This window comes from Cetorhinus maximus, chromosome 13, assembly GCF_964194155.1.
Source record: "Cetorhinus maximus chromosome 13, sCetMax3.hap1.1, whole genome shotgun sequence".
In the NCBI taxonomy this organism is placed as follows: Eukaryota; Metazoa; Chordata; class Chondrichthyes; order Lamniformes; family Cetorhinidae; genus Cetorhinus; species Cetorhinus maximus.
The window spans coordinates 108,222,077-108,366,255 of record NC_135891.1 but is presented as its reverse complement, the minus strand read 5'-3'; the positions used below and the strand labels follow the sequence as shown (position 1 = coordinate 108,366,255).

The 144,179-nt window shown below is 43.0% G+C and overlaps 1 protein-coding gene across 2 annotated transcripts; it reads right to left on the bottom strand.

Moving 5' to 3' along the window:
- Positions 1–43,424: 43,424 nt before the first annotated feature.
- Positions 43,425–131,363, bottom strand: plpp2a (phospholipid phosphatase 2a). 2 transcript variants are annotated; one of them, XM_078555968.1, is made up of 6 exons: positions 130,687–131,363; positions 73,341–73,492; positions 71,107–71,381; positions 64,407–64,464; positions 48,853–49,029; positions 43,425–46,224 (listed from the first exon to the last, which is right to left on the bottom strand). In XM_078555968.1, the coding sequence occupies exons 1-6, from the start codon at positions 130,739–130,741 to the stop codon at positions 46,084–46,086; spliced, it is 858 nt and encodes a 285-aa protein (XP_078412094.1). In that variant the 5' UTR covers positions 130,742–131,363; the 3' UTR covers positions 43,425–46,083. The 2 variants fall into 2 exon arrangements, with proteins under 2 accessions (XP_078412094.1, XP_078412095.1); XM_078555969.1 differs by lacking the exon at positions 130,687–131,363 and adding an exon at positions 112,139–112,460.
- Positions 131,364–144,179: the final 12,816 nt, after the last annotated feature.

The window sequence follows — 144,179 nt, the reverse complement described above, 5'->3', positions numbered from 1 at the left end:
TAGGAAGGATCTGAAAGGGGATTTACTAGACTAGTACCAGGGTTGAGTTTTTTTTGTTCATGGGACATGGGTGTCACTGGCCAGGCCAGCATTTATTACCCATCCCTCATTGCCCTCGTTGAGAGCGCATTTAAGAATCAACCACATTGCTGTGGGTCTGGAGTCACATGTAGGCCAGGCCAGACCAGATAAGGACAGCAGATTTTCTTCCCTAAAGGGACATTAGTGAACCAGGTAATTGACAATGGTTTCATGGTCATTGTTAGACCTTTATTTCCAGTTTTTTTTAATTGAATTCAAATTCCATCATCTGCCATGGCAGGATTTGAACCCAGGTCCCAGCGCATTACCCTGCGTCTTGGGATTATTAGCTCAGTGACAATACTATTATCATAGAAGCTGGCATTGTTCTCTTTGGAGCAGAGAAGGTTAAGGGGAGATTTAATAGAGTTGACCAAATTGACAGCAGATTTTGATTGAGTAGATAAGGAGGAACTGAGCTGGATTTTGGAAGCCCACCAGAGGTGAAGATGGAGGTGGGTGGGCCCAGAGTTTCCTGGCACTGGTTGGTGTGTTGATTTGCTGGCCTATCCCACCTCCAGGCCATTTTAAAGGAGGAAGGTTGAATAAAGTAAAATGGGAACCCATCCCTTAGCAGTAGGTAGCATTTTAACATGATTGAAAGACCAATTGAGGGCAATGATCCAGAATTTTCCAGTCAGCCTTCTCGGGCACCCCCCCATGGCATTGAGGGCCCTGCAGATATTTGGAGGTGACCCACGGATGATGGACTGGGGGACAAACATTCCAGTGCCAATTTAAACATCACCCTCGCCCTCACCCGGCACACAAGTCATATCTACTGGCCACAGCTGCAAACACAGGCTGTCTCGTGGAAAGGGTCCCTCTCCACACTGGTGGGCCAGCAGCTGTGGCCATCTCTTTTTATGTTTGTTAAAGTTTGGTGAAAGTGCTGAGAGGCTGCCTCCTTCTTGAGGCACCCTCTCTCTCCCTTCCCTGCGTCAGCGGGCTACAACTCTTGGAGGACTTCCTGATTGGTCCTTCAGACTTGGAGCCTTACTACCATCTGGAGTCGGAACCCAGAAATTGTCCTGACTCGGGGGACCCGACCCAAAAATGAAAATCTCTGTTTCTACTGGCACATAGATTGAGAACCAAAAGACACAGATTGAAGATAATTGGCTGAAGAAGCAGGAAAGACGAGGACAAGTTTTATTTTTAAAAAATGCAGCCAGTTATTCTGACCTAGAATGCGCTGCGTGAAAGGCTGGTGGAAGCAGGTTCAATAGTGACTTTTAAAAGGGAATGGGATAAATATGGAAAAGGAAAGTTTTCCGGAGTTAAAACACCAGGGAAGTGGGACCTCTTTCAAAAGAGGCTGTTGTGGCAGGGGTGGGAAAGGGGGACAGGCAGGATGGGCCCAATCCCCTCCTATTCTAGGATTCCATCTCAGCTTGGTTCAGTGGGTAAGGTTCTCACCATATGGTTGCAGGTTTGAATTGCTCACCAGTATAGGTTAATGAGTGAAAGGAGTGATTAGTATTTATCTTTTCAGATAGACATTAAAAATGGCATGGTTCTACTTCAAAGAAGAATTGGGATCTCCCCACATGTCCTTTCCACCATTTCTTCTTCAACCAATACCACTAAAAATAGCACAGATAAACTGGCTATTTATCTCATTGTGGTTTTTGGGACCTGGCTGGCACAGATTGCCTGCTGTATTGCCAAAATACCAACACATACTACACTCTAAATATAATTCACTGCACGAAGTGCTCAGAGATATTTCAAGGTGATTAGGAACTAAATAAATGTTATTATTTTTAGAACTGCTTGGCTGGATGTCATTAGTGCACTGATTTTGAAATTCTTGTCCTTAATTACAAACCCCTTCTCTGTAGCTACATGTTCCAGAGTGCACTCTTTTCTCATTCTCTGGTTTACGTTGCATTCCCCGACTTTCTCAGTCTATATTCATGATAAAGCCTAAAGGAACCATACCCCGTTAATCAGCAATTCTCTTCCTAAATGCCATCACTTGGCTCAACTTATCTCATTCTTCAAAAGCCTGTCCATTCAATCTTCTGTAATTTTCCTCTTAATTCCTGATTACTATCTCTCCTTCCATGACCTTTTATGGGACACCAAGGGATAGTTTCCTATCTTAGAAGCAGTGCGTAAGTGCAAGCCTTAAAGTAGCATCCCAGGACTATACTGCTAGAGGTAGAGGTTCAAGGCTTAACATACCACCACCCACGATTGGCCCCCGACTGCAACTTCACGCTGGCCGGCCAATTAGCGGCCAGCCGGCGTGAAAGGTGTGCTGAAAAGCTCAACACTGCTGGGCTGGGGGTGGGTAGAGGGAGAGAACTGACGTCAGTGCAGGCGCAGGGGAGCTCCCTGAAGGCAGTGAGCTGCCTCAGGGGGCTGAACAATTTTAAAAACAAAAATAAAGATTATGAAATCCTGAACAAAAATGTCCCCACGTAGGACTCACTCACCTGAAAATATATAGAGATTAACAATTCTGTCAAAACATTTTAATGTTTTTTAAATTAATCTCGGGAATCTCATCCCGCCCGTGGATGAGGTTTCCTCAAAAATCCAAAGGCCGCCTGGCTGATTCGCCCGCCCGCCGTAAGGTTGGACGGGCAGTGGAAAATCACTCTTAATTAATACATTAATGGCCTTAATAGGCCTCTTAGTTGTCGGCAGGCGCACTGCCAACTCTCACGTGTGCCCGCCGACTGAAATGTAGCGCAAGTGTGCGATAACATTCAGGACACTCGCCCGACGTCATCTAGTGCTATTTTACGCTCGATCGGGTCGGGCGCGCGCCCACCCACGGGACATAAAATTCTGCCCGACATTATCAAGGTAAAGAGCTGAATAAACAAAACCCCAATGGGGGGAAGCAGATTGGACAGTAACTTCCATAACAGAATTATGCTGCCCTTGAAAAGGAAACATTTGCAGAGCATTGGGGAAAGAACCAGGGCATTGGGACTGACTGGATACCCCTTTCAAAGTGCTGGCACAGGCACAAAGGGCCAAATGGCCTTCTTCTAGGCGGCAAGAGCCTATCTTAATTTGCAGAAAACTGAGGAAGATTAGCAGCTGAAAAATCAATGAACAGGGGAAAATTATCCTCCACCCTTTTAATGGAGAAAGGCACTGTAGCCTATTATTAAACAATGCCAAGAATCTGGCAAACTGCTCCAGTTTAGTTGAAAGCTGTGTAATGGCAGAGGAGATGTTTTGAGTCAATAGCTATATATCTTTCTAATGAGTAGAATAAATGTGTGCAGTTCTATTGGCAAACAAGACTGGGCTCAGATTTAACATGCTGATGGTAGGCAGGCACACTGCAGCTTGTATTAGTGAAGCGGTTTCTCTTTTTAAAAAGTATTTATTTGGAATATTTTGACATGATTAGCTAATGCGCAACTGAATGGGGTTAAAGAGTTAGAAGGCTTATAAAAATTTACATAGTGTGGGAATTAAAAAGTGCAAGTACCATAATCAGGTTTTAATTGTTTAATTGAAATGGCTGTTTGACTAAAGCAGCCCTGCTCTCCTTAATCAACTATTAATCAAAAGCTCCTTCAAATGTGCTCACTGTGTTTCACTCTGTAGCTTGTCACAAATCCAGAGCTATATCTTGTTCTGTAAACTAATTAGCTGCATTCAGCACCATTTCTTGCATGCAAATTGAGGAAAATTAGTCATTAATTTCATGCCACCTGGTTATCTTGCTCAGAAGCTGTCTTAAAACAAAAGTGCTTCTGATTCGATATTCCGCAGGGGTAACAGGCTGTCGGAATGCAGTTGTTGGACTAACTCCAGAGCTCCTCCACATGGCCAAGTTGATAACTCCACATGCGCCTTCGATAATCCTTTTAGCCTGTGGCAGAGGTAGCTCTCGTTGGCTGCATAGGCAGTAGGGATGCTACAGATGGCCACCGTGCACTTGTCCAGGGAAGCGAAAATCAATCGAGTTCCTACTGCAGATTGCTGAGTGAGTGAGTGGAGGGAGTGAGTGAGTGGGTAGAGGGAGCAAATTGGAGGTGCGAAACCTCTCCTGCTCCTCCTAGCCCACAAGCAAACCTAAAAATAAATTTAAAAATGTTGCTTACTTGACCTCTGGCGCAGAATACATCCCCAGCCAGCCATTGTTGCTTCCCCACTCAGGCCCCCAGCTAAAACTACAGATCAAGTCCTGGTGTAATAATCGGGCTCTGATCTGCATGTTAAAGTGGTCCCTGTTACCTTCCTGTGTATGTTTCGCTTGCCTGAGCTGGTTAACAATGGGACACAGTGGAAAGCCACTGGAACCAGAGGGGGATTAATGAGTGCCAGGGTGGCCAGGTGTCCAGTTTTGTACTGGATGGCCTAGTTTTTAGCCAGTCCAACTATTATCCAGTACCGGATGGCTTCACATTTTGACCCCTAGTCCACTTATCTCAGTAAAACACCAGCTGGGTCCTGTGCTTGTTCCTTTTCCCTCTCTGCAGCAGTCTTGATGTGACGGGAACACACAAAAAAAAAATGTTTTAATACTTTTCACACAACCCCCTCGCTATCTCTCCAACAGTGCGGAATCTTCGAACATGGTGACCTTACTGTGTTCGTGATGATGTCATTCTCATACAGGTTGACATTATCCCATGCATGATGATGTCACCCCTGCGCATCATGATGGCCTCCAGCATTGGCCAGCAAGAGCCAGCACAAGTCTGGTGGGCCAAATGGCCTCCTTCTGTGCTGCCTCATTCAATGATTCCATGATTCGTTAATAAGGTGTTATATAAATGCAAATTCTTATTTACTGGTTGGTTAACTTTTGCTATATTCAGCTTGGTCACTAGATGGCATATTCTACTGAAGGAAAACTGAGTATACTGTCCCATCTTATACGAAGAAAGCCCTTTGCTTCTTAAGCCAGGGAACAGCACAATTAATCGGTAACATTATTCTATGGGGGTGAATTTGCTCAGAGCTCTACTTCACCATCATAACTTTCCCAGAAGCTCTGCTGAAAGCCAATTTATGTTGCTAAATAGGGTTTCTGTTGAATGTCCACAGATGTTATGGCAGTGCAGTGGGAAACCTCGGAGGAAGTTCACCTGCATTGTTTAAAATTAAGGTTTCCCAGAACTTTGGTTATGGAATCAATGCTTCGACAAATTCACTGCAGTTTTTTTTTTATTCTTCTGCCATCACTGCGACCTTAGTTTAGCTGACTTGGCAATGTTTTCATTAGAGCCAGAAGGTTATGGGTTCAAACTCCACTTCATTAGAATATGTCACATCACTGTTGTACTGACAGCATTCTGCATTGCTGGAAGTGCTGCCCCTTGGATAAAATGTGAAACTAAGCCCCTGCCTGGTTTGGTGACGCAAGGGTATGCTAATTATCCCATGGTTCTATTTGAAGAGTTGGTTAACATTTCTCACTTAGCCAAGAACACACTAAAAGAAAGACTGCATTTATATAGCACTTTTTATGAGTGCTATATACTCATAACCTGGTATTTCAAAGCACTTTACATACAACATAGTATTTTTTGAAGTGTAGTAACTGTTGTAATATAAGAAGCATAGCAGCCAATTCGCACACAGCAAACTCCAACAAACAGCAAACAAATAATGACCAGATGATCTGATTTTGAGATGTTGATTGAAAGATAAGTATTGACCAGGACACCGGGGATAACTCCCCTGTTCTTCTTCAATATAGTCCCCTGGGATTGGTTACATTCACCCAAGCAGGCAGATGGGGCCTTGGTTTAACATCTCAATCCAAAAGACAGCACCTCCGACAGTGCAGCCCTCCCTCATACTGCACTGAAATATCAGGCTTGATTTTTTTAGTTCTCAAGCCCTGGAATGGGACTTGATTGCAATTCAGAGGCAGGGATGCTACCAACTGAGCCACAGCTGACTTACAAGCGAAGACTAACTGCATACGTACTCACATAATCAGTGGAGGAGGTGGTGTAGTGGTATTTTCACTGGGTAGTAATCCAGAGAGCCAGCATAATGCTCTGGGGACCTGGGTGTGAATCCCACTGTGGTAGATGGTGAAATTTGAATCCAATAAAAATGTGAAATTAAAAGTTTAGTTATGACCATGAAACCATTGTCATTAAAAAAAAACCCCACATGCCCTTTAGGGAAGGAAACCTGCTGTCCTTATCTGGTCAGTTGTACATGTGATAATGGGGTTGACTTGTAAATGGCCTACTCAGTTGTAGCAAACTGCTTGAAAGTTAATAAGGAATGAAGTGTACCCACACCACATAGAATGTAGCAGTTAAAAAAAGCAGCTCACCACCATCTTCTCAAGGGAAAGAGGGGGAAGTGGAGAAATGGAGCAGACAGGAAAGGGTGATGGACATACAAGTGGAAGGAGGGGAAAAATTAGGAATACTATTTATGAAATGGGAAAAAGAGAATAGGGAAAACCTAGAAACCATGCTTTGGTAGAGGGGGTAAGAAGGAGGAATCCTCTCATTATTCTTCACTTGTCATAGTTTTGCTCATTCACTTATTCTGTCTGTGTCTCTTTGTTACCACCTGCTCCCATCTACAAACTTGTATATACAACTCTGTTTGTTCATCTAATTCATAGTGTATTTGGTGAAATGTTCAGGCCCCAGAACACATCCGTGGGGAGCAACACCTGCCACATCCCATCAAACAGAGTGCATGCCCTTTATCCCCACTCCCTCTGTCCCCTAACTCTCAACCTCTTTCCAAACCAAGACAAAAGATTATTCAAAAGGTTACCCATTTTGGCTAATAATCTCTTGCATGGAAGTCCATAGAGTTTTAAAAAATTTATTTGAGGAATGTGGGTGTCACTGATAAGGCCAGCATTTATTGCCCATTCCTTAACTGCCCATTCCGACACACAGTAGCAGCAGTGTGTACCATCTACAAGATGCAGTGCAGGAATTCACCAAGGCTCCTTAGACAACACCTTCCAGACCCAAGACCACTACCATCTAGAAGGACAAGGGCAGCAGACACATGGGAACACCACCACCTAGAAGTTCCCCTCCAAGCCACTCACCATCCTGACTTGGAAATATATCGCCGTTCCTTCACAGTCGCTGGGTCAAAACCCTGGAACTCCCTCCCTAACAGCACTGCGGGTGTACCTACACCACATGGACTGCAGCAGTTCAAGAAGGAAGCTCACCACCACCTTCTCTAGGGCAACTAGTGATGGGCAATAAATGCTGGCCTAGCCAGTGAAGCCCAAATCTCACAAATGAATTTTTTAAAAATGCCATTGAGAAAATAGTCACTTTCTTCAATATAAATGAGGTCAGTTAAGAATCAACTATACTGCTGTGGGTCTGGAGTTGTACATAGGGCAGGGTAGGGAAGGAAAGCAGATTTCCTTCCCTAAAGGGCATTACTGGACCAGATGGGTTTTTATGACAATTCAGTAGTTTCATGGTCACCATTCCTAATACCAGCTTTTAATTCCAAATTTATTGAAATAATTGATTGAAAACTCCCCAGCTGCCATGGTGGGAGGGGGGCGGGGGGTGGAATTTGAACTAATATCATTGGATTATTAGTCCAGGCCTCTGAATTACTAGTCCAGTAACTTAACCACTAAAATGTGCAAACATCCATAGACACTCCTTATCAATGTTCTCTTAAAAAGATTCAATGGATTTAGTCATGACTTACCTTTAGCATAACCATACTGGCTATTGCTGATCAATTTGTATATGTCCACATGTTCAGTCACTATCCCTCATGACAGATTCTAGTAGCTCGCCACAGCTCACAGGCCTCATGTCCTTTCTTTAATAATGGAGTGATGGTAACAATCTAATGACACAGTTCACGAATTAAGAGAGTTTTGGAAGATTATGGCCAAAGCTTCTGCAATGACCATACCTAATCCTTTTAATAGCTTCCCATAGAAACCATAAGGGCCCTGGAGATCTAACTATCCTAATTTGTATTAATTTCTCCATTGTCATTTAGGGGCAAACTTATACTGAGTCCAATAAGTTCTTCCTCTTAATTTATTTTTCGTTTCCCTTCCAGCACTGGTATTTTATTATCTTCCTGTATTGCGAAAACAGATAGAAAGAACTGGTTTAATAAATCTGCTGTTAAGCTGTTGTTTATGACAATATCACCTGCGTGTGTCTTTGCTGACCAACATCTTCCAAGGTCACTCTCTTACTCTTGATGTACTTATAAAAAACTTTTACTGTTAGCCATGATATTACTTGCAAAGGCATTTTTTCAATTGTATTCTTTTTGTAGCTTTTAATATTTTCTTTGTGTCCCTTTGTTATTTCCTATATTCCTCTCAGGCCGCTGGATTACCACTTTTCTTGGCATTGTGTAAGTCATTTCCTTCAGCTTTATATCGCATCTTACCTCATACGTTGACTATGGTTCCTTGGCTGTACAAGTGGAAATTTTACTCTTGTGAGGAATGTATTGGTCTTGCATTGTACTAAATACTCCTTTGCGCAACCTGCTGTTTCCCTGTAGCTTTACCCATTAACAGCTCAGCCAAGTTTAACGCACTAAGTTTGCATTTCGTTCCTTCAAAGTCTGCTGTACTTAAGATTAAAACCTTAGTTTGTGTGTGATATATCTCCTCATTAAATTTAATGTCAAACTTATCATGCTATCGTCACTGATTGCAAGTGACTATATAAACAACAAAAGGTTGCATTTTTGTAGCACTGCCAACGCTGTGAAGTGTCCCAAAGCACTTTGCTTCACAGGAGCACCATCAAACACAATTTTTACACTGTGTTACATAAGAAATATCAGGACAGGTGACCAAAAGCTTTGTCAAAGAGATAAGGAACATCTTGCAGGAGGAGACAAAGGTGGAGAGGTTTAGGCAAGGAATTCCAGAGTTTAGGACCTTGGCAGCTGAAGACCTGGGGCAGAATTTTGCCCCTGTCGGGGGTGGGGGGGGAAGTTCAGGAGCGGGCGCATGGAGGCGCGCCTCTGATCGGCGCCCCTGATCGGGGGCGCGCTGCCATTTTATGTGGGTGGGCCAATTAAGGCCCGCCCAGCATGACGTCCGCCAGGAAGCGCTATGTGCTCCCTGTGGGGGGAGGGGGGGGGGCGGATTCCCTGAGCCAAGAGTGTGCTCTTTCGCGCATGCGTCGAAAGAGCACATTCATCTCCCTGAGGCTAAGTGCTGCCTCAGGGAGATCGGCGCCAAATTTTAAAATGTTAAATGTAGAAAAATAAAATTTCCCTGACATGTCCCCTCATGTGACACTGTCACATGAGTTGGGACATGTCCATCACTTTTATTAAATTTTTGAAAACCTACATGAAAACTCAACCCGCCCGTGGATGAGGTTTGATGCTTTTTCTGAAGACCACCAGGGCTCCCGGCCTGCCCTCCAACCTTAAGGTTGGACGGGCAGCCCTGTCAATTATCTAAATTGTTTTATTAATGGCCTCAATTGGCCGTTGACAGGTCGGCGGGCGCACAGCTGATTGGGCTGAGCCCCCGCCTACCTGAAAATTTAAATGACGCGTGGTGAGGTTGGGAGTTCCGCCCAACGTCATCCCGCGTCATTTTATGTGTCGGTAAGTGGGCCCCGCCCCGCCGCTCGCCGACTGAGAAATCCTGGCCATGGCCACCAACGGTGGAGCGGTTAAAATCAGGTGTGAGCAAGAAGCCAGAATTGGAGGAATGCAGAGCTCGTGGACAGTTTATAGGGATGGAGGAGATTACAGAGGGGGAGGCATTGAGGGATTCGAAAACAAGAATGAGAATTTTTAAAAAAATCTCACGGTATTGCGGACCAGAAGTCAATGTAGGTCAGCAAATACAGAAGGGTGAACAGGACTTGATGCAAGTTAGAATATAGGAGGCGGAATTTTGGATAAGCTCAAATATACAGAAGCTGCATGGTCAACATGAGGGAAAGTGCAGTAAGCACGAAACATTTTCACTCTCCCGGCTGCCATTGACACTTTGGGCACTTAGATGCAGGAGTCCATCTCTACCTATGAAGAATGAGTCAGAGGTTTGTAGAAAGAGCAGTGAGGGCGTGTTTCACCCAAGATGGACAACCACATTTGCTTGCTTTCATGCAGTTTGTGGGGCCTCCAGCTGTGGGACACGGCACCAACCACTAGCGCAGCTGCAGGAAGGGCTTCCCTCAATGTGGCTCCCCAATCCATCGAGAGCGAGCAGGTTCTGGCAGCCACTGTGTTGTCGCACATGGGCCTTAGCTGTTTGCAGGGACCTCTAGTAGGAAAGGCCCAAAACTGTGGATCACAGCCACAACCACCCCAGGGGCCTCTCAAGACAAGAACTCTCTGTGCTCATGAGGGTAGAATTTCGACACAGTACAAGATTAGGAAATACATCTGCCCACCTTGCTGAGTCATTAAGGAAAGGCGCAGAGGCTGGAATTTGAGAAGGTTACTTGTAGATAAGCAAATAATGAAATGCTTTTTGTATTTGTTCATTCAGTGGTGTTTGGAAAGCAGAAGGCAAGTGTAGGCAACAGTGGACAGACCTCCATGTCAGCATGGGAACAGAAAGTGTGCTATTTGTGTAGGTTCCGCATCAATCCCATACAGTTAAGCCATGAAAGGATTTGAAAACAATGATGAGAATTTTAATAAAGGCTAAGGTATTGCTGGATTGAGAGCCAATGTAGGTCAGCACATAAACGATGGGTGAATGGGAGGTAGGTCACAGGCAGTGGAGTTTTGGATAAGTTCAATTTAGTTGGATGGCAGAAGGTAGGTGGCTGTAAGGAACCCTCACTGGATGCAGTATTGAATGACAACATCTTAGGCCACTGCCCAATCATACCATTGACACCTTAATGATACTTCCCACCCAGCAGCAGGGCCGCAGACCAGCCTTCCACTATTTAGATTGCTGCAGATCTTTGTCACTTTAGCCCACGAGAATTATGCACTAGGGCAGCGCCAGGGATCCCAAATGATCCATGCATCTCGAGGAATGCAGGAGATACTCCAGCAAAAAAATAGTCTGATCCAAACATGCAGCCAAACGTCCAGAAATCAGGTGCATCATTGCTTTACAATTTGCTGGATTAACAGTGTGGGTGGAGCCTTGCCCAAATTTAGGAATTTCTACAAGGATCCTCTTTTGCTTCATTTGAATATTTAAAGGGAGCCCGCATGTACTGATGAAAGGTCAAACAGAAATGCCATTACATGTCGGTCCAAAAACTGGGCGAAAAGCTTTAGAACCTTTGCCTGCAGTGTCCAAGACCAGCATTTATTTGAACCCAGAAAACTTGTCCACAAACCTCTGGAACAGGATGATCTATGAATTCCTCAGGTTTGTCTGCATAATGTCGACTGAATCGAACATATTTTGGTCAGCCAATTATTTTTTAAAGGTATATATACTTTTTTTTAATTAAGTTCTCAAGAAGGTACATCCACATCTTACGAAGCCATTCCAGAAACAAATATATATTCACATATTTTATGAAGTGTCAGCCAATTTTCAAGATTATATGGGAGGGAAATTTACACAATTTTTTAATGTAGTGTGTTGTTAAGACATGGAATCTCCAAACAGTGGTTGGAATTCATATTAGCTTTTAAACCAGATAAATATTTGTAAAAGAATCAGGCTGTATGAGTTGGGACTGTGGATACTTCTACAGAGGACTAGCACAGGCATGAAGAAGAGGCATGTAATCCCGAGACCTGTGGTAATGCTCTGGGGACCAGGATTTGAATCCCAGAATGGCAGATTGTGGAATTTCAATTCAATAAAAACCTGGTATTAAAAGTCTAATAAGTGATTGTTGTAAAAACCCATCTTGCCTGGCCTGGCATACATGGGACCCCAGACTCTTAAATGCTCTCTGAACAAGGGCAATTAGGGATGGGCAATAAATGCTGGCCTAGCCAGCGAAGCCCACATCCCATGAATAAATAAATAAAATGAGTGGCTGAATGACCTCCCTCTCAGCTGTAAAAGTCTATTTCTGCGACCAGGAAATTCATCTTTGGTTTGTTCTTGTTCTTGACCTGATTCTATAGCCTCGTGCGACACTTTCACCTACTTACTTTCTAGCCAAGGTCACACGATAAAGATCAGAAGCAGAAATCTTGCCTTACTTTTTACTCCTATCCTTCAACCCTTGAAGGAATGATGATCATAGTGGGCTCCTATTGCTTCGACTGAGATCAACTGACTAATCAGAGACCAGTGATTAAACTATGGGGATTTCCTTCTGTGTGACTCAGCAATAATCATTCATTCATCACAAGTAACGAAAGCCTTTGGGGACTGTGAAGTCAGTGGCCAGAGAGCTGACATTTGACTTTGTTTCTCTTTATAACGGTTGAATTGCTCGATGCAGTATTCAGTATTGGTCAGATTTACACTGGGATATAGAGCCAATGAGTCACCTGAACACGGCTGTGTGAGGATTTAATTGTGAAGTACTCAGGCTGACAGTGTCTCCTTCTTTTGCTGCCATTTTTTCCCAGCTGTTGGTGCAAATGGGATCATTTTATCAGGAGAGAATCATAACTATAACCCAGAGGGGCAGGATGCCCCCCCTCCAGTGGTAGTGGTGCTGTCTTGTGTTGGTTAAATTAGAGGATCTCCTCCTGAGTCCTCAAACATTGGGTGGGAACTTCCATGCCAGTGTGTCTGGCCCCAGGGTTTTTTCACCCCCAAAGTCATTTCAGGACAAGTTACTCAGCAGAGCTCGAGGAGCTGACAAGAACTTGGCTGTTTCTTTACTAGGAAATTCTGCCCATTTCAAAATATTATTCATGGCGTTTTCATGAAGAATCAATTTATTTTTATGAGTCAGTGCACAAAGTCAAAGGAGCTTTGAAGGTTTTTTCATCTGTTAAACGTGCTCTTATTGGGGGAAGGAGCGAGTGGTGGAGGGGTGGCAGGAAACACATGGTGCACTACTGCTCCTAGATGGCACAGCTCCCTCCTCCGGCACAGAATCCCACATTCAGGACCCTCAACTGTTCGCTTAAGCATGAATTGTACTATAAAAGGAAATTAAAACATCTGTGGATTCTCATTTTATTTATGCTTGATATGCCAGTAAAGATGTTAGGAATGGTACAGTGCAGATTAGCTTGACCTTTCAAAAGGATCATGATGAATCATCATTGTGCAGCTGACTGGAAAGTATTTCCTCATGCAGACTGGCCGATTTTCCTCAGACCCTCTCCCATTCCATCCCTGTAACTTCTCCAGGAATGTGGTGGGGCAAGGAGAAGTTGCAAGAAAATTCAACCCGCATATCAGTCTCCGATGTGATGGACACTAGAACCTGTACAGAAAGATTTGTATTTATATAGTGCCTTTCACATTCTTGGGATGTCCCAAAGCACTTTACAGTCACTGAAGTGCTTTTTTTAAAAAAGTGCAGTGACCCGTGCAATGTAGGAATCGTGACAAGTCAATTTGTCTCAGCAAAGCTCCCACAGACAGCAAAGTGCTAATGACTGGATCATCTGTTTTTGAGGTGTTGATTGTGGGATACATATTGGCCAGGGCACTGCTCCTTGAAATGGTGCCATGGGATCCTTCACATTTTAAAAAAATTACGCTTTCATGGGATGTGGGCATCGTTGGCAAGGCCAGCATTTGTTGCCCATCCCTAATTGCCCTTGCCTTTCATCCATCTGAGAATGCAGATGGGGACTCAGTTTAAACCCCTCATCAAAAAGACAGCACTTCTAACAGTGCAGCCCCCTCTGAGCCACGCACTGGGGCGTCGGCCTAGATTTTGAGTCTTACTGAATGGCGAAATACTACCCAGCAACAGTTCAGGCAATATTCATTCTGTTTGATATCCTTAAAGCTACACTATTGTGCTCCAGCTATTGACTACTGGTAGCATTCATAAAAGGCTATGCAAAGCTGGAAGGATAATGCCTCAGTGAATTTTTGGAAATGAGAAGAGGAAGTCATCAATTGGAATTTGACTCCCATGTGCATTTCAAAGCAAGACACATTCATTTTAAACCATTCTCGTGCCTACAACATAGCGAATCATGTCCCTGGATTGACCCGGTTGGGATAATGCAGTGAGCAGCTGAACTGTGCAGACCAGCTGTAGGAACACTTCAGTTGGTCTCACTAAGCTGGGGATAAGGTAAAGTCAGGACTGGGGCCGGGATTTTCCAGCCCTGCCGTGGTGGGATCTGCTGCGGGGGATGTGGCGAGCCACCCGAAAGTCCATTGACTGTCAGTGGGACAGGGCAATCCCAGTGGTGGGCAGGGGCCAGAAAACCCTGCCCTGAGTTACCACCAAGTGTCCCTCTGCTGGAATTGCATGTGTGTTAACATTAAGATGGGGTTTGCAGTGCCCCTATGCCCAATAGCCTACCCTCACTGTGGCATCAAACATTGGTGAGGGTTGGGGGTTGGGGGCTGGGGGGTCGGGTGGGGGCTTTGGGTGGAGGGAGAGACAGTGGCATTGTGATAATGTCACTGGCCTGGTAATCCAGAGGCCCTGGGAACATGGGTTCAAATCCCACCACAGCCGCTGGTGGAATTTTAAATTCAATTAATAAATCTGGAATATAAAGCTAGTCTCAGTAATGCTGGTCATGACAACTATCATTGATTGCTGTAAGAACCCAACTGGTTCACTAACATCCCTTAGGGAAGGAAATCTGCCTCCTTACCTGGTCTGGACTACATGGGGAGAATTTTCTCCCTATCGGGCGGGCCGGTCGTTAGCGGGCACAAGGCCAATCGCCACCCGCGATTGGCTACGTGCCGCTATTTTACATGGGTGGGCCAATTAAGGCCTGGAAGCGCTCAGTGCTACCTGTGCGGGCGGGGGGAGGAGGGAGAGTCGGGGCCTGCGCTCTTTCGCGCATGCACGCAAAAGAGTGCAGAGATCTCCCTGAGGCAGATTAAGTTCAGTTATAAAGATTGAAAAAATTTTTATTCAGACACGTCCCCACATGTGACAGTGTCACGTGAGCTGGGACATGTTTATGAATTTTCATAAAAATTTAACTTAATTAATAAAACCTTCATGAAACCTCATCCCGCCCGTGAATGAGGTTTCATGAAAAATGCAAAGGCCGCCTGGGCTCTTCGCCTGTCCCCCCGCCAACTTTAAGGTTGGACGGGCAGCCCTGACACTTACTTTAATTAGTTTATTAATGGCCTTAACAGGCCTATGACAGTTTGGCGGGCATGCAGCCGACTCTGGTGTGCGCCCGCCGATTGGAAGATCAGAATGACGCTCGGCGATGTCGGGACATACGCCCGGTGTCACCACGCGTCATTTTATGTGTCGGTGTGCGGGGCCGAACAGAAGATTCTGCCCCATTTCACTCCAGACACAAGGCAATGGGGTTGACTTTTAACTACCCTCAGTCCAAGGGCAATCAAGGATGGGCAACAAATGCTGGCCTTGTCAGTGATGCCCACAGAAAGAATAAAGAAAACAAAGGCCACCTGTTTGAGATAGAAAAGCAAGCGGCCGACGACTTCGGAGGGGAGATTTGACAGAGGCATTCATTCAGAGTCATTTGTTTAAAAATAAGGGGTCTCCCATTTCAGACGGAGATGAAAAGAAATTTTTTTCTCTCAGAGGGTCACAAATCTTTGGAACTCTCTTCCCCAGAGAGCAGAGGAGGCAGGGTCGATGAATATTTTTGAGGCAGAGGTAGACAGACTCTTGACTAACAAGGGAGTCAAAGGTTACCGGGAGTAGGCGGAATGTGGAGTTTTTTTGTTCGTTCATGGGTTGTGGGTGCCCACAGGCTAGGCCAGCATCAAGGCCACAATCAGATCAGCCATGGTCTTATCGAATAGTGGAACAGGCTCAAGGGGCCGAATGGCCTACTCCTGCCCTTGATTCACATGTTTGTATGTATGTTCAAAATTATGAGGGGTCTGGATAGGGTAGATAGGGAAAAGCTGCTCCCATTGGTGGGAGGATTGAGAATGAGAGGCCACAGATTTAAAGTGATTGGCAGAAGCAGCAGTGGCATGATGAAAAACATTTTCAGTCAGTGAGTGCTTAAGATCTGGAATGCACTGCCTGGGATATGGTGGAGGCAGGCTTAATTTAGTCACTCAAAGGGAAATTGGATTGTTATCTGAAAGAGAAGAATGTGCAGGGTTAATGGGAGAAGGCCGGGGAATGGTAGTAGGTAAATTGCTCATTTGGAGAGCTAGGACAGAAATGACGTGCTGAATGGCCTCCTTCTGTGCTGTAACAATTCTGTGATTCTGTGACAAAGAGGGGAAGGGAAAACAAGCAACAAACAAAAGAAGAAGAAAAGAGAGAAAGTGAAGCATTGTTTGGCTCATTGTTTAATACAGGAATGGGAATAAATCAATAATGATGTCCAGTAATATTTGACATCAGGCTGATGGGCATTGATAGTCTTTTATCTGCTTCACTGGCACTAACTAATTAATGGCTAACTAACTAATTAACTAACTAATGGCATTTACTAAAACTGGAACAAAGACAGAAAGTTAGCTTGGGCCCTGAACAAAAATAACACCCACAGCACTGAAGCTTTCCATATCATCGTGATCAACTTCCTCAAAACTTTCATCTTCAATCTGTCATCTCCGATTATTGTTCCACTGACAGCCTCCTTTCCCTCTCTAAAATGTACATAAACATGGCACCCACCCAGCTCCATGCCCACCTCTCGAATCCTTTCAGTTCATTTTCTGCCAGCCCCCAGCACTGAGGCTTGGGTAGAAAGTGAACTGAAGGGATACAGGCAGAACGAGGCAGGCATGGAGCTGGGTGATATCAACATGTTCAATGACCTTGGAAAGGAAAGGGAGGTTGGAGATAGAATACTAAATGGAGAGGGCAGAATTGAGAGGGGGGTTAGATGACACCAATGTGGAAAACTTCAGAAATATGCATGTTCTCCTTGTTCAGAAGTTAAGCTGTGTATTGTTCCAGTTTCAGAACATGATTGAAATGACCAGCAACATCCTTCATAACTGTGATAACGCAACACTTTTATTACTTGTCCTGCTTGAATTCTTCATTGCCCTCAACACAATAAAATTATCCATGTTCTCTCCTCTGAGGACAACTGCTTTGTGTGATTGCAATTGTTGTGAAGCAGTCCGTGTCTAGACGCAGCAAGACCTGGACAAACTTTCAGGCTTGGGCGGATAAGTGGCAAATAACATTTGCACCACGTAAGTACCAGGCAATGACCATCTCCACCAAGAGAGAGTCTAACCATCTCCTCTTGACAATCAATGGCATTACATTGCTGAACTCCCCAATATTCTGGGGGTTACCATTGACCAGCCATATAAATACTGTGGCTACAACAGCAAATCAGAGGCTGGGGATTCTGTGGTATGTAACTCATCTCCTGACTCTCCAAAGCCTGTTCACCACCTACAAGGTACAAGTCAAGAGTGTGATGGAATACTCTCCACTTGCCTAGATGAGTGCAGTTCCAACATCACTCAAGAAGTTCGACACCATCCAGGACAAAACAGCCTGCTTGATTGGCGCCTCATCCACCACCTTCAACATTCACTCTCTTCACCACTGATGCACAGTGGCAGCAGTGTGTTCCATCTACAAGATGCACTGCAGCAACTCCCCAAGGCTCCTTCGACAGCACCTTCCAAACCCACAACCTCTACCACCTAGAAGGACAAGGGCAGCAGATGCATGGGAACACCACCAATTGCAAGTTCCCTCCAAGCCACAGATCATCCTGACTGTCGTTCCCTCACTGTCGCTGGGTTAAAATCCGGGAACTCCTTCCCTGGTGTACCACAGCAAGGTGTACCACACCACATGGATTGCAGTGGTTCAAGGAGGTGGCTTACCATCATCTTCGCAAGGGCAGTGAGGGATGGGTAATAAATGCTGGCCTAACTAGCGACACCCACATCCCATGAAAGAATAACTAAAAAGAAGAATAAGTCAAATTCCCTTTCCTCAAAATGGGGATTTTCAGAATTGTTTTTGGTGTATTGGATATCATTCACCCTCACCATATGGCCAGGCACATTAGGCCCATTGAAAATGCAATTTGAAGCTTACATGGGAGAGATAAGGTCTGAAAGGCCAGAGCTTTGATGGGCCCTGTGGATTTCTGTTCCATATGTCCCACATCTCTTCATGGCCTATTATTATTTTTTAATTTCAACAAGCCACTTCTTCACTCACTCCTATCTTTCCTCCTCCTCTTTTAAGGCTTGGCTGTAACCTGAGCACAGGGCCTTTGTCCTTCACCTAGGCTTCCCAATTATAAAGACAAATCATGCTATTTACCTTCTTAGTTTTCTCAACTGACCTCTGCGTTCTTCATTTCATTTTGTCCATGACCACATATAACATTTCTCCTAACCTTCTCCATCATCACCCAGCATTTTAAATACTCCCTGGAGTAATTCCAAACCACAAACTGTGGGACACAAGCTGGAGAGGATACTTTAGCAATGAGTAATAATGTTATTCTGTAATTATTCCTCAACTCCAGGGAACTCATGAATGAGGCTCTTTGTTCCAAATCTTGAAATTATTATTGGAACTGGGGATGAACTTTCAATCACTCTGTCAAACTCATGTGTGTTTAAGAAATAATTAACAGTTTTCTTTTTTTGCATATAAACTTATTATATGAACAATATTTTAAAAATGAAAAGGGAAGGAGAAGGGGCACCAGGGCAATCTGTGTTCACTTCATACAATAGATGTCCAACCCTGTGGTCACACTCACAACTGCCAGTAAATATTAATTGCTAGGGCATGCAGTAAAAGTAAGACATGCGGGCAATTTCAGGAAAAATCTGGGGCCTTCCTCTCTAGAGCTTTCATCTATGTAGCACCTCTGACATAGTAAAACATCCTGAGGGAGGCTCTCAAGAGTGTTATCAACAAAGTTTGACACCGAGCCGCATAAGGAGATATTACAATGGATGACCAAAAGTTGGAATTAAATAATACCCTCCCCCTTCGATTATGTTCCAATTTCCGAAGAAATGAAATACGCTGGACCCTAATAACCATCTTCATCCATTAAACCAAGTTAAAGGTCGCAGACTTTTTACCTAGGGGCTCTTCAACAAACTCAATTACCAAGAACTTACATGCCACTCATATCGTGTCAGTCGTGGCTCTGTGGTCACACACTGGCCTGAGCCAGATGGATCTGGGTTCAACCCCCACAGGAGAATCTTGAGGACATAATTAAGGCTGACACTTCCAGTGTACTATGACGGAGCGTAGCATGCTGGAAGCGCTGTCTTTTGGATCAGTCGTTAAACAAAGGCTCCATTAACCTTTTCAGGTGGGTGTGAAATGTTACATGGCACTATATCAAAGACGAGCAGAGGAGTTCTCCCCAATATTTATCCCTGAACCATCATCACTAAAACATATTATTTGGCTATTATCTCATTGCTGTCTGTGGGGGCTTGATGTGTGCCAATTATCTGCAGTGTTTCCTACATTACAACAGTGACTATACGCTGCAAAAGTGCTTCATTGGCTGAAAGCACTTTATGGCCTGATTTTAACCCTGTCTAGATGAACTGGTTTTGGGTGAGTTAAAATTGGGCCCTTCGAGATATTTTGAGGTTGTGAAAGAGACAGAAAAAAAGCACCTTTCTTTTTCCATTGTCCTTGTGTTGTAATAATAATGTTTTAGACTTTCTTGTACTTCATTTTGAAGCAGCGATGGGTAGTTTTACCTTTTTATTGAATACATATTATTCCTTGTGTCTTTAATCCTTGAGAATTTACAATGCATGTGGATTTTTTCCACAGACTCCGGATCGGAGTTAAGTGCCTGGGGAAAGGGTTTTGGGGGTGGACTAGGAGCGGGGCAGAAGTTCCTCAGCTGAGGTCACCTGACAGCATAGGACAGTCTGTATGGCTCAGCTATTCATTGGATAAACTCCTTGAATTTGAAACTTCTATCATTAAATCAGAAATAACAGTGAGCAAACAATATTAACGAGCCACATCAGCCTGCTTTTACATGCTTTTCAGTATAGCTGGCTCAAGAAAAAAAGTTGACAAAGCCCCAGGAGCAAAAATACCAGCAACAAAATCCAAATAGATGCAAAACTGTATGTTAATATTTTTAACTGTCTCAATAGGCAGAATGATGGTCGAAGTCATACAGATCTGTAGACTGCAGCTTCAACTCCTGAACAGCTTGTTAGTAGGCAAAAGATAATTCAGGTCACCTTACCGGACAGGATTGGCTAGTGAACAATAGGAGCAGGAGGGCCATTTGGCCCCTTAAGCCTGCCCTGCCATTCAGTAAGATCATGGCCGATCGGACTGTGGCCTCCAACTGCATTCCTGCTTATCCCCCATAACCCTTGACTCCCTTGTAAATTAACAATTTGTCTAACTCAGTCTTGAATAATAACCCAGCCTTCACTGCTCTCTTGGGTGCAAAGTTTGTTGATCCTCCAAGAGAAGAAATTCTTCCTCATCCCTGTCTTAAATGGAAATCCCTAAATTTTGAAACTGTGCCCTCTAGTTCTAGATTCCCCCATGAGTGGAAACATCCTCTCAGCATCTGCCCTGTCAAGCCCCTCAGAGTCTTATATGTTTCAATAAGATCACCTCTCATTTTTCTAAAGACCAATGAATACAGGCCCAACCTGCTCAACCTTTCCTCACAAGACAATTCCTTTACCCAGGTATCAACTTTTTCTGAACTGCTTCTAATGCAACTATAACCCTCCTCCAATCATGCTTTAGTACTCGTGGGCTGATGAGGAGAGTGGGCTGTTGGTTGGGGGAATGGAATGAGGCAGACTCCTGATCGCTATATAGTGAGACCTGCTGGTAAATGAATGCAACAATAATGGGGCAGAAAAGGATCAGCTTCAACAGCTATGTTGTTCTTGGTCAAATACCAGCACTGATGCAGCAAAATGGATAGGAATGGCCACTTCAATGACCCAGCAAAGGTAGCGTTGCCAATCCCCCAGGATTGGCCTGGAGTCTCCAGGAATTAAAAATTAACCTTTAGGACACTGCTGCAAGCGATTCAGTGGAAAAACCATCAGGGTTAATAAAATTCTTTGAACGCACTTTTTTTTATTATAAAACTATTATTCATGGGGAAAAGGGCTGGTTGACTGACATTCGAGAATTATTCCATGATGAAGAGTCTGTTCATTTGCCAATTGACTGGGAAGGTGGTGCACCACCAGTATGGGCTTGTTGGGTGGACAATGGCCGGAATGTGGGATGGGGCAATCAGAGGCAGGAGGTCAGGCGAAGATACCTCCAGGGATATGTCCAAACCAGAGTTGGCCAATTCAGACAGTGGGGATGCCAGCGACAGCAAGGTCAGTAACTTGGGTAAGTTGGAGTGGGAAAGAGAACATTGGAAAAAGGTGAAAGAGAACCAATCAATCTGTGTAGCTGGGGCTGAACTGACTAAATTCACAGAACGGCCTTAAATACTGGTGATGGGTGGGGTAATGCGGTTCATTGATGCACCAGCATATGGTACTATCAAACTTGAATTCCTCACTTCACTGATGTTCCAATCTCTGCTGTTTCCGCAAGGAAGGGAGATCATATCAGGAGCATTTCATATTAATGCATCAAAGCGAGTACAGTCATGAGATTGGGACATTGTGGGCCCATTAGCTACTAAAACAATTTTCTTGGAAATGAATCAATGGGCTGAGAACAGATCAGACACTAAAAACCACTGCGAATAGAGAAACCTTTCACAGCTGCTGCTGGTGTCTGTTCAGCTTCGAAGGGCAGGATGCCTCGCCAGCCTCAGGTGGATGTCTTCACAGACATTTAAAAAGGACTTGGATCCACATTTTAACCCTGCCCACTCGGTGGGGCAGGTGAGTGGTTACAATTGCAAAAATCAACTTACCAACCCTTGCCCACTGAGTCCCTGACGACTGCCATTTTAACATGTCAGAAAGGCCTCAGGGAGATGCTGAACGATTTGCAAATCATGGCCCCATCGGAGCCCCAACTCTATTTTAACTGGGCATGGTGGAAGTCCTGGACAGCAGCCAACCTGCTTAATGAAAACTCACGCTCAGAAGCTGACTGATCAGAGCTGCTAAAGCATTAAAAGGAGAACTTAGCTGAAGCTAAAAGATTGAAGAGCTGCTATGCTGCACAAGGCATTGGTCAACTATTAATTATTATTAATCGTTTTCTCACCACTTGGCATCGCTCACTCTGATTAAGCACTCCTTGCTTATCATGGGTGTTAGTGTTGCTTATGTACTCTGGTTGGAGGAAGTGGGAGTGGGGTGGGATAGTGCAGCAGCTTAAGAAACCAGGATGAGCAGAAGCTGGGCTTATTAGAGTGCAAGAGGCGAGACAGGCAGCCAAGGAGATCATGGATCGGTCATTCCGCCAAGCCTCTCATTAATCTTCTTGAGACACTGATCTGAAAATTGATGAAAAGGTTCTCCGTTTTAATAGTCCTCATTACTCCCTTCATTATGCATTACAGAACAGTGAAATCATTCAGCCGACCACTTTATCATTGACATCCCAACAATGCAGCCTAACCGGCTGCCAGGGAAAAATAGAAATTCCTAGTGGAAAAAAGTGATGAACAGAAGATCTATTTCTCTCTCCACAAATGCTGCCAGACCTACTGAGTATTTCCAGCATTCTCTACTTCTGTTTAAGGAATTATACTTCCCATTAGCTGGTGGTGCAAGGGCAAGAGGGAAACGTGAGGAAGAACCTTTTTATGCAGCAAGTGGTAATGACCTGGAACCCGCTGCCCATGAGGTTGGTGGAAGCAGAAGCAAATAATGATTTCAGAAGGAAATTGGGTGGCCGCTCAAAGGAAATTAACCTGCAGAGATTGGAGATTGAGTGGGAGGGTGGGACTGACTGGGTCGCCCCGCGGGGAGCCAGCATGGACTCAAAGGGCCAAATGGCTACCTTCAGTGCCATAAATGATGCTATGACTCTATTGGACTGAAACATTTTGGTGAACAAGATCTCACCCTGTAGCACTTTGTACTACCTCACTCTACTACCCCTATTAGAGGCTTCAGCTGAGCTGGTGTTGGTGAGCCGCTGTTGCTTATGTTGTGGACATTGAGATGACCATAAGCTGGCTAATCCTGGGTGCTCAGGGTTAAGTGGGCCCAGCTGGACACTGCAGCACTTCACAGCCTTTGGACGCAACATTGAGTTCAATAATTTCAGATCATAATCTCTGCCTCCATATTTTTGGATGACAATTGGTCATTGATTTCCCTTTATCATTTACGCCTCCTCCAGACCCATCACTTGTTACTTCATTTGTCCCATTACCATCTCCTTTTGCCTTGCACCATCATCCCTTTGTCATTTACCCGCCTTCCACCCAATCACAGGCAATCGCTTTTGTCCGTTCCTCCTCTCCTCCGTTTTCCTGTCTCCGTACTTGCTTAAAACCTGTTACTTCCCTAACTTTTTCCAGCGCTGACGAAACGTTATTGACCTGAAGCATTAATTCGGTTTCTCTTTCCACAGATGCTGCCTGACTAGCCCAGTATTTCCAGCATTTTCTGTTTCTATTTCAGATTTTCAGTATCTATGGTATTGGCTTTTGTATTAAACTTGCCAGTTTGATTATGCAAACAAAATCCACTCGTTAGCTCTTCTCTCCATTTCATGACTCCCCCAATTGCTCCACTTCTGCCATTTAGCTATAATTGTTAGCACAAAGAAACATGCTGTTCTAAGGCAAGGCATTTTATGGGTGGTGGGGCATGCGGGGGGAATGGGGGAGGAGTGCTGGTTTTCTAATGGGAAGAGTTAATGGTGAATGGAACAACGTGAAGTTGACATGAAACGTTAATTGGTTACAGGAAATATACATAGATGCCAGGGCGCTGCTATGTTCTGTCTGACACCCTGTCACTTTTTAAAGCTGTCTTGTACATTGTGTAAGATCCAACTTAAGCGCTGTCCATTCATGAAGCATTGATCCCCTCAGGCTGGCTGCAAGCCCAGTATAAAAATTGCCAGGGCCTGGCTAAAAACTATTGGGAAGCCTCATTTTAAGCAAGTCTTCCAGTGTGCTGGTCTTAGCAAGTTGCAGCAGCTTTATACTCGAATCGCAGCGAGCTGCACGAGGGCCAGAATTTTTCAGCTAGCGGGAGGGCGGGAGCGGGCAGGGGGCATTCGGGAACCCGACTGTCCTAAGGCTGCCTCTGAGTTCATGCAATGGACAGCATGGTCGGAGAGCAGGCCAGGTGGGAGGGCAGGTCAGCGGGGCAGTCGGCCCCGAGGTTCTCCAATGAATGTCTCGCTGCCCTCCTCGAGGAGGTGGCAGCACGCTGGGATATCCCTGTCCCAAGGGACGGGAGGAGGCCCCCCCCCCTGCCTAACCAAACATGCCTGGGAGGAGGTGGCATCACGGGTCAGCTCCCACAACGTGGTGAGACGCACATGGGTGCAGTGCTGCAAGCGGTTGAATGACCTCCTGGGATTGGGAAGGGTGAGTCACAGCAGTTAGGTTGACCCCCCCCCCCCCCCCCCCCCCCCACCCCCACTGCTGCCCCCTGCTGCCCCCCGGCACCTTTGCTTTTTTATTCATTCGTGGGATGTGGGTGTCTCTGGCTGGGCCAGCATTTGTTGCCCATCCTTAGTTGCCTTTGAGAAGGTGGGGATGAGCTGCCTTCTTGAACCACTGAAGTCCATGTGGTGTAGGTACACCCACAGTGCTGTTAGGGGGCGAGTTTTAGGATTTGGACCCAGCAACAGCGAAGGAACAGCCGATATATTTCCAAGTCAGGATGGTGAGTGAATTGGAGGGGTGCTTCCAGATGGTGGTGTTCCCATCTATCCTTACCCTGGTCCTTCTAGGTGGTAGTGTTCGTGGGTTTGGAAATTCTTAGAGTGTGAGCGGCAAATGTGATGGAGGCAGCAGCTGGGCAAGGGGGTGAGCCCTGGCTGCTTTGAGTAAGTGTATGGCCAGGGTCACGAATCGGCTGAGCCCTGCAAGATTTTCCTCAGTAAGGGGTTGGAAAGGCTGTAATGGCAATGTGGACAGGGCGGACTAATCAATGCTCCTCTCTCCTTTCAGGAGAAGACAGTACAGAATAATGCTGAGAGGCTGCAAACTGGCAGAGAGCAGCCCCACCTTCTGACCCTCACCAGATACGAGCAGGAGGCATTGGAGCTGGAGTGGCGCCATGTGCCCAGGTCAACTGGCCGCAGTGAGGTTGGGGTGCCACAGGGAGGTAAGACTGCCGTGTATTGAGGTCAGAATGCCTGTCTTTGTAACCATTCCACTGTTGACTGTATATTGATTTCAGCCTCCAACATGGGACCCCCCACTGATAATGGAAAGAAAAGCACATCCTGATCCAGGTGCCAGGCATGCATTTTAACAATGCAACTGCTTCAACTAATCAAATGTCCTTGTTCTTCCTTTCAGCCTCACCAGAGCACACCCGGTCTCAGGAGTCGGAGGGACAGCTGCTGACCCCTGAGGATACAGAAGATATGAATGCACCAGCGTCACACCCTCTCAGCCAGGCAGGCACCAGCGCAGATACCAGCACCTCGGTGGGAATAAGATCATCGGCTAGTATCTCGGTGCACAGCAGTGAGGGCACTTCATACTCGTTTGAAGTGCAGGCAGAGGCAGAGAGTGCCCAGAGCGCTAGCAGTTGGAGGACTGCTGGAGACCAGGACAATGCTCAGTAGGTGGCTGATGATGGGCCTCTAGAGTCATCCCTGAGGCAGCAGATGCTGGAAGTCCAGCAGGGTGTGCGGGAGGATCTGGCGGAGATACATGAGGGAATGTGTGCCATGGTCTCCGTGATGGAGGAGTCCATGCGGAGTATGAGCAATTCAATGACCCTCATGGCCGAGCGCAATGCCTCCTCCATGGGGAGAGTGACGACTCTCATGGAGAGGGTGCTCCAGGAGAACAATCAGGGATTCCTGGAGATGTGCTCGGACCTGCAAGCCCTCACACCGGCAATGACCTCAGCTGGTCAGTGTCAGTGTGGGAGATGGATTGGGCACCAAGTGTCCCAGCTAGGTGCCTGTCCACCAATGCGGAGCAAGGAGGTCCAAAGCGACCTCACGTTGGCACACAAGCTGCCTGTCATCTCTGCGGGCTCCTCTCAGGGCGCTCTGGATGATGGCAGCAGCTCCTCCGCCCCTCTGCCAGTGACCATGGCATTCGGTGAGGCTGCGGCGACTGAGGAGATGCCAGCTATGCCATTGGCTCCCTCCCAGGCAGGGCCAGCATAGGCTCCATGGGCCAGAGGATGCCCTCCAAGGTCATCAAGGCCAACAGGACAGCAGAGTGAGGCAGGCTGTCTCCAATGCTGGTGCCAGCGATGGGGGAGCACCTAGACATAGCACCAGTAAGCATAAATGTAAAGCACCTTAGGCACAACATAAGCTTATCACTAATAGTTTTCTTTTGCCCCACTTTTAAGTTACTGTTGAGTTGGTGTGATGTTTAACAGCTTTTCATTTAGTTTGATTTCCGTATGCCAAGCTGCAAATCATTAAATGTGTTGGTTCTCAACAAGCCTCTGGGTGCTTCATTAGTTCTGCAGGTGAAGGGGAACCCATGATGTTATGAGTGACTTGTTTGTCATTGAGCTTTATTGAAATGGCACATAGTTCATGTTGTTGACCAAGCAAATGTTCCTGTCCGGGATCGAGTATGGAGCCTGCAGCCCTGGCATGTGGTGGTGGTTCATCTTTGGTTGGCTAGCTGAAGGAGCGTAGGATCAAAGCCTTCCAGGTGTCCCTGCCTCCCTGGAGGGTACCCAGGTCGGCGTCTATCCCCTCAATGTTCTCCTGAGCGTGTTCGTCCTTGGACCCACTACTGGACTCATCATCTGCTGCCTGAGCAGCTGCGTCAACATCTTCTTCCTCCGCTCCGTCGGGGGGTTTCCAGTGCCAGATTGTGGAGAGTGCAGCATGCAACCACTATCAGTGACACACGATCTGGGGGGTACTGGAGTGCACTGCCTGAAAGGACCAGGCATCGAAAGCGCATCTTGAGAAGACCGATGGTTCTCTCCACCACAGTCCTTGTGGAGCCGTGGCTCCTATTGTACCGCTGCTCAGCTTCTGTTCTTGGATGGTGAAGAGGTGTCATGAGCCACCTTCTGAGGGGATAGCCCTTGTCACCCAGCAGCCATCCATCCAGCCGGGCTGGAGCACTGAAGAGCCTCGGTATCTGGAAGAGGCTCAGGATGTAAGCGTCATGGGAGCTGCCTGGGTACCTTGCACAGACTTGTAGAATCAGCATCCTGTGATCACACACTATCTGCACGTTCATGGAGTGGAAACCCTTCCTGTTGTCGAAGGCACCGGGCTCACCTGCTGGCGCCTTGATGGCCACATGTGTGCAGTCTATAGCACCCTGGACACAGGGGAAGCCAGCAATGGCCGCGAAGCCTCTGGCTTGCTCTGCCTGGCTGGCCTTGTCCATACAGTAGTGAATGAAAGTCACTGCACGCCTGAACAGAATGTCTGTCACCAGCCTGACATAAATGTGGACAGCTGATTGGGAGACTCCTCAAAGATCACCCACCAACCCCTGGAAAAAGCTGGAGGCATAGAAGTTGAGAGCCACCATGACCTTCAGCGCCACTGGCATGGCCTACACAGTTGGAGCTGATCACAGGGCCGATCATCTGACAGATTGAGGTCACTGTCTCCCTTGAGAGACGGAGCCTTCTTCGGCACTGCACCTCAGACATATTGAGGTAGCTGCTTCGCCACCTGTATACCCTGGCAGCAGGATAGTGGCATCTTCTGCGGCCCCTTCCACCTTGGACTACCTCTTGGCCCTGCACCCCTTGTGCCTACGCCTGTCCTCCCACAGGTGGCTCCCCTGGAGGCTGAATATGGACTCCTGGCCTCCTCCCACTTCTGGCCCTCTCTTCCTCCTCAGAGAAGGTGCCTTCAGCAGAGACCGCAATCCCCATTCCCAGGGTAAGGGAAGGCTGATACCTGGAAGGCCCCAAGTGTTATGACTCCTCCAGAGTCCTGAACTGAATCTTATTATTTCTGTCAAAGCAGCTGTGAAGTGAAATGAAGTTGTCCTGTTCACACAAGCAAGTAGATGTAACAAACTAAAGTCCTAACAATTCGCATTAGCCAGCCCAGTCACCCCTCTTATCCCACCCGTGGATGAGGTTTTTAAAAATGTGGCCTACCCGCTTGCCCGTTGTGCCCGTGCGATGCCCTGAAAATCGCACCGGCTGCGCAAAATCGATGTCAATTGCTGCCTCAAGGGCCTTAATTGGCCCGTTAATTCATGGTGGGTGCGCCTCCGAACTCATGGCGCGTCCGTCTTCCGAAATATCGCGATGGCGCCTGGTGATGTCAGGACACATGCCCGATGTCATCGCGCATCATTTTACGTGCATGCGTGTCGGGCACAGCCCCCACACGCCAACTGTGAAATTCTGCCCAAGATCTACACGTGGAATGGGTTGTGCGATTACAGATTTCGGACTATGTAAAAGCAATAAAAGCTGTCCTAGCCAGCTACACCTACATCCTGTAAATTAATAATAAAAAAAATGCTAGTTCTTTCAAATTGGGTTTTGAAGGAACTACATAAGTGTACATTCACACTTCCCAGTCCTTTCCATATGTTTTATGAAGCCTTTGGCACAATCACTTGATTTTATGGTTTATATTAATATTTTAGAGGTAACTTTGAGTCTTTGGAAAGCTCAATTTGTAAATGTAAGGTAATTGAAAATCTGGAATTCAGTAGTTGCCTGATTACCCAAGATATGAGCTCCTTCCATGTGTACTTGCAAGGTCAGTGTTAGAAGGGTGAGAGGCATAAAATGGCGGGTGGGCTCAGTTAGCTGGGGAACTGTGAAGAATTGCCCTGTCTTCGTTAGAAAAAGTGAATTATTCATGTAGGCCTCAAAAATCGAAGGTTTTGTTTTAAAGCTAAAAGTTAATTAATTGAAATACCCATCAGGCATCCCAAATGTTCTCTGTTACCATCGAGATAAATGATTCAGGGTGGGTCCTTGGTTGGAATTCTGAGAGGTTTTGTCTGTGGGATTCTTCCAGAAGATTTAGTTGCGGTCCTGGGAAACAGCCAAGCTGGGAGTTCTAAAAAACAGCAGAAAGAGAAGACAGCCAGCCATTAAAGCAGCTGAAGAAGTCATAATGGTGAGGGGTTGAAGAAGATTTAAAGGAATTATCTGCCGGGTACCAGTGGAAGGAAGGTCCAGAAAATCTCAAACCTTAAAAGAAAGCGGTGGAAAACTTTGGAACTGGGCCAAGATAGTGGATAACTTCAACAGCCTGATAAGTGGCCAAAGACTTTCTGGTTGGGGCGGGGGGGGGGGGGGTGGGGAAAGGTAAGGTTCAGCTGAGGATTTCAGTTTTAGAACTTAAGTAATTGTGTTTTATTGTGCTTTTCAGTTTTAAAGTATGCGATTATCTGAGAGATAGAATATAATGTATCAAAGTGTCAAGCTATCCACTTTGGTAGGTGACATTGAAAAGCGGAATATGTTTTAAATGGTAAGAGATTGAGAAATATTTGGATTCAGAGAGACCAGGATTTCCTGGTACACAAATCATAGAAAGTTAATATTTGGTACAGTAAGCAATTGAGAAAGCAAATTGTAGGTTAGCCTTTAATATGAAGTGATTGGATATGAGTAAAGACGTCTTACTATAATTATATAGCGCATGGTGATAGTGGGAGGATATTTCCCCTGGCTGGGGAGTCTAGAAGTAGGGGGTCAGAGTCTCAGAATAAGAGGTCAGTCATTTAGGATGAGATGAGGAGAAATTGCTTCACCCAGAGGGTTATGAATCTTTGGAATTCTCTGCCACAGACAATTGGGCTTTAGACGAGTTGCTGGCTCAGGACTTCCTCTCCTTATATTTTCTCTCTGCCTCTGATATACGCTTGCTTTCGAAGGAGGCCGCACTGTTTTTTTATTTGGCTGCACAAGGTGCAGCGATCCTGGGTGCTACACTTGGGACGTGAAGTCAATATCAAAATTGTGAAAAGAAACCTGCAGAGTACCCTTGGAGCGCTCCCTTTGAGAGCACCACACCCCCTGCCTTAGACTCGAGATCTTCACAGAATATTCACTTTGGTAAGCGAGTGTCAGACATTCTGGCTACGTGACCAGCCCAAATTAGTTGTGACGGTCTCAATATGGTGTGGATGCCTCAGTGAGTACCTCAGTGCCTGGCATTTTTTTTTCTGCCATCTGATTTTCAGTACCTTCCAAAGGCAGCTCAAGTGAAAGTGGTTGAGCTCCTTGGCATGATGCTAGTACACAGTCCAAGTCTCGCATGCACAGAGCAGAGCAGGCAGGACTAATTGCTCAATAGACTTTTCCGTTTGGTAGGCAGACTTGCGCCTCTTCATTCCCAGAATGATGTTTGAAGCCTGCCAAAGGCTACACTTGCTTTGGCAATCCTTGCTTGTGTCTCAACGTCAATATAGACAGCTTGAGAGAGTATATGCTGCTGAGATAAGTGACCTTATCCAATATTAACAGGTTCTGGTCATGGACTGAAAGCTGGGGCTCAAGACAGGGCTTTCCTGAAGCAGGCTGGTACGTTATTTCAGTTTTCTTTATGATGATATTAAGGCAAAAGTAGTTGGGGGCATTGGAGAAGAATCCATTCTACATTGCATGTCCAGCTCTGAACTGGTAGCTAATGCGCAATCATCAGCAAACAGTTCTATGCATTGGCATCTAATCGACTATAGAATCACCCAGGCAGAGGGAGAGGCAGAATGTGCGTGTAATGAAAGCCATGTGCGGCGCTATCTGCTGGACTGACCTCTGTCTTATCATTTCAAAAGATTTCAACTTATTGAGTGTACGGAGTATATATTTGAAGCCCGAGAGGAACAAGAGAGGAATATTCACTGGAATATTAAATTTCCCCGTTGATGTGATAAAGGCAAGAAAAATTGCAATACAGAGAAAGGAGCTGGAGGCTGGAGATGAAAGCAGGCTTATTCCTGTCAATTTTTTAAAAATGCAGTACCTCGAGTCATGGATAGAATGGGCAATGCTTTATGGCCCCGCTGTCGAGGGAGAAATGGCTGTAAAATGCGACCAGCCATTCAAAAGTCCATTGACTTTGGTGGGACCTGATAATCCTGTCAGAGGGAGGAGCCGCAAAATTCTGCCCAACGTATGTTGTCTTTTACTGCCTGTGATCAGTATGTTTTGTATGAAGGAATGTGCCTGTTCTTGCCCTTAGAGTGTGTATCCCAATTAAATAGTTCAGCAGAAAGCTTTTGTGAGTTTAAAAATCAAGAAGGCTATTTATTCTTACATCCTTGCCCATAATTAAATGCAATGTCTCACCACAAATTGGACACAGGTAAGGTAATGCACTTTTACAGATTATAGTTATCTCTGTTTCTCATTTACAAACTCTTGGTCTCCCACATGGCCGTCCTATAGTCTTTTAAATAGTTTTGATGAATTAAAGTTGAAGTGAGGGTCTTATACAGCAAAGAGTTCACAGTGGGTCGTGAGGTTTCTTGCAGACAAATTTCTAGGAGGTTGGTTGTCAGGCGAATTGCAATTGGAACAGGTTACCTACTTGTTTGCCTGGTGTCTCGCAGCTTACTTTGAGTCTGATTCACAGACTGGCCAAAATGATAGTTTTGTTGGTTTCGGTGGATCTAACTGCAAACAGCTTTTGGCTGTTCCTTTAAGCAGGCCAATAAAATGTGGCTGTCTTACTATGTGACTTGTCACTAGTTTAGTGTCTGTCCTAAATAAGGTGATGGTGCTCATGTTGATTCCGCAACCTGTATTGTAGTTTAACACCTTTGAGATTCACCCAGTCTGGTTTGGATTGGAGAAAAAAAAACATCTTTATACAGTGCAGTGGAAGGGTCAATTCACTTCCTTCTGCCACAAATTGAGTTTTGACCTCCCCTTTGTCCAGGATGAAGCAAGAAAGCAGGCAGTTTGGAAATTCTATAGTCCTTTTGTGTTGGTTCATTCATAAACTAGGCGATGTGTGAATTCCCCGGATGGCTGTGAATGTCCAAATCAAATTAGGTATTCACTTGAGACTGGGCACTGGCTGCAGCTCAAATGCTAAAAGCTACATGATGTGCAGCAGCCATTTTAATAGCTTGCTTACGTCTAATTTTTAAAAAATATTGATTGAAAGTTCATAATATGATATCTCTGTATTGGGCATGACAATAGATGGAATTGTCCCACACTTATTGTTCTGTGCTGATATAATGCATCCAGCCTACAAGAAAGGAAGAAGATGTCTACTCTCAGAAAAATATCACTGCCAGAAGGTAGAATCATTACACCCTTTTCCTCTAGGTAACACACACTGAGAGGGTATTGGCAACCACAGGCTTCTATTGGATTGGTCCATGATTATACTTGGCAAAGTGCTGCAGCAGCTTATCATTGTCTTCCGCAGTATGACTGACCAGGAAACTCTCCTGCTCTTATTGCCTGCCATTGGGCATACTGGAAGGATTTTCAATCTGGCAACCTATTTGGCTATGTTATGAATGCATCTTCCATGACCTTCAAGTTCTGAAGTGGAACTTGAACCTGGAGCTTCTGGCCCAGAGGTAGGGATGCTACCATTGCGCCATAAGACCTCCCTCTTTGCTTCTATGACATTAAATAAATAGCTTCCTACCATGCCTGAGATATAGCTGAGCTACTGTTCACCACAGGTTTTGGTCAAATGCTCACTTCTATGGGGTGTTTGTTTCTGTGAAATGAATAGATCACTTTGTTTAGCAAAAGAAAAATAAACTATTCTATTTGGAGATGCTACAATTCCTGGGAAAACAAACTTACCCTTGTGTTGTGTTGGAATAATGCCAACTATGTTTAAGTTTATTTTTGACATGAAACACTTATCTCAGTAAATATTAAAACATGACCAGCAGATCCCACAGATAAATTCACACATCCTTGGTCCTAATTTAAAATGGAGGGCATCCGTGAAACTTGAAAAGCACAGTGGCCTGGAAATTGGAAATAAAAACAGAAAATGCTGGAAAAACTCAACAGGTCTGGCAGCGTCTACAGAGAGAGAAACAGAGTTAATGTTTCGAGTCCATATGACTCTGCGTTCTCTTTAGCTCCGAAGAAGAGTCATACGGGCTTGAAACGTTAACTCCGATTCTCTCTGCACAGATGCTGCCGGAGCCGCTGAGTTTTTCCAGGATTTTATTTCAGATTTCCAGCATCCGCAGTATTTTGCGTTTATCTTGGCCTGGAAATTGGTCTGTGCCCAAGTTTGGCATGAGCCCGGTGATGACAATGTCCAAGGCGTCAGAATTGGTGCACAAGAGAATGTTGCAAAATTGGTCCTCTTGTGCCAATAGGAGTAACTGGCTTGCTGGGAATGCCAATGATGCTCAACAACAACAATATACTTGTACCGTGCCTTTAATAGATGTTACATAGCATAATAACATAATGTGCCAGGATGCTTCACATGAGCATTAGAAAACAAGGTATGACACTGAGCTACTTAAGGAGATATTAGGTCAGATGACCAAAAGCTTGGTCAAAGAGGTAACTTTTAAGGAGTGTCTTAAAAGAAGGAATGTGCATTGTGAGGGGGAGAGGAGCAGAGAGGGTACTCCAAAGCTTGGGACTTAGGCAACTGAAGGCATGGGCACAAATTGTGGAGTAATTAAATGTGAAATCCTCTTTTGAAGAGGACAACAATTGGCCAGCGGGTGAGCCCGAGGGGGTGAGGAAATCCAAGAAGAGTGAGTAGCTGATCATGGTTTTGTTGCAGAGCCAGAAGGCTCCTCTTTCCAGCTCCATATTCAGACAAGTAGAAAAAAATGTTTTGTCTTCATTTTCATGGTCCCTTTCCCGTATTCAATTACAACTGCCAGCACGCTATTGGAAATTTCCAGCCTGCGGAATTCGACGTGTGTGATGCCATGTGTGGTCAAAATAGCCTGCCAACAGATAGAGTTAGGCTCACTTATGAAGACTGACTTATGGAACCATACCTGAGCAAGAGCCAAAGAGCAAGGAAGTGGAGAGAAAATAATGCAAAAAACAATTAAAAATAGATCAAATAGTATTAGCTGCAATAAAGCTGGCTTTCACATTGCTGGCTCCAGTCTGCTGAGCTGCTCCAGACATGAACAGAGTTCACAGACACCAAGGAAAGCTCAGATAAAAGCAAAATACTGCGGATGCTGGAAATCTGAAACAAAAACAGAAAATGCTGGAAAAACTCAGCAGGTCCTGCTGAGTTTTTCCAGCATTTTCTGTTTTTGATCAAGGAAAGCTTGCCTTTTTAAAGCACATGCTATGAAATATTTATATGCATAGTTGAAAAACCATGCTCATTGAATCATAAAAACGTAACTGCCAATTGGATTGGCGCTCAGGGTCTTCATGTTGTTTGGCCTCAACTATCGACCTTCCTTACTCCCTCATGCCGTTTATCACTTAAACTGCCTATCAGAATTGTTAAATACTGTTTATAGTCTTATTTCAGTTATGATTTTATAAAAGTTTGTGATTAACAATTGCAGAAAAGATTACAGTAGATGATTTAAGTACATTTGAAAATGCAAATATGTTCCGTTGTGTTAGTCAGTCCCGAGGCATACGGCCAGATATCATCTTGTCTTGTGTTTGGTTTCACAAACACGTTGGGAGCTGGGCAGGGGTGGGGTGGGGTGATGTTTTACTGCCTATCCTGCCCCGTCCCAATGTGGCAGGCAGGAGAGTGCCGGGTAGGGTTACCAACTGTGATTAAATGTATCCCTGAAGTATCATGAGAGTATAACAGTTTTCATAAGATTTTTCTGGTTTATTGTAAAGTAGGTTTATGAGGGTAAGCAGGTGGGTCTGTGTGTGTGTGTGTGTGTGTGTGATTTAATTACATTTGAAGTCAGGTAGACTGCAGACTTTGACTCATCAAAAGAAGCTTGATATGCTAGTGAGTAAACATGGATGTTGGCATAGCATGTAAGATGTGGAGGGAATTTGCATTTTTAGATAGATGAAGGGGGATTTGGATTTCAAAGGAATCTCAGTCTGTTTACAAATAGCCAGAGAAACAAGCTAAGGAATGCGTTTATTTTTCCCCCAAGGGTTACTGACAACATGAAAGTTTTTATGTTATGAGGGAGACACAGTTTGAAAGACTTATGAGACAGTAGAATTTGCATATTAAGAGATGAACTTATATAAAGGAGAATGAGGCTATGTGTCCGAGAAAGGCAATGTACGATCTCACAGGAGTGTGTGAAGTAGCCTTAATGAAGCGGCCAGCATTTGTGCATAAGCCTGCTCTCTACGGAAACTGAAGCTGGAGAAAGCTATTTTGAATCCCACTGTCCAGGATAGTGTGTTAATTTGCTGGATCTGCTTAAAATCTAAAACCTATTTTTGAACCATTGCCTTAAAGGGGGTATGACTGGCAGTCAGGTTAAGTTGGGATTTTAGGAATTATTACACTATTAATTTGTAGTTCTATGTATGTGCTTGAAATCTTTTCTTTGGTCAATATTTTAATTTAGTTTTTAAAACAATCTCAAAGTCCTAGTGGACTTATTACTTCTGAATTCAGTGCACACATCTCAAAATAAATACAAATTGCAAAACCATTCTGATAGCGCGATCAAGTTTCCTTCATGGATTTGATCCACCTGACACACATCATCTGCCAAGTCACAACATGGAAGTTTCATTACAAGACCCGCTCCCACCCTCCAGCCATTAGTTGGCCAACACATCTATCCTTGTGCCGCACTGCCTTTCTACGCCGATTGGAAAGCAAGAAGACTCATCGTCCAATTTGGATGATGCTTGACTATCAGCCAAACAGACTTTTTCTTCCTTGGTTTCATTATTTTTATATCTGGCAAAAAGAAATGTTCGAAGAAACTGTGAAAAAAAAAACACAATCGTTTTGAATATCCCAATGATTTTTCTCCAGGGTTGCACACAGCAGTGCCCTAGAGATTAATTTTCAATTCCTGGAGACTCCAAGTCAATCCTGGCGGGTTGGAAACCCTGGTGTCTGGGGATAAGTTCGATCAATAAAAATGTGAAACTCAACCTCAACCCACTGCAGATTTGGGGGCGTTTAACCCATTCTGGAGAGGCAGGTCAGTAATTATAATTTTATAATAATGAGGCATCCCTCAGACTTTGGGAGCCATTTGTATTTACCGTTGCAGGCCGGGTTTTCTAGAGTTCAGGAAACCCGGCTGCTGAAGGGAGGCAGGAGCTGCTAAATCCAGCAGGTAAGGGCTTTTCCCCGCATGAGAGCCAGGAGAAGCAGGAATGCTTTCTCCAGCCTCTTACGCAAATCTTTTCTTTCCCTTTCGTAAGACCACGGGCAGAATCATCCTAGATTTGCATTAATTGCGGTAGTGGGTGTTAGAAAAAAATGTTTTGCCCGCCGACTGCACGGGCAGGTTTTCGTGCCGTGTCATCCCCTTCCCGCCTCATTAATTATACAGCCACAGGAAACACGCCATCTCACCGGTGAGTGGCCTCCGATTTGCCCACCACGCCATTACGTTGCCGCTCCCTCACGCCGGACGCCATATTTAAACAGCAGTTGGGCGCATAATTCTCAACGCTTGCAGCCCAGGACTGCTTCAGTGAAGACATGGCCCCAAAAGCCAAGCAGAGTGCAAGAGAGATTCAGTGATGCATCCCCGGGATGCCTTCTGGCTGCAGGAAGCCCATCAGTCTCACCAGTCCGGCTTGAGAGGTGGTGGCAGTGGTGGTCAGTGCCAATGCTGCGCACAAGAGGTCGGTCATCCAGTATAGAAAACAGATGAAAGAGCTCATCCATTCCACCTGGGTAAGGCAACTACCTCATCACTCACAAGGACATCACACACTCACTGGCATCTCACTCACTCCTCCACACACACCTTCACATCTCCATCTTGCCTCATCTCCTCTGGAGGCTGCCTCCTCAGCCCTCACCATCTTGAGGCCACTTGCACAGATCAACATGTGCCCCCACACATGCACAGCCCCTTCCCCAGTACAGGCCTTGCCCTGCAGCCTCTTCCCTTGCCTGAGGCCACTTCTCCCCCTTCCCAAGCAATCCCTAGCCCTGCAGCCATTGAAAAGCCACCGCCTCCCTTATGGTTGGTCTGATAGGTAGAGACCTGTCAGTGACCCCCCCTAAAAGTGATGTGGTGCTGCCTGTGAAGCCTGGTGCTGATGACTGCGAGTGCTGCCTGAAGCAAGGTAAGCAAACAAACCTCGAAGTCCCTAATGAAGTGCAGCTAACCAGGTGCACGTGACTTATATACAATTGTGAAACATGTCGGTGTGATGATCCAGCATAGGGGGAAGATTCCGGTGAGCTGGGCTTATAATGAGATGCTAAAGTATTGAAATTAGGTTCCCGATGTGCGGTGGTGAGGAACATGGCCCGCCATTGACGGGTGGAGCGGACAATTACAAACTGGTTTCACGACAGCATCAAACCGATTTTTGGCCTTCTCACCATATTGCCCACTCAAGCCCGCTATGGCATCTGCTGCCAACGGGACTGGTTGATTCCGCCCCATGTTGTTTTGTTCTAATAATACTAAGCTTTTGTAAGACTTCCTTAATAATAGATTCCAACACTTCCTCGATGATTGGTGTCAGGCTAATTGGCCGTAGTTTCCCCATTTTCTCTCTAGCTCTCCTTTCTTGATTAGCGGTGTTCCATTTGCTAACTTGCATCTCTCCACAGATAACTGACTGGCTGAGTATTTCCAGCACGTTCTTGTTTCTTATCGCCGATGACCTGTGGTATATGACCCGTACGAACAGGTAGCAAGGGAGGAGAATTGGAGTCTACACAGAAAATGATCCAAGCGCAGATTATGGTTTTAGATCAGGAGGGGAAGATATTAGGTGGGGCCAGCACTATTGCAGAGACAACAGAAAATGATTTTGATGACAGACCTAGATGTGCGAGGTGAACTGAGATAAGGTTGAGCAATACATCAATGTTTTGCATCCCTGAACTGGCAGCCATGGAAGAAGATGGAGTCAAGGCTGGAGGCATGTGTGTGCTTGCAGGAGTTGAAAATGATGCTTTGGTTTTCTGACAATGTTAGAAGATATTTTTGGCTCACCCATTTGGAAATGGTGGCGACAAACTGGGGACAGTGGAGGAGGTGGCAAGGTTGAACTGGGTATTATCAGCATATTGCAAAAGCTGACTCTCCGCTTCTAGATAGCACAGCCCAAGTTAAAACCACAAAGGGGAGGATGCAATAAAAAATAAATCATCCGGAAAACAACATTTTAAAATGAACAATTAAAACTAATACACGTACATTATTCTGAGAAAGTGCTCCTAATACTTTTCCCCTTTCTGTCCCTGCCAATAGGGAAGATCAAGCAGTCCTGGGGCCCCGAGAACAGGATTCATCCAATGCCCTATCACTGTGAAACGCAGAGGCGTATGTCAGCACAGCCACATCCATCCGGAGGGAATTCATAACACGTGCTTCCCAACAAGGTTCACTGGAGCATTGTAAAACAAAATCTGACAATGAACAACACGAAGAGATAGTGGGGTAGATGACCAAAGACGTCTGTTTTAAGCAGCATCTTGTGGAAGGAGGTAGAGGGACGGACAGAATTAAGAGCGAGTTACAGAGCCTGGGGAGCTCAAGGCACGGCCACCAATGATTAACATCTCCCATTTTAATCCCTCCAAGAGGGCAGAATTGGAGGAGTGCAGGGATCACAAAGGGTTATGGAGTGGGAGGAGATTACAGAGATAGGGGGGGTTGAGGCTATAGAGGGATTTGAAAACCAAAGGATGAGAATACTAAAATTGAGGTGTTTTTTTTACAATGGGGCCAAGGGTGATGGGTGAACGGATTTGGTGTGAGTTAGGACACTGGAAATTTGAGGTCATCCAAAACTCTATTGTCCGAGTGTAGAATGTGAGAGGCTGGCTAGGAGCGCATTGGAATAGACAAGTCTAAAGATAACTAAGGCATGGATGAGGGTTTCAGCAGCAGATGAGCTGAGACAGGGGTGGTGTTGAGTGATGTTACTGAGATTGAAATATGGTGCAGATATGTGGTGAAAAGTTCATTTCAGCATCAAATATGGCACCAAGGTTGCGAAAGGCCGGGTTCAGCCTCAGTTACCAGGGAGAGGGTGATACACAGAACAGCTAGGAGCAGCAGATAGAGGTGGCGTTGGTCCAGGAACCATCTTGATGGAGGGAGAATTCACCTTCACTGACAGCTGGTCAGGCGGGGGATTCTGCGTGCTGGCTCAATGGCGTCAAAGGGCTGCGCTGTAACTGAATTTATACAATGATATGTTTATGAGGTGAAAAGGGGAGGCCTCACCTCAACTGCAAACTGAAGTGCTCATACAGTGGTGGTGAGGCAGGGAGGGGCAGGAGAGAACATGTCCTCCAAGGCTCCACCTATTTTCCCACATGGTTTTGCATATATCAAATGGACACAACCAACAGAGAATAAAGTGGAGGGAAATCTGCTCTGTAATCATTACCTCAAATTGCTTCCTATCATTTCAATTGCACCAACTTCAGTTCTGGGCAGTCTAAATACCACTAGGACAAGATCTCCACCCCCCCACCACCCCCGCCGCCATGAGAATATCCTGTTTGAAGAAAATCAAAATATAAGTTCAGCAAATTCCATTCTTTACCATTGTTTATTTTCAAGAAGGCTTCAGACTCCTTTTACATTGCGTGAATTTAAACCACGTTTGGCAGGCAAAGGGTTCAGATATTTACATGCACGGAGGAGAAACTCATTATTTCCCTGTAGCTCCAGGCCAGAAATAATATGCACGGAGAGAGGAATGCAAACATAATAAAAGGTTCAACTAAGTAGAAATTAAAAATGCTTTTACAGTAATGGAGGAAGCGTTTTGCGTTAGGAAAAAATTGAAGGAATTTGCAACTGGCAAAAACATTGACACAAAGGACACGAACATGACTGGAAGCTGCAGATGTGTTAAGTGCATAAAGATAGACACACTAATCTATTTGGAAAGGTGGCGTTACTGGTAAAGGATGACATGACAGCTATCAAAAAGATGGAAATAGTAGCAGCGAGAGAGCTGGCAGAAGCAATATAGATAGCTATCAGTAATGATAAAGCAATAATTGGCAACTGTCGCACCACGTCAGATCAAGGGGAAAGGACCAATGGAGAGCTATTCACGCAGGCACAAGGAATTGTAATGTGGCAATTATGAGGGATTTCAAATGGCCCGAAAGCAAACACACTAAACCAGGGACCACAGTGTGGGAGGGTTGAAAGTGTAACCAGTATCTTTTGAGGCAATGGGCAATTGCCTCTTGACCCACCCCATGAGTCAGCTTACGAGAGATGTTAAATCAGATTCAGTGTTTAGCAGGTCAGTGTTAACGATTCGCAACCTGGAAGTGGATGAACAGTCAAGTTTTTGCCATGGTTGCACAGATTTAAGATAAATTTGAGTGCCACAACAAATGGGTTTGCGAGTATAGAAAAATAAGATCTTAGGGGGCAGGTCAACTAGGTAGAAAATTAAATGGGAGGTGCTTATATAAAAATACAAAATATGACAGAAAGAGAATGGTCTTTTTTAAATAAGCACAATGTGACCTAAGCTCAGAACAGCAAGGCTGAGACCAGAGTGTCAGCAACCGACTAAAGAGGCTGAAATAAAAATTCACATCTGAAATGGATCAGTCAAATGAACTCCCCTTCCTTGACGTACTGGTTGAGAAATCTGCCAGGGGCTTCTCTACCATGTTCTACCGCAAGCCTACCTTCACTGGTCAATATACGCGTTGGGATTCTTTACAGTTCTACACGCTATAAGATTGGTCTTATTAACAACCTTGTAAATAGGACCCGAGCCATTTGCTCACTGTGCAAGCTTGATGTTGAAAAAGGGCACATCAAAGGCAACCTGTAGGATAATCATGTCGCGCTGTATATCACACAAACTCATGAATGGGCCTGAGGCCGTCACTTTTGGCCTTGAAAAATGCTCAGTCTATCTCAGATTATCCTGGAAGGGCAAGGTATCTCAAAAGTTTGAGCAACAGGTGAAACTAGCGGTTTCACGCTGCCACTATGCAGCCGCAACATGAGTGGTATTCGCCACTAACAGGATGCTGTCATCAAGCCAAAAAGATGTTCTGCCTATCACATAAATGAGTAATGTGGTATATGAATTTCAGTGCCAGTATAATGCTAGGTATGTAGGACGTTATGTACCAAAGACTGGTGGATCGTATCAAACAGCATATTCCAGCCTCTGTTCACAATGGGCAGGGTACAGACTGTACCCAACCAGCCCATGTTTGCAAAACTCAAAACACAGTGTCCAACACTAGACGTGTTCCACGATTGAACAATATTTGCTAAATAATCCTCACTGTGCTAAGGATTACGCTAACAACCAATTTAAGATTGTCTGTCAGACTCACAGTGGCAAATTTGCATGTACTGGAAACTACATATATTAATACATGGGGTCCTGTTCTTTGCAGACAGAAAAAGCACGTACACACATTGCGCCTGTTTCAGCTAAACAAAATAAGTGAGAGCCATTCACTAGCTCATTCCTCAGGGCAATGCCTTGACCAATCAGGATCAAGCTGCCTGGTTTAAACTTCAAACAATGCTTGATAGTTAACTGTCAGTCACCATCATTGGTGAATTCTCCATGGCAATGCCTCTACCAATCAGAGCCCACTTGCCAACCAATCAGTACTCTTTTCACATACAAATAAATTGTTGTTTTCCCCTTATATTGGTACTCTTGAAAAGTGGCCTGATGAGTGCAAGACGAAAAGCTTTGACATGTCTCTTTTTACAGCAACACTAAAATAAAACCAAGTTCTTTTAAGCTAAAAAAAAAAGCATTAAGAAAATTATAGTGTAATAACCACAGCAGATCCTACAAAAATACATGGATTACTAAAATGAGTACAAGATGCAAGAGGAATGCATTAAAGCTTCATTTGAGGGACCACCAGCCTAGGGAGAGTTCATATGGTAAATCATGACAAGCTAAATATATTAAAGCAACTTTGAATTTGCAGATTGCTGAGGGGCAGGCTGTGGGTCTCGATCCTCGGACAATCAAGAAATGGAGAAATAGCTGGAGAGTAATCAGCAATGAGATAACATCCAAAATATTCCTGGTCAGGCAGGGCGTGAGGCTGGATGGAACAGCATTTGGGGTTTTCTTCAGCACAAGCCCCACAGCTGGACATATCTGGTTAATAAAGGGACAGAATGTTCAAAGCTATAAAGAACTTGGTAATCAAACGCCATGTGTGATATGATTTCTAGTCACATTGAGTGATGGGAAGCTCAGGGGAATGTAACCAGTCAAGGCTGAATAAAAGACATTGTAATGTAGGTTTGGTTTCCATATTTTATTTTTTTTTAACATTTACCAATTGGGATCTTTTATACAAAAGTTAGTGAAAATCTGGAACAACCCTTGCCCCCACCCCCCCCAAAAAAAAAACCATTGAGGCCAAGTCAGTTGAAGATATCAAACCTGGAGATTGATACATTTTTGTCAGGCAAGAGTATGGAACCAAAGGTGAGTAGATGTTAGAGAGGATATCCAAGAGGTGGAGGGCCAGCAGGACTCATTTTTTGCATTGGAGTCCTCCAAGATCACCTACGAGTCCAGAATTTGCTCTGTCGAGCAGGATAAGAAGTGCTTGGGTTTCTTTGGGTACACAAAGAGAGCCCTGTGATGCATTCAAATACACACCAACCATGATCTAACTGAATGACGGAAGAAGCCTGATGAGTTAAATGGCCTTGTTTTGTTACTATGTTCCTAAAGGAGCTCCATAGTTTTTAGGCCCTTGAAAAGATGTACTAGTGTTAAGGGACAACGTGATTATTCTCAACATCAAGCCAGCAAAGGCACCAGGAGCAGATAGAACTGGTGTACTTGGGAGGGAGGAATAACAGGAAGCTTGTTATCTGATAGCTGATGTCCTTCTTATTTCCAATGCCTAGCCTCCTGCTTTGCAACAATCTGTTTTAAATCTCATTGTGCAGCATAAGATGATCAGCAAATTAAATGTCCATTCACATACTGGTAGCATCGTTGCAAAGGAGGTTTCACTTCACCATTGATAAGGCAGTCCTAATGTAAATACAGCCTGAATCTGGAGTTGACCTGAGCCAACACAGTGTGAAGAGGAATGACCCTCTCTGGAGGAGCTGGTCCTGATCCATTCCCCCTTAGAGGCAATTTAGGCTTCAACACTCGATCAAGTTTAGCTTTGTGGCAGGTTTAAACTTGTGCGGTGTGATTACGATATTTCTGTCAGGTACTTAAAATTAGCCAGAAACAATTCATTTGAGAACAAGACCAAAATTACCACCAAGGTGTAAAAAAAAATCATTTTAATACATCATTCATAAAATCTCTCCACTTTTGTACTGCAATTATAACACAAGAAAATTTATAAATTTCACCAAAGGTATAATTTTTTACCCACAAACCTAAAGCAACTTTACAATTAGTTCAGTGAGCAAGGCCATGCTATAAAATTTTGAACTGCATTGTTTTACTCAAAGCACAAATGCTTGTGAATATTTAGAGGAATTACCAAGCCTTCATTTTTGTTTACTTGATTTTATAAAAAAGAGCTCTACACATTTAAATGTTGCATATTTATCATTTTTTTGTATATTGATGGAGTATGCATTCTGAAGTTAATTAGTCACAACAAGCTAAACTTCCATTCACCAAATTATCCTCAATATCTCGAAAACACATGTAGTCGTATACAAAACACCTAAAAAAAGAAAAGCTTCAAGATTCAGTTTCAAAAAAAAGCATCTCAAGACCTGTTTACACTCCTGCACTTAAGTGGTATAAAATCTGGTATGGTTTCATCTTCAACATTGACCTGGCAATGTAAATCCTGCCCATATAAAGAGGAACACACACCCTCTGATTTCTGGATTATGTACTAATTTCATATTTATTTCTTGCAAGTCTAAATGCACAGACACAAATATTGTGGAGCGCACCAAACCTTTGCAGCTCCATTTGAGACAAGAATTGAGAGACTCGCAGAGCACAGCTCTCCTTTGGGGTGGGATACTTGGTGGGTAGGGATCGAGGTGGCTGTTCTCTGGCCTCACATGCTATCCTGACCGATCTTCCTCACTTCTAGGAATCTTGACAGGTCCAGTTCCACTAGGCGTTTAGAAGAAAGACCTGTGATATTAATAATTCATATACGAAGGCATGACAACATCCCAGTTTAAATCTGCAGCTAGCTAGGTGTCATTAAGCCCAATGTTCAGAGACCTACCTCTGCACTGTACTGTAAATATGTGTCATGATACAAATGTTTGGCCTGATACAAATGCAGCAAAGTAGGCATATCTGAATCTCCCTGTGGTCTTATCAGCGAAGAGACTTGCTTTATAGGAACTACATTCAACACAAACGGTAGAGAGCTTCGATCTCAAGGCAGTTCCAAGTTTTCTGACCATAACATCATACTAGGCACATAAACTACAAATAGGCCATTATATATATACACAAGTAATTCATTAACAGCCTGTCAGGATCAAGATAGTTAATAAATTTCACAACACTAGCTGCCATTTTATTATTTTTTTTTACAGGTATTTCTGTTTATATTAGAACTGCTAGTTACACTATTGCTCGGATTATTCAGTCTCTGCCTTAAAATAAGGATTTAATCTTTGTTCTTGTTTTCTGTGGCTCAACACACTCATTGGAAATAAGCCACAAAGGGCAAAAGGGTACACACCGACAGAACTTGTGTTGCATGCTTCAGAAGCTATCGCTACTGACAGAGCGTTATCATTGCATTACAAATTGTAAACACATCAATCCTTGTTTTGGCATTTGACAGTAAAGCACTCAGATTAATGTATATATTCAAAGTACTTATCTATTAAACACCAGTCGTGTCTTATCCTTTCAATTTTCTTTCTTCCTCTCCAAAACCTAGTGAGCTATGCTAGACATGACTGTACAAGCATCATCCCCAAATGAACCCAGTCAGTGGTAGCTGATTATTTGCTCCTGCGGGGCAGGGATGTCAGCGTTGAGCCTAATGCTGCCCACACTTGATAACTGCGCACATCAGATGGGTTGCGATCAGAAGCAGGAACTCTGGGTTGATTTTGACCCTGTCCCTAGTTCACCAGCACGGGAACCAAACGTACTGATTCAACGTTGCCTCAGACGAGATTAGCTAGCTCAGTCAAGCATTTCCCTCCGGTTACAATGGAGTAAGAATGGGGCGGCAGTGTCTTTCAATACACATTGAAAGCTTAAGCGCACAGGGAATCTAGCTTTTCTTTCTGAATTCTCAAAAAAAAGTTGTCCCACCAAACCAAATTCTCCTCAATGGTGTTTCTCCGACATCAGGCACAAATCAGGTCAAGCTGCTCCACAATGTTCTTCACATTAAGTGTGAGGGACCTGCTGCGTTTTCTCCATTATTGCCTGCATGTGGAGTTTCTTATCTCAGCCAACTCTGGTGCTGGGAAATAAAAAAAATAGTGGACAGCTTGGGGAAAACAGACAGCTCAGTCCTGGATTGCTCATGCACCTCTTCCGGCAGAGCAGTATTAGCAAATGTCTGGTAAGAGTCAACAGCCCAACTCTACCCACTTGTTGCATTCAGGACATGGTACAGGGCATCAAAAGGATAGGTTGAAATTTTGTTGTCGAAAATGGCACCCATGTAAATTGTCTTAATATTAAAGGAATTTTGCACAAAGTTAACATTTTCAGGCATGATCTTTTCTGTTTTACTCCTGGCAGTGATATATGCAGCAACATGCTTCATCAGCCTGTCTGAGAGCCTATCTGTATCCGGTCTCATTGTCTCAAGTAAGTCAGTGCTCCTTTTAGCCCAGAGATTGAAATGTGTCTTCAACATTAAGCCACAGAAAACAGAACAAAGTTTAAAATATGAAGGAAGGAAATTCCAGGTTTCCTCTAATGCTCAAAGGGAAAAGCACTGATTTTGTGGCAACGGGATGGACACTGGCAAGTCAGGGAATGTGCCGTGTGCCGTAGTGATTCATAGGCTCCGCTTCAGTCAAGGGAATGTTGGGTTTTCTCTCAGGTTCTGAAGCTTCCAAATCCTCCGTATACTGGGGCCTTTGTTTGTAGAAATCTGAAACGTATCGCACCTGTTATGGAGAGAAATTCATCATAAAAAGAGGAACTTTTTGGAGGACAAGATCACATATATGTTCACCATCTATACAAATGTAGATATACAGCCGTGTCTCTGTCTAAGGCAAATTTTTTGAGTACAGAACCTCATTGGGCAAGTTGGAAAACTGCTAGTGAATTGCAACGCATTTTCAAACCAACAAACAATAGTGTATTGCCGCAAATTTTAACTAATGGCTTCCTCCTCTGAAGTCAGCAAATTGAGCAATCAGGACTTGAGTGGGAAAATGTAATTTCTTCTGGTTGGGGAGTTGATGACAAGGGCTCATCAATTTAAAATGGTCACTGATTAAGTAAAGAGAGAAATTTCTTCACACAGACAGTTGCTGGACCATGGAATAATTTGCACAGACAGTGGGCGAAACACAGACTTTGGTACCCTTGAAGGGAACACTGAACGAATGTTTGAATTGGGGGAAGGTGCAGGGCTTTAGGGAAGACAGCAGTGTAATGGAGTTAGTTTGGACTGATCTAGGCAAGAGCCAGTACAAACGTAGGAACACAGGAATATAGGAATAGGAGTAGGCCATTCAGCCCATTGAGCCTGCTCCGCCATTCAATTAGATCATGGCTGATCATCTACCTCAGAACCACTTTCCCGCACTATCTCCATGTTCCTCGATGTCATTAGTCTCCAGAAATCTATTGATTTCTGTCTTGAATATGCTCAATGACTAAGCTTTCACAGCCTTCTGGGACAGACAATTCCAAAGATTCACCACCCTCTTGAATGCAGATATTTCTCCTCACCTGAGTCTTAAATGGCCTGCCCCTTATCCTGAGATTATGTCCCCTGGTTTTAGACTCACCAGCCAGGGAACCATCTCATCTACATCCACCATGTCACACCCTGTAAGAATTTTGTAAGTTTCAATGATGTCGCCCTTCATTCTTCGAAATTCTAGGGAATACCGACCCAGTCTCCTCAATCTCTCCTCATAAGACAATCCTACCATCCCAGTGATTAATCTGGTGAACCTCCATTGCAGTCCCTCAATGGCAAGTATATCCTTCATTAGATGAGGAGGCCTAAACTGTACAATTCTCCTGGTGTGGTCTCACCAAGGCTCTACATAACTGCAGCAAGACATCTTTACTTCTATACTAAAAGGCCCTTGCGATGAAGGCCAACATACCATTTGCCTTCCTAATTGCTTGCTGCACCTGCATGCTAGCTTTTAGTGACCCGTGAACAAGGACATCTGCGTTCCTTTGGATACCCACACTTCTCAACCTCTCACCATTTAAGAAATATTCTGCCTTTCTGTTTTTTATGATGGGCTGAATATCCTCCTTGGAGGCCTGTGCTATAAATATCTACAATTCTGTGGGAGGGAATTCAAGGAGAAAGAAGTGGCAGTCATGGACGAGGTAATCTTGGTGAGGGATGATTTGACTACTCTTCATTTTCCTTCCCTCACTTTCTTTGCTTCCTTTTTTTTCTCTCTTGGATGTCCTCTGATATCTCAGACAGTCTTCATGTGCAAGCCTAGGTACTGAGTGCTGGCAGGTTAGTCCATTGGAAAAGGGTTTTGTGGTAAAAATCCAAACCTTGCCTTTACCTGATATTTGTACACAAGTACTTACCAACAGGGATGTACAGAGATCAGGAGCAGGAATGATTTCTATCCTCTGGAGCCCATGGACAAAGTGGACAATCGCAACCTGGTTATTTTCAAGAAGAAGACTCTTTCTAAAGAAGAGTCATACGGACTCGAAACGTTAACTCTGTTTTTCTCTCCACAGATGCTGTTAGACCTGCTGAGGTTTTCCAGCATTTCCTGTTTCTATTTTCAAGACCACCTCACTCAGTACACACCAACGATTAAATCAGAGACCTTCCTGGTTGTTACTGCACAGTTACCTATTAGGCAGTTACATTTTACTATCATCAGTTCAGCTCCATTTCTCTGGAGCTTTTTAAAAATCCAATTCATTTTTTCAAAGAACAAAGACTTGCAACTATAAAGAGCCTTTCATGACCTCAGGACATTATCAAGCACTTTATAGCCAATGAAATACTTGTATTTTTGAAGTTTGGTCACTGTTGTAATGTAACAAATGTGGCAGCTAATTTTCCCAAAGCAAGGTTCCACAAACTGCAACGAGATTATGACCAGATCATCTGTTTTTAGTACGTTGGTTGAGGGATAAATTGTGACAAGGACACTGGGGAAACTCATCTTCGAGTTGTGTCTTGGGATCATTTTATGTCGAACTGAGAGGGCAGGCATGCATTTAACGCGATAGCCTTCATTTAACATCTCACCCAAGGCATGGCATCTCTGACAGTGCAGCACTCCCTCAGTACTGCATCAGAGTGTTGGCCTGGATTTTGTGCTCAGGTCTTTAGAGTGGGACAGGAACTCTCAAACTCCTGACTCAGAGGAGAGAGTACTACCCACAGAGCCATGGCTGGCACTTAAGCGAAGGGCACAGAGCTCAAAAAGTTGCACCATTTGTGAAGCTGGATGGCAATGGGAAACAGAGCCACTTATAAGAAATTGTGATGGACAGTGAAATTACTGTCCCTATCCATGAAACACGAGGAATTATCACAATTATGTGCCTTCAATACTCACAATTAAAATAGCCACAATAGCTCCTTGGAGGAATCCAGCCAACACGTCACTCCAATGGTGCCGATAATCAGAGACACGGGTATAACCTACGTAAATCGCAAAAGCCAGCAGGAAGAACTGGATGGTTGGCCGCAAAAGCCTGGCCCATTTCGCATGTAAACGGACCTGCACATACAGCTAGGTGGAAGAGAGAAAGACAAAAATATATTAATAGAAACTGCATTTTTTTATCAACAGGTAAACAATTAGGTTTGGAAAGTAAACTACTCCAAGTCAGAGCAGGATAAGGCGCAGAATCTGAAAATGGTATACAATGATGACCAAACTGCCATTCATATAGTGCCTTTCACATCCTCAGGACACTCCGAAGCATTTCATAGCCAATGAATTATTGTTAAAACTGAATTGTTGTTGCGTAAGCAAACATGCAGACAATTTACATACAGTAACATCCCATTGTCAAGAAGATATAATTCTCAATGTTATTGGAATTTATTGTAAAATAGAGTAATAGTGGGATGGGGTGTGTGTGTGCGCGCATGGGTATGTACGTGTGTGTCTTAATCAAATTTGTCTGGGTGCTTTGATGTAAAAAGAGAGTTTAGGTTTGAAATGTTAATTAGGTAAACATGGGGAAGTTTAACAACATAGATGTCAAGGGAACATTTGCATTTTGAAATAAACCAGACTAGATTGTTTTCAAAGGAGGGCTGAAATGTGTCACCTAGCCAGGTGAAGTTTAGAAACAGTGTATTTATTTTTCCCAAAGATAACTGGTAAAACTTAGTGCTATGAGAGGGTTTTATTATCAGGAAGATAAACTCCAGCGACATTGTGAAACAATGGGTATTTGCATTCAAAGAGGCAGATATGTATAAAGAAGAGGAGACTGATTGTAAGGGAGGCATTTTTAAGATCTTTAAGACAAGTGTGTGAAAAGCTTTCAGCATCAATGTCTCAAACTGCTGTCTCCATGGACTGAAGTTAAGAGAACTCACTTGGAATTTGACTTGTTCAGGGTATCATGTTTCTTTGCCTGGGTCTTTTAAAATCTGTGTGTCTTACTGTTGCCTTAACAAAAGTGTAACTGGGAGTTAAATTGATTAGGGGATTTAAAAGTTATCATAGTAGTAATTTGTAGATCAATGTATGCATTTAAAATTATTTCCCTTATTAATAAGTGTTTAATCTAGTTTTATAAAAAACCTATAAGACTTGGTGGTCTTATTACTACTGAATTCAAGGCACGCATCTCAAAATTTATACAAATTGAAAATTAGTTGTGGCAGTTGTTTCAAGTTTCCCTCTGAGATTTGAGCAGCTCAGCTTTTACCATAAGCTGTGTCATAACACCCACAAGTAATGAATGTTGAACAGGGATGAATATTGGTCAGGTCCCTGGGAGAATGCTCTTGCCCTTCTTCGCATAGTGTCATGGGATCTTTTACATCCAACTGGAACACGCAAAACCTCCATTTAATGTCTCATGTGAAAGAGGTAATCTTTGACAGGGCAGCATTCTGCACTGCAGCATCAACCTAGATTACGTGCTCAAGTCCTGGAGTGGGGAGATAACCCAGAACCTTCTGAGAAAGAATGGTACCATTGAACCAAGGCTGAAACTTTTAATATCCTTGCATTCTTATGAGTGTATTCAGCATCACTGTCTGTGGCATAAGGAAACAAAAGGATTAACTCCAGAATCATTAAGAGTGTAATCTAAAGTAGCAAAAACTAAGTCACACCAATTCCAAACTGACAGTTTGTCACTTTATTTGTCACTTCCTCTACTGAGCTGCCTTACAGTTCTGCATTGTTACGAAGGTGAGCACTTATCTCAGCGCAGTGTGGTGAATGAATCAATGGGCTGTGCCACATTATTCAACCTGCTGAAGTATTGATCTCTGCCAGACCAGCATGGGGGAGCCCACGTCAAACAACGCTGGGGAAATTGAGGTTACTACTTTCAGGCTTTTTCAGCAGCCTATATAGGTAAATATGATACCTATATGCTTGCTGGTATCTCTCAAGCCTCTGGTGTTACTGTGTTCCATACTTTAGAGCTGTCAGCTTGGAAACAGACATTTTGTGCATAATACCCGTCAACTATTGCCATGAAGTGAGTGTTCCAAACAGCTCCCCATTTTAATTCAATATTCTATTTCGATGCAGTCAGTCCAAAATGCCTGCTCTCAGGCATTTTCCAAGATGCAGCTGTGAGGTAGAGACACGCCAACAGGTCAACTGAAAAAATCTTAAGTACACAGGCACCTCATGATTTTTAGGAATTACAACATGTAGTACAAGGGTGTTTGGGCAGAGCAAGGGTTAATGTGGGACTGGGGAAACAGTACTGCCTGCGTAGTGACGTAGAGAGTAACATAATGGTAGACCGTTATTGTAGGATGGCTGAGTTGTGCTATTAATGATAGAGTCGATCTGCAGATACTTCTTGGGTGGAAACACTAAGCTTATTTACAATATACTCAGCAGCAATTAAACGTGTGCTTTCAACTCCAACTCTATCTCTACACTGACTGCTGAGGTAGCCCGTGCTACTCTCCTATTGGTTACTACAGATCATGTGATATTCTTTAATAAGTATTATTCTTAAAGGTACAATACACTAAATAAAACCATAATTACCACATCCCCCCCTTTAACTCAGCTATACATATTATATTTACAAACGCATATTTTTCAAAGCAACATAATATTTACACTGGGTAAGGAATTTACAAAGTTCAGTCTTTCAGGTGGTTTCCTGGAATGTGTGGAACGTTGCAGCTCCACAACTTCAGATTCTTTGTCAGGAACCTCCTTTTCCAGAGTTGCCTGGACATCAGGTGCTTCGGTGGGCACTTGCAGTTCTGTATCCTCAACTCTTATAGGAACATCAGACATGTCGCTCCTGGGTTGAGTATCCTCAACAGGAAACGCAGACCCGGTCATGGCCACTGGCAGAACCAAATCTGGGTGATTTTGTCTTTCTCTTCCTTAAATAGTCCATATGTTTATGGATGATTTGGCCTTCCACCTCCACGTGGTAAGATAGAGGTCCAGTCACCACACTTATTTCACCCGGTAACCACTTTGGTCCTTCCTTGAAGTTCTTCATGTATACCGGCTCTCTCAAGGTAAATTTCCTATCCCAACTATGCCAGTCGTATCTGATTTTCTGGCCCCCCTGACTCCTTTCCACTTTCCCCTCTAATTTCAGCATTATTAAGCTCAATCTCGTCCTGAGACGACATTTCAACAATAACTCCGCAGGTTTGACACCTGTTGTTATATGAGGGGTGGTCCTGTAATGAAAAAGAAAACGTGCTATCTTGGCTGCCAAGGAATCACCAGTTAGCTTTTTCATGCCTGCCTTGAATGTTTGAACTGCCGTGTTGGCCAGTCTGTTTGAGGAAGGGTGGTATGGTGCAGTTTTCACATGAGTGATACCGCTGAGGCTGATAAACCATTGAAACTCAGCACTTGTAAATGCTGTGCCGTTATCGGAAATGACTACTTCTGGTAGTCCGCAAATGGCAAAACACTGATGTAGTTTCTCAATTGTAGCGGCCAACGTTGGTGACTTCACCTCATATACATCCAACCATTTTGAATGGGCATCGACAATGAGCAGAAACATTGTTCTCAGGAACGGCCCAACGTAGTCAATGTGTAACCGCACCCAGGGTCTACCTGGCCAATCCCATGGGTGTAACAGAGCTGTCACTGGCAACTTTTGCAGTTGCTGACATTGCACACAGTGCTTTACTAAACTCTCTATTTCGCCATCCATCCCAGGCCACCATAGATAGCTGTGTGCTATGGTCTTCATTCGGGAAATTCCTGGATGGGCACTGTGTAGTTCAATTAAAAGTGGCTCCCTTCCCTTTGGAAGAACTATCACTCATGCTCCCCACAATAAGATGCCATCCTGACTGGTTATTTCATGTCTTCTGTTGAAGTACAGTTTCATTTCGTCAGATATGGGCTCCTGTGACCAACCATGTAGCACTTGTTCTCGCACCCGAAATTGGACAAGTCGGGACCCTGTCCTGTCTCTGATCTGTTAAGCACATGCCAGCGAGGAATCTAAAAATTTAACAGTGAAAAAAGTTCCTGTGGAACTGGGACATGCTCATCATTTTCTGGTAAAGGCAAACAACTTATGGTTCTATGGTTCTATGGACTACGGGGGGCCGTATTTGTGATTTGATCACCAGTCCTACATACAGAAGTCTATTCTTATGCTGCCAGAATTAAAGCCCTATCAGTTAGTATTCCTGTATTTTCTTTCTATGTGCTGCCTTCTTTCCAGCACAGACTTTAATCTCCACCTTCTTTTTGACTTCACTATTGGCCAGACTTCTCTCAGATGCAAGCTCAACTTGTCTGAGCTCAGTGGCCGAGCCTCCCAAAATTTCATCTTCTGTCTACTTCTTGGAAGATTCTGCGACTTTTGCTTCCAAAGCCTCTTTTGGCTTCATTTAGCTGATTCTTCAGCTCTTCCATCTCTTTTTTGTATTTGTTTGCTGCCTCCTGGAAAACTGAACATTGTTGTGTCTTCTCTGCCAACTCATTCTTCAGTTTATTCAGAGAAGTGCTGAATTCTCTGTTTCTCTTCATACTTTTCCAGACGTACAAACTTTGACTTGAGGGAATCTTGTAGCATGTGAAGGTCTTCCAGGAAGTTTCTTTTTCCCTTCGAAGATTGCTCACCTCGTCTCAAACTCTGTCATCAAACAGGGTCTCTTCGAGTTTCTTCTGCTGTTCTTCCAGGTTTTGGCTTAGGACAGCCTGCATTTCTTCAGGTTGTTGAGTCCTTACACATTCCTTTTTTAAATCAAAAATGCTTCCAGCTTCCTTTTGGAATCTTAGTGACCAGTCAAGGTGGATTTCCCTTGGCCAATTTTGGCCTAGAAGGCTTTGTCCTCTGCCTCTCAATACAAGCGTTGGTAGCTAAGCTGATTGGCTTTCATAATGGATGGTTACTCTGCTTATGCCTTTTACTTGAATGTCTTCACCTGTATATGTTTTTAGCTTGGCAGCTGTTTCTTCTAAACTTAATTGATGTTCACCATTATTCAAATATCTGAAGGTATGTTCCCCAATTACTGCAGTGGAAGCTCCAGTGTCCACTTTCATTAGGGTTGTGGGTTCACGTCCCACTCCCGGAAACCAAGAACTGTGATTGTACTCGAAAGAGTTGCAATCTGTGACTGTTGATAACTCGAAAGAGTTTCATTCTAACAGGTTTGCCATTTACTTTCACTGTGACAAATATTGGTTCTGTCTTTCCAATTTTCAGACTAAACAATGAATAAATGTCTGAATTTGCTGTTTCTGGCTCTTTTACATTGTAGATTTCATTGGGCTTTTTTTGTTTATAAGCCTACTTGGATTTTTCCTTGCATTGCCTCAACATATGCCCATTTCTATGACAATAGTAGCATTTGATTTATTTAAACTGTCAATCACTAAAAGACTAGTTGTTTCCGCCCTTATTGAAATTATTCATTGATTTCGCTGTGAAGTTATTTTTCTTTATTCTTCAGCTAGCGGGGGTTGTTTCCTGCTTCTTGGTGGAGTCTCACTTTTTCGCGTTTCTTTTGGCTGAGGTTTCCTGCCCGATGTGGAGGATGGCGCGTTTTGCACACCCTGTAATACTTTTGAATCTCCTACAGCGCTTTCCATGGCCAGCGCTATCTCTAGCGCCTTCTTGAAATCCAGATTCACTTTGGACAATAATCTTTTCTGAATAGTGTCCTCTTTCACATCACACGCTAAATAATCTCTGAATATGTCATTCAGAGTCATTCTGAACTCACCATGTTCCATTAACTGCTTCAACTCTGCCACATAGCACGCAATTGTCTCACCTGTGGCTCTATTTCATGAATTAAACCTGAACCTCTGCATTGTGACTGAGGGCTTTGGTTGAAAATGACCCTTCATGAGGTCCACAAATTCACCAAAATTTTTCCAATCTGGGGCACTGGGTGCCGCCAAACTTTGAATCAGGCTGTAGGTTTTGCTCCCACAAGAACTCAAGAGGATCGCTCGCCTCTTCTCTTTCCCCATAATCTAATTCGCTTGAAAAAAGAACGTGAGGCGTTCTATATATTGAGATCAATCATCTGTGGCAGGTTCAAAAGAATCAATTCTCCCAAATTGTGGCATTTTGAGAGGGGATAACTTCTTCAATTCTACCAGAACTTGCTACTTACAATCACTGGGCGAGGCACAGTGTTGATTTCTTTTTAGCTTGATTTCTTCTGTTCAATCCTGTTTTATCCTCATCACAAGTTTGTTGTAGGGTGGCCGAGTTGTGCTATTAATGATAGAGTTGATCTGCAGACACTTCACCGATGGAAACATTGAGTTTATTTACAATATACTAGGCAGCAACTACACGGGTGCTTTCAACTCCAACTCTACCTCTACACTGACTGCTGAGGTAGCCCGCGCTACTCTCCTATTGGTTACTACAGATCATGTGCTCTTCCTTAACAAGTATTATTCTTAAAGGTATATTACACACTAAATAAAACCATAATTACTACAACCATGTGTGAAAGAGTTGGGAAGGAGCCAGCACTCATGCAGGGCAGTACCTTGGAGATGTATATAGTTATGGGTTACCAATAAACAGTTAATGTTCAACTGTACAAGCCTCCAGACCTCTTAGTGAGACACCAAACAACCTTATAACATGGTGGCAGTGAAGGATGGACCTCGAAATCCCAGAGAAGCTTGGGAAGGAACCCAGAATCCTAAAGCACGAAGAAGTAAAGAAATTGCATTCTGACCTGTGGAGGAAGTGTGCCTAAATTGAAGACACAGTTGGAGATTACCATAAAAGAAGCTGCATTGCAGACATGAAGGCTGAAGGATTCCACCAGGCCACATGGAGGTCCGTTGCCAGACCTGATCGGATGCAGAGCTGAGCAAAATTCAAAGAAGGAGAAAAGCCTGATAGACAGAAGAATCCACTGTGCGGGCGAAAATCCTGACCTGAGCAAATGCAGGGGCAGAGTCATAAGACCTGGCCAGATCACAAAAGGCTGAGCAAAATTCAAAACAAAAAGAAAAAAAGCTGAAAGACAGAAGGATACTCCACTGTGCAGACGAAAAGAAGACGAGTGAACACAGAGGCATAGGACCTAGGCAAATCAAAAACAAAGGTGAGCAAAATGCAGTCAAAAAGCCGAGATTACCTTTTAAATAGGCTGCAGTCAGGATCAGCATAGCATTCCTGAACGCAGTTACAAGAAAGGTGCAGCAACAGGTCCACAGCCAGTGGCATAACACCTGGTGGCTGAGCTCGACAATGAAAGAAGAAAAGTTTTTAAAACGGCAGAGAGAGAGAGAAAGAGTTATAAAATCGCCTTCCATTTGATTCCCAGGCTTAAAGAAGCAAATAGATGCCCAAACATCTTGGGTTGAAGGTTCCCTGTGGCGACAATTGGCGGAATTTTACAGCCCTTCCCGCCAGCGGGATTTTCCGGTCCTGCTGAAGTCAATGGGCTTTTGAGTGGCTCACTGAATTTTGTGGTTCCCACCCCACCGCAATGGGCCCATAAAATTCAGCCCATTAAGTTTCAGCGCAACGGGAGCCCACCCAAACAAGTGCGAGAAGATCAAAGAGAAGAAAAAAAGGCATTTTTTAACCCTAATGCTGAGCCACCTTGAAAAGGAAAAAAAAAAAATTAAAGAGGTACTCATCTGTTAAAAAAAAAGCCACAGAAAGTGAACTAAAACTAGCAGACCAATTTAGGCTAAGGCAAGGGCCATGCCAGGCCCAAAGTTAGGTGTCTTGGAGAAGAAAATTTTTAGGTTACAGGTGTACATCAGCATTAAGTAAGAAACCAGAAGAAGTACAAGTTAATACGTTTTTATACTTGTTTGGCATATTTGCACATGAAGTGATCCCAAGACAGGGTATAGATGAATCCTCAACCACATTTGATGAGATATTAAAAGCCTTTTACAAACATTTTAAACTCCAAGTTCTGGAGAGCATAGACCTTAAAAGGCCTAGAAAACCCCCGATAAAGCATGAAAGGAGCAAGGAAACCCAAGGTGACCCCAGGACGAGGGAGACAGGTGACCCCAGGCTGAGGGAGACAATACTCAAGCATACCACAAGATGGCTGCAGACCATAGCAGCACAATGAAGTGCACAAGATTAAGAGTTTAGTGCAGAAGAAAGAAGAGGCCAAGAAACAGCCAAAAGGCTTAAAAATATCTCTTTTTGATACTGCCGACACATACCCAAACTGCAATAGCACGTGGCAGTGTGGAGCAAGCAGCTGGTTGTGAATGAAGGAAAACTATCTGAGCTAACCCCAAAGAAACAAAACCTGCAACAAAGAAAATGAAGCTATTCCGCAGGAAAATGTTTGTATCAAAGCTGAGTTGGAAGAACTCAACCAGAAGTACAGCCAGGCAAAACAGCAGACAGAAGGGGTACTCAAAGAAGCACCTGCCCTGACAGGCTCTTTGAAGAATCAATATGTAGACTTGGAAAAACATAAGGAGCTAAAAGAAATGTTGAATACTACTTCAGCAAGAGCTGCATTGAAACTACCAGTAGTGACAAAACAATGCAATGAAGTGCAGTGTGGGTCAGCAAGAGGTCAACAAGAAAATAAACATTTAAAAGAACAGCTATTTGTCCTTCAAGATTAAATGCAAAAGGACATAACCCTTCAGCAGCATGAAGAAGTGAAGACTGTCTTGAACAGTAGAATTTAGGAACAGCAGAACAAAGTCGAGGAGACTCTATTGAATTACAAGAAAACTCAGGACAAAGTAATTACACTTTGCAAAGAAAAGGAAACTCTGTTGAAGGACCTTCACACATTACAAGGATCCCTCAGGTCAAAGTTAGTTCCTTTGGAAAATTACGAAGGGAAGCAAAATGAAATGAATGTCACTCTCAAGAACTGAAGAACCAGTTGGCAGAGAAACTTCAGCAATGTTCTATATTCCAGGAGGAAGCCAAAAATTACAAGAAAGAGACTGAAAAGCTGAAGAGCCAGCAGAATGGAAGAGAAGAGGCAATGAAAGGAAAAGCCATAGAACTTTCCAAGCTGCGAGTGGATCACAAAGCCATGAGTAGCACAATTACAGAACTGAAACAAGTCAAGACTTCGCTGCAAACAGACCTGGGAGACAGATCTGGACAACTGTGAAACCAAAATGGAGGACAAGAACAAAGCTCTGCTGCAGACATAGGAAGAAAAGACGGAAATAAGATTTAAAAATGTAAATCTGATGCTGAAGATCAAGAATCTAGAAGAAAAAGCACTTACTGAGAACCACTGAGTTGTTGAAAGATGACATGGTTGAAATGAAAATCAAGAACCTAGAGTATCAAGAAAAAGTTGAACAGTTGCAACATAAAGTAGCAGCTCTCACAAAAGGAGCATGACAAGTCTCAGAAACAACTTACAGAAGTAAAGCTAAAGAATGTGAGTTTGAAGGATAGCACACAGGAATTCAGCTCTGCTGAGGAAAAGCGGTTTAGTGTAGAGAACCAACTTTCACATACAAATGATGAATTTGCTCATGAAAAATTAGAACTTGATGAGCTTCATGTATCAGAAGTGTCTGATAAGAATGACAGGAACAGGAAAAGGAATTGCTGATGAATCATTCCGTCAAGTTTGGAGGAATGGTAGTCTCTGTTGTTCTGGGTTGACTTTGTTGGTTTGGCATTGAGATTGTAGTCTGGTTGTCTCGGTACTTGGTTGTCTCCATTTGAATCGCTATTTGTGTTTCTTCGAGTTCCATTTCTCTTTATTGACAATCCATTTGCTTTGTACAAGCACCATGGGTTTATCCCGTTCCTTTCGGAGGGAATATTTACTCCATTCACTCCTAGAGTGGACTCGGATTTTCTTTTTCCATGGGATCTGGCTTGATCTTGCTGGACGTTGACATTTCAAAAATGGAACCTTCATTTCCATGGGTTTCACAATTTCAGCCAAATATCTGTTTGCTCTCTTATTTTCCAATCCTTTTTCAAGCTTCTGAATCTTTTCGTTCAGCTCAGCAACTACTCAGGTGAGTTTGGTTATCTTTGTTCAAAATTTTCTGCTTTTAAAGTCTAGATTTGTTCTTCCAAATTGCACATCTCATCTTTCATGTTCTTCATATTGGGTCGAATTTCAAGAATTTCATCAGTTTTGGCTGTTAACTCTGAATTCAGCCAATTGTTCTGATTCATCAGCAATTCCTTTTCTTGTTCCTGGCATCCTCATTAGAAACTTCTGATACATGATGTTCACCAAGTTCTAATTTTTCATTAGCAAACTCATCGTTTAAACGTGAAAGTTGGTTCTCTACACTGAACCGTTTTTCCTCAGCAGAGCTGAATTCCTGTGTGCTATCCTTCAAGCTCATATTCTTTAGCTTTACTTCTGTAAGTTGTTTCTGAGACTCATCATGCTCCTTTGGTGAGAGCTGCTACTTTATGTTGCAACTGTTCAACTTTTTCTTGATATTCTAGGTTCTTGATTTTCATTTCAGCCATGTCATCTTTCAACAACTCAATGGTTCTCAGTAAGTTTGAGGCATCCACTGCTTTTCCTTCTAGATTCTTGATCTTCAGCATCGGATTTACATTTTTAAATCTTATTTCCGTCTTTTCTTCCTATGTCTGCAGCAGAGCTTTGTCCTTGTCCTCCATTTTGGTTTCACTGTTGGCCAGGTCTGTCTGCAGTGAAGCCTTAACTTGTTTCAGTTCTGTAATTGTGCTACCCATGGCTTCACGCTCCACTTGCAGCTTGGAAAGTTCTACGGCTTTTCCTTTCAACACCTGGAAGAGTCGCCAAGCCTTCAGACCATCTGAATTTATTAAGCCAGAGACTTGAGGGCAGGAGAAGGGGTTGCAATTAAAGAAGATTGCACTGTAAATATATTTGGGCAAGGACTTGGAAGAAGGTAGAGCAAGAGTTTATGTGGGACTGGGGAAACAGTACCGCCCACAGTGACAAAGAGTCACATGATGGTAGAGTGTGTGCAGTAGAGTCTGGAAGGAGCCAGCATGGAGACAGCACCCATACAGGGCAGTACCTTGGAGATGTATATAGTTATGGGTTATCAATAAATGGTTTATGTTCAACCCTACAAGCCTCCAGACCTCTTAGTGAGACACAGAAAATTCATTTTCTACCATACTGGCAGTCACACAATACAATGATAATGGAGTTGTTAATTAACCACAACATTAATATGCTGTATAAGTACAGCACTCAAAACATATTAAATTTGATGATCTGGGACATTAACTGTGTTACAAAAGCTAATCTGCTCAGTGATTACCTGAGAGGCTTGTTATTTGGGGAGTTGACATGAACCTGTCATCAGCAAAATAGTTGTTCAAAGATAGGTGAACTTTAGCATTAAAAAATACTGCCTCCCTGCCTTTCTCTACTGCTTTCCTGAAGCTGCTGACTGATACTTGGGTCATGTTCGCAGGTTGCTAAGCATTCTCAAATGTCTCACCCAAAAGGCCAATCTTCGTATGTAAACCCACATCGTCCATATGGAAGACGACTAATTGTGAGATTGCGTTATCACAGTTGTACTTGACATCCATAGATATGACATTCCATTCTTATTGAAGTAACAAGGAAGTATACTCAACAATTGTAGTAAACGCTGGTGCAGAGTTTAACCAAAAATGAAACTGCAGACAATAAATGAATCACCACAGTAGCATGATGAAACACAAAGGAGAATGATTTACCATAACAATAATAGAGCCATAATCTTAGGCACTGTACTACTCATAGAAGCATTGCTGATGTTGAGGTTAGGTTTCGGGAGCCCAGAAAAATGTATGAATGTGCTGGAATGTGCTGTTTGCCTGCATGTGTGCATTCAGGATTTGCTGGCTTTCAGTCAAGTTCATACTTTGGTTAAAATGTACTGAAGAAAACTAGGATTCAGTTCAGCAATCGATTTGATTTATGCACTGGGTTAAGTCCAGCAGAAATGATCTAAAGGTCGATGTAAATGGAACCAAATTCACAACAGAACATTGTTTATCAGGGGCCAACAAAGCATGAGGGATTGGATAGTCTAGTTAGATGGGACAGTCGGGTATAAGTTCCAACCTGTATGCGATGAAACTCTCCTTACTTCCCAACAGCTTGTTAACAACACAAAAATTATTTACACACTCACAATAAGTGCACTATATTTCCACTGTGTTACAGGAGCAAAATACTGCAGAAGCCGGATTTCTGAAATAAAAACAGAATGCTGGAAACACTCATAAGCATAGGCAGCATCTGTGGAGAGAAACAGACTTAACATTTCAGGTCGATGAACTGAAGGATGAAAGGATCGGTTTCTCTCTGCCGAATGCTACTTGACCTGCTGAGTGTTTTCAGCATTTTCTGCTTACACAGTGTTGCTGTGTTTCCATAGTTATCTACAATGTTGGCTCGTCAATGACCTTCTGCACCACCAACGCGATCTTCTCCCATTTCAGGAAGACAATCATGATATGCTGTTCCTCATCAAAAATGTCTTTACAAAAAAAGAGAAAGGGAAGGGGAAGAGGATGAAGAGAGCTTGGAGTGGTGACAAAAAGCATCACCAAAGAAATAGGTTTCGAGGATAGGGACAAAGGCAACAAGTCTGGTGGTTTAAACAAAAGTAAAGGAAATAAAGGAGAAAAGGAAAAAAGCAAAGAACCTGCATTTATATAGCTCCTTTCATAACCTCAGGACATTTCAAAATCCTTTCCAGCCAATCAAGTACTTTAGAAGTGTAGTCACTGTTGTAATGTAGGAAACACAATAGCCAACTTTCACATAGCAAAGTCCCCACAAACAGCAATGAAGTAATGACCAGATCATCTGTCCTTTCGTGATGTTGGTTGAGGGATAACTATGGGCCAGGAAACCAGGGAGACCACCCTTGCTCTTCTACAAAATAGTGCCAAGGGATCTTTCATATCCACCTGAGAGGACAGATCAGGACTCATTGTAACATCTTGCCCTCCGGCAGTGCAGCACTCCCTCAACTATTGCCCTGGGGTGCCGCCCTGGATTATGTGCTCAAGTCTCTGGAGTGATACTTGAACCTACGATATTTCTCACTCGGAGGCGAGAGTACCACCAACTGAGCCACAGCTGACACCAAGAGAATGAGATCCATGGACTGTAGGGCCAAAAATAGCTGCAAGCCTCCCAATTAAAGGTGGAGCAGAGGAAGAGAGTGTGGAAAAGGGGGTGAGAGAGAGAAAATGCAAAGGAAGCTGAGGAAGCAGAGGATGTGTAGTGGCACACTCAGTCAGTCATTGTATGTTTACAGTGCACAGAAGTCAAATATTGACTATGAAGCATAGGAATTCAATCTTACATGGAGATCAATAAGTTCCAAAACCTCATCATTTTAACCTGTTTCAAAACTACCAAGTTATAAAGCATTCAGCTGCAAGATTGATTTGTGGTAATTTTAATTGTATCTGGTCAAATGGATTCAGATAAAGAAAATGGCTGAATTGGATTATGGGGGGGAAAGGTGTTGCTGTCTCTTACCCATCTGTGCTGTTAAGACAGTGGGTGCTGTTTGAGACACTGACCTATCGCACAAATTTCAAAAGCAATAGTTGCTTATTTAGAGATCAGTCACTAGAGGGAGTTCTCAGAAAAATAAAGTGCAGTTGGGACATTACTTCCTTGTAGGATCATCCTCTGAGCTTTCCTTTCATGATCATTTCAAGCTTCAAAACCTACCATCATACACAAACTATTTCCTTCCTATAGCCCAAATACCTTGAGATAGAGACTACTTCTTCACGTGCCACTATAATGTTGAAATTGAGTCACTCTATTTTATTATACATTCACAGGATATGGATATCACTGGCAAGGCCCAGAAGGCTGTGGTGAGCTGCCTTCTTGAACTGCTGCAGTCCATCCAGTGACGCTACTCCAAAAGTAAGGGGCTCCACAATTTTGATCCTGCAACGATGAAGGAACAGTGATATAGTTCCATGCCAGTGTGTGATTTGAAGGGGATGCTGTTCCCATGTGCCTGTTCCCCTTGTCCTTCTGGTTGTCCCGTACCCTATTCAAGTTTAATCCTTCCTGGCACTTCAAAATTGTGAAACTCTTCACAACCTTCAGTATTCTCCAATCTGTGTTTTAATTGCTTGACCTAATTCCTAATTTACCTTCCCCTTTTTTTTCCTGCTGTTTAGCTGTATGGGCCTTAACTCTTTATCTCCCTTGGTTTCTTATTTTTAGAAAAATCCATGGCCTCTGCAACAAATTTGACTGAATTGATGCTGAAGGATTCTGAGGAACTTGAACGTGATTAATCAAAGAGAAACAGATGGAAAGACATGACCGCATAAACTGGCAGAGATTAACATCAGGTTGAGTAAATCAAGTGGGATGCTCAGAATGGTAAGGTCTTTTTCTTTTTTGAAGTTCAAGTTTCAGAGAACAGCTGAAAAAATGGCCACAGCCAAGTCACACAGAAAAGCTGGCGCAGTAGATGTCTGCCACTGAAGAGGAGAATGGAGTCTATTAGCCTATAATTAGACTTCAGATTTCAATATCAAGTCAGACAATTGGAAGTTTGGCAGCATTTCTCTCAGCTGGGATGAGTTTCAACAATCCTTGAACAGCTCACTATGTGAGAGTGCCTCGATAAGAGTTTTGTGCTATCCTAAAGAGAAATATTTAAATAATGACTAATCCCCATATGAATCACCAAGTCATAAACTAGCCCAGAGATGCTGGCAGGAGGTTACCCGCACCCCCATCACCCCCTTTCCTTTGCTTCACCTCTGATGACAGCGTCTTCCCCCGCCCTGGCCCTACCCCCACCCACCTTGACCCTACCACCCCTGCCTTGACTCTACTCTCTGAAGTTCCCTCTCTAAAGCTTTCCCCCCTCTCCTCTACTCTCCCCAGCATTAAAAACTTTCTTGAAAACATTCTTTTCAACCAAGTTGTTGGTCACACCAACTAATCTCTTCCTCCATGGTTTACGATCTATTCCTTTACGTATTTCTCTTTCTTGCTGCCTCTTCAAGTAAAGCACCTCCAGGTATTTTCTACACTAAAGCCACCGTGTGTATGCAAGTTGCAGTTGATGTAAGAGATGGGTAGCGTATGTGCACTAAAAATAAATGTAATACTGTTACATTATTGGAGGCCCAACGGCAGCCCTCAGGCAGGAATCTGAAGTCCTCAACAAGACAATGTTAAGTAAACACGTGATCATAGTGTAGATCCTTCTGAAGTCACCCAAATGAAATTATTCTGCATTATTTCAATTGTCTAGAAACATAAAGGATGTTTTCGCAACAAACTACAGCCTGCAGACTGGAGACGTTTTAATCTCCCACTGCACCAATGATCTAGAACATTGTGCCAGACGGCTACACATTCTGATTATCTTTTTACTTATGATAGTTGCTTGCACCTGCAGCATGTAGTTTTGGGTCCCTCACAGCAGGAATCAAACAGCTGATCACAGTTACTGGCCCCTACATAGCAGGTAATTACATGGGTACTCACTGAAAGAAACACCATGCAGTACATTCCAAATGACGAGTGGCCAGAATAGAAGGATAACCTGCAAAACATTCAATCATTAATTGGCTGAAGAAAAGACATCAATACCACAGCTTTGCATGTAACAGCCAGAGTACAGGAATGTGCAAGGATGATAGCCTAGCCCATTATTATACAAGGGGAGGTGGTGGCATAGTAGTATTGTCACTGGATGAGTATTCCAGAGACCCAGGGTAATGCTCTGGGGACCTGGGCTCAAATCCCACCATGGCAGATAGTGAAATTTGAATTTGATAAAAATCTGGAATTACAAGTCTGATGATGACCATAAAACCACTGCTGATTGTTGTGAAAACCCACCTGGTTCACTAATGCCCTTTAGGGAAGAAAATCCTGGTCTGGCCTACCTGTGACTCCAGACCCACTGCAATGTGATTGGACTCTTAAAAATGCCCTCTGAACAAGGGCAATTGGGGATGGGCAAGAAACGCTGGCCTAGCCAGTGATGTCCACATCTCATGACTAAATTAAAAAAAAATCTATACCATTCTTAATGATGAAATTACAGTTACAAGCCATCAGTTAATGTTTGGAGTATTAAATTTGGAGCCTGCATCTAGAAATAATTTTGAGTTTCTTTATAAAAAGAAATCAAAATCCAATTTTCTATCTTTGTTCTGAAGCTGCTGATTTATGGTGGCACACTGTTCAAAGGGAGCTGGCTCCTCTCCCATATTTCATCCTCTTGGATAAGGAGTATTAGTAGCCTATTTTACAGAGAGGGGTGTCACAATTGATCCCAATTTTGTCAGTGCACTTTCCAGCAGGGATCATTGAATGGTGATCAGGAGTGGGAACCCAAGGTAACTTTTTTCTCTACCTGCTGTAAGGACACGGTGGCCATTACAGCATCACTTCTGTTGCTCCCGTTCAGACCTACTAACTTTGCACAGACAAAATGAGAGATCTAATCATGGATACTCTTGAGACACATCTGGATAAAGACCTCTGCATCAATTCGAACATTCTGATCCCTTCACCCAGCACTGGTACCTCAAAAAGGTGAAGCTCAAGGCATTGCATTAGTGGGGATGGAAACTCATGTTTTCAATGTGGTTACTATGGTAGACTCTCAACTGCCCGGAGTTTCCTTAAAAACACACCAATTAGTTAGTCAAGAAGGCGGTTCACTACCGCAATTCACAGGGGTGATTAGGGATGGGCAATAAATGACGTTCACATCCCATGAACAAATATGAAAAAAGATAGTACGTCTATTCATTTGGGTGCTGTATTGCTCAACATCCTTGACCTGTCTAAGGGATTACTCTAAGATAGAGTGTAAGGAATCTTTTGAAAGAGCTTTCCTCTTCTTGCTATCTGAATTGCCAACTCCTCAGATGGCAAGAACAAGACATTTGATTTTTTTTCTTTCCAAGGAATGGATCTATACTTGCCCCCCAGAGCCAAAGGGTCTGCCTCTGATCCTTGATAAGGATCTGTTTGCAGCGGAAGTTAAGGTGCGTTCAGTTTATCCAGCAGGCTCAAAAATACAGTAAGGTCACGAGGATTTGATTCGAGACATCTGTATATATTCTTCAAAATAGAGGGATAAAAGGAACCTCAGGACTTTAGGCAAGTCACTGATGACCGCACAGAATGACAATTCATTGCTCATTTTCTGTGATTAAAATTGGATTTCCAACATTAGAGTAAATCTTTAGAACAATGATGCATTTCTGAAGTTCAGCAACAAAGTGATATCTGTAAGGAGTGCACACAGCCGCACACCAGTTGAACACATTGCTGTGAATATAGCGTAGCATAGTCTTTGTTTTCCAAATACACTGTTAGTCACTTGGAAACATCAGGCTGTTGGCTGGTTGCAGCCTTCAGAGGGCAGCTGTTGGCTGTCTTAAGCTAGATGCTGGCCTTGTAATCCAGAGTGACTGCCAAATGCGAGTGGTTTTTTTTTTGGATTCTGTGCTATGAATGATTGAGCCAAGGTGTTCAGACACAAGTAGGTGCTTGCAGAACACGAAGCCTGGGATGAAGTCGATATAATTGTTGGGCAGACTCAACGGCAAATAATGTGGCAATTGATTCCCTTGCTATTGCAGCTGAAGTCATAACTAAACTGAAGCTTGAACCTGGCAGCTGCTCATCCACCAAACATTATCTTGTTAAGGTAACTTGCACTTTGATGAAGGCAGGTGATCTTTAGAGCTGTTGCTTTAGGCTTTAATTTGTTGAAGCCTCTTTGGAACGATGAAGAACTGCTACAAATGGGAGGCGATGAAGCAGTATGTCACAAGGCCAGGAATTACACTAAATATATGCAAATTGTTGTTGATTCATTAGGAAGCAGCAGGATCATCTGCAAATAGTAGGCAAAATGGCCCCAAATCATTTTCCCATTAGCCCAAATCTTTCAAGCATGGCCAATAGAACGCCCCTGGGCCAATGTCAAAGAATAACAAGGCTGGTGCTCTCCAACCAATCCATGTGGGCATCCCCTAGGACTTGAGAAAGCAGACGTTGGAGCCTGACCCAACAAGCAGCAATAAAGACTCATCTGCATGGAGAATGGGAAAGAAGACTGTATTGCTCAAAGTAACCAGCTTGACCAGCATGGCGACAGAATTATTCTAGGATTTAGGATCACTTTGTTGTAATTAAAGGCCTTTAAATGAACAAGCTGAATTGGAGAATGCAGACATCAGCCAGAGTATCTAGTGGCAGAGCAGATGGGATTGGATGATGGTCCTGCCAAACTTCTAAAATCTGCCCTAGGAAATAAAGGAATGAGGCAAGGTTACCCAGCATATCCCGTCCTATGCAGAGTCTTTAATGATGGCAAAAGAGATGGCCCCTATGGTGTCAGTTTCAGACATTCCTGAAAGTGCAGCTTTTCTTTTTTGCAGATAGCATTGGAGATCATCTGGACATGTACTGAGTTCATCCTCCGTATTGAACAATGGGCTGGTCAGTGGCATACGTGCATGGGTTTCTTCATCCATGGTATCATGGATTTGCACTGTTCAAGAGCAGTTCAAGAAATCCTGTGCCAAAAAGGGGAAAACGATTCAAGAAGGAAATACTTGGAGAAAGCCAGATTCATGACAGGCTTCCTGTCTGCCAAAACCATTCAACTTGGGCCCAGATTGAGCAGTTGGTGTTGAGCAAGCTGGGACATGGCTCTGGGCTTCCAACATTTGGAACATTAAGCAGGCTGGAGGCGCACAAGCAGCCCTCTCACGCTAAAGACATATGTTCACTGTGCACACGATAATGAAATTCAGACTTGGCACACAGCTGGTGGAAAGAATCACAGAGGCCAGATGTGAGGACAAGCACTCGTATCCAGGGCTTAGTGCCTAATGTGACCAGTAGGAAGAGAAGCAAGCAACAGGGTGTGGCCTATGTCTGCTGTAGTCAGGAAAATGGTGGCAAAGTTTTCAAAAGTTCCTACAGTGAGGTTTGCTGATTATATTGTCACCCTTGAGAAGCCCTGGCGCCAACACAATGTGGGTTAAAACTCCAAGCTCATCCGTTGTCTACTGGTTCACCAGTCACTCTTCAGCTGGATGGGGTGAGGTGTTGGGAGAGGCAAGTAGGAGGATTAACAGGGTCTCTGGTGGTTGCAAGATGATGTGCTTACCAATGGAAATTCAGAGCCATACTCTTCCAAGCTAATAGTGGAGCCAGGCAGGTATACAGTCTTCCAAGGCAATGTTGATGATTGTGAACCAATCACGATGGTTCAGTAGTGGAACCAGTAGGTTACACCTGTTCTTGGGGACAGAGATTTTCTTCCCACTTTGTTTCAGACAACCCCGAAAGCCAATCTCTTATCAGTCAAGGGTTTTCCTGGCTGAACAAGCAGTTTGGTTTGGTCTTAACTGCTTAAATTCCAGTAGTTCCCCAATGCAAATTTGGAGGTGTGGTGGGTCACCCTAAGATTTGGCTCTGCCCAAGTTGCACTTTTCCATCTGGTGTTAGGTAGGTACCTTTGGGTGCATACTCCATATCAGACAACAGAAATTCTACCAAGCCGATTTCTCAGCAGCCTTGTTTGCAGACTCTTAAAGCAGGTGAGTGGTTTTGTGTGTTTGTCAGGCATATGGCTGACCCAAATAAGAAAAAAAAAAGGCACAGACTGTGGACTGGATTCAAGCCTTCGGAGTCTGCAGAGCTCGATACTGCCTCTACAGTGCATTTAGCCACTAAACCACTGATCCAGTGTTTACAGTCAAGACTGTACAAAAGTAACAAATCACACCACTAATTCAACATTGTCATGGGATATGAAATAATTGATACCAATATGGAAACTTTAATGAATCCACTTTGAGAACAGTACAAGTTATTCATTGTTCTGCTCAGTATGAGCTGCTCCGAAACTATGTTCATAAGACGAGCAAACATCTTGATTTGGCAAATAAGCAAATGGTCAAAGTTGCCTTACAATATTTCCCAACAGAAGGATGTGTTGACAGCCAGACAACTGGCAGAGGTAGAGCCGAACAGAACGAAATACAAGACGGAGCTGGTATGAATCAGGACTCAGCATAGATGCCCTGAGACTTTCAAGAATTCTCCATTTCTCCTGAACACTTTCTAGACCATTCTTACAGAAGGCAGAATGGCATTTGTAGCTGTCGAGATTAAGGGGTATGCTCAGCTCAGACTCAAAATTCAAAGGCAAAGCAATGGCAGATACAAGTCAAAAAGCTGCTGGTTTTATAATGGCCAGTCCAGTGGTAGTAGATTATTATTATTTGCTTACAAAGGCAAATTCATGCCTTTTAATAATAAAAAAAAATTATTAATATTTTTAAATACCCACCAATTTAAACGTTAAGCTTGCTTTCTTGTCTTTCATAATAATCCTTATTAAATACTTCTAGGATCTTACAGCCAATATTTAACCAGTAGATCTGGGGCATGGACAAGGTAAGCCAAGTATATTTAAAATGATTAAGCAGCATTATTCACATGAATCAGCAATTATAAGTACAGATTTAAAATATAGAGAAATGAGCAGGTAAAGAATAGTCTGATTTGTTAAGACTAAATAATTTGCAAACATATAATTTTAAATATTTATCAAGTGTTACTTAATTTTAATGACCTGTGTATGAATGCTTGTGATGATGCTGAAGGGCATTGATGTTGTGAAATAGAACACTTTTATTTTGGACTCGTGGTGTTAGGTTCAACCACTTTAGTTGTACAGGATAGCTTCTTTGTACTTTATCTTACCCCAGTAATCTGCAGTGGCCCAATAACTTTAGAAGACCACCCTGTAGTGCACCAGGTGATATTTCTTTTTTTAATTCTTCCATGGGACGTGAGCAGAATTTATTGTCCATCCCTAAGTGCTTTTGAGAAGGTGGTGGTGAGCTGCCTCCTTGAACCATTTCAGTCTATCTGGTGCAGGTACACCCACAGTGCTGTTAGGAAGGGAGTTCCAGGATTTTGACCCAGTCACAGTGAAGGAACGGCGATATATTTCCAAGTCAGGATGGTGTGGAGTTCAGAGAAGAAGTTGCAAGTGGCGGTGTTCCCATGTGTCTGTTGCTTTTGTCCGTGATAGAGGTCGCAGGTTTGGAAGGTGTTGTTAAGGAGTCTTGGCGAGTTGCTGCAGTGCATCTTGTACATGATACACACTGCTGCCACTGTACATCAGTGGTGGAGGGAGTGAATATTTAAGGTGGTGGATGGGGTGCCAATCAAGCAGGCTGCCTTGTCTTGGATGGTGTCGAGCTTTGAGAGTGTTGGAGTTGCACTCATCCAAGCAGGTGGAGAGTATTCGATCACACTCCCGACTTGTGCCTTGTAGATGATGGGTAGTCTTCGGGAGTCAGGAGGCGAGTTATTTTCCATGGAATTCCCAGTCTCTGACCTGCTCTGGCTGGTCCAGTTCAGCTTCTGGTCCCATCTCTCACTGAACAACCTTGGCAAGTTAATGCTCAGTAAGGGGCAGTTTTTTTAGCCTGTGGCTAGAAAGAACTGGATGGAGATTGGCCAAGCTCATTTCAAAGCCAGTAAACAGAAACAATCCAATTATTGTGTAAGATTTGGATTCAAATTAGGGCTCTACAAAATCCAGATTCTAAACATTACCTAATTTGGATTACAAAGTGCCACTTGTGTTCCTGGATCTGGTTCATTTTGATGTGGACTAACTCCTATGTCATTACTGTTAGCTACGAAAAAGTACCAAAAAGATAGACTGGCAGTTTATTCAACAGGTTCAACATTGTGATAATCTACTTAAGTTCTTATTGATTGAACGTCAGTTCCATAAAAGCCGCTTAATGGAAGCAACCAACACCCAGAGGATGGTCAGAAGAATACTTTTAATCTAATGACCATGGTGATGACAATCACCCATAAGTACATCAAAAATAGCTTAGCATTTCCTTTCTAAAATGAAGTACTCCCTGACTGTCTGAGAGAAACTCAGCCTGAATGTAAAGGAAAAGTCATCCCTTTAGCTGATGTGTGCAGATTCATTTTAATCCATCGCAATAGACCCAAGAAAAGGTTGACAATCTTTCTGCCTTTGAATGTTGACCCTGATTGACTCAAAGTTAATTGCAAGCTCAACACCTGCTAAAACTGAATAATTGCTTTATTGTTTGGATATTGATGCAGTAAAGTTTTGTTGTGACTTGCATGTTGATCAGCTACATACCTTGCTTCAGTGACTTCACGAGCTGACCCTGTGCAAACATCTATCTGGACGTACTGTGAACAGTTCACCAGTGACATATTGGGGTTACACAAAGCCAGAAAACTTGGCCGAAGGCGTCCAACAGTGTATTTTGCAATATCGGTCAACGATTGGCTCACTGAAGCCCCGAACATGAAGGTTCCCACCACCTTGTACAATGCAGCCACATAGTTGTTGAACTCAGACCTCGAATACAGTTTCTTTTGGTGAACCATAAAAGCTTCTCCGACGGTAATCTACATAAAGAGCAAAGACAGGTAAGTCACACCGAGGGACAAAGCCCAAATCGATTTCTTGACAGGTCACCTGGCTGAAGCTCCAGTTTTGATCTCAGATCTGATTGCTAGCTAATTCCAACTGGTGTAGGTTTAAAGGGGCATGGGGATATAATTGGCCTCAATCACTCTGCGCATGGGGAGGATGGGGACAAAAAGTCAGCCCGCTTCTCGTAGCTATCCTGTTAGAAGGTCAATATGTTGGATATGGGCAGTCCTGGCTTGGCTGTAATGTCACTCATACTAGGGTAGTCTTCTGTTGCTCACTGTCAAAAGATCACAGATGAAAAATCATCTAGCTCAAGGACAGTGGCCTGGAACTGCAGGCCAAAAGAAATTAAAACTTACAGGAGAAGGAAAGGGGACAAGTGGAAAAACTTGGCAAGAAAAGCAAAGCCGTGGTGCTTCAAGCAATATACCTTAAAATTGCATTGAGCCACACACATTCCTATTGTTAGGAATAGGCATACATCCGAGGCACCAGGTACTTTAATCAATGCCCATGTGTTCTGAGCTTCAGGAATGCTGGGTGTTTGACTCCATGTAGCTCGGGAGCAACCCACAAGGACTCACGGAAACAAATAGAAAATGCTAAAAGCGAAACATCTAAAACTAAGTAGGTGCCTTTATTCTATGAATACACTGCGTCGCCAAATTGTGTTCAATAGAAATCATAGCACGATAACTTCAACCAGTGTCAGAAGATATGGGCTTTCTGAGCCTGACAATCCAAAAATACAACACTAATGCAAAGTGCATGAAAATCACCGATTAAAGATTCTCCAATGGCTCATTGACTTTACTTAAGGGATAACTGATCCATTTGATGGGAAGGATCCCCGATTCAATCAATAGTTTGTGTTGAACCAGCTGATCGGAGCCAACACAACAAGATTGCTCCAGGTGGCCATAAAACTTGGGAGTTGAAGAATGAACTGGAGATATCACTAGCTGTCCATGCGATGCTCCCTCATCTGATCTCCAGCCCCCGACCCCAAACCCTAGTGAATAGATTATTGACATTCATTATAAAAGGTTCCTATGAAAATTATGGCCAATCGGACAGAAGGGAGCTGTGGGATCGTTCCTCAGTAAACAGGAAACACCTTCAGGAGGAGGAGGAGAGGGGAGAAAATGGGCACCAAAAAATAAATTACAACCACAGTCAGCATTGGTGGAGCATCACACGGCCCTTTTTCTGTCTAATGGAGTAATTGTGTTGAGTGTTGATACTAACAGCTAATATAGCATTTGACTCAGGATCCAGTCAATTTACAAAAGACTGACCAAAATATATACAGTGCAGCAAGGAGCATGCTTTCCCCAAAGAACTATACATCATGTTCAGTTAATGATATCTCCTACGCGTATCCATGAATCAGTAGATAGTGCAGGAATTTAATGAGCTGCCTTGAAGAAATGACCTGTTGCCTTGGTTGCATTGTTCTGGAGGTGCTAACTCAGGCTTGAATATGGCCCCATTGAATACTGGCAGCCCCCAGACACCCTGCCCACATAACCATTCTTCATGGTCAAGCCTGGACAATGAGTGTCAGAATAATGTACAATAGGGGTGGTCACAGCTATATATGCCCGGGGTCACTAGATAGTGATCAGAAGCAAAACTGTGGCTGATTTATTTGTGCTTCCCTGGCCCAGGGATTGCAAAGGTCAACTGTAATACCACAGTAACCTCTGACCAAATTTTAGATAACTTCGCAGAACTGTGGTCTGAGATCAAGACCTTCTGGTCAATCTAACTAAGCTCCATAGCAATTGATGCCTGACACCACTGAGCTAATGGGAGTAGCTGCCCCTTTTCAAATGTTGCCAGGCAATAAATATTTGTAATTCATTTATATAAAAGAATGCAGTCTGGTAGTATTCATTCAGAAACAAGTAGGAAATTCAGTCACTTACAATTATGATGCAGACTGGAATAATAACTGCTGCCATCAGCCAGTGTGAAATGGTGTCCTTTTTGTATGGGTATTTTATGCTGTCATCGTTGCAGTAAAATCCTCGTTTATTTGGTTGAGCCTGCAGCGTCAATATGACATACGGTAATGATGCTGTGAACAGGGACAAAAAAAAAAGAATCAAAGGAATGTAGAGATGGATTTGTTAGAGCACATTGTGCATTCTTACATAGTATTCCACAGCAGGAACATTTCCGTACCATTGCCTCTTCAGAGTCTGCCATGAGGTGTGCTCAGAGGTGCTGTCACACTCCACAGGTTTAGAATCAGCAGTGCCGAAACCACTTCCCACAGACACTAAATTCAGGAAGAGCACCAAGACTCAAGTGCCTTCTAAGCAAAGCAAAGCAAGACTATTTCTCCACAGTTCCTCGTTCAGTTTAGTCACGGCATCAGGTTGGACCCAGCTGCAGAAGTTAACCTATATTCATGTTACAACTGGAAGCCCTAAACCGATTCAAATGGATTCAACAGATGGAATGTGAATCCACTTTCAGAACTGCTGCAGAGTCTCTTTCCTCCCTCCGCCCACCTATCCAGCTGTGCCTGCTATCTCACAGTGACAAGGAGGAATCGACAGCCTTGAGAATAACCATAGCCCCACAATCAAAGACAGACAAAACAATATGCACAGCCAACAGCAGGTCGTACAAAGTCACTTAGGCATACAGTACGTTTCATCCCAAAGCACCTTACAGCCAATCAAGCACTTCCAAAGTGTAGTTCTGCTGTGTTGAAAGAAACAAGGCATCCATATTTCACTCACAAGGGCACAAAAATAGTAATGAGATAATGGCTATATCATTTGTTTATGGTAATCTGAGGTGCAATATACCTTTAAGAGAATATGAGCAGATTGACTACGTGACCGTATTACCCAATTGCTGTGTAACACGAACTACAATGTTAATCAGTAGTTTAGAATAGGGTCTGGTTCGAGAAGCACACGTTACATGCTCTGTTACTTGTGTTAATAAACAGCATGTGCTTCATTTTATATTGGTCTCTGCGTCTGCAATATCTTGTTTACCAACTCAATCACCAGTAGATAGGCATGCAACTGTATTTGCTGTGCATAGTGACCCGATAGAAGGAACATAACAACTGGTGATGAGGCAAAACACAACCAGTCGAGGACACCAAAGAAAGCTACGGAAATTCAACAGAAGTAAATCAGCCGTACTTTGCAAGGCAATTATAAGTACAGCCTTCATCATAGTCGTCGAAGATCTCTCTCTCCAGTATGCCACAGTTTGGCCGTATTGAACTGTTTGATCAGACCACCGATGACTGGTCACATTATATTGAATGCCTCACATTCTTCTTTTTGGCCAGCGACACATTGGGGAGGAGAAGAGGCGAGCGATCCTCTTATCGACATGTGGCAGTAAAACATACAACCTAATTTGTAGTCTAACAGCACCCAATGCCCCAGGTTCCATTGATGAGTTGATGAGTTGGTAAATCTTGTGAAAACCCACTTTCAGCAGAAACCCCCGGTAACAACGCAGCGTTTTAAATTTAATCCGAGGTGTCGCGCCCCTGGAGAGACAGTCGCTTGCTATGTAGCAGCCTTAAAACAACCGACAGAGCACTGAGAGTTCAGGATGTCGATTAATGACACGTTAAGAGACCGATTAATATGTGGGACGAACGAAGACACCATTCAAAGTTGTTGTCAGAAACAAATTTAGACTTCAGCAAGGCGTTGGAGTTGGTACTCGCAATGGAGATTGCAGTCAGGGATTCAGAAACAATCAAGGGAGCACAAAATTGTGCCGTCCTTCGCGTCGGGAGGGAAGCACCGGTTAGAAATGGCGCAGAAGCGCTGGGCTCCATGGAAAGGTGGAAAACAGCCACCATTAACAGACCAGCAAAAAACAATGGTTTAACAGAGGAAACCCACAATAATAACAGCAGAAATGGAACCAGACAGCCTGCAAGTGAACGACAATTTAAAAGAATCGAGTGTTTCTACTGCCATTGTAATGGGCACATTACGCGATATTGTAAAGACAGATTTAGACTAAACTTTAAGCAAAAAGGTAGAAATCATGAAATCCGCATAATAGAGGAACCAGAAGAAACAAAGCCAGATGTTTACTCACTACACAACTTAAAAATGGGTAAAACAGAGCCAATCTATGTGACAGTGGAAGTCAACGGGAAACTCATCCAAATGGAGATGGATATAGGGGCATCCACGACAGTTATAGAGGAACATATGTGCAATTAGCTGAATGGAAGAGACCACTCACTAAATCTGGAAAATTCAGATGCTAAATTAAAGATACTGGTGAAGATACATGAGTAAGAGGTATATGCAAGGTTCCAGTACAATATGGATGCCAATCTGTTAATTTACCCATGGTAGTGGTAGCAGGGGTGGGTCCAAACTTGGTCGAAACCGGCTTAAGGAAATAAAGTTGGAGTGGACTGAGATTTTTCAACTTGGAATGAAAGATCTGCAAGAATGATTACAGAAGTATGCCTCTGCATTCAGGGAAGGGCTTGGGAAGATTCAGAGGCTGCAGGCTAAAATCCATGTGGATCCTGGGGCAACCCGCAGATTCTTGATGGCGAGGCCAGTCCCCTAAGGCGTTCCACCAATACATCCATGGACGCCACTTCACATTGTATCCAACCACAAGCCACTACTAGGCTTGTTTGGGGAAGATAAGGCAATACTCCAGTTGCCTTGACACGCATCCAAAGGTGGGCACAGATTCTAGCTGCTTATGAATATACTTTTATCCACCAAACAGGAAGCCAGGTTGCAAATGCCAACACACTGAGCCGATTACCTCTAAAAGACAGCAATGTGAACATCCCCATTCCTCAAGAACTTGTCTTGTTTTTAAACTTTATGGATTCATCACCAGTACATGCCAAATAAATAAGAGAGTGGACAGGCTGTGGTCCAGTTTTGTCTCACGTAAGGGAACAAGTCTTACAGGGATGGTCTAACGAGCCAAAGTCTGATGAAATGAAGCCCTATTTTAATAGGAGATGTGAGCTCACCTGCCAGGATGGCATCTTACTGTGGGGATCGAGAGTCACTGTGTCTCAGGAGGAAGAGAGCCATTATTGACCAAATTGCATAGTACTCATCTTGGCATCCCTAGAATGAAAATGTTGCTGCGTAGCTACTTATGGTAGCCAGGGATGGATACAGAAATCAAAAACTTAGTCAAGAGCTGCATACAGTGCCAACAGGTATAGAAATTGCCCACTTCTGCTCCATTGCCTCCTTGGGAATGGCCAGGAAGGCCATGGGTCCGCCTCCACGTTGACTACGTGGGGCCTTTTTTGGGTACAATGTTCCCCTTGATCCTCATAGATCCTCACTTGAAGTGGATGGATGTATATGAGGTGAGATCACCCATATCTGCTACCACCATAGACAGATTGAATCAGAGTTTTGTGATACACGGGTTACCAGAGATAATAATGTCTGATAATGGAACGGCGTTCATCTGCAGGGAGTTCCAAAGATTTACAAGCCTCAATGGCATAACACATGTTAAGACCTCGCCACACCATCCTGCATCCAATGGGTTGGCCGAGAGGGCAGTCCAGACCTTCAAGTCCCTAATGAAAAAACTGGATGGAGACTCTGTTTCAACTAGATTATCACGTTTCCTACTCAGCTATGGGACTACGCCACACATGACCTCCAGTATTGCCCCCGCAGAGTTATTCATGAAGAGACGTCTCAGGACACATTGGAGTCTCATAAGGTTGAATCTAGGGGGGAGGGAGAGAGAAGTCAGGAGGCCCCGAAAAATGGACATGACTACCACAGTTGTGAAAGAAACTTCACTGTTGGAGATGCAGTTTTTGCAAAGAACTTTGGAGATGGGCCCAAATGGCAATCAGGTGAAGTTAGTGCAGCAACAGGACCCCTTTCCTATCACATGTCAGCCGAAGGTTGGATAATTAGGAGCATGTAGATCACCTCAGGAAAAGGGAAACAGATCTACAAGAAAGGATGCATCAAGCATTCCCGTTGGAGTCTACACCACATGTGGAAGGAACTCCACTTGGTTTGGAAGTACCTGTAGGATCTGTTGAGCATGTCGAAGAAATAAACTTACAGGTTCCTACTGGAGAGCCTATTGGACAGATGACTCCTGAGAGGGAGGCCTCGGATAAACCATCTGAAGTCGTAGAACTACAACATTCGACACGTTTGAAGAAGCCTCCAGAGAGACTGAATTTGTAAATAGTTTATTTATGTAAATAGTTGATATATTGTAAAGTTTGTAATTTATATTTTCAAGTAAAAGGGGAGGGATGTGGTAATCTGAGGTGCAATACGCCTTTAAAAGAGAATGTGAGCAAATTGACCACATGATTGTATTACCCAATTGCTGTGTAGCGCGGGCTACAATGTTAATCAGTAGCTTAGAATAGGTCTGGTTTGAAAAGCACACATTGTGTTAGTGCTCTGTTACTTGTGTTAATAAACAGCATGTGCTTCATCTTACATTGGTCTCTGCATCTGAAGTATCTTGTTTAACCAACTCAATCGCCAGTAGGTAGGCGTGCAACTATGTTTGCTGAGCAAAGTGACCCAATAGAAAGAACATAACAGCGTTGTTGGTTGAAGGATAAATACTGATCAGGACACTAGGGAGAACTCCCCTGCTCTTCTTCAAAAAGTGTCATGGCATCTTTTATGTCCACCTGATAGGGCAGATGAGGTAGCATCTAGTTTGAAAGATGGCGTCTCTAACAGTGAAGCACTCCCTTGGCATTGTACTGTGGTTTCAGCCTAGATAATATGCTCAAGTCCATGATCTTCTGGCATATGGGTGGGAGTGTTACCACTGTGCTACAGCTGACACCCAAGTGTAACTGTCCATGAAAAACTCCCTTGATTTTTATGTCTACCATGATGAATATGACTTAACCTAGAAGTAAAGAGATTTAATAAATATCATTTAAATCTTAGACAGGAACTAGGAGGGAGAGCGCAACATGAGTCTCAATGGAATTCAGGAAGGAGAAAGTAACAATGACAGTTTGAGAAGGCAAGCAGCTGTAACATAGCAGATTCAGAACAGAGCGCCAAGTCATTACTCAGTGTCACTTATTCCTTGTGAGAGTGCTATTTTCATGATTTTACCATGCAAAAACAAAACTTGAGATGAAAAATGCTATATAAGGCAAGAGCAATCTTGCAATGAATTATGCAACAATACAAATTCATGCTTCTGAGAAAAGAGGCTAAACAACCAAACAGTTATTTTATATATCCACAATTGGTATCAGTCAACTGTCTGGATTATGGCGCATATTCAGGTTTAAGGGTTATCACGGGCAATAAAGGGCATTAAGCAATTCAATGGGAGTGGAGATTAAGCCGTTTAATGTCACCAGAGACTTCTGCTCAAAGAACATTCAGAAGAAACAAAACACAGTCAGGATACAGGAAACACTGGCAGCGTCAAGAAATCGTTTTTCTTGGATCAGTTTCATGATTTATATTGACAACTTTTCAACATTTCTGGAATGTTCTTCAAAGCCTCTTAAAAAATAGACTGCACAAGAACCTTTTGTAGTTGTTCCTTAACAGCCCTATTTTTTGGCAAGCTGTTTCAGAACCCCATGGAAAAACTAACCCAACAGTTCAGATTTGTCATTTCTGTTGTCCAATTTGATCTTCCTGCATGGGCCCCTGTTTTCTTCATTCCACCATTGGTGTCAGCCTTTGGTTACATTGGCCCCAAGCTCTGGAATTCCCTCCTTAAATTTCTGCACCAATTACTCCACCGTTCTGAGATTGGCCCTTCTGTTTTGGTTCTAGGCACTAGATTTGGTACTTAGATTGTAGGACATATTCTGGTATCTGCTTAACACTTGTTTATTCGTAACCTAAACAGGTTTTGGAGTAGGCACATTGCTCCTAGGCATAATTCCGAACTCTCTCTCATGCGAGTGAGTGAGTGAGAGAGAGACTAACATATGACTGGCTGTCAGTAGTACATCATCATCTACATTACACATTAGCCCTACTTTTTAACAATAAGATGAAACTAGGTCTTTAACTAATTAAATTACATTTCTATAACTCCCTTTTTTTACAACTACAGATTCCAGCCAACTTTAACTCCTCTTTCCCTCCCCAAGTCACAGTCCTGGGGGATTTAATCTCCCACAGTATTCTAGGCCCTTAGGGATGATGCCTTGGAGACATGATAGGTTTCTTTTGCATCTGGTAGGACATCATCATCTGCAGAATAGGACAACACATTAGCTTCATTACTGTCAGCATTGCTGCGAAGCGGAGTGTATGGTGCAGGATGACTGAACTGCAAGGACAATGAAGACTTTTCAAAGGAGGACTGATTCAAAAGGAGAAAACTGAAGAGAATCAACCTTTGGGCTCTCTGGGAGTAGAAGGGAAGAGCTCAGGAGATTCTGAGGAACTTGTTGCTCCCTTGAAGGACTCTGAGAAGAAGCTTCAGAAGAGGAATGATCTTCAATTCCAGGGAAGCCTATCACAACTATATCAAAGACTGAAAGGGCATTAAAGATCTGAGAGTTCAATGAACTTAGATCAAGGGAAATAATAACCAAGGCTGTCAGGAAACGAAGGAGAAATTATTTTCCAGTGATATTTCAGAAGGACAGTCTACTTTCTGTAGGCTGTGGTAAGAGAGCTACACTCTGCACGAGGTTGCTCCACTATGTGTAATGGAAAGAGTTGCTGAGAATATGGAGACATGACAAGCTCATCTTCTGTAATGAGAGGAATTTCCTGTGGATAATCAACTCTGGGACAAGATTGCTGTACAGGTTTCTGCAGCTGCAGAAATACTAAAGATTCTGCTGCAGCTTCTGTGCTGACCTCCAGCTCTGAAGAGAAGACAACTTTCAGCTGGGACTGAAGTATGGATGCCAATTGACTTTTACCCTGGGAAGGTACCAGCTCTTGAGCAATGTGATCCTCTATCGACTCTAACCTGGACTCAGGCAAAGCATTCTCCCTGTAAGACTCTTCATGGACAACAGGAGGTAAAGAGGGCAATACACTTGTAGACTCAGTGGAACTAAGATCCAAATGCTGCTCAGACACTAAAAGCACAGCTGATTCTTCTATAAAGACAGCAGGGGCTTCATAAAGTGCATCCATCAACAGGAAAGATGAATCATTCTCTAGGACCTCAATTTCCTAGAGGTCACTCAGTGTTTCAAAGGATTCTTCCTCAACACTCTTTAAGAAGAGCCAATCCAACAGGTCTTCATGGAGATGGTCACCATCTGCATTCGCCACCTCTGGCCTTACTTCGTGAAAAACTGAGAGATTCATAACTTCCATGTCTGTGTTGGGTCAAGTGGATGGTGTCTCTATGAAAGAGAAACTTACGGCTGAGTGTATAAACTTTCTCAGCTTCTGAAGGCTGAATTTTCACTGCTTCTAAATAAAAGATTCAAGATTGTTGCATGAAAGGCAGTGAGTCTTTCAAATGACGAGTATCATCTGGTTTTTCTGGGATTACTAGAAATATATCAACACCGCTACTCAATAGGGATGTACATTGATTGTGCCTCCAATCGGCACCCCTGGTTAGGGGCGCACCGCCATTTTACACGGGTGGGCCAATTAAGGCCCGTCCAGCGTGACATCCGCCAGGAAGCGCTCCCTGTGCAGGCGGTGGGGGGGGATTCCCTAAACTGAGAATGCGCTCTTTTGCGCATGCGCACGAAAGAGCGCACTCATCTCCCTGAGGCTAAGCGCTGCCTCAGGGAGATCGGCACCAAATTTAAAAATGGTCAACGTACAAAAATAAAATTTCCCTGACATGTCGCCTCATGTGACATTGTCACATGAGTTGGGACATGTCCATCACTTTTAATCAAACTTTTATTAAAATTTTAAAAACCTTCGCGAAACCTCACCCCACCCGTGGATGAGGTTTCATGCTTTTTCTGAAGGCCGCCAGGGCTCCCGGCCTGCCCGCCAACCTTAAGGGTGGACGGGCAGGTCCCCATTAATTACTTGAATTAGTTTTTGAATGGCCCCAATAGGCGATTGACAGGTCGGCGGGCGCACAGCTGATTCGGCTGCTCCCCTGCCGACCCGAAAATAGAAATGACGCGGGGTGACGTCGGGAGTTCCGCCCGCGTCATTTTATGCATCGGCATGCGGGCCACGCCCCCTGCTCGCTGACTTAAATATCCTGGCCTCCGTCTCCCCTTGTAGGTAAAAGGAGCAATAATCTTGCCTTTAAATAGAAGGTCTATGCCGACTGGACCATGTAACTTGATGTCCAATGGATGAAGGGTCATCAACTGAAACCAGTCCAGGTCATCTGCTAAAATGTTGACAGTGGCTGCAGTATCAATTTTAAAATTAGTATTGAAGACTTGAACTTGGACTGTGACTGACCAGTAGTCTGGATTAAGGCCATCTACTTCCCCTAGGAACTCTGTAGTTTCGTCTTTTTCTGGACTGTCTCTGGAAGGACTGTATTTCATAAATACTTGCTGGTCGATTAAAATTGCTGGATTTGCAGAAAGGCTTGAGATGTCCAGTTTTTCCACACTGGAAGTATTCCGCACCCCCTACTGGGCAGGCTTCACTGTTGGATTTTTGCGCCACAACATTAGCATCTCAACTGGCTGTTGGCGTGGAGTTTCCCACCCTTTGTTTGGTTTGGCGGGCTTTTATGTCTCCAAATTTGTCACTGGTATTATGGCTTCCACAGCCAGTTCAGCTAGTCAATGTGTTTATTCAGCAACTTAAGCTTAGTGCACCAAGTTAGACCAGCATCCACGATTTTTTACTAAATGATTGAAGATGCTTTTAATCCAAGAGGGGGAAATCATTAAGTTTATAATATTTTGTGCCTTTAGACCCGTCTGAGGAGACCAATTTGGAAGAGGAAAATCAGGTCTCCTGTGCATGTGGTAGGATCACCAACTCCAATCAAGCTTTCATTATGTGACCTCCCACATCCAATCTCCATGCACACCATCTACCCCCACCAAACAACCTTTCTTCCCCATTCCTAACAACTTGATAACAAACAAAAGTGTTCAAAGAAAGTGAAAAAACACTTTTTTTTAAATGCCCATACAATTTTTTCTCCTGGATTGCTTGCAACAGTGTCCAGGAGACGAACCTTTAATTCTTGGAAACTCCGCTACAATGTAGGAGGGTTGGCAACACTAGCATGTGGGCTCAGAGGGGGAAACAAGGATGAGGAGATTACAAGAGGCGGGGCTCCTAAAACAAAGGGTAAAGGTAAAAATGCTTCATAAAAACTAGAACCGACGCCCATCCCTGTGCTTCTTGGCTGAGGGAAGAAAATAGGGAGAGAATACCAAATATATCAATGAATCAAAATCAATTCAGACGATGGTAGAGGACACCCTGAGGTTAGATTCTCGGTCCATGCATTTTTATGTCTACCCTTTGTTTTAGGAGGCCCAACTCTTGCAGCCAGTGCTGGTAATCACCAGGCCATTGCGGGGGAGTAATCAAAATCTCCATTTAAAAATAAATCTGCAGTATTACGCTAGAAGGCGTGAATGAGAATGCGTCAACAGAAGATTCATAGTGGCAAAGTATCTGCATCTGATGTGTTAACCTGTGTTTCTCTTCACATGCTGCATATATTCCACATTTTTGCTTTTTGTTTCTTATTTCCAGCACTGGCAAATTCCCCCCACCGCCCCACTCCACTGGGTAAAAGTCCTAACAGGAGACAGTTTTCCTTAGCGTCAGGGTTAAATTGCAGATGTTGTAACGCAACAAGACTGGAGCTGTGAGATGAGGCAATATCCTGATTGTCAGTGAAGGTGTCACATTTCAGTATAATTAACAAATCAAGAGCAGAACCACCTTTCCGGAAATAAAATTCACTCTTGGGAAAGACCAATCAGACAGTGACTTCCTGTTTCCAGTCTATCTCATGGTCATTAATTCCTGCAAGGAGACAGGAGTGCCTCCATTAATAAGATGAAAGATTCAGCAATTAAGTATTAAAATAACTACAAGTTTCCTTCCTTATACACCATGCTCCTATACCCATGTCACCTAGACATTGCTTCACATTCTCCATTGAAAATTATGCAACTTCTCTGTACAGTACTTTTATTTGCTACTCCCATTCCTCAGTTGGTAAGTACATTGTCCAGTATGGAACTCGGGCATCTAGATCAAGTTCATCTCCAGTATGTGTTTTGTTGGCAGTATAGGTACTAGGATTGGCCTCAGCGTCACAGGGGCCAGGGAAAACAAAACAGTTAGAGACTCCTCCCTCCTGTTGGCAACTACCATTAGGAGGTCCTGTGGGCACTGGGGGCAAGAACCTATGTTTACAACATCCCTAGAAAACTTATCTCAACAATCAAGATTAATTCTGTCTGAAAGAATGCACCATCCCAAATTTCCCCCTCATTTTCTGTTAACTGGTGTTACAGATTAGTTTGTAGGATCGCGTCAGGTCTCAGAATCACATTTCACGATTATGTCACGCAACCATTCCACTTTCGCAACAACAACAAAAAAGCAAAGGTATGTAACTTGCAATTATTTCAAGTGTAAGTTCAACTGTTGATCGAAGTTAACTCTAGACTTCTGGAAATTCAAGCTTTTATGAAAATTTTGTCCAATTTGAATTCTTGAGGCCAGTGAAGCCCTTACTTCTGATTGGAGAAGCACCACCAAGGTGTCAATTGCTACTCAATTCCGAACAGATTCGCATAATTGCACGGTGGGAAAGAAACTTATCTGAATACATGAGACAGCCAACTATCATCAGAACAGAAACCAACTCATGACAATGTGCTGGTCCAGTTTGTTTTATTCCTAGGCAGTTTGGAAGCCCACCAAACTAGTTATTGTACAGTCTGTCCGTAAGCATGACCCGGACCTCCCTGTCGCTTGCCATTTCAACACACCGCCCTGCTTTCATGCCCACATGTTCGTCCTTGGCCTGCTGCAATGTTCCAGTGAAGCTCAACGCAAACTGGAGGAACAGCACCTCATCTTCCGACTAGGCACTTTACAGCCTTCCGGACTGAATATTGAGTTCAACAATTTTAGATCATGAACTCTCTCTTCCATCCCCACCCCCTTTCCGATTCCCCTTTTTTTCCAATAATTTATCTAGATTTTTCTTTTCCCACCTATTTCCATTATTTTTAAATATTTTTAAAAGTATTTCCGTCCATTGTTTTATCTCTACCTTTTAGCCTATTTCGATCCCTTCCCCCCACCCCAGCCCCACTAGGGCTTTCTGTACCTTGCTTGTCCTGCTTTCTACCTTTAATATCACCTATTAGTACATTTCTTAGCTCATATCACCACCGTCAACACATCTTTGTCCTTTTGTGTATGACATCTTTTGACAATCTCCACCTATCACTCTATCCAGTTCTACCTGTCCCACCCCCCCCTTAAACCAGCTTATATTTCACCTCTCCCTAGTTCTGTTGAAGAGTCATACGGACTCGAAACGTTAACTGTCTTCCTCTCCGCAGATGCTGTCAGACCTGCTGAGTTTTTCCAGGTATTTTTATTTTTGTTTTAGTTATTGTACAGTGTCAGAACCAGATTGTAGTCTTCTAAGATTCCAATTCTGAATGTGCAGAATGGAGTAGCATCATCCATTCTGAATGGATAAACCAAGATGGACTAAATGGCCTTCCTCATCTCTAATTGGTTGATTCTTAAAAAATGCTCTCTGAACAAAGAAATTAGGGATGGGCAATAAATGCTGGCCTAGTCAGCGATGCCCACATCCCATGAACGAATATAAAAAAAAAATTATCTTCACCCTTTCAGCATAATTAAAATCCTTAAAGATGAAGCACTTTAACAACAAAGGGCACATGTTTCATACTTCAAAAAGTAATCGTTTCCCATTAAAATCCTATTAAAGATCCTATACACATTTGTGATTGGCAGGAGATCCTACCACTGTTTCTCAAACAAAACAAGGGCCAACACAACACTGAACTGGACATGGGCCTCTCAACTAAGCAATCTTTATTTTAGTGCAAAAGGCAAAATGTTGTGAATTTGTGAATATAAATGACAACATGGTGATTAAAAAGCATACTAAATTATCTCAAAAACTATCCTTAGTCAAATTGAAAGTGGACTGTAAACAACACTGTACAGTAATCAAGAGTTGCTGCCCAGACAAGATATTTTCTGTAAATCATATGTCAATCACACTGGAGCAAAAATCCCCAATGACAGAGCCCATTATGGGACATATTCTCCTTATGAGGGATATAAAAAAAAAGACATGAGTGAACACGAATGGTAGTTACCAGAAATACACCAAAAAAATCTGTCTCTAACATTAAGTCTTAGCTTAAAAGCATTGCAAAATGCTGAAAGTTAACGTATGAATAAAATGGGGAAAAAAAATAAAACATTCCCCCATAATGGTTTGTCCAGGACACGCAGGCCTTATTAAAGGCAAAAGAGTGAAACTTGCACAGAACTACTTGGCTGAAGTAGGGGAATGTAAATTGCAAGTGAGTCCAGAGCTTCTGCTCAGATATTTGCATGAGTCAATAGAAAAGGTTGGCATGTCAAAAATTCACTGGAAATGGGCTTTATGACAGCAGAATGCAGATTATTACAATGTGTATGTGAGCAATTAGTGGGAAAAATGGCAAATTTGGTTGATAAATTTGGGGCTAGAGGCATATAGGTAGTGGGGAGTAGGAATATTTTGCTAACATTCAGCTGAATGAAACACTATCTGTATTAATGCTGGTGGGGGAGAAGTAGTGTTGGACACTACCAAGAGTGGCACACCAATGATGAATAGGAGGAAGCCATGAATGAGTGTCTGAGGTTACATCACAAGTGACTGAGAGAGAAGAAGCTATATACGCAGACATAGAGATAAACCATAGAGAAGAGGTGGTGGAGTATGAGGCGGTCCATGCCAAAGGTTTCAGGAAGTTGCTGAGTTCCTCACATACAATTGTCCAGGACCCCAAAATGTCTTTCATGTGAGGTAACATTCATTTTTTTCTAATCTACTATATTGCATTTGCTGTACAATATGCGGTCCTCTCTGCCATAGGGACACTGAATACGGATTAGGTGACCAATTCACCAAACCCCAACATTATCTTAGTGTCTCTATGTGTTCCCTTTGACTTTCCAATTTAAATCCCCCTTCCATTCCTACTGAGATCTCAGATATTGGTCTCACACTTTCCCAATGTAGCCGAACTAAAGTTTCAAGAACAAGAGCTCAGATTTTTCCCCAACATCCTGCAATCCTCTGGTCTGAATATTGACCGCAGATTGCAGCCCTCATTTTCTAACCTGTTTGAATCTCATACCCAAACAAGATTTTCCCTTTTGCCCCTTTCATATTGATCTACCCATCCTTTATTTCTTCAAAGTCTTAGTATTTCTATTTATTACTTGACTGAGTTGACCTGTGACACCATTTCCCACACAACTCTCTTCTGCGGTTATATAGAAAAAAACAATACATTAAGCTAGAAATTGGTTACATGCCTGCCAATCTCTTATCTCTCAGTTATGAAGAAGGGGTTTCACAAAATGTAAACTTGTCTTTTTTCTCCCACAGCCACTGACTGAGCTACTAATGGGGTCAATTTTAACCTAACCCTCCCATTGGAAACAGAAACAAAAATACCTGGAAAAAACTCAGCAGGTCTGACAGCATCTGCGGAGAGTAATACAGTTAACGATTCGAGTTCGAATGACTCTTCATCAGAACTAAGAAATATAGAAATGAGAAAACTGGCAGGACCAGGCACAATGCTGGCTTTACAACCTGCCTGGTTTTACTCTCCATTTAAGTCACTGGAGAATAATATTGGATATGGTGCAAAACTGATGTTTCATTTGACGCTGTCAACTCCCCACCTGGATGAGTTAAGCACAAGCAACGATTACAGCAAATGCCTCAGATTTCCAGCATCTGCAGTATTTTATTCTTTTATTTGCACTTTAAAGCTAGTATACAAAATTTACTTCACAAGAGATTTTCAAAAAAGACTAATGGATTTCACTATAAATAACATTTCAAGACAAGGAAAACAATGTCCAAAGAAAGGGATGTTTTACTTAAAATACTAATATTGCAGGAATAATGTAGTTTGACAATCAGAGGTTTGGGCAGTGGGTGGGGGGGTGGTGGCGGGGGGGAGCGGGGGCGATGGAATTGCTGGGCGACGAGGACAAGAGGAAACACAGCAGAATACCCAATGGAAATATCCTAGAGGTGCCAGGATATATTTTGTAAACATTATTTTGTTTCACGTTTTGGACAAGGTCGTTCTCTGAGACAGAAAAACTGCCATAATGTCCTGGAAATGGGAACTGAAAATGTAAATATGTTGTAAATTGGCAGACTGCCTCTAAGTATCTTATCCTGTTGGTTGACTGATAAAAGATTATCAGAAGAGAAAGGGCAAATAACAGGGTATGCTTTCGACAGTTAGTCACAATTGATAACATTTTGAGTGGAAGGCTGACTAAGATCATCATCATATATTTCCTGCATAGGAAAACATGTTACTGAATGTTTCCATCTGCCGCAAACCTTTATATTGGTAGTATTTTTGATCAATACAAGATTAATGGAACGGTACAATACTCTGGGGTCAGAGGGCTATATGAGGCAACATGACTCACTTGGCATAATGGGAAATTGCAGCCATACAATTTTCGGTTCCATAGACTAAAGGCTCCAGTTTGATTACCAATCTAGGCAGAGTTACCCAGACTGATAGCAACAGAGGGATGCAAAAATTGATCTCTTGGTGTCCCTTGACAGGTAGTGGGAAGAAAATCAGCCAAGGTTCCTGCACTTACCACCCGGAAGGCAACATACCATCCTGGAATCACGTCTACGGCTGCAGAAACGCCTGTCTACACCATTCACACCACTTTTCAGTGACCCTTGAAGTCCAATGATAATGCACAGTGAACAGAACTGAACGCTAAGGGACGCTACTAACCCAACTCCCAGCCACTGAAAAACTATTGTTATTCCTACTCTTTGTTTTCTCCCTTCTAAACAATATGGCATCCGCTTTGATATTCTCTCCTTGTTTCTCAATCTTTTAATCTTTTCTAATAATCTCCTGGGCAGTACCTTCTCAAAGGCTTTCCTGAAGTCCATGTATGCCATATCCACTGCATTTCCATCTATCATGTTCATTGTCTCCTCAAAGAATTCTGGGTGTTCCAAGTACAATCATTCCTTTTGAAATCGATGCTGGCTTCTTCTAGTTTTCCTCAATCCAGATAAATGATAATTGCAACCATAATTGCATCTGAACTAGCTGCTTGTATTCACAAGTGACATGGAGGAAATAAGGAATCCAATGCAAGCTCCCTAGATGTGGACATCAGCTCCTCCATATTTTAAAAAAAATTCTATTCATTAACGTGATGTGGGCTTCGCTGGCTAGGCCATCATTTCTTTCCCATCCCTAATTACCCTTGAGAAGGTGGTGATGAGCTGCCTTCATGAACCACTGCAATCCCTGTGGTGTAGGTACACCCACAGTGCTGTTAGGGAGTTCCAGGATTTTGATCCAGTGACAATGAAGGTGATATATTTCCAAGTCAGGATGGTGAGTGGCTTGGAGGGGAACTACCAGGTGGTGATGTTCCCATGTATCTGCTGCCCTTGTCCTTCTAGATGGTAGTGGTCGTGGGTTTGGAAGGTGCTACCTAAGGAGCCTTGGTAAATTCCTGCAGTGCACCTTGTAGATGGTACACACTGCTGCTACTGAGCATCAGTGGTGGACGGAGTGAACGTTTGTGGATGGAGTGCCAATCAAGCAGGCTGCTTTGTCCTGGATGGTGTTGAGTTTCTTGAGTATTGTTGGAGCTGCACTCATCCAAGCAAGTGGAGAGTATTTCATCACACTAAGATAAAAGCAAAAAACTGCGGATGCTGGAAATCCAAAACAAAAACAAAAATACCTGGAAAAACTCAGCAGTGCTGGCAGCATCTGCGGAGAGGAACACAGTTAACGTTTCGAGTCCGAATGACCCTTCTAAAGAACTAAGTAAAAATAGAAGAGAGGTGAAATATAAGCTGGTTTAAGGGGGTGGGACAAGTAGAGCTGGATAGAGGGCCAGTGATAGGTGGAGATAACCAAAAGATGTCATAGACAAAAGGACAAAGAGGTGTTGAAAGTGGTGATATTATCTAAGGAATGTGCTAATTAAGGGTAGCAAGCAGGGCAAGCAAGGTACAGATAGCCCTAGTGGGGGTGGGGTGGGGTGAAGGAATCAAAAAAGGCTAAAAGGTAGAGATAAAACAATGGATGGAAATACATTTAAAAATAATGGAAATAGGTGGGGAAAAAAAAATCTATATAAATTATTGGAAAAAAAAGGGGGGGGATTGGAAAGGGGGTGGGGATGGAGGAGAGAGTTCATGGTCAAAAATTGTTGAACTCAATATTCAGTCCAGAGGGCTGTAAAATGCCTAGTCGGAAGATGAGGTGCTGTTCCTCCACTTGCACTTCCCTCAATTTAGTCTACTGCATTCATTGCTCCCAATGCGATTTCCTCTACATTGGAGAGACCAAACGCAGACTGGGTGACCGCTTTGCAGAACACCTTCGGTCTGTCCGCAAGCATTACCCAGACCTCCCTGTCGCTTGCCATTTCAACACTCCACCCTGCTCTCTTGCCCACATGTCCGTCCTTGGCCTACTGCATTGTTCCAGTGAAGCTCAACGCAAACTGGAGGAACAGCACCTCATCTTCCAACTAGGCACTTTACAGCCTTCTGGACTGAATATAGAGTTCAACAATTTTAGATCATGAACTCTCTCCTCCATCCCCACCCACTTTCCAATCCCCCCCCTTTTTTTTCCAATAATTTATATAGATTTTTCTTTTCCCACCTATTTCCATTATTTTTAAATGTATTTCCATCCATTGTTTTATCTCTACCTTTTAGCCTTTTTTGATTCCTTCACCCCACCCCACCCCCACTAGGGCTATCTGTACCTTGCTTGCCCTGCTTGCTACCCTTAATTAGCACATTCCTTAGATAATATCACCACTTTCAACACCTCTTTGTCCTTTTGTCTATGACATCTTTTGGTTATCTCCACCTATCACTGGCCCTCTATCCAGCTCTACTTGTCCCACCCCCCCCTTAAACCAGCTTATATTTCACCTCTCTTCTATTCTTACTTAGTTCTGTAGAAGGGTCATTTGGACTCGAAACATTAACTGTGTTCCTCTCCGCAGATGCTGCCAGACCTGCTGAGTTTTTCCAGGTATTTTTGTTTTTGTTTAGTATTTCATCACACTCCTGACTTGTGCCTTATAGATGGTGGACAGGCCTTGGGGAGTCAGTAGGTGAGTTACTACTGCTGGATTCTTAGCCTCTAACCTGCTCTTGTAGCCAAAGCTTATGTAGCTAGTCCAGTTCAGTTCCTGGTCAATGGAAATCCGCAGAATGTTGATAGTGGAGGATTCAGTGATGGCAATGCCATTGAAAGTCAAGGGGCGATGGTTAGATTCTCTCTTGTGGAGATGGCCATTGCCTGGCACTTGTGTGGCAGGAATGTTACTTGCCACTTGTCAGCCCAAGCCTGGATATTGTCCAGGTTTTGCTGCATTTGCACATGGACTGCTTCATTACCTGAGAAGTTGCGAATGGTGCTGAACATCGTGCAATCATCAGCGAACATCCCCGCTCCTGACCTTAGGATGGTCAGAAAGCCATTGATGAAGCAGCTGAAGATTATTAGGACAATGGCACTGGCAGGAGGACTGACATTTTTCTCAAAAGGTAGTGGCCCATGAGAAAATACTTCAGTAATCTTATCACTTGGGTGCAGCACAGTTTATATAAATACCAGTTTCAATTTACTATTTAAATATAGCTGTGCTTTGTGACCGGTGTAGTTTGAGTTGTTGAGTTGTACCTTTTAGAAAAACAAACAAATTTTGGGAGGTGAAGGGAATTATCAGCTTCTGAACTTAGTTGGTTTACAAAAGGTGCAGGCGCATACTTAAAAAAAAAAGGCGGGCATCACATTTAAGCTTAATCAGAGAGCGGTTTCAATTTATACACTTATGGTTATACGTCACTCATATAGACCAGAGTAACAAGGCAGGCTAAGAGAACGCACGATCAACAGGAGTTTTTACTGCAGTCAAAGGTCAATGAGCTTAAGGCAAGATAGGAGAGAACAAAAGCTGCATTTACACAATAGCAAGTAGTTCCTTTATTGGTTCAGCCTTTACAATGCAGCTGGCCCGATGATAACATTGAAATTTGGATCAGAAATCTTGAGCTTGATTTTTAGCTGCTGCTGTGGCTGGAGATGGACGGTCATCAAAAATAATCCTGCCGAGCCCAGGTCAAATGGAGAATCAGCCAAGGTTCCTGCACTTAAAACCACTTTTCAGTCGCACCCAAAGTCCAATGATATGCATAGTAAACAGAACTGAACACTAAGGGACACCACTAACCACTCCCAACCATTCTGAAAAAGCTGCTGTTATTCCTACTCTTTGTCTTCTCCCTTCTAACCAATATTGAATCCAGTTTGATATTCTCTCCTTGTTTCTCAATCCTTCAATCTTTTCTAATAATCTCCTGGGCAGTATCTTCTTTCCCAAAGTCCATGTACACCATATCCTCTGTATTTCCAACTACCATGTTCATTACCTCCTCAAAGAATTCTGGGGTGTTCCAGGTGCCCCCTGCGGATGGCGGGGGCTAGTTTAGCTGCCTGGAAGCAGACACCTGGCAGAAGACCGGGGCTGGAGGGGCGGTGGGAGCCAGCACTCCAAGCAGGCCCAGAGGCCCTCTCTGCCTGCCTGGTTGCAGGACACTCAAGCTGTCACAGAAACCACAGGCACTCTGTAAAGGGGCTTCCCCCCTGATGCCATAGTGGTGGCCTGGTTACAAGATCCATTTTTTAATTGAAGTTTAAAAAAAAGTTGGAGAGGTGTCTCTATTTTGAAGTACCCTCTCCCTTACTTACCCTGTACTACAGCCTGATACTCCTTTCGAGCTGGAAGGCCTCTGATTGGCCCTCCAGTTTTGAGAGCCCTTAATTGGATGGTGATTAATAACCCTCTGGCCGTTAATTGATCGCTCCAATGAAAGACTGGGGCCTGTGACTGTGACCCGCTGGGGTGGGGTCGGGACCCAGAAACAGTCCCAATCTCCGTTCCTTGCCCACAGAGGGAAAATCCCGCCATTTATAACGTTTCACTTAAAAAAAATACGCTTCATTAAGCGGGTTCCATCTTATTTGGGTTAAAATAATAGCCGTGATGCATACACCACCCAAAGTTGTGGCGTGTAAATGACCAGGGTGACCAGACGTCCTGGTTTTGCTGGGACGGTCCTGCTTCTGCGTTAAACACCCCGGTGTCCTGACCATTCCCCAGAAGTATTTCAGACGTCTGGGTTTTCAAGCCTTCCCATTTAGTCTGTAGGAGCCGGACGAGTTCAAGTTGAATTCAGATTTGTGCACACGCCCTATATTTGCCGCTTTACCCCCACCGGTCGGTGCAGCTTTTGTACGCTTTGCCCCATACCGTGATGTTACACTTCTGGATTATGGGCATGGAAAGCACTTCCGGGCGACGCGGGCAGAAAATGGGCAGGAGGCGCTTGCCCGAGTTGTTTACGTCCGCAGAACGTGGTATTCTCGGGGCTTGGCGGGGAATCGACTTTGAAAAGCAGCAGCAGCAGCAGCAGCGTCGATTTTATGGCCACTTCACTGTTTCTGGTGGTACAGTGATAAAAACGGAGAAGCTGCTGCACCTGAGGAGCTGAAAAGGCAAATGCTGTTTGTGCTGCGAGGGAGCATTACTTCAGGGTGTTTCCGCTTTTGACAACCGAGTCACCCTACAAGTAATGCAATGAGAATCAGAATCACCAAACTGGATCTTCACACAGCACAAAAGCAGGCTGTGCCAAGTACTATTCAGGGGCGACAATATTCCCTTAAAGTCCAGTCGTTTAATGGGTCTTTTGCCATAGAATTTAAGTAATGGAGACGCAACGCACTTCACTTTATTTCTTTAAGGGAAGTGCACTTTCACCCTTTGGTCAGCAATATAGATATTTTAAAATGAAAAGACTAAACACGAAACACAAAAAAACCTCACACATACTGGAAAGCTGAGCCAAAATCAGAAAATGCTCCAAACACTCAGTTCAGTCGTTAGATTTGAAAACGTTCTGTCAAAGGCTCTACCTGAAAGATCAGCTCATCCATTACGTCCACAAATGCTGATTAACTTGCCATGGTAACAGCACTTGCTGTTTATTATTCTGCAGAATTATGCAGCACCAGCTGTTATAATAGGGTTTGGACATGGTGACTACCAAAACTGGGCATTGGTTTATCTATTCCCTTCCCTCCTTGTTCCTATCTAGCCTCCCGTTCCCCTCCAGACTAAAACAAAAAGGATTGCCTGAGACGCCGGATTATAATCTTTCAGGAGTTGTTATCCAGTATTAAGTACTGAGTGTTTATTTTGCTGTACTCATTTATATAAAAAAGATTTGCATTTATATAGCATCTTTTATGATCTTGGCATTTTCCAAAACGCTTTACATCCAATGAAGTATTTTCTTGAGGTGTAGTCACTGTTGTGATGTAGGAAACGCAGCAGCTAATTTGCATACGGCGAAGTTCTATAAACAGCAGTGAATTAAAATGATCAGATCATCTATTTGTTTAATGATGTTGGTTTAGGGGTAGATATTGGTTTAAAAGGGAAAAACTGCTCTGCAAAATTAAATATTTAGCCAGTGTCGTCATCAGGGGAAAATATCACTCTCCGTCTTCTTTGATGCTTTTAATATATCACTTTAAACAACTTCAACATCACCACTGTTAGTCCTGTACCTACTGTTCCCTCTCCAGACACAACCAAAGTTTAGAAGGATAGTCTGGAATTGTACTGCTGGGTGTTTTTTTGACAATTCAAACAAATATTTTTGGCAAGTTTGATTGTAATTCTAGCAGCAACATCTTACCTCTACACAAATTCCCTGGTAAATCTGGGCCGTGCAAGGAACTATTATCTTTGCTATGCATTGACTCTAGGTTCTGTCTATCCTGTAATGTTTAAACTGCAGCTTTTGTTTGGAGATAGCAGCAAATGGGTTGAAAATCTGAGCTGAAAGCTGTATTTAAAATAAACCCTGGGCTTAAGCATTCCTAGTCATCCAGTCAACATCAATTAATCACCGAGCTGCTATTGTAGTCCGAATGGCTGGGCAATAATTATTTAAATAACGAACGTCTCTGCCCATAGCTGTAGGCCATGAAGGGACAAAAAAAACCATGATCACTATCCAGTGTCTGCCATTTGGACTGCGGGAATGTGGACAGAATTGGGTGCAATTGTGTTGCTTCAGTAGGTGAATGTCCTGCCAACATTCAAGATTAAAGCTCACGTATGAGGAATGGCCATTTGAGTGAGACAGTAAAGGGTACCTGGTCCCTCTGAAACTGTACTCCAACAATGAGTTGGATGGTTTCAGGAAGAGGAGAGAGGAGAAATGTTAGAAGCTGCAAGTCACTTTTGTGAGGAAATACTCCTATATCAGATGGAGCATGATCAGTGCAGATAAAAACTCCTCCACTCTATCTTAACAATACATCTCAGCCGCCAACATGCCTTTTGATATTTCTCTATTTTCCACACCAGCCATCTTTTAACTTTTCAGAGCGAGATTGCCAACTTAGTGCCTAATTGGGGGCAAATTTTGAATTCTCGAGGAATTAAATTGAGAGAATTTCCCAACTTCATTTCACAAAGGGCCCTTGCATCCATTGAAAACCAAATAACATTTTTAAACATCTCAGGACATTGCAATTTAAAAAAGATATTAGGCTTGACTATTGGAGGGTTTTCTGAAAATAAGCAATGAATTAATCTCTTAAGCATCTGGGTTTCTGCACAACAAATGGTCAATTATGATGCCTTGGCAGTACATGACACAAAAATGAATGTGCTTTCTGTAATGGAAGAAATTGAATCTTAGGACAGGCTGGGTAAATACAAAATTGTAGTCAGGGTCAGGGTAATCACTTGAATCAATTTGTTGAGGCTCCCTGTCCAACCAACACCTATCAGGTTTGATGGTTCTATCCTTTGCCCTACTTTGTCTCACACGCTTGCTTCACACACTCTTCTGGTCCCTCCATTGTAAAAGTGTCCTGCAAAAGGCTCAGGTTCATCTTTTAAGCTCATTATTTCCTCTCAAAATCTTAACTCCTGGTAAACAACAGGTCTGCCCAAGACTTGAATACTAGCCTCATATCTAAAGGAGTTCTTCACATTTTTTTAAGATTAGTTTGACATTGAGCAGTGGCTCTCTCTATCTGTCCTCTCTGGTGTATGTAAAATATCCCGTGGCAGCATTTCAAAATAACTCCCCAGCTCTATCTCCAGTTAGGGAGCCAAAATTTATCCCTCGCTCAACATCACTTAAAGGAAAAAAAGCACATTATCTGTTCAATATTAACTCGCTGTTTGAGGGAGCTTGCTGTGAACAAGTTGGCTGTCGTGTACCTTACCATGGTGGCTACGCTTCAAAACTATTTCGTTGGATGTAAAGTATTTTGGGACATCCTGAGGTTGCGAGGGGCGTTATACAAACACAAGGTTTTTCTTTCTTGGCTGCTCCTGACCGGGATGCAAGAGAAAGCTTATTGTCTGATAATTAAAGAAAGCGATTTGTTGTGGCAAGTAATTTGTCTTTGCTTGGATACTGGCATTTTTACTGCCTCTGGGACCTTTCTATGCAAACTTCTGGTACTTGGTAGCAATTTATGTTTTATACAGGGAGAATAGAGATTCACAGAACTACTGGTGCTGCACCTTGTCCTTAGCAGGTAATCTTCTCATCTCTATCGCCTAGATTTCACATCGTAGTCCTTTCATATTTTCTTCACCTCTAATTTTAAATTAAATCTATAGTCAGTGCTCCTCTAAACTGTAATTTCTTGATCATCAGCTGCAAATAAATATTCTTGCCTGACCACAGTTCCTCCTCCCTGCATCCTTGCTAATGTGAATTCACAGCAAAGAGGCAGTTTTAAGTAAGTGGACCAAATCTCCCATGAATTGAAACCTGTGCTCATGTACAGGTGAATATGTGGGAAAGCATACCAATCACCCTTATTTTATGGCGTGATACACAAAAAGGTTATCAGATGCCCAGCGTGCCCTCCTGTGTATACCAAAAGGTGGTAGATGCCATACTGTCAGGTTCAGGCCAAAGCCTATACCATGAAACTATAGACGTTATTTGAAGTGATAGATTATTCAATTCATCGTATTTGTGCTAATAATCCAAAACTAACCCCGCTGGCCCACTCTCTCCACAGCCTGCATCTTCAAACATTTATTCAGTTTTCCTCTAAAAGATGTCTCAATCATTCCTCGAAACAATACACTCATAGGAACAGCCTCTCAAATATGAAATACGCTTCACAACTTTTAAAAAAAAAACACACATTTTCCAGCACAAATATGTCCTCACTGTCACCAAATTACTTAAATGGATTCTTCAGATTGTAACAACAATTTGCGTTTATTTAGCACCTTTAACTTGGTAACACGTCCTAAGGTGCATCACAGGAGTGTTATCAGACGGATTTTGACACTGAGCCACATAAGGACAAGTGTCCAAAAGTCAAAGAGATAGGTTTTATAAAGGGAGTGTCTTAAAAAGGGAGCGTCTTAAAAAGAGAAAGAGGCAGCGAGGCTTAGGGAGGGAATTCCAGAGCTTAGGGCTTAGACTACCAAAAGTGGAGCAATTAAAATTGGAGATGAGCAGAGAAGAGATCCCGGAGTGTTGTAGGGTGATGGAAGGTTTCAGGGATAGGGAGCGTCGAGACCCCCGAAGGGTTTGGAAACAAGAACAACTTTGCAATAGGAACTTGAACACGCCAACTTAGAATAAAAGGTGGTAACACGTTGCCATAATTTATGAATGGCAGAATTAACTACAGGGAGCTTTCAAGCAAATCCTAGGAATGTGGTTATTTTACAATCAGTGAGGGTCAATTTCTAGACAGCCTCCAGGCTTGCCTGTTATAGGCTTGTTCCTTAATGATTGAAAGGTGAACAATGACAGAGTTAAAACATGCATCACGTCTTGACCCTAATCTGTAACCACAAACAAGATCTGCTGCTTTAACTCCAGCACCTCCCAGTTCCAACTATAATCGTGCTGAAACATGCTGGGCTGGTGTGTCCACACCCTTTAAATAGCAAACCAATCTAACATAAATATCCTGCTTCCGAGTAGTGTTATTCTCTGAACAATGAACTCAACTCGCTGATGTGTGTTTCCACGTCCCTGCAAAATTATAAGACAGTATGAGTGAATTGGGCAACGTGAAACAAATTGTGTAGATCAACAAAGATAGCTCAGGAGATGGTCAATCCCAAGCCTCTTGACGTACCCAGAAAACACATGACTCAACTGGTACAGAATCTGATTTACATATTAGTAACATCCAAAAACAGAAAGGGTACCTTTCTGATGAAGGAGACTTGGCTACTACATGGACTATATCAATTCACCCTCTCTGATGAATATATAAGATTGGCTTCTGATCTCATCAGAGGTCCAAAATGCTAACCTACGTCCCAATTGAACTCATTTGACCATCTCCTCAACCAAAATAATGATGACATTAAAGGTTACAAAGAAACAAGTGACAAAAAGTGGGGTCAGAAAGCTGATATGAAAGCAGCGAGGCTACATCAATGAATGATTCAAAATGGAACAGTAAACTTCCTCAAAAACAAAATTTTGCAGAAGCTGGAAATCTGAAATACTCAGCAGGTTGGACAGCATCTGTGGAGAGAGAAACAGTTGACATTGTAGGTCATCAACCTTTCATCGGTAAACTTCATAGTGGCTGCCATGTTGAATACAAATGTCTGTAAAGTTGATGTCATGAAAGAATTTTTGTTTTTGCCAAGAGGACACAATAATTTGGGGAAACTGACTGCCCATTAAAAAAAAACCTACCATAGCAAAGAAGGCACTACATAACAGCACAGTTACATTTTTTCTCAAGCCCTCCTTTGTATAAACCTGCTGACGTATTCAATAATGGAAGCTACCTGTCAGTCACAAGTTTTTATACACATGTACATTTGTTTTAAATACACACACTTATCAGTATAATACGAACATGCTCACGAACATACAAACTAGGAGGAGGAGTAGGCCATTTGGCCGCACGAGTCTGGTGCGCCATGCAATAAGATCATGGCTGACCTGATTGGAACCACAACTCCACATTCCCACCTTCCCCTAATAACCTTTCACCCCTCCCTTACTTACCAAGAATCTATCTAGCTCTGCCTTAAAAATATTCAAAGGCTCTGCTTCCACCACCTTTTGAGGAAGAGAGTTCCAAGGACTCACGACCCTTTGAGAAAAGATTTCTCCTTCCTTTACTTCTCCTCAAATAATAGTCTAACAACGTTTCTAAAAAATTTCAGTTGTGATGGGGGGAATTTCTTATTTGAGAGGCAGCAAAAAACAAAAGGACACATTTAGAAGTAATGGTTTGAGATTACTAGTAGAATGATCTCTGCACTCATGTTATTTTCTGCAGGCTGGGTCACAAGCTGACAACAAGCCTAACGGCATTCACCATCATTGCAATGGCAAAACGAACAGCAACTTCACATATCCACACACGTGCAGTTAAACATGGAAATGCAGCAATTTCTATCAGTCATTTCCTGTTCCTCCAGAGGGTGCGTTATTAAAGCCCTTGCAGACGGAAGTCTTAGAAAGCACTTGATTTGACATGAACTTCCATTTTTCAACCTGCCTTGCTGCAAAAATCCTTGAAAAAGTTATGCCCTCTTGAATGGGGTGCAACTGGGTTTTTAAACAGCGTAGTAGGCCAGAATTACTTATGAACAAGCTCTCCGGCCCTGTAAAACAAAAGCTATTTTTGTGGAATGCCAAATTTCTCCCTTATGATAAATAATTGCATCAATTTTTAACTTTTTTTTTAAAGCTTATCATATTTCAGCTGCAAACTTAATCCCCTCTATATGTGACAATCTTCATTTCATTCTCTGTAAAAAGCTAAGGACAGTCAGTGATTTTTACTTCCTGATTTGCTGTCTGAGAATTCTACGGCTGTTTAGCATGCTTGATGACATCCCCTATAGCTGGTGTCGGAATGAAACTAACCTCGGGAAAGGCAAAATTGACATCACAGAAATCGCTATATCTTTGCGCAAAGCTTTCTTTGAGGTCAGCTATGAGCACTTTGTCACTGACTGCAAAACCTTGGTTAAGTGCATATCTGCCTGCCTTCCTTTTCACATCCTTTGACAAATTAAATACACATGTGTGCATACACATACATGCACAAAATAATAAAGGGGGTTGCATAAAGAAATGCAGTAGACACGTTTGATGGAGCAATTGTCAAGTCAGCTTGCTCTGAGTTTGCTACAATAGAATCAATGACAAGATCAAAGTAAAAAGACACACCCATCGTTTCCTACATTACAACAATGAATATACTTTAAAGAAAATTCATTGGCTCCAAGATGCTCTGGGAAGCCCTGTGGTCATGAAAGGTGCTAGATAAGTGCAATGTTTTTGTTGTACTTACAAAGTGCAAGAAAGTCTTTGTGTTATTCAAATTAAATTTAATAACACAACTCCTAAAGAATGATGTCGCCCAGAGTCTTAAAATCCTTTGAAAATGGCTGATGTTTTTGTGAAATCTTTGGGGTTTGCTGCCTGTCCAGCTCTGAATCAGATGGGCTAGTTCTGCAGGGGTTTCCCATTTTTTTTTCAAAAATGTGAACTGAATAAATGTCACTTCTTTAAACAAAAAGGAACAAACTTGCTTATGACACCCGGGGAGGGTGGGAGCTTGCTGGTGGGACAGGAGATTTAAAGGGCCTCACTCATCACTGAATGTGCAGCTCAAAGCAGCAGAGATGCTCCATTTTTCACCCAGGTTGTAAGTAGAAGTCTCCAGAAGTTTCTTCCTCCTCCATTCCGGGAGTCTTCTGGGCAATCGGGGGGGTGGGGTGGGGGGTTGGTTGTCAACTTGGCCTGCCCTTCATTGCCTTCCAGAGGCGTTTCTACATCCTGTTTTCCAAAGTAATGTTTTTTCTAAAAAAAAAATAAATTTAAAAAGCGTACAGCACCTGGGGAGTTATGTTCAAAACAGAGACTGAGGAACAAACGAACTTGCACACACTGTACTTTTCACATCCTCAGGACATTCCAATGCATTTTACAGCCAAATAATTACTTTTGAAGTACGGTTACTGTTTTGTAGGAAAATGTGGCACAGTAAGGTCACAGAAACAGCAATAAGGTGAACAAAGAGTTGTTCTGCTTTGATGGTGTTGATTGAGTGATACTAAGAGAGCTCGTTTGCCCCTCTTCCAGTAATTCCTTCCAATAATTCCTGTTCAATCGCCACCAGTGTGGCGATTCCTTAGGAATACACAAATACTTTGCAGTACTCAAATGTCGACCTGGTTGTGCACTCAAGTTCTGCCTGGGCCATGAGTTTACCACCTTGGACTCAAGAAATTGGGAGTGTTACAAACTGAGCCAATCACAAATTTGTGGAGTTGATCGAAGTGGAAAATAACAAAATTAGGAAAAGAAAATTCTCCTCATTTGTCCAACAAGTCCCACGGGAATCAACTCAAAACGCCCCTTCCATACAGGATGTGTCAAGCGAAAGCAACCAGGCATCTCCAAATAGTGTGATATTAAATCAGTGAAAGCAGCAATTTCTGTGGAGCATAAAGTTGGGTAGTTCAGTTGGTTCAACACCGGACTCGGGGCTGGAAAGTCATGGACTTGACTCAGAATAGGGTTCCCCCAACCTATCATTGTCCTCAGGTGGATAAAGTGAGTCCTATGCCTTAAGGTGTGGAGAGAAAAGTGAAAGCTTTAAGTACCAAACAGTACTCTTTCACACAGCATCACCTGACTGTTGGGCAATTAAAACTGTGGATCAGCACTGCATCTTAGAGACATTTCACGTGTCCTGATGGAGACTTATTTGTGGGCAATCTGCCCCCTCTTAATGCAGATTAAAGCCTTTAAAGTTGGATGACTAGGGTTCTGGAGGAACTGGTCAATGCTTTTGCAGAGAAGAGGTGGGAAGGGGGAGGACAAGAGGTTCTTTAGTCTTGGCCCTGAGAAATGCCAGCTCTGGGTTTGTTTTATTGTTGCATTGCTGTGGTATACAGTTAATTACAAAGTATTACATTGTACTTACAGCACAAAAACAGACTATTCAACCCAACAAGTCCATGCCAGTGCTTATGTTCCCGATAAACCCTCATCATCTTGGATGTCACTACTGTAATGTGGGAAAGTACGTGCAAAAGGGTCTTGCTACTTAGGTCCTGCCATTGATTTGTACCTAGCAAACTCAATAAAACTCAAATGCAACTACTGCACTTCTTTATGCAATCCCATTTATTATTAGATGAAGAGAGGTGGTAGGAAGTTCAGTATAATTTTTTCGTGTAATTTCTTTTTCCTCAACACTGTTGATCCTATAGTTGCATTCCTAAAAGACAAAAAAAAATACAAGGTCTATACACAAGGTTGCCAACTCTGGATGGAAATAATCCTGGAGGTTTCACTCACTCACAAGTCGAAACTCTCTCTCACCCAATTGGACAATTTTTGATGCCAGTCAAGCATTTTCCTTTCCCAACTCCAGCATTATTGTAGCCAATAAACATAAGCGCTGAAAGAAATGATTTTCTAAAATCCCCCTAGGATTAATTATCCTGCTCCACTGCACCCCCGCCCCCGCCCCCCCCTCCCACCCCTTAAAAGGATCCAAGAGATTAGGAATGGAAAGGTCTGGACAATCCTGGAGCATTGGTCAACCTATCTACACACATGACTTCCGTTAGTACAAATAACTAAATAGACAACGAGACGCTGTGACTCCAGCTCCATTCATGGGAAAAAAAGCAATATAACCACTCTATGGTTGTGTAGTGTAGATTGCAACATCACACTGAATGCAATGAAAGGTGCGGAAATACATTACCAGAGAAAAAAAAACATTCTGATCTTACCTGGAATTGCACATTGGAACATTGCAATTGTTCTCAGTCTTGAGGTCAAGTTAAGAAAATAAATATATCTAGTCCGGATGCTTTGGTTTTCAATTACTAAACAATTGAATTGCTGTAGAAAGCATTAGACTCAACTGTAGTGTTTGCTCTCACTACAAACACACACAAAATTAACTTTCCTGTTAATATTTGGGGGATGGTTTGGGGGGTGGAGGGAAGGAAGGGGTGGGGGGGGGTGAAGGTGGAAATTTGAACCTAACCCATTGGGCAGTGTACCCACAGGATCAGGCGGAATGCTGGTTTTTACCCCAGCCCAATATTACGCTTCAGGAAATAGCACCAGATTCTGCCAGCCTCCTTGGTGTGCAGGTTAGGTTACATTTGCCCTCGAAGGCCTACAAATGAAAATGGTCACTTGATGGAGGTACTGGACAATGGGAAACATATTGTATAACTAGATTCCTGCAGGAGCCAGTGCTTTAGGAAAGAAGGGGAAGTCACTGGGGGAGAATTGAAGCAATTTTTGAAAGTTTTAATTGAGATTGATAGTCTTCCTCAGAAAAATCATTTCCAGGATGTCCTGACACGTACAGACTCACCCATAAGGGAAAAGCATCATGTTGCTACACCTCCAGACTGCAGTTTAACACTGGAGGCTGCAGCATTTATGCTGCCAAATCAACTTCAGGAGGCAAATCGAAATTAATTCCAGCACAAACAAACAATTTGAATAAGGTACAAACTCATTCACACTTTAGTGTTATCTGACATCCAAGTACTTATGTACAACTTCTAATATTTCATGGGTTTAACAAAACCTTTTTTTGCTTAGCTTCCCTGGAAACCTCTTTACATCAAAACAGATGACCTATGTGGCTTCCAAGATGCTCATTGTGTAAAGGGATGATACATGCTACAGGGTGGAAAGGAAAGTGATTCATTAACAAGTCTAGCTCTAGTTCACACAGCCCTGTCTCTGGATCTGGGCTGTGGCTCAGTTCATAGCACCCTCGCCTTTGAATCAGAGGGTTGTGGGTTCATATCCCACTCCCGGAAACCAAGAACTGTGATTGTATTTGAAAGAGATGCAATCTGTGACTGTTGATAACCCGAAAGAAAAAAATCTGGATTGGTGTCACAATGAATATGACTCCACTGCAGGGAAGTAAATATTCTCCTTGGCAAAGGATCTTAAGACTTTTTCCCAAGGCAAATATAATATTATATAAATGCAACTTTGTTGTTGCCGTAAATTACCTTCTTCCTAAATAGAGCTCCCATGTTCTACAAACTAACTAGAAACACAAATTTGCAAAAAGGTTGTCTAAATATGGCATAATCTCTTTACTGATCTACCCAGCAGAGTTAAGGAAGAATGACGTACAATATACAACTAGCCAAAGAGCGATACCCAACGGGTTGGCAGTTAACCATCGTGAGGCTATTCAACTTCACTGTTGAGTCTGAACACAGATTCACCATGTGCGCCATGCAGGGGTGATCCCTGAATACCAGCCAGGATTGACAAATGTGAAATATTTTCTTACTCTCTTATGAAAGCAGCAGCACTGAGGCCAATTATGACGCCCTCCCCCCACCCACCCCCTGAGCTGCCATGTTGACTAACTTTCATTGCCTCATGGGGAGTTGACTTAGATAATAGTTGATTCATTTAAATACACTGGCTCACTGAATTGCCTACCAAATCCCAAGGGACTGCTTTAAGAAAAAAAATGTTGAAATCTGGGAATGGTGGTATGTGCGTGATTACATCCTCTAAATGCAACCACTGACTCCAGCTTATTACAAGGCAACAAATATCAGAATGTAGTACAGATCATTTTCACCAACAGTGCTGTTATGTAATTAACCACACAACATATAATTATGATATCAGGTAATCAACAACAGATGGGACTCCTGAAGGACTAGCTTCCTTCGAGATTCTGGGTTTGTGCGCCTGCGATACCACTTTGAGCTGCACAGCTCAACACTTATGGTTTGATGGAAGAAAAAAATATTTATACCAACACCATTCTGTGGACATTTGGTATTGAATAATATTAATGTAGTGGGTTCTCCCTCAGATTACCCCTCCCTGGAAGAGACTGACTCAGAGAAGAAACCTGCATTTATAAATTATATCCTCCAGATGTCCCAAGGCTTTAATGCCAGTGAATTACATCTGAGATGTAGTTACTGTTACACAGTAAACACCACAGCCAATTTGCAAACAGCAAATTTCCAGAAACAAGAATTGATGTATTTTTTGGTAGTAAAGGCCGAGACGCAGGAGAGCTCCATGCTCATTGGACAATCTCATACCATCTTTTATGTCTATCTGGGTAGGTGGAAGTGACCTCAGTTTTATTAAAAGAAATTGCCATACTGACAACATAGCACTCTCTCCCAGCTACATGGTTCCTGCACTGAGAGAGATTCATCTCGAATTGTTTCTGTGTTGTACTGCTCTGCACTCTGATGCCCAAAGGTATTGTTCCATCCTATATGGAAAACCAACAGCTCGACTCTCCTCCATTATTTTCTAATTTTCATTATTGATCAGAAGGAAGATAATGGGAAGTTCAATTGTATCCTTTTGGAGGTCTTCCAACTGGGTATTAGAGACTCAATCACTTACCATCAAAGCCTGTCCACCAACCACAGAGTACATCAGGAGTCTGATGGAATACTCTCCACTTGTCTGGATGAGCGCAGCTCCAAAAACACTCAAGAAACTCCACACCATCCAAGATAATGCAGTTCACTTAAACGGCGCATAGTGGCAGCAGTGTGTGCCATCTATAAGATGAGCTGCAGCAACTTGCCAAGGCCCCTTCAACAGCACTTTCCATACCCTCAACCTCTACCAGCTAGAAGGACAAGGGCAGCAGATGCATGGGAACACCACCACCAGCAAGTTCTCCTCCAAGTCTCATACCATACTGACTTGGAAAATATATCGCCATTCCTTCACTGTTGCTGGGCCAAAACCCTGGAACTCCTTGCCTAACAGCACTGTCTATGTACCTGCATTACATGGTTCAAGAACGCAGCTCACTACCAGCTTCTCAAAGGCATTTAGGAATGAGCAATAAATGCTGGCCTTGTCAATGACACTCACATCCTAAGAATGAATTTTTTTTAAAAAATCACTGCACCCGCAATCTGATTCCTTATCTTCAGAATGCCATAATGGTTATATACTGTTTACTTGCATCAGCAAGGATAATGAGGACTCGAAACGTCAACTCTTTTCTTCTCCGCCGATGCTGCCAGACCTGCTGAGTTTTTCCAGGTAATTCTGTTTTTGTACTGAAGTAAAGTTGTTGGATGCAGAGGACCCGATAAGGAAGATTCAATTGAAAATAGATCATCTTGATTGATGACTTAACACATCTGGCAAGGTAGTTTGATGTTGCTGCTGTTTGCAAAACATCTGCAATTCAGCAGCTGGCAGCACCCAAAACTTCAGGGCATCATGTACAGAAAAAACTTGTGTGTGAATAATTTCTTATCAGATTTAAGTTTAGCTTTTTCTAGTTTGAATTTGTGCTTCTGAACTACTCTTGTAATTTGGTTCTATTAAGGATTTATCTGTTCTACTCCATGTATCTTTGAGATTCTCTCTCTGTAACTTATTCCTTTCAAGGGGGTACAAAATGTTTCCCCTGCTATTTTTCCTCGTAGCTCGGTCCTTAAATGCTTAGGGTCAGAGGAGTGACTCTTCTCTGATTTGTGTCCAGAGCTTGAATATTTGCTTTGAGTACTTAAGATATCATGGCCTCGGTTGGATGATGCAGTTTAATTTAGCAAGCCCTCTTCCAACTTGTACTGTTCTGTTCTGACTACATAGCTGAGCATCCTGCTTTGTTCTCTCCTATGTAGTTCTATGCAGTCCCACATATCCTGCAGCCCATGAACAGAGCAGTATGCACACATGCCAATCTAGCTGGTGGCTCAAAAGTAGCTTTGAACACAAACCTACATTATGTAGTTATACAAAGTTAGTGGGCACTGATTTGGCATAACTGAATCTCCAAAATTCCCACTTTCGTATAGTGGAGGATGGTAGCAAATTTATTGTGGGAAAAAATTAATTTTTATTGATCCTTTCAATTATTAAAATTTTTGAAATGCGTATTATTCTTCTCCCCTCTCACTCGCAGTTCATGCTTTCACCATCACCCCATTTCATGCTGGCATTTTTTGCCCCATTGTTTCTTGGATTGGGCTGACAATTCGCACATGCTCCTTTCTCTCAAAGTAACAATTTACATTTATATAGTATCTTTAACACAGCAAATGGTCCCATGTTGCTTTGCAAGAGAGTTATGAGACAAAATTTGACATTGGGTCATCAGGTATTAGACATTAGGACAGGTGATCAGAAGCTTGGACGAAGTAGGTTTTTAAAGCAGTGTCTTAAAAGAGGAGGTTTGGGGAGGAAAATTCAGAGCTTAAGGCTTAAATGACAGAAGGCACAGACACCAATGGCGGGGCAGAGGAACTGGAGGGTGCACATGAGGACAGAATTCTCGCAGGGTTGTGGAATTGGAGGAGGTTCATATTGACACTCTTCAACGCTCCTCCAAGTTAACACCAACACTGCTTCTCTGATCTCTCTTCACCAGCTCTCAGCAGATGCACTGGCCACTCCAGGCGGACAGACAATCCTGCCAAGCTGGACAGCTGAATTCCAGTCAGTGTGCAACACAGTTCAAACTCCTGGAACAGCGTCAGCTACTAACCAGAGATGGCTCTGATTTTGTCGCAGCTGTCGACTGGAAGGCATCCGGCCAAACCCCTGACTGTCTGCCTGAAACCTGAATGTTTGGCTTGCATTACATTGTATCTCTATGCCTCTCTCAACAGTAATGACCTCCTCTTAATAAGTTACTCATCATGTGAGGTCATGAATCTTTCAGACTGCTAATTTAACTCAGAGAGCTTCTATTTGTGCACTGCGCTTACTGCTGCTATCTCACACCAAAAATATAAGAAATTCTATTTTTAAAATAGTCTATTCACAGTCAGGAAGTCTAATTAATTATCTTATGGACAGTTGACAGGAGGCTAATTTAGCACATTGATACCAAGCAACTGTAAAAATAAGACCAAAATACATCAGCTTAAGTTTTTAGTTTGAGTAATGGCACACCTCTGCATCTCAAAGTGTTTTCCCCAGATACAACTCAAGTTTGGAAGAATACAAGTCACGTTGCTCAGTGTCTTTTATGGTTCAAGTACTGCAAATATGACATGCTAATTCTACACACGACCAGTACACTCTATGGGTTTTAGCTTTTTGAAATCCTAATGTCAACATCAATTAATGAGAGGAAAAGGCCTCATTAAAACTGTATCCTACGTGAGTAATACAGACTACATCTTCCTGCAGCATTGTCCTATTTCTTCGTGCAAGAGAATGAGAGGGAGGAGCAACGTTAAAGTCTCGCACTGGCAACTGATAGCAGTAGCGACACAAGGTTGAGACAATGGCTGGATTTAATAGAGCTCACTGGAGTGAAGTACATGGTGGGCAGGTTTACATCATCATAGGGGAGGCAACACATCTCATTACTGGTGGGAAAACTGCCCCTATTAAGTCAGTGGTGGGGATGGGCTGATGCAAGGAACCCGCCTGCTGGCTAATTAGCTTAATTAACGAGTCGCTTAAAGGTCATTATTCCTGAGCCCATGAAGATTCAGGGGTTGTCTTGAACACACATGGGGAATTGGGGGAGGGGTCTCTCTTTCAAAGGCACTCAACGCCCGATCGAGGGGCCCATGTCGGGAAGGTGGTTGCTTGCTGAGAGCCACCCCCTCCTTCCCTTGCATCTGATACTCCCCCCACCTCACCTCACCAGCGACCCCCTCCCCACGATCCTCAACCTGCCCCACTCACCCCTCCAGGGGTCCTATGAGGATCCCTGAAGGCCTCACTGTAGTATCGGCAGCGGCCACCACTCTTGGTTGCGCTGCCTGTCCTGGAGAGCTACCTGCCTTTGTAGCCGGCAGCTCTCCGCGGGTGGGATTTCCGCTGCCGGGGTCCTAAATCCTGATGAAGACCCAAAACTGACCACGTTGGTCGGTCTCCCCCAATAAAGCGACATGAGTCTCCCACCGGTTCTCCAGCCAGTGGGCAAGATCCGTGTCGGGAACACTGAGTCCAACCCATGAGTCTACCTTCCACCAGCAGAATAAGGTTAAACTAGTATAGAGATACCAGTCTCCTCCAACTGAACCAAAAACAAATGCAAATGTGGAAAAAAAAATCACTTTCAATGAGGTCTTCAATGTGTGAGTGAACAGAGCACTGCACTGCACAAGTGATAAACGGTGTACTTGAATAGGAATAAAAATCTGCACGCGAATGACTCTTACAGACAAACAGAACTACTGCAAGTCCTGCTATGTGTTCAGGAATTCAGCAAGGGCTGGGATAAGTACACAAATGGTTTTCACTTAAACATATAACAAATTGCAATTGCCAGGAGGTTAAAACTGCAATTCAATCCTGTAGTTCAACAAGAGCGCATGAATTGTTTAGCTTTACTGCTCTGTTTTTTTATGCTGCAAGGATCCCTTGACAGAACTATCAACTTGTACACCCCGTTAGTTATCATTTTCATATATGAGCTATATCTAGTTGACGGAAAATAAACTTCGGCTATGCTGTGTGGTCCTAGTGGACAGCCTTCCTCGTCTGCCCTCCTTCACACTGTCAACCTGTATACAGACCTGCGTGGAAGACAAATGAAAAGAACAAAAAAACAAGAAAATCATCACACTTTACCTTTGGTGTCAGCCGTGGCTCAGTTGGTAGCACTTTGCTGTCTCTAATGCCAGAAGATTGTGGGTCCAAGTCCCACCCCTGGTCTTGAGCACACAAGTCAAGGCTGACCCTCCACTGCAGTAGTGAGGGAGTGCTGCATTGTCAGAAGTGAAGAATTTTGGACGCAGCATTAAAGTGAGGCCCCATCTACTCTCTCAGTCAAGAGAGCCCATGACACTACTTTGAAGACAAGCAGGGGAGTGATCCCTGGTGCCCTGACCAATTTTTATCCCACAGTAAACATCACAAAAACAGATAACTGGTCAGCATCATACTGTTGTTTGTTGGAGCTTGCTGTGTGCAAATTGGCTGCTGTAATTTCTACAACACTTAGTAACATACTTCAGCTGTAAAGTGCTTTGGTGCATTCTGAGATGATGAATGGCACTGTAGAAATGCAAGTCTTTCTTTGCAGAACAGAATTATACAGTGTTCGTATTTTCACTGCATTACAAGTAATTAACCTCATAAAACAAAATAAATGATCTCCCTAAATAAAAAGACAGGAGAGTCCCCTTCACTTAAAACATCACAGAATTGTTACAGCACAGAAGGAGGCCATTTGGCCCAACATGCCTGCACCTGCTCTCTGAATGAGCAACTCACTTACTGCCATTTTTACATCTTCTGCTCGTAACCCTGCAAATTCTTCCTTTTCAGGTAACAGTCTAATTCCATTTTAAATCGCTGTTTAAGGTGGGTAAGAACCATTATCATTTTGCATTAATGACAATATGAAATTTGGTGCTTATAGTGTCTTTAGTGCTCTGTTTACTTCAGGCAGAAACAGTTATTTTACCCGCTATTTTGCAATAATTACATAAAGCCTCATTCTTAATTCAACGTGTGCAGAAAGAATGCAAAGCCACAATGATTCAGTCCATACCTCCTTCTGGGAACCACAGGTACCAACTAACACCTTACAATGCATTGCATATTCTCTTCTCCATATTAAAAAAACGAGAGAGATATTTAAAAAAACAGGGAAACTGACCTACTCTTGAAAAACAGCAATCATATTTCAACAGTTCTCTCACTGGCAGTTTTTAATAATATATGTTCTTTAAAACAAAAAGAACCTTTTATTTTCATTTCATTAAAATTATATTGGCTATAATTTCAAATTAGGAGCGAAGCCACTGATTGAGATTTTCATGGAACAAAATGGGTATAATTATAGCCTGGTTTGGTGGTGGAGGCAGAAACCCTCATCTCATTTAAAAGGTACCTGGATCTGCACCTGAAATGCTGTAACCTGCAAGGCTACAGACTGGGTGCTGGAAGGTGGGATTAGAATGAGGAGCTAGTTTTTTTTTCTTTTTCGGCCAGCACAGACATGATGGGTTGAATGGCCTCTTTTTGTGCTGTAATGTTTCTATGGTTCTAACAGAAAAGGCCACACAACTGCAACTAACAGGAATGATTTTTAGTTTTATTAAAGCTACATGTTATATCAGCCATGGCATATACAGGACCAATTGCACTCGTAGAAAACCTCCCACTGTAAGCAGTGGGGGGTGTACCAGAATATGGGGATAGAAATTGGTATGTGATAAAATTAATTCAAATTCAGTGCATTCAGACCGATGTTGCTGGTGGAGTATTTTGCTAAAACTAACAGACACTTATGCTTACTTAAAGGTGAAACCACTAAATATTTATAATGGGATGCTTTTTGATCTTTACAATTTTTTTTTTTGAGCTATCCAATTAATCCCCTTTCCCTGCTCTTCCTCCATAACCACGAATATCAAGTATTGGGAAGGCAAGTCATGAAAATATCAACATTAATCACACTTTTTAAGAGAAACAATTATTACAACAGGTTTCAAGCTAAAAGTTAAATGTAAAGAAACTCTACATACTTTTGAATTATGATGGTATTGCAATTTCAAGATTTCATAGAATCATCTTCTGTAAGTGGCTCTTGTCCTTTCTATGCTGGTAGCTTTATTTTTGCTAAGGATTTATATACATGTGATGTATAAAGAGAAAAAAAAGACTTGCATTTATATAGTGTCTTCCACAAACACAGGGTGTCTCAAAACGCTTTAAAGCCAATGAATTACTTTGGAAGTGTAGTCACTGTTGTAATGTAGGAAGCACAGCAGCCAATTTACACACAGCAAGCTCCAGATAATTTTTTATATTGTTGGTTGAGGGATAAAGTCAGCCAGAACATTAAGGATAATGCTCCTGCTCTTCTTCGAAGGAGTGGTGTAAGATCTTTTACATCCACCGGAGGGGGCAGACAGCACCTCTTTTTCATGTCACAGTGGAAAACGGCACCTCTGACAGTGCAGAACTCCTACAGTATTGCACTGGAGTGTCAACTTTTGATTTCTGTGTTCACGTCCGAGTGACTTGGAGGTGAGAGTGCTCTCAACTGAGTCAGGTCTGTAGCCTTAATTGTCCAATCCACGCTCCCAGTAGTATGGCTCTCCTCTGAATGCAGGATCACAGAACTTACCCAATTACAATAACTGGACTACTGAATGTCATGTAATCTTATACTATGGAACTCTCTTGGAAATGGTGACCGTTGACACACAGACCACAGATTTATAGACTGAAGCATGAAGCACCTTCATTTATAATTAAACGTTAACAAGCAACACAAAATTGCAAGAGATTAAAATAAAAATAGCTCAATTGCATGTGCATATGTGCACATACATAAATCTATAAAGGGTTAAAAACTCATTGTGAGAACTTCTGAGGATAACATGTTAAAAAAAAGCCTCACAAAATCTATGGATTATTTCAAGAGAAGAGCAAGAAAACATACTGGAGTAGGTGTCTTCAGTTGACGAGGTAGCGACAGTAGAGGCACAATGGGCAGAACGTCCTGTTATAATATAATTTCCAAGAAACCGATGATTCAAGAGACCTTAGTTTCTGGCATGATGTATTCAGATGTTTTTGCCTCCTCACAATCTTTTATACCATATTGCTCAAGACAGCAGCAAAGCAGAACATTCACCAAAAATTGGAAGAACCGTTAGCTCTGTTTTGTGTTTCAACATTTAAAATCAACACTCCTGTTAACTCCCTTTGAAGTCAAGTTTTCCAAATGAATGCAACCAAACATTCGTGTATGAATACAATTCACAATGGAGAACAGATGTCTGAAGTACAATGATACATATCCCGACAGTTCTAGACCTTTTTGTTTGTATTCGGGCATGTACGTCCACACAACAGGAAAAAACATTTCAAAAGGGATACAGTTAATTGAATCAAAGAAACAAACCTATTTCATCTTCTGATCAAAAGAAACAGTGCAAGAAACAAGCTATTCAAACTTTGTTACATTCAGAAATCCGCCTCCATTGCTCAACTGTCACCGCCGCAATGTGGTTCGCCTTTAGCCTAAAGGCCCAACATCTGCAGTTATCCTGTTGATGAACAATGCAAGTTCAACTGCTCATATTTCCCCTTCTCTGTTTGCTTGGTGAAATGGGAAAATCCATTGCATTTGGTCTGTAGCCTTTGGTGCACCACATTCGACCATGTTGGCCACACATCACGTGGTTTAAGTGCAACACTGCAGTGAGTGCCAGCCATGGCTCAGTGGGTAGCACTCACACCTCAGAGTCAGAAGGTTGTGGGCACAAGTTCCACTCCAGGGCTTGAGCACATGAATCTAGGCTGACACTCCAGTGCAGTACTGAGGGACTGCTGCATCGATGGAGGTGCCATCTGCCCTCTCAGGTGAACACAAAATATCCCATGACACTATTTCACAGGGCAGGGGAGCTATCCCCAGTTTCCTAGCCAATAGTTATCCCTCAATCAACAGCATACGACAGATTATCTAATCATTATTACATTATTGTTTGTGGGAGCTTGCTGTGCACAAATTGGCTGCCGCATTTCCGAGATTACAACAGTGACTACATTTCAAACTACCTGGCTGCAAAACGTTTTGAGATGTCCTGCGATTGCGAAAGATACTATGTAAGTGCAAGTCTTTCTCTCTTTTTAAGAGATGTTGATTTAAAAATACTAAATGATACAAATAAACTGAAGCACAAAAGTCTAGGCTGATAGTCAATTACGGTATTGAGGGAGTGATACACTGTCAGAGGTGCCAAATTGCAGATGGTACATTAAGTCCGCACCAATATTTTGAAAAAGAGCAGTGGAATTCGCCATGCTGGCCAATATTTATACTTCAACCAACATAACTAGAACAGATTATCTGTCCTTTATCACAGTGCTGTTTGTGGGAGCTCGCTGTGTGTAAATTGACTGCACATTTCCTACAACAATGACTACACTTCAAAGATATTTTATTGGCAGTAAAGCGATTTGGCACGTCCCAACAAGGTAGTAAAAGTTGCTATACAAATGCAAGTATTGCATTCTTTAAGGACGCCTACTTCATGCACCATCTTTAACATGTCTGCAGAACGTTTCTGTAAACAGTCAATGGTAGACTGAATCAATTCCCAGGTCTGACCGCCAATACAGCTGCTGCCAGACCTGAACAGCAGCTTGCAAACTTCAGCATAAATGTGCTCTTCCCCAGCTTGCATCCCAAAAAGGTCAACATTTTAGCAACAAGAAAGAACATTGAACTCTTTGGAAAAAATAAAATCGTTCCCAACTCAGTCGTCCCTTCAGGGGAAGCAGTGCAAAATAATTTGTAAAGGCACGTTTAATATATTTTAAAAAATGAATGAAACCATTCTGTCCAGCACGTGCTGTGATGTCAAGTCATGGCACCAAGAAACACCATCAGCTGAGTGCAAGTTTTGGAAGTTCCCGTTTCAAATGGGAGGCTCCCAAGGTCAGGAGTGAGTCTTTCCGAGCTGTAAAAGACTAAATGAGTCTTTTGGGAGTGAGAGTGGGAGTGAGGAGTGTGAACGCAATGCCAGTCCTCAAATAACATGTGCAAGACTAGTAGCAAATAATAGCCACAGGAGTATTGCTGATTTGCCTTAAAGTGGTTGTCAGGACTACTGAAACGGCCGATTCTAATGATAAATTACTTTATAGAACACCAACTACTGGAGAATTATCTTCCACCGAATACGGTCGAGCCATTTAACGGGTTAACGTAAAACTCCAAATGGTGTTTCCTTTATTTCAGTTGCTCACAGTTCAAAGCGGCGCAGAATTTGCATTTAGCATGGGCCAACATCCACACAAAGCCCTACCCGCCTCAAGTTTGTGCAGGGTCGAAGATTATATTTCTCGCCCGCTGCACATGCTCAGTTTTGATCCCTACTTGAAAGTGGCGAGAGATTCCCATCAAAGGTCCTTATTAATCCGCAGCCCCTGGCGACTGCGAGGTCAAATCGTGGGAGTTTTGCCTTTAAAACCAAACAGTTCTGGTCCCGCTTTCAAAGCTTTATAGAGACTTAAGTGGAGTCAACTGGGACGACTGCAGAATGTGTAAACAGTGTTCCTCATCATCTGTGGCTCAGTTCATAGCACCCTCGCCTTTGAATCAGAGGGTTGTGGGTTCATGTCCCACTCCCGGAAACCAAGAACTGTGATTGTACTCAAAAAGAGTTGCAATCTGTGACTGTTGATAACTCGAAAGAGTATCATCTGTGCATCAGAAACATAATACAAGTCCAAAATCGTCCATTGATTCAGGCAGAAATCTTTTCTTAAAGGGGGTGCAGGTAATCCTTTGCAGCTTATTAATAGGTGTAGCTGTCCTATAGCACAATGAACAGGATGTTGAGTTCATTCCAACCCCCAGGACAACGGCGATCCTTTTTTGACACCAGAATTCTTTTTTTGCCCAATCTTCCCTCAAGTTTTCCGCAGATCAGTTGAAGAATTCAAACGAACCAAATATTTTTTCCAAATTCCTTGACCTCTTAAAATCTGTTTCATACATTTAAAAAAAAATGGGACGCCCCACCCCTCCCAATTCTGAAAATGTGTTCAGAGGATCACGGAATAACATTGCCCATCATTCAGCCCATCATGCCTGCATTAGTTCTTAGGTAAAAATGATCCCACTCCCCTCCTCTTGCCCCATAACCCAGTACATTTGTTTCCCTCCAAGTATTTATCGGATTCCCTTTTGAAAGTTACTATTGAATCTGCTTCCATCAGCCTCTCAGGCAGTCCATCCCAGACCATCATAATTTGCTGTGTAAGTAAATACATCCTCATGTTGTCTCTGGTCCTTCCGGCAACCTGTATCCCTGTTACCTTGCGGTCGTCTTGCAATATGTACTATTACTACCAAAGGGTGACCTTTTCCCAAAATACAAGGCGATTTCTGAGCTCGTCATTGTGAGGAGACAGCAGCCTGGAGTAACTTAGCTGCCATTCTTTTCAGAACACATTTTACCCGCGTTTCAGAAGTCGAATTAAACATATTTCTTTAGTTGCTTTATTAAAAGAAAACACACTTTGTCTTTTTTGGCAAGATAATTGGATCCTTGGCAGAATTATCTAAGCCACAATTTCCAACAGAAAAGTTACTAACCTTGTCCAATTCATTAAAGAGGCACTAAGTTGGCAGAACAGGAAAGAATTGTACAGTCGCAATTGACAGCTCTGGTATTGCTGCCAGCACTGGATATAGACCAGAACATTGTCTGTTCAAATAGCCAGGATTATGACACCTTTGATTTAAAAAACATACTCGCAAGATCTATTCAAGACTTTTAAAGAGAAAATTTCAAAGATCTTGCTACACCACTAAAACATCATCAGCAGTGACTCATTGGGTAGCCCTTCCACCCCTCGAGTCAGAAGGTTCAGTACGAAGGGAGTGCTGCACTGCTGATGGTACTGCCTTTCAGATAAGACGTTAAACCAAGGCCTACCCTCTTAGGAGGACACAGGGGATCCCAGGGCACTATTTTGAAGAGGAACAGGGGCATTTTACCGGGTGACCTGGCCAATAATTACCCCTTAACTAACATCATAAACAGATTGTCTGACCATTATCACATTGCTGCTTGTGGGGCAGCCATATACTTGCAGGCCTGCTACTCCACAATCGAGCCAATATAGAACTGATCGTGATTAACATGGCAAACGCTTTTGTTGGCCTTTGGATGTGTTGCCAGTAATCTGACCTCTCTCTATCAATGTCATAATTCAGTCAGGCGTGTCAGCATATTTCCAGTATGACACAAAGCAAGTAAACTGACTGTTACACTTTGGTGGCTTGATGACAGACTTAGTGGATTTTTTTTATTTGCACACACAGAAAGGAAAAGTAAATGCTAATCCAATAATTTTTCCTTTTGAAAACCAACCTACACAGAGGCAGGAACTGTGTAAATGCAAGATGGTTGCACACACAGGACACTTTCTTGGACCCTATCAAAAAAGGTTCCAGATCCTGTAGCTCCCTCACTTCAAGAGTGAGAATGTCATGGCTTCATGCTGCAGTCCTACGACTTGTTAATCTACACTGACACTCCCCTGCAATACCGAGGGAATACTGCACCACTGGAGGGGCCATCTTCTGGATGTTAAACGAATGGCTCCAACTGCTCTCTCAGATGGATGTAGAAGATGAGTTCTCCCAGTGTCCTGCCCAATATTTAACCCTCAACCAACAAAACAAATTAGCTGATCATTTATCCGATTGCTGTTAATGGGACTTTTTTGAGCACCAATAGGCTACCTATGTTTTCATATATTACGACAGTGTAGAACACTTCGAAAGTATTTTGCTGGTTCCGAAATACAGATTTGCAGAGACTTGGAAAATCTTTCTTAAAGGTTGCATTGGACTGATCTTAACAATTTGAGTATAGAACACCACCTAAGTTGAGAGCAAAAAACACAGCAACATACTCGTACATGTGATTCAGTGGCCCATCATGCACTGTCCGTAAAATGCATCTCTTATATTTCAAAAAAAAAAATTGCCTTGTGCAAGAAATCTAAATCAGCTCCATCAGTACAGTGACAAATACACCCTTGACTTCCTTAAGCAAATCACAGCTAAAGTTTCACCAATTCCTTCCTGCTTAAACCTGCACAATGATCTGTTCCTGTTCGAATCAAAGTTCAAGTTACTAAAGTACCAATGCGCCTCACAAGCCCAGACATCTCACAGGATGGAGGTATTGCAATTTTGCTTATTCCAGCAGAATTACCACATTACTGAACAGCAGAATGATCAAAAGGGAGTGAGTAATAATGTGAAGAATTGACACTGCATCAAACCGCCTGTATGTCTCAGTGAGAGAGATATGTTTCTTTCAGAGTTATGCAAATATTGTAATGCAAAGAAGGAAACTTTATATCACTTCTCATGGGAGGGAGCCATTAAAATGTTAATACACAGAAATCTTTTTTCTGGCAAAGAAAATATTGGCTCAATATAAAGATTATGTTAGAAAGGTAATATTGTGGATATATAGAAAGCAGGGCTTGATTTTAAATTCTCCAACCTGCAGGAGAGGCAGTTAACATGGAGACTGTTGTTACCCACTTCTTTCTTGCCCTGAGCTGGTTTGCAATTCCAAATTGCAGGCGGCAAGGACACCCAACCGAAGCAGGCCAAGTCCCCTTTCAATATGCAGATCAGGCTCTGGTGACACCCTGACCTGCCATTTTAACCTGAGGGCTAATCAGTGGAGTGACGGTCTCTTCCCTGTCAGAGAAAATCCAACAGCAACAGCAGCCAGGACCAGATGCTGTCCAGCAAAGTAAGTTTAAAAACATTTTTTTTTAATTTTAAAAGAAAAGGTTTCCTTGTGAGGCAGTAGGTGCAGGAATGCACCTCCAGGAATTCCTCAAGGAAACTTTTGGCCCCCCCTGCCCCAGGCTTCTCCCGCTGACTGTGACCTCCTCCACGGAGAACTCACCTTGTGCTTGCATAAAGACCGTAAAGTCAAGCTACCAGCAGGAACCTCCTGCCACCCGATTTGAAATGGTGGGACCTGGTTGCCCAGCCAACTTCCTGGCCGCTTCGGTCTGGAACAAGCAAGCGGGAGGCTATTGAGAACCCAGCCGTTAAAATAACTGCCTCATTCCTGCCCGGAAGTTAAAGCTGAGTTTCAAAAAAAAAGAAAACTTTGTGCTTGCTGCTTTATCCATTAAGCAATACATGTTAATAATCCATATTCCCATGCTTTTTGTTCTTTGAATGTAAATCATTACTCCACTTTAGTAAGTTCACTTTTGGGGACAGGGAGAATTCATGTGGCACTATTCGACGTACAGAGTGAGCGTTCTCTAGAAGGATCCCCAGGTCTCACTATCATTTGCCTAGATATTGGTTAGAAAAGCAGCACTCCAGCTCTGCTGACAGAAGCAGCAGTTGAGGCTACACCTCAAAATATCTTGCATAGTCAGCCAATTCATAAAAGAATATATAGCAGCTGACAATGGCAATATTGGATTCTATTTCTTCTGTCAGCTCCCAGCCCCACCAAGAACATGGCTGAACGATCAATATTAATGTCGGGAAACATGGGCAGTAACTACAGTTAGCAGCAAAGTTACAACCTAGGCAAATGTATGAAAGGATGGACAGCCATGAACATAAAAACAGGACTGTTGCCATCTAGCCTCTTTGGTCTGTCCCACCATTTAATTAGATCATGGCTAATCTGTTTCTTAACTCCATCTACAAACCTTAATGCCCTTGCCTAACAAAAATCTATCAATCTCACTTTTGAAATGTCCAACTTATTTTGCCTCAATGAATTTTTTTGAGGGGGCTGGTGGGGGTGGGGGGTGGGGGTGGTGAAGAGAGGAAGGGGAAGGATAATGAACTTATAATTGCAGCTCCATCCAGTGAGTTCCTGATCTAAAGTTGTTTCAGCAAGGGTGGAGAAGAAACAATCTCCTAATGGGCAGGAATTCACAGCCTTAAACCTGCTTCAAACTGCAACCTTGTTCAGAGCAAGCATTACAAGTGAAAATCGAACATTAGCACAGAGTGTTTCTTATGGTGCACCAATCAATGTGAACACTGGCAATAACATGAGAAGTGCTTCCTTCTTCAGCATTGAATTTCTTGAAAGGGAGAAACAGCAAACATTTACGCAGAAGCAAACTGTTTAGTAGTGGTTCAGAGGCTAAACAAGCCGACAATCTAAAAAATCTTGAACCCTGAAGGCAAAGGAGAACCCGCTTAACATTTCAATGCAATCCCAAGCTCCTCACCATTCCTGATCTATCTGGATATCAGAGTACATCAGTGTCCTAATAAAGTTACCTTCACTCTCCTCCAACAACAAATACTAATTATTGTTAAAAAATTATGGGCTTGCAGACCTATCCTTCTGCTTATTCACAAATGCTCTCTGTGCCAGGTAGCTGTTAACAAAGTCACAAACTTAATCAGTCAGACTTGCTCCAAGAATGAAACACAGGGGATGTGGACTGCCCACCAGTGATTAAATTTCTTGCTGATGTGCTGACTCATCTAGGGGAACAGTTCCATGGGCACTGACCATTTTTCTGTACCTCAGCTAATTGGCTGCTCTTCACACAGGCCCAGAGAGTGGATGTCAGCATAACCAGGGCGATGTGGCCAATTCCAACACTCAAACTACTGCCCTGGTTAGAATCAGTTAGCTCAGCACAGCTGGAAATCGAGCTTAGCACCTTCTACATCTAGGCATAGCTCTGTGTCACTCTGGCAGAACTGCCAAGCTGAAACATATGGGCACCTACAAAGAAAATATTACTGTCATTAAGGAGAGAGGAAGGAAATCAGCTTTTTACAAAAGAATCAGAAAGAAAAAAAGATTTGCATGTGTGTAATGCTTTTCATGACCACTGAATATCCCGAAGTGCTGTACAGTCAAAGAAGTAGACACTGTTGTGATATAGAAAACCAGTATATACTCCAATCATTATGCCAAAAACTGAGAAAAGAAATACAAGCTTGATGCAGTGTTATTTGCTCTATGGCCTGGTATAGTGCATGCTGACAATAACAGAGTCATGTTTAATTGGGATGAGTTACATTAAAGGGGCATTGTCACTATTATAAAGTTGCTTGGTGCAGCTTCTTGGTGCCCATTAACCCACAGTGTCATTGTGAACATGCTTTATTATGTTGAATTATTTTGGCCTAAAAACAAGTAAGAGTGGCAGTCAATTACTTTTCCTTGTTCAAAAAAGAAAAAATAAACTCTTCAAAGTAAATGAATGTTGAAAGTAGCCCTTTATTCTCAATACCATAGTCACGTAACTTTCCCATGAATTTGTCTTTTGAGAGACATTATGATAGCAACTCATGGTCAAAGACATGTTCATACAACTAGTCTTTCTTCTTAAACAAAAACAGAATTACCTGGAAAAACTCAGCAGGTCTGGCAGCATCGGTGGAGAAGAAAAGAGTCGACGTTTCGAGTCCACATGATCTTCAGTTCTGTTGAAGGGTCATGTGGACTCGAAACGTCGACTCTTTTCTTCTCCACCGATGCTGCCAGACCTGCTGAGTTTTTCCAGGTAATTCTGTTTTTGTTTTGGATTTCCAGCATCCGCAGTAGCTTTTTGTTTTTATCTCTAGTCTTTCTTCTTCTTCAGTTCTCTGCCCGATGGCAGGTCTGACCCACAGCACTGTGATCTTCACCACGGGTAGGGCAAGGAGGCAGGTCCCAAATCCACCCCAGCTGGAACAGGGATCAAACCCTGTGCTGTAGGCACTAATCTGATCCACAGCAGCCATCCAGCCAACCAAGCAGACTCCCCAAGGAGTCAGGAGTTGCTTTGGCAACATACACTTTTACATGCGTGGTGTAGCCTGGAGCTATGAATAATGATGGTAGAAGTTCTGATTTCTTTGCATCACATAGCTGACAAGGAACCTCTCCCCCTGTTAGTGCCTGCCATTGGTGTACATTGGAAGGATTTACAAATGGATACTCAACCTGCTTGGCTGTGTTATGAACTCACCTTCCTGGGCCATTGAGACTTGGAGTGGGTCTTGAACCTGAAGCTTCTGGCTCAGAGGCAGGGATGCTACCCACTGCTCCACAAGATCACCTACCTAGTCTTTACAAGGGTCAAAAATAACTAGATAGGACCATAAACCCTTAGACAGGATAAAGTGAAAAATAGGAACTCCGAAGTAAAATGCTGAACGCAAAGAGTTGAATGCCAAAAGTCTGATAGAGAAAGTGAAGGGCTGCAGCAAAAACTCAATCTTTTCTCATCTCCCAGGATGCTTCTATACTGCAACTTTTACATTCATAGTGAAGCAATTTCAGCTTTGAAGAGATGTTAAACTTTCAATATAACTCAGGAATCAGATCCCTGAAGAGAAACAGCAGCAGCCCAGTAGAGAAAGTTGGGCTATTAATATTGTATGAAGTACAATGCCACAATATCAAATCTAGTTTAAAAAGGATTGAAAGGTGCCTTAAGCTCCCATGGCACTTCTGAAGTTCACTTAGGTGTTAAACTAAAAGTTCAGAGCATATACATTTAATTGCTGGGACAGGAGGACTGTACAAACCTGAAGCTAGACGCGTTCAAGTGTTTTATACTGGTCTGAAGAATTGCTGTTCAAGCCAGGCAGTATAAACATGGGAACTGCCTTGCTGAAACCAGTAGTTATTAAAGCATCAGATGCTGACTAACTTGCTGTTAGTTTGCACTATTTTCTATTTCGAATCTTTTCAGGGGCTTGTGCCACTCCGAAATGGTTTCCGTATCATCTCAACTTGTGTCAAATATTTCTCAGTTATAAAGGGCTGCTCTGAGCTACAAGTTCATATTCTGAAGCCTTAAGTAGCTCCACACGTCGGATAAAATGTCAGACCACCGTACATGTTCAATAATATGCCCCTATATGCAAATCGCCCAAAAATTACATGACTTCTGTAACACAGAAGGAAATACAAGCAGACTGTCACAATGAGCAGTTGCTAAATTGATTCATATCCAGTTTAGAGTAATTTAGAAAGTTGCCATGAAAATTTGGGGTTTGATCTTCTTGTTGGTGAAACCTCCCTATTTACAGTGCCTGTGGTTTCATGAGAATTAGACCACAAGTGGCTGTGACCACAAATTAGCACCATGAGCCTGACCTCCTGCTACAAGCAATTTTACCAACATGAACCTGAAGCATGGCTCCTCTGAAACTCTTGGAAAGGTCAAAGGAAGGAGTAGTAATTTTAAAATTCTCATTCTTGTTTTCAAATTCCTTCTTGCCCCTTCCTATCTCTAATCTCCTCTAACCCTCCAAGATATCTGTGCTCCTCTAATTCTGGCCTCTTGCGCATTCCACAATTATAACGGCACCACCATTGGTGGCCATGCCTTCAGGTCATAAGGTCTGGAATTCCCTTCCTACTTTTCTCTGTCTCATTTTCCTCCATTAAGATACTTCTTAAAACCTATCTCTTTGACCAAGCTTTTGGTCATCTGACCTGATAACTGCTTATGTGGCTCGATGTCAAACGTTGTTTTTATAATGCTCCTGCAAAGCACATTGGGATGTTAAGTGGACAACTATTGCCTTAAACCAAGGTAATTCGACCACATGGCCATAGATTAACCCCTGTAAGGGGTCGACTGAGAAAAATCCTGCTGTGAATACTCAAGGAGGAAGGCAGCCTCTGAGCATGAATAGATATTCTAACTGTGCTATGTAAAACAGTTCACATAGGGGACTACAAATCTCTTTCCACTTCTAGCAAACCATGTATCACCCAATCCTCTGGTAGTCAGCTCGCTGAGTCATTACCGCCACTAGCACCAACTCACCCGGACATCCCCATCTCAACCCCTACTGCACCAGCAATTCAATGTTTCCATTGCTAGTCTTTGTAGATGAAACTGGGAATTTGTGGCCATTTTGACCTGTGGCTCTACAGTAGCTAATTGAATCAGATTGTCTCTTACTGTTAGGAGATACTTCTGGGAGGTTACTGGACAGTGAAGGCAGTCTCTTGAAGCAGATGGAATACCTGCTCACCACCACACCCACCAAATCATTTCATGCAAAACACATCAATGTTGGTCATGATAGATTTTTCTATTTCCAGCAGGCTTAGGTCTAGCACAACCAACTGAAAGGTATAGGTTCACCAGAAATGTGCCATTAACCTCAAATCTCTAGGGACACTGTTTTAAAATTAGGGGTCGCCCTTAATAGGACAGAGACGAGGAGAATTTTTCTCTCTGAGGGTTGTGTGACTTTGGAACTCTCTGCCTCAGAAGGCGGTGGAGGCAGGGTCCTTGAATATTTTTAAGGCAGAGGCAGATAGATTCTTGTTAGGCAAGGGAATCAAGGGTTATCAGGGGTAGATGGGAATGTAGAGCTCGAAACACAAACAGATCAGCCATGATCTTATTGAATGGTGGAGCAGGCTCGAGGGGCCGAAAGGCCTAATTCTGGTCCTATTTCCTATGTTGGTAAATCTCAACCCACCCCCTGCCCCCTCCTCACACCCCCATCTCCTGCACAAACCTAAGTTTCTCCACTCCCAGTGGATGAACTTGCCAATTTGTGGGCCATTTTGACCTGTGATTCTGTACTCATCAGCAATTGGAGAGATGGCCAACCCTAGGTTTATTTAACCCTAGGACATCTTATGAACGCCAAGATCATGAGACTCAAACCTAACTCTCTAGGCACAGAGCCAGATTTTCATTAAAATTTATATTCAAAGGGCAGAAAATATGGTGCACTGTTCTAAACCTAGATTAATGTAATTGGCTGGGCAGTGAAGATGGGATTGCAATCCTGTTCCCAATATTATTACATCAATATTATTGAAAACATGTTTAAATAGTTGTGGCCATTGTTAAGTATATATTATTGGCTGATCTACTGCAGCTTCAGGCAAAAATCCAAAATGCCACAGAAGAAAAATAGACTAAATTAAAAAGGCAAAAGTCAGATGTGTGGTAGAATACACTGCCTGGATTGGAATACTTGTCCGGGTGGGTGCAGCTGTAACAGCACTCAAGGGGTTCAGAACCATTCACAGCAAAGTAGCCCCCTTCATCGGCAGTTCATTCGCCACTAGCAGACTGTGCTTGCAGCATCCCCGGAGGTCCCCAGCACCATAGATGCCAGTCTTCAGCCAATTCATATTTGCTTCATGTGATATCAAGAAAAGGCTCAAGGCACTAGATACTGCAAAGGCTATGAGCTCTGACAATATTCCGGCAAATAGTAGCCAAGCTGTCCCAGCACAACCACAACACTGGCATCTACCCGGCAATGTGGAAAATTGCCCAAGTATGCCCTGTACACAAAAAGCAGGACAAATCCAACTCGGCCAATTGCCAATTATCAGTCTACTCTCGATCATCAGTAAAGTGATGGAAGTGGTCATCAATGGTGCTATCAAGTGACACTTGCTTAACAATAACCTGTTCACTGACGCTCAGTTTGAAATCAGTCAGGGCCATTCAGCTCCTGACCTCATTACATCCTTAGTTCAAACCTGGACAAAAGAGTTGAACTCCAGAGGTGAGGTGAAGTGAGAGTGACTGCTCTTGACATCAAGGCAGCATTTGACCAAGTGTAGCATCAAGGAGCCCTAACAAAACTGGAGTCAATGGGAATCAGGGGGAAAAGTCTCTACTGGTTGGAGTCAAACCTAGCAGAAAGGAAGATGGTTGTGATTGTTGAAGGTCAGTCATCTCAGTTTCAGGACATCACTGACCATATGATGGAAGGAAGTGGAGATGTTCCTTGATGATTGCACAATGTTCAACACCATTCGTGACTCCTCAGATACTGAAGCAGTCCATGTCCAAATGCAGCAAGACCTGGACAATATCCAGGCTTGGGTTAACAAGTGGCAAGTAACATTCGGGTCACACAAGTGCCAGGCAATGGCCATTTCCAACAGGAGAGAATCTAACCTTCAACCTTTGACATTCAATGGCATTAGCATCACTGAATCCCCCACTACAAACATCCTGGGGGTTACCATTGACCAGAAACTGAACCGGACCAGCCACATAAATACTGTGGCCACAAGAGCAGGTCAGAGGCTAGGGATCCTGCAATGAGAAACTCACCCCCTGACTCCCCAAATCCTGTCCACTATCTACAAGGCATAAATGAGGAGTGTGATGGAATACTTTCCACTTGCCTGGATGGTGCAGCTCCAACAACACTCAAGAAGCTTGCCACCATCCAGGACAAAGCAGCTCGCTTGATTGGAACCCATTCCACAAACAGTCACTCTCACCACCACCGACAAAAAGTGGCAGCAATTGTACCATCTACAAAATGCACTGCAGAAACTCACCAAGGCTCCTTAGGCATAACCTTCCAAACCCACGACCATCTAGAAGGACAAGGGCAGCATATAGGACATAAGTTGCAGGAGCAGAAGTAGGCCATTTGGCCAATCAGGTCTGCTCCACCATTCAATGAGACCATGGCTGACCTGATAATCCTCAATTCCATTTTCCTGCTTTTTCCCCATAACCCTTGATTCCCTTACTGATTAAAAATCTGTCTATCTCCGCTTGAATATACTCAACGACCCAGCTTCTACAGCCCTCTGCGGTAAAGAATTCCACAGATTAACTACCCTCAGAAGAAATTCCTCTTCATCTCTGTTTTAAATGGGTGCCCCATTACTCTGAGATTATGCCCTGTGGTCCTAGACTCTCCCACAAGGGGAAACAACCTCTCAGCATTTACCTGTCAAGCCCCCTAAGAATCTTATATGTTTCAATAAGGTTACCTCTCATTCTTCTAAACTCCAATGAATACAGGCCCAACCTACTCAACCTCTCCTCATAAGAAAATTCCTCCATACCCAGAATCAACCTAGGTGAACCTTCTCTGGACTGCCTCCAATGCCAGTATATATTTCCTTAGATACGGGGACCAAAACTGTTCACAGTATTCTAGGTGTGTTCTAACTAGTGCCTTGTATAGTTTTAGCAAGACTTCCCTATTTTTATACTCCATTCCCTTTGAAATAAAGATCAACATTCCATTTGCCTTCCCTAATACCTGCTGAGCTTGTATGTTAGCTTTTTTTAGGATTCGTGCACAAAGACTCCCATATCCCTCTGTGCTACAGCTTTCTGCAGTCTTTCTCCATTTAAATAATATTCAGCTCCTCTATTCTTCCTGCCAAAGTGCATAACCTCACATCTTCCCACATTATACTCCATCTGCCACTTTTTTGCCCACTCACTTAACTTGTCTATATCCCTCTGTAGACTCCTTGTGTCATCCTCACCACTTGCCTTTCCACATATTTTTGTATCATCCGCAAATTTGGCGGTAGTACATTCACTTGCCTCATCTAAGTCATTAATATACATCATAAATAATTGCGACCCCAACACTGATCCCTGTAGTACTACATTTGTAGACAGAGAGTTGGGATAAGGGGGTCATTTTCAGGACCATCCTGAAAATGACCCCCTTATCCCAACTCTCTGTCTTCTATTAGCTAGCCAATCCTCTATCCATGCTAATATACTACCCCCAACACCATGGGCTCTTATTAAGTAGCCTTACACGCGTACCTTATCAAACACCTTTTGGAAATCCAAATATATTATATCTACCGGTTCCCCTTTATCCATCCTGCTTGTTACCTCCTCAAAGAATTCTAATAAATTTGTCAGGCACGATTTACCCTTCATGAAGCCATGCTGACTCTGTTTGATTAGATTATGTAGTTCCAAATGCTCTGCTATTACACCCTTTATAATAAACTCTTAACATTTTCCTAATGACAGATTTTAAGCTAACTGGCCTATAGTTACCTGTTTTTTTGTTTCCCTCCCTTTTTGAACAAGGGCGTTACATTGGCAGTTTTCCAATCCTCTGGGACTTTTCCAGAATCTAAGGATTCTTGGAAGATTACTACCAGTGCATCCATTATCTCTGTAGCTACTTCCTTTAATATCCTAGGATGCAACCCATCAGGTGCAGGGGCCTTATTGGCCTTTAGCCCCATTAGTTTCCCTAGTACTTTGTCCCTAGTGATAGTTATTGTGTTTATTTACTCCCCCTCTTTTGCTCCTTGATTATTTAGTATTAGAATGCTATTAGTGTCTTCTACCATGAAGACTGAAGCAAAGTATTTATTCAACTCCTCTGCCATTTCCTGATTCCCCATTATTATTTCCCCAGCCTCACTCTCTAAGGGGCCTATGTTCACTTTGGCCTCTCTCTTCCTTTTTATATATTTAAAGAAGCTCTTACTGTCCATTTTTAAATTACTTGTTAGTTTACCCCCAAAGTTTATTTTCTCCCTCTTTATTATTTTTTTGGCCATTTTTTGTTGTTTTTAAAAAACTTTCTCAATCCTCTGGTTTGCCACTAATCTTTGCCACATTGTATGTCTTTTCTTTTAATTTGATACTATCCTTAACTTCCTTGGTTAACCATGGTTGGTTTACCCCCTTGTTTCAATCCTTCTTCCTCACTGGGATATACCTATGTTGTGAGTCATGAACTATTTTCTTAAATGTCTGCCATTGTTCATCAACCATTTTTTCTGCTAAAATCTTATCCCAGTCCACTCCAGCTAACGCTGTCCTCATTCCTTTGTAATTACCCTTATTTAAGTTTAGCACAGTTGTTTCCAACCCAAGTTTCTCACTCTAAAACTGAATGCTAAATTCTACCATATTATGGTCACTGTTTCCTAGGGTATCTTTTACTCTGATATCATTTATTAAACCTGCATCATTACACTTTACCAGATCGAAAATAGCATGATCCCTGGTTGGATCCAGAACATATTGTTCTAGGAAACTGTTCTGAATACACTCCAGGAATTCTTGCTCGGGGCTACCTCTGCCAATTTGATTTTCCCAATCTACACGAAGATTAAAGTCACCCATGATTAATGTACTGCCTTTTTAACATGCCCTCATTATCTCCTGATTTATTCTCTGTCCTACAGTATAGCCACTGTTTGGGGCCTGTGGACAAGTGTCTTCTTCCCCTTGTTATTTCTTACCTCCACTCATATGGATTCCACATCTTCCGATCCAAGATCCTTTCTTGCTATCATACTTATTCCATCCCGTACTAACAAAGCTACCCCACCGTCCTTTCCTTCCTACCTGTCCTTTCAAAGAGTCACATACCCCTGAATATTTAGTTCCCAGCTTTGATCTCTTTGTAGCCATTTTGTTCTGAATACTACATGCATTTAAGAGCCATTAATTTTGCCTTTTTACCATTTTTCTCCCTTTGATCCTATTTGCTGCTGTTTTTTTTAATGTTTGTACACTCTGTCCCTTCCTGTCACACTCTGGGCATCATTACCTAAATAGCTGCCCTGCAAGGCTGTCATACCCTTTTGCTTTGTAAGCCTACGTATCCCCTCTCCAGAACCCTCCCCCACCCCCTCTATTTTGTTTGAAGCCCTCTCTACAGCCCTAGTTATTCAGTTCACCAGGACACTGGCTCAAGTGAAGCCCATTCCACTGGAACAGCTCCCTTCTACCCCAGTATTGATGCCAGTGCTCCATTAACTGAAACCCAATCCTCCCACATCAATTTTTGAGCCATGCATTTAACTCCTTAACTTTCTTTACCTTGTGCCAGTTTGCCTGTGGATCAGGTAGTAATCTTGAGATTATTACCTTGGAGGTTCTGCTTTTCAATTTAGCTCCTAACTGTTCAAATTCTTTCACCAGGATCTTCTTTCTAGTCCAATCAATGTCATTGATACCAATATAGGATACATGGGAACACCACCACCTGAAACTTCCCCTCCAAGTCACTCACCATCCTGATTTGGAAATATATTGCTGTTCCTTCTCTAGTTCAAAATCCTGGAACTCCCTCCCTAACAGTGCTGTGGGTGCACCTACACCACATGAACTGCAGCGGTTCAAGAAGGCAGCTCACCAGCACCTTCCCAAGGGCAAATAAGGATGGGTAATAAATGCTGGCCTAGCCAGTGACACCCACATCCCATAAATGAGTTAAAAAAAAAGTACACTATTGTAGGTGCTCACAACCACTCACCAAGGTTTTTCCAACAGTATCTCCCAAACTCACGATCTCTACCACTTAGAAAGATAAGGGTTGCAGGTACATGGGAACGCCACCACTGGCACTTGCACCCAAAGTCACCGACTATCCCAACTTTTCCATTCCTAGATCATTGTTGGGTCAAAGTCCTGCAGCTCCCAACTTAACAGTATTGTGAGTGTACCTTCACCATGTGCTCTGCAGCAATTCAAGGAATAGCTCATCACAAGCTTGAGAAGGGAAAATAGGGATGGGCAATAAAAGCTGGTCATGTTGTCAATATCCATATTTCAAGAATGAATGTGTAAAATGGAAAACATCCCTTACTAGGTAGGAATACCTTGGCCTCTTTTTGAGGGTGCCTTTAGTCATTTAAGAGGCATCGGGGAAGGGGGATACTCTGAGGGACACCTGTGAATTTCGAACACTGCTTCAGCTGACATTACCACACTGGCTCAGTCCAGGGGTTTGTGCAGTCTGCCTACCAGCTCCTGGTGAAAGGGTCCTAGATCTGGTTCACACCATCCAGCAACCCCCAACACCCAAGTCCATAAATCTATCATCCAAGCAAGTGAACCAGATCTGGTGAAGCAGATTTGAAACGTTAACTATTTTTCTCTCTCCATAGATGCTGCCAGATCTGCTGAGTATGCCCAGTATTTTTCTCTTTATATCTTAGTGATCAAAATGACTGAGTTCATGGATACTAAGCACATTTGTCTAGCACCTGTCACATCCTCAGGCCAAGTCAAAGCGCTTGGCAGCCAATGGAGTAGTCGTTATCATAATGTACATATTAATACTTTAAAGTATCAGCAGCATTAAAACAACTTAAAGCCAGTGACCTAACAGCTACCCCGCCCCCCACACCACCCGCATGTTTCAAATTGTCACAGCTGAAAATAAGAAAATCCAGTTTACAACACACATGAGTTCTTTTTTTTCCCACACTGGGTTAAATCTTTCGTATTGTGCAGCACTGCCGAAGGCGGCAGCAGTAGCATCACCGCGGGAGCTGAGCAGCACTCCTCCGTGTGAATGTGCCTTTAAATGACACATGTGGAGACAGACATTCCGCCTATTCTGTACCCCACCTTCTGCTGTAAGGGCAGCAGGATTGGGAATCAGGAGGAGCACTTTGCGTTCATCACCTCAGCTGCCCACCTCTTCTCCCTGAACCCTTAACACAGAGCGCCCACAACCGGCCCAATCCTCAATTTTAAGTCACGTTTAACATTGTAAAACGGGAGGGGGTGGGGGGGAGAACCCACATAAATACAGGAGCGTCGAGGGCGGTAAAGATTAGATACTCTCCGCAGATAAGGGGGTTTCAGAAGTGATCAGCAAACTTCTCGGTTAAAAACAAAGTTGCAAAGCGTTACACACGGACACACGCACACACACACAAACAAAAAGTAGCTCTGGAACAGGGGGACACTTACCCACAATCACACACAGCACATCCACCAAGACGAAAATGTTCCTTTTTTCGAACATCTCGGGACGGAAACGTTTTCAACTCCCCTCGGCTTTTCTGCAGCTATTGTGATGCAGGTATTTAAGAAAACAAGAGACTTAAAGGAGTCATAACTTTTTAAACCGTGCAACAGCAACAACAACAACAACGAGGAGCCAGCGACCTGAATATCGAGTTCTTCCGGAATCTAAAGTACCTGTCTTCGATCTAGCAATCCAGCAAACAGGCTACAACAGTTTGTGGACTTTTCCTGTTGACTCCGGTCTTCCTGGTCTCCTCTTTGCGCTGGTCAGTTTCACGGGGAGGTGGGGAGGTTGAAACTCACACGTCGGGGGCGGAACAAGACCCAACTCCCGCTGCTGTCTCCTCGCAACAAGGAACTTTTGGCTTTGTTCTCTCACCCCTCTCCCGTCTCACCAAAAAAAAGAGGAGAGGAGAGGAGAGAGAGAGTGATTAATGAATTAATTAATGAGCCTTCAGTTCGCTCTTGTTCCGATCCAAATGTGGGGGAAGACATCTGACGTCAGGACTGGGAGTCGCTCCCCAGACCTGGCAGGGCTACAGGTTCCTTCCCGAGCGAGAACTCTTTGGGGAGGGTGGGAGCGGTCAGACTGTGCTCCTGAGGTGACAACTGCTGATCCCACGAGACAAAATTCTTCCTCGCTTTTCGTTAAAAAAAAAACAAAAAACTGGGAAGGAAGCGACCGCACGTTTCTCCAAATGTAGGCGGTGGATCATAGGGCATTATTGATGTTGCATCCTGACCTGCTGAGCACACCTTAAAACCCAGGGCAAAGTCTGATTTTGTGGCCTCTTGAAAATAGTTCATGGCTGAGTGCGGGGCGGGCGACCCCGCCGCTTATTTATCTGCAGAATGTTCAAAATCGGATGTCTATCTGCCTCCCTCCGCAGCAACTTCTTTTTCCCCCCATTCTTATTTTCTACGCTCACTTTCCGTTTGTCCAGGAAAGTGTCTACCTCAACTTGCCACGCCATAATTGCGCCCTTTCACTAGTGTTGCATTGCCCAGCTCCTCAGCCCATACCGCAGAGCTGATCAGCTCTACTGATTCCTAAAATGCCATAGGTATCGAAGATAAAGGAAAGAATGTATGACTTCGAAATGGGGGTGGAATGATGTTTACACGTCTCAATCTGGTAATCCTCTTTCTCCTGGAGATCGTGTTTGATCTTTCCTTTCCCTATTTGCATGGCCACAGAGGGTGGACTGGCCTCAGCCTCTACTCAGTGGTAACACTCTTCCCTCTGGGGTTGAGGGTAGAGATTCAAACGCCTCCCCAGCACTGAAGCACATAGTGTAAGCACTGGGACAACGCTGCTCTGTCAAAGGTACCCGACCTTTGGATGAGAAATTAAATCTAATGAGGCCTTCTCAGGTGGATGTGAAAGATACCTATGGAAAATAACTGGCCAGCTCTTCTGCAGTGGACTCAATAGGGTTAATACTAACTTGGCTACTGCGTTTACCTAGAAGACAACAGTGACCACACCTCGTTGGCTGTGAAGAACTTTGGGTGATCCTGAGGATGTGAAAGGTGCTATATAAATGCAATCTTTTCCTTCATTAGTATTTTCTAAAAAAAGATCCCTCCTTGGGTGGTTAGCTTATAGCTCAGGTGCACAGTGTAGCAGTCAGCCACAGAGATGAGGAAGGGAGCAACTTTGATTCAGAGCTGCGCAGTTAACTGATTTCGTCTGGACAGTAGTGAAGGGCCACAACTGAGCAGGGCCTCACCTGCTCATTGCCTAGCTACCCTTGCAGGAGATGTGTGGGTGAGTACATGACCAGACTGTGATGGTTCAAGTGGACAAATAGGCCATCAACATTTAAGATTAATGGTTCATCTGTAATCAACAGCTACCTGAGAACAACTCTAGTTCTAATTAAAGTTTTTAGAGGACTGACAGCTAGACCACATTTCTCGGGTGTTACGAATGCTGGCATGGTCCAATTATCCCTATTGAGTCCTCTGGTCTGTACTGCTTCTGACTGTCTATAGCTAGGACCATGCAATGTGTTTACTCTGTTAAACAGATTGTGTAATGCTGGGATAATCTAGACTTCATAGAACACTGCATTTACCAATATTGAACAAGTAGGGCTGAGCCTTCTTGAGGATTCTCACTACCCCACCAGTCACTCTGACAAACTTCACCACTTGCTGGTGTCAGTCTAGATCAGATATTTACCAGCCAAAACATTTGTTGTTGAAGAACCTGCCTAGAGTAGCAGTGGGTAAGCAACAGCATGGACCATCCTTCACAACACACTGTTGACTGGGTCTTCTCAGTTCTAACGCTAACACACAATTGCTTCATTCTATACTTGCCTGAACTCGTGAACCCAGGCCATCAACAGTGCTGGAAAGCATTTCCAAAAAATGGAAATAACGTCACGATATACTCTTCAATTGATCATTAAATCAATAATCAATGATTATTTAAAAATGCAATGCTGCTAGATACTCATTGTAATATTCTATAGCTTCTGTTCTCCTGTAAAGATCGCCTGTTTGAACAGGTCCTGGGGTTATTAAGTAAACAAATCCTGACTTAATCCTGAGTAATAATGAATGTAATGAACACGGCATTGGATAATTATTTAAGGAAGCATTTCCTAATAGTATTCACTAGTATGGAATGTGTGGCTCCTCGTGGATGCCATTAGTGAGCTAGGAATTTTGTAAAGGAGAAGAGGCAAGGATGCCTTCAGACGGGCTTTTAAATTTAAATATGGAAGGGGGCAATCAGCATTAGCCATGATAAAAAGGTAGTTAACTCTTATAACTTGGCTCCTACCCCTGTTGATCAGTTTGGAACTTGAGTTGTTGAGTCATTGTGGATATCTAAGAATCTAAGGAGCACAGTACACTGATGAAGTGAAAAAACATAAGAAAAGTAAAAATTGATTGATGTCGTGATCTTAAACTCTATAATCTGCTCACCTCTATGTTGTGAGCTTCAATCCACCCCTTTAACTGATGGGTGGAAGCTTCCAATCTGCTGGCACAAGGTCTTCGATGAACAGGATTTGGATTTCCTAATTCCGTTCCTACAAAGAGTGCTAAGCCCATAACACAAGACTGTCCTTAAATTGACACAAACGGTGTTAAATTGATCATCTTATAGTGACAGGCCACAGAATGGCTGGTGTGGCAAATGGAATATTGGTGTATTTGTGGGAGTAGGATTTCATCTGAGCAGGCATGATGTTAAAGTCAATGAAAGTTTATTCTGTACATGTTTATGCTGTGGGTAGAACTGCAAGTACTTCATAATTTATTTCTAAGATTTATTTGTGGACAGATAAAATTGAAAAATAAAGAAGACATGCTAAATTTGTATTGAACCTTGGTTAGACCACACTTGGGGTACTGTGAACAGATCTAGTTCCCATATTATAAAAGACTCTGGAGAGGGTGCAAAGAAGGTTTACAGGGTTAATATCAGAATTATGTGATTACATTTATCAGGATAGGGTGAGTAGGCTGGGAAAAATAAATCTGAAGGGTGACCTTGAAAGGTTTTGATAGAGTGGACACAGAGAGGATGTTTCCCCTTGTGGAGAAGAGCAAAACTAGAGGGCAACAATGCAAAGTAATCACCAAGAAATCAAATGGGATCATCAGAAGAAACTTCTTTACCCAAAGAGTGATGAGAATGTGGAGCCGATTACCACTAGAGTTAGTTGAGGCGAATAGTGTAGATGCATTTAAGGAGAAGCATATGAGAAGGAAATAGAAGGTTAAACTGATAAAATTAGAAAAAGAATAATGGGAGGAGCTTTGAGTGGAGCATAAATGCTGTTGTGGACAAGTTCACCGAACGGCCTGTTTTTCTGCTGTATAGTCTATGTAATTCTATGGTTACACCATGTGCACATTAGTGCATCACCATCATTGATGCTCCACAGCTTGATGGCCACAGATATTTACATTTGCTTTTCCTAAAACAGCACAGCCCCATTTCGTGATGCCATTGTGGAGAATTGTGGGGTGTTTACTTTAGTTGAGAGAAATATTAATAGCCCGCTCAGTCACAAAATGTTCCAGTTTATTATAACGTGAATGCTGATAACCTTGCAAAACAATGAATAGTTTCCTGGAGGATTTGTTTGCAATAGAAGATGGATAATTAACTATTTCCTACATGTTATAGTTCACATGTGATTCATACAGTTATAATTGTAACTGGATTCTGGAAATTTCCTCTTTGAGCCTATGGAAAGTCTAGACTAACTGGCTCGGTTAGGCACCATGGAGAATTAGTAGGAAGTTAAGGCTGATGTTGACCTGGGATGAAATGACAGTCACATACTGAAATAGCTCTACAAGTTTGGACAAAGGTGCTAGTGAAAATGGTGAACCTATGCACTATAGATCTGCCTTGTCAAAAATACAATAGTCACCCACCTTTGAGGAAAACATCATTCTTTACAGATATATCGTATACCTCCAAAGAAGAAAACTTGAGCTCTCAAAGAAACACTCAAAGATGGAATTTGCAGCATTCAAGCTCCAGATTCTGAAGGGACAAGTAGCTACAATAATGATGGATGAATCAATTTACTCACCTATCCCCTGCATCCTGCGCAGATGCTGATCTCACTGTTAAATTTGTGACGCCTATTTTCTAGGTGTCCTGGACAGTTGGCTGAAACAGACATTAAGTCTTTTAAATTTCTTAATGAGGGGTCTAACACTTTCAGGCCAGAAGATCAGAGGTTTGATTTCTGGACTGTGCTGAGTTAGGTGCTTTCAGGGTAACTGGCATCCGAGTCGCTACAATTGGTCACAAAACTTCTAAGGTAGAGGGGGAAAATTGTGCCAGGCTTCCCACACCTGATCACTACCCAGTGATTCTAGCTAGAAAGTGTGCAGGAGTTAACTCAACTGTGTTGCCCTCTACGACAACTTTTTCTTTTTTGAAAAATATACTTTATTCATAAAATATCTGGAAGAACATTACAAAACATTTCAAAATCGCCATCACAAAAAGTACAATTACACCTGGATCACGAGTTATATCAATACAATTAATAAATATTACAATCATTTCAATTTGGTCATTATAGACAATCAGATAATGGTATTGGAGTTATCAACATACATCATGTTGCACTCTGAGGTGCTTCAATACAATTATAATACAATTAGTATTCGATGCATACATTCATTGTGAGCTGCACAGCCCAAGGGGCTCTCAACAGTTCCCAGCCCCTCGGTGCACTGTGGCAGAAAGGTCTTAGACAGCGACCTTTCCCCATTGCGCCTTTATGGCGGCTGCCCCAAGCTTTAGTGCGTCCCTCAGCACGTAGTCCTGGACTTTGGAATGTGCCAGTCTGCAACACTCAGTTGGGGACAACTCTTTGCGCTGGAAGACCAACAAGTTTCGGGCAGACCAAAGAGCGTCTTTCACCGAGTTGATGATCCTCCAGCTGCAGTTGATGTTTGTCTCGGTGTCTGTCCCTGGGAACAGCCCATAGAGCACAGAGTCCTGTGTCACAGAACTGCTCGGGATGAACCTCGACAGAAACCACTGCATCTCTCTCCAGACCTTCTTTGCAAAGGCACAATCCACAAGGAGGTGAACAACGGCCATGTCCCCACTACAGCCACCTCAAGGGCAATGTGCAGAGGGGCTGAGACTCCTGGTGTGTTGGAAGGATCTGACAGGGAGGGCCTTGTTGCCCTCTACGACAAATACTCAACAGGCACCTATTGATACATGGGAGGATTGGCACAGGATTTGGCTATACAGCCCCTCCAACCTTTTCCACCATTCAGTTAGGTCGCAGTGTCTCAACTCTATCGATCTGCTTTAATTTTGTAACCCTTATTACTCTTGTCTAACAAAAACCTACCAATCTCTGTTTAATAATATTCAGTTGACCCCCAGCCCCAATAGCTTTTTGGGGGAGAGAGTTCCAAATTTCCACCATCTTTTGTACGAAGCAATGCTGCTTGATTTTTAGATCATGCCCCTATATTTTGTAACTCCCCACCAGAAGAAATAGTTTCTCTCTACCCTCCTTTGATCATCTCAAACACTTCAATTAACTCATGCCTTAATGTTCTAAACTCAAGGGAATATGAGCTTGGTCTGTGCAACCTGTCCTTATAATTTAATCATTTTAGCCATCATTCTGCTTCTTCTTTCTTCTTTCATATGACTTTATGTCCAGAAGCTGTCGTCACAGTTTTAACGTCAAATTCCCTAAGCAACCCAATGCCCTGGTGGAGAGCAAGTGCAACTCCAGGCTGTCGCCCTCAAACTTGAGTCAGGGGCAAGATGTTACTATGTCAGGGTTTCCCCAGTCGCAGCAAGCTGAGGTTTTGAGGTGCCACTTGTACATCACATGGCCATAATGGCCATGTAAAGTCTGTATTGTACTGAGGGTTGTGCACATGGTCCTGGGAAGATTGAAGCTTGGATTTTGGGATGTTGAGTTGGAGACAATGTGTTTGTTTGGTTTTCTGCCCAAGCTTCCCTCTAGGTTTCATCAGTGTTATGGAGATATCCGATTCATGTCCATTTGGGGTTTCGTACAGCCACGTGGCTAGTTGAAGGCCTTGACAGTTGCTATGGATGTGGAGGTCCAAGTTGCTGCTGATATGAGTTATTTCTCTGTGTGTTGGTGCGTCCCCTCGAATGGAGAGAGGGGCAATATTTGAGAGGGCTGGTAACCACTGAACTGGAGTTGATCTCAGGGTTCCAGAGATTATTCTCATTACTGTGTGATGTATGTGTGTCAAAGAGTGTGGTGTGATGGCTTGAGGCCTGCATGGGTGCACAGTACCCAAACACTGAGAAAACCAAAGCTCTGGCAGAAATATGAATGAGGGTGGTTTTTGAAGCCCAGCTTGGGCCAGCGAGTCTGCGGATGATGTTCACTCATGTCTGGGTCTTTCGGAAGTGGTGGTGTTTATGGAGCAGTCAAGGGTCACTCCAAGATAGGTGGGAGAAGATGGACTTGGCTGGGTTTGGTTGCAGTCTCCGCTTGTAGAAATACTCAGCCATTTTTGAAAGGACAGAGTTTGGCATGGCTCCCATACCCTGGAAAAATTTTGCCTGAGTTGCCAAGGCAATTTCGTTGGCATAAATACATTTTTGTGATGATCTGGTGGGCGTGTGGCTTATGTAGGTGGTAAAAAGTATTGATGTCAGGATACTGCCCCGTGGGGAGATCATCGTTGAGTGTTCTTGGAATGCTGACCTTGTCTCTTAGGTTCTGTTGCTCAGAAATGTCCGCAGCATCCAAAGTAGTTTGGCACACGGCAGCAGCAGGGACAGTTTGAGCATCAGTCCATGTCTCCACACAGGATCGTAGGCTGAGGAAAAGTCTATGAAAGTGGCACCAGTCTTAAGCTTGCAATGATAACCAAATGTTTGTGGTGATAGCAAGGACTTGTTCGCAGCCAACTGCACTGGGGCCTAAAACCAGCCTGTTCATGGGGGAGGGATGAGTTGGTAATACGGATAATTCTTAAAAGAATGAGCTTCTCCAGGCACTTATAGGTTGTACAGAGCAGTGAAGTGGACCTGCATCTCATGGAGTGATCCGCTGGCTTTCCTGGTTTTGGCAGGGCTATTACCATCGCCTTACGCCAGATTTGGGGAATGTGGTTGTTCTCCACCACAGTTGAGAAGAGTGCTAGTGACCATTGTTTTGCCAGTGGGCCAAGATGGTGCAGGAAGTCCAGAGGGATACCATCTTTCCCAGCAGCATTGCCCTTTTTTAAGGTTACTGGGCCAGCATCAAGTTCCATGAGGGTAAAGTCGTCTGACAGTGGGGACGATTCTGGTCAACTTGTCATTGCTTCTCTGAGATTTTTCTTGATCTCCTGTTTGCATTGTTTGTGGAGGGATCCCTTTGAATTGGCTGGTAGTTTGGCAGCAACATCATTTGCGATTATTGTGGGTGTGCGGTCTCTGCTGGGTTTGATGCTCCAAGTTTCCTCAGGAGGTTCCAGCTAGGCCCGATGGCTTGAGTGATTAATGTCGTGGATTCCATGCAGTCCAGCCAGCTTTATCCAAAGATCCAGAAAAAAATGTATTCTCCTGATCTGTGCTATTCCATATTAACCACTTGTCTGAGGTACCACAAGGGTTTGGTATCCCACCTTCAAAGGCTTCAGAATGAAGAAGAGGGGAGTAAAGTGGTCGAAAAATGATAACTGAAACATAGAGGTTTACAGATATCAGAGAAAAATCCATAAAATCTTAACCATCGACTAATATATCTTTCTATCTCTAACCTTTTACTCCCTAAAGTCTTGGACTATGTCATTGCCTCCATACTCCATCACAAACCTACCTGTACAGCATCAGAGTGAGTGTCCTGTATAGCCAAGACCAATCTTATATTCACCCACATCCTAGATTAAACTCACTCAAATTGCAAGGCTTCTTACTTTTTCTATCTTTACTGTTGTACTATCTGCAAGGAAACCATTGGTAGAACTGAGCTCTTTATTTCAAATAAAAATTGGTTTGGGTCCTGCATCACCACTTTGTGAAAGAAATTATATGATTTGTTTGTTAGTAATGAGGGCACTGAGTAAAAAAAAAAGACTCGTACTTAAATAAAGCTTTTCACAACCTAAGGGTATTCCAAAGTGCTATGCAGCTAATGAAGTACTTTTTAAAGTGCAGACACTGCTGTAATGTAGGAAACACGGCAGCCAATTTTCACACAGCAAGCTCCCACAAACAGCAATGAGATAAATACGAACATACAAACAAGCAGCAGGAGTAAGCCATTCGGCCCCTTGATCCTGCTCCACCATTTAATAAGATCATGGCTGATCTAATAGTAACCTCAAATCTTCATTCTGCCTACGCTCGATAACCCCCTTGCTTACCAAGAATCTATCCACCTCTGCCTTAAAAATATTCAAAGACTCTGCTTCCACCACCTTTTCAGGAAGAGAGTTCCAAAGGCTCACGACCCTCTGGGAGAAAAAATTTCGCCTCATCTCCATTTTAAATGGGCTACCCCTTAATTGTAAACAGTGACCCCTAGTTCTAGATTCTTCCACAAAAGGAAACATTCTTCTCACATCCAACCTGTCAAGACCCCTCAGGATCTCATATGTTTCAATCAAGTCACCTCTTACTCTTCTAAACTCCAGTGGATACAAGCCTAGCCTGTCCAACTTTTCCTCATAAGACAACCTGCCCATTCTAGGTATTAGTCTGGTAAACCTTCTCTGAACTGCTTCCAATGCATTTGCATCCTTCCTTAAATAAGGTGACCAATGCTATACACAGTACTCCAGATATGGTCTCACTAGTATAACTGAAGCATAACCTCCCTACTTTTGTATTCAATTCCCCTTACAATAAATGATAACATTCTATTAGCTTTCTTAATTACTTGCTGTACCTGCCTTTTGTGATTCATGCACTAGGACACCCAGATCCCTCTGCATCTCAGAGCTCTGCAATCTCTCACCATTTAGATAATATGATTCTCTTTTATTCTTCCTGACAAAATGGACAATTTCACATTTTCCCACATTATACTCCATTTGCCAGAGCTTTGCCCACTCATTTAACCCATGTATATCTTTTTGTAGCCTCCTTATGCCCTTTTCATAACTTACTTTCCTACCTATCTTTGTGTCATCAGCAAATCTGACATCCATCCCTTCATCCAAGTCATTTATATAAATTGTAAACAGTTGAGGTCCCAGCACTGATCCCTGTGGCACACCACTCGTTACATCTTGCTGACCTGAAAAAGACCCATTTATGCCTACTCTCTGCTTCCTGTTAGCCAGCCAATCTTCTATCCATGCCAATATGTTACCACCATACCATGAGCTTTTATTTTCTGCAACAACCTTTGATGTGGCACTTTATCAAATGCCTTCTGGAAATCTTAGTACAGTACATCCACTGGTTCCCCTTCATCTACAGCACATGTTATTTCCTTGAAGAACTCCAATAAGTTGGGTAAACATGATTTCCCTTTCGCAAAACCATGTTGACAATGCCTGATTACCTTGAGCTTACCCAAGTGCCCTGCTGTAGCTTCTTTAATAATAGCTTTTAACATTTTCCCTATGACAGACTCTAAGCTACCTGGCCTGCTGTTTCCCACTTTCCATCTCCCTCTCTTTTTGAATAATAGTGTTACACTTGCTATCTTCCAAGTTAATGGGACCTTCCTCGAATCTAGGAAGTTTCAGAAAATTAAAACCAATGCATCAACTATCTCACTAGACACTTCTTTTAAGGCGGTAGGATAAAGTCCATCAGGACCCGGGCACTTGTCAACCCGCAGCTCCAACAATTTGCTCAGTACCTTCTCTGATGATTATTTTCCTGAGTTCCTCCCTCCCTACCATTTCCTGATTTATAGCTGCTTCTGGGATGTTACTTGTATCCTCTATAGTGAAGACTGATGCAAAATACCTGTTCAATTCATCTTGTTTTCCGTTATCAATTGTCCAGACTCACTTTCTATAGGACCAATGCTCACTTTGTTAATTCATTTCTTTCTTAAATATTTATAGAAACTCTTACTATCTGTTTTTATATTTCTGGCTAGCTTTCTCTCATACTCTAATTTTTCCCTCCTTATTAATCTTTTAGTCATCATTTGCTGTTCCGTATATTCAATCCAATCTTCTGGCCTTTCACCTAGCTTTGCACAATTATTTATCTTTTCTTTACATTTGATACTATCTTTAACCTTTCTAGTTAATCACAGATGGTGTGTCCGTCCCTTGGACTTTTTCTTACTCTTCAGAATGTATCTATTCTGTGTATTCCGAAAAATCCCTTTAAATGTCTGCCACGGCATCTCCATTGACCTATCCCTTAACCTAATTTGCAAATTCGCTTTAGCCAGCTCTGCTTTCATGCCCTCATAATTGCTCTTATTTAATTTTAAAAACAAAGTTTTGGACCCACTCCACTCTCCCTCAAACTGAATTTAAATTCAATCATATTACGCTGCTACCTAGGGGCACCTTCACTATGAGGTCATTAATTAATCTCATCTCGTTACACGAGACCAGGTCTAGTATAGCCTGCTCTCTGATTGGTCCCAGAACATGCTGTTCTAAGAAACTATCCCAGAAACATTCTATGAACTCCTCATCTAGGTTACCTTTGCCCATCTGATTTTTCCAGTTTATATGTAGATTAAAATCTCCCATGATTATTGCCGTGCCTTTCTGACAAACTCCCATTATTTCTTCCTTTAAGCTCCACCCTACCATGTAATTACTATTAGGGGGCCTGTACACAACTCCCAGAAGTGACTTCATGCCTTTACCATTTCTCATCTCTACCCAAACTGTTTCCACACCCTGGTTTCCTGAACTTAGTCATCCCTCTCTATTGTGCTTATAACCTCATTAACTAACAGAGCCACCCCTTCACCTTTTCCTCACTTCCTGTCCTTCCGAAATGTCCTAAACCCTTTATTATTCAGGTCATAATCCATGTCCTCCTGCAGCCAGGTCTCTGTAATGGTTATCAAATCATATGTATTAATTTCCAGGTACGCTCTCAGTTGATCTGTTTTGTTTTGAATGCTTCGTGCATTCAGATACAGAGCCTTTAGTTTTATCCTTTCATTCTTTTTAGAACCTCTAGCCTCATCTGTTGATTTACTGTTGGATTTGTACGCTCTATCCCTCCCTTTCATGGTCTGTTTTTCATTTCCTGTGCTAATACCTTTCCTTTTTGCCTTGTCTCTATTCTTTGCTTCACCACATCTTCCCAAATTTGTACCTTTGCCCTCACTACTTAGTTAAAAACACTCTGTACTTGCTGAGTTATGCGGCTCGCAAGAACACTGGTCCCAGCACAGTTCAGGTGTAGACCATCCCAATGGTACGGATCCCACTTTCCCCAATATTGATGCCAGTGCCCCACGAACCAGAACCCACTTCTCCCACACCAGGCTTTGAGCCACACATTCATCTCCCTAATCTGATTTGCCCTATGCCAACTTGCACGTGGCTCAGGTAATAATCCAGAGATTATGACCTTTCAGGTTCTGCTTCTTAATTTGGTGCCAAGCTCCTCATACTGACTAAGCAGAACCTCCTTCTTTGTCCTGCCTATGTTGTTGGTACCAACATGGACCACAACGACTGGGTCCTCCCCCTCCCATTGCAAGTTCCTCTCCAGCCCCGAGCAAATGTCCCAAACCCTGGCACCAGGCAGGCAACACAGCTGTCTGGACTCACGCTCTTTGCTGCATGGAATGGTGTCAATCCCTCTGACTATACTGTCTCCTACTACCACTACATTCCTTGTAACTTGAATGGCTTCCTGCACCTTGGTGCCATGGCCAGTTAGCTCATCCCCCCTGTAGCCCCCACTCTTATCCAAACAAGCTGAAAAAACCTCAAACCTGTTGGACAATTGCAAGGACCAAGGCTCCTGCACTCCTGCCCTCTGGGTCCCCTTACCTTCCTCATTTGCAGTCACACCCTTCTGTCCCTGACCACTGACCAAATCAGAAGACTCCATCCTAAGGGGAGTGACTGCCTCCTGGAATAAAGTGCCCAGGTAAATTTCCCCCTTCCCTGATATGTCGCAGTGTCTGCAACTCAATAACTTGGAGCCGATGTTCCTGCAGCTGCAAACGTTTACTGCAGATGTGTTTGCCCTGGATCACACTGGTATCCAGAAGCTGCTACATCCTGCAATCGCAGCACATCACCTGCCCTGCCATCTCCAATATGTGTTAATTAATTAATAATTGTTAATTAATTAATTATAATTAATAAAGTCTACACCTCCCAATAGGTTTCAGCACTGCCAGTAAACTTTACAATACTGAAAACAAAATACAGTACTTACAATACTGATAAAGCTCATCATGCCAGTTTCTGGTTTACCTGCTCCTTCAGCTGCACCAAAGTGGAAATCAAATACTGGAGGCTGAAAAAGGGTAGAAGAAAAAAACACCTCCTCTCTGACCTTCACACACTCCCCACTCAGTACACTTTACTTCTTGCCAGATAATCAGTTTGAGTGGCCTTGGTTGATGTTGGCCAGGAGGGAGAACCACCCCCCCGATATTTTTTATTCATTCATTGGATGTGGGCTTCGCTGGCTAGGCCAACATTTATTGCCCATCCCTAGTTGCCCTTAAGAAGGTAGTGATGAGCTGCCTTCTTGAACTGCTGCAGTCCATGTGGTGTAAGTACGCCCACAGTGCTGTTAGGGGGAGGTGATGGTGAAGTGGTATTGTCACTGGACTAGTAATCCAGAAGCCGAGGGTAAAGTTCCGGGAACCTGGGTTTGAATCCTGCTGTGGTAGATGGTGGAATTTGAATTCAATAAAAATCTGGAATTAAAAGTTTAATGATAACCATGAAACCATTGTCGACAGTTGTAAAAATTTACTAATGCCATTTAGGGAAGGGAATCTGTTGTCCTTACCTACATGTGACTGTTAACTGCC

Coding starts and splice junctions, on each gene's coding strand:
- plpp2a (XM_078555968.1), bottom strand. CDS start 130,741: ATGTTCGAAAAAAGGAACATTTTCGTCTTGGTGGATGTGCTGTGTGTG. Junction 73,493..130,686: donor TGTGCTGTGTGTGATTGTGG/GTAAGTGTCCCC, acceptor CCCTGTTCACAG/CATCATTACCGTATGTCATA. Junction 64,465..71,106: donor CGTGAAGTCACTGAAGCAAG/GTATGTAGCTGA, acceptor AATGTTTTGCAG/GTTATCCTTCTATTCTGGCC.